This window comes from Salvelinus alpinus, chromosome 6 (assembly GCF_045679555.1).
Source record: "Salvelinus alpinus chromosome 6, SLU_Salpinus.1, whole genome shotgun sequence".
NCBI lineage: Eukaryota > Metazoa > Chordata > Actinopteri > Salmoniformes > Salmonidae > Salvelinus > Salvelinus alpinus.
The window spans coordinates 75981597-76117049 of NC_092091.1; the positions used below are offsets into that span (position 1 = coordinate 75981597).

At 41.7% G+C, this 135453-nt stretch overlaps 4 protein-coding genes across 9 annotated transcripts in view; all 4 read left to right on the forward strand.

Annotated features, from left to right (window-relative positions):
• The first annotated feature begins 44820 nt into the window (after nucleotides 1-44820).
• On the forward strand, nucleotides 44821-71918 carry LOC139579380 (CD209 antigen-like protein C). 3 transcript variants are annotated; one of them, XM_071407962.1, is made up of 6 exons: nucleotides 44821-45182; nucleotides 46397-46492; nucleotides 65969-66091; nucleotides 66212-66354; nucleotides 66487-66584; nucleotides 71220-71918. In XM_071407962.1, exons 1-6 carry the CDS (start codon nucleotides 45080-45082, stop codon nucleotides 71377-71379), a joined length of 723 nt encoding a protein of 240 aa, XP_071264063.1. In that variant the 5' UTR covers nucleotides 44821-45079; the 3' UTR covers nucleotides 71380-71918. The 3 variants fall into 3 exon arrangements, with proteins under 3 accessions (XP_071264063.1, XP_071264064.1, XP_071264062.1); XM_071407961.1 differs by having other exon boundaries at nucleotides 44822-45182; nucleotides 66484-66584; XM_071407963.1 differs by lacking the exon at nucleotides 46397-46492 and having other exon boundaries at nucleotides 66484-66584.
• Nucleotides 71919-81672: 9754 nt separating this feature from the next.
• LOC139579379 (C-type lectin domain family 4 member E-like) lies at nucleotides 81673-98263 on the forward strand. 3 transcript variants are annotated; one of them, XM_071407958.1, is made up of 6 exons: nucleotides 81678-81782; nucleotides 82580-82675; nucleotides 91415-91537; nucleotides 91647-91789; nucleotides 92060-92163; nucleotides 96978-98263. In XM_071407958.1, the coding sequence occupies exons 1-6, from the start codon at nucleotides 81680-81682 to the stop codon at nucleotides 97144-97146; spliced, it is 738 nt and encodes a 245-aa protein (XP_071264059.1). In that variant the 5' UTR covers nucleotides 81678-81679; the 3' UTR covers nucleotides 97147-98263. The 3 variants fall into 3 exon arrangements, with proteins under 3 accessions (XP_071264061.1, XP_071264059.1, XP_071264060.1); XM_071407959.1 differs by lacking the exons at nucleotides 81678-81782; nucleotides 82580-82675 and adding exons at nucleotides 85804-86165; nucleotides 88398-88493; XM_071407960.1 differs by lacking the exon at nucleotides 82580-82675 and having other exon boundaries at nucleotides 81673-81782.
• A 7750-nt stretch (nucleotides 98264-106013) lies between these two features.
• On the forward strand, nucleotides 106014-115790 carry LOC139579378 (CD209 antigen-like protein E). Of its 2 annotated transcripts, XM_071407955.1 has the most exons (6): nucleotides 106015-106336; nucleotides 107356-107451; nucleotides 107911-108045; nucleotides 108666-108862; nucleotides 110921-111033; nucleotides 114011-115790. In XM_071407955.1, exons 1-6 carry the CDS (start codon nucleotides 106234-106236, stop codon nucleotides 114147-114149), a joined length of 783 nt encoding a protein of 260 aa, XP_071264056.1. In that variant the 5' UTR covers nucleotides 106015-106233; the 3' UTR covers nucleotides 114150-115790. The 2 variants fall into 2 exon arrangements, with proteins under 2 accessions (XP_071264057.1, XP_071264056.1); XM_071407956.1 differs by lacking the exon at nucleotides 107911-108045 and having other exon boundaries at nucleotides 106014-106336.
• Nucleotides 115791-127699: 11909 nt separating this feature from the next.
• LOC139579326 (CD209 antigen-like protein C) overlaps nucleotides 127700-135453 on the forward strand; it is a 39692-nt gene continuing 31938 nt past the window's right edge. Inside the window, exons 1-2 of the mRNA XM_071407888.1 lie at nucleotides 127700-128038; nucleotides 130870-130965. Of these exons, the coding sequence (XP_071263989.1) occupies nucleotides 127936-128038; nucleotides 130870-130965 (199 nt within the window). The 5' untranslated portion in view covers nucleotides 127700-127935. The remainder of the gene's footprint in view (nucleotides 128039-130869; nucleotides 130966-135453) is intronic.

Genomic DNA, 135453 nt, shown 5'->3' on the forward strand with positions numbered 1-135453 from the left:
TCACCTATTCTGACCAAATAACTATTCATAAACATTACAAAAAAATACATGTTGTATAGGAAATGATAGATACACTAGTTCTTAATGCAATCGCAGTGTTAGAATTCTAAAAATAACTTCTTTACGACATAAGGCTTACGTTATGGCGAGATAGTGACCAAAACCTGAGCGCAAAACTAATAGTACACAGTTCGACAGATATATGAAATAGAATCATAAAATGAGTCCTACTTTTTATGAGCTTCCATCAGAATGTTGTACAAGAGGTCCTTTGTCGGGAACAATCGTTGTTTGGTTTTAGAATGTCCTTTGTCCCTCTTGAGTTAGCAAGCGCACTCGCCAAGTGGCACGAAACTCCCCATCGTCAATAAACACAGACAACGCAACACGCCTAACGTCCCGAAAAAATGTCAATTATCTAATAAAACTATATTGAAAAAACATACTTTACGATGATATTGTGACATGTATCAAATAAAATCAAAGCCGGAGATCGTATTCGCCTGTAAAGACAGCTTTTCAGAAGGCAATTACAGGTCCCTCCACGCGCCTTGCAGAAAACAAAAAATGGAGGACACGTCATTCCAAGAGGGTTCATTCCATCTCAGGCCAAGATAATCAACTCCTTTCTCCTCTCACTTCCTCTTGACATCTAGGGGAATGTGTATGATGTGCACGTATAGTCATACGTATCATGCCCATTTATAGGCAGGTGCTTAAACAGAGCATCGAATTCAGACTTTCCACTTCCTGGTCAGAAAGTCTGCTGTCAAATGAGTTCTGTTTTACCCACAGACAAAATTCAAACGGTTTTAGAAACTAGAGAGTGTTTTCTATCCAATAGTAATAATAATATGCATATTGTACGAGCAAGAATTGAGTACGAGGCCGTTTAAATTGGGAACGATTTTCCCCCAAATTGTAAATAGCGCCCCCTATCCTCAACAGGTTATTAATTAACTTGTTGTTAATCCACCTATTGTGTCAGATTTTGAAAATATATTTTACAGCGAAAGAAATCCAAGCTTTTGTGAGTGTAGTTTTCAATGCTACATCAGCTAACCCCAAATTAGCATAGTCACGAAAGTGTGAAAAACAATCAAATTCATCGCTTACCTTAGATAATCTTCAGACGTTTCCACTCACGAGACTCCCAGTTTCACAACAAATCTTCTTTTTTTTCCGATAAATATTATTTTTATCAGAAAAAAACGCCATTTGGGTTGTGCTTCATGAAGAAAAAAACGACAGCCTCATTCAGTCTAATAATATTACTAAAAATATTTATAATCATGCAATCACAAGTGAAATATACCAAAACACAGTTTCGCTTGTTGTTAATCCACCTATCGTGTCAGATTTTGAAAATATATTTTACAGCGAAAGATATCCAAGCTTTTGTGAGTGTAGCTTTCTATGCTACATTAGCTTAGCCTTATATTAGCTTGGTTAGCTTGGTCACGAAAGTAAGAAAAGCAATCAAATTAATCGCTTACCTTTGATAATCTTCGGGTGGTTCCACTCACGAGACTCCCAGTTACACAACAAATGTTATTTTTGTTCGATAAATATTACTTTTATATCCAAATACCTCTGTTCGTTTGGTGCGTTATGCTCTGAAATCCACCGGAAAGAGCGGTCACGAAAACGCATACGAAAATTCGAAATATCCGTAATGTCCACAGAAACATGTCAAATGTTTTTTATAATCAATCCTCAGGATGTTTTTCAAATATACGTATATTCGATAATATATAAACTGGGAGTGTTGTTTTTTCAATCGGACCGGGAGAAACAATGGCCGCCTTTCTCTGTTGTGCACAACTCACTCTGAGAGCCCCCACTTATCCACTTACGCAATGTGATCTTTCACGCTCATTTTTCAAAATAAAAGCCTGAAACTTCGTCTAATGACTGATGACATCTTAGGGAAGCCATAGAAAAAAGAAGCTGGTTGATATCCCTTTAAATGCACATTAGGCATGCATAAGAACAGAGAGGTTTCAAAAAAGAGGGACTTCCTGATTGGATTTTCCTCCGGTTTTCGCCTGCAATATCAGTTCTGTTTAACTCACAGACAATATTAAGACAGTTTTGGAAACTTTATAGTGTTTTCTATCCTAATCTGACAATTATATGCATATTCTAGTTTCGGGGGCTGAGAAATAGGCAGTTTCAAATGGGTACGTTTTTTTAGCCAAAAACGAAAAAATACCGCCCCCTAGTCTTAAGAAGTTTTAATGTCACTCCACACCATAGTGATTCATTAGTCCTTTAACATCTAGATGTTACTCCATATCATAGTGATTCATTAGTTCTTTAACAACTAGATGTTACTCCATATCATAGTGATTCATTAGTCCTTTAACATCTAGATGTTACTCCATACCATAGTGATTCATTAGTCCTTTAACAACTAGATGTTACTCCATACCATAGTGATTCATTAGTCCTTTAACAACTAGATGTCACTCCATACCATAGTGATTCATTAGTCCTTTAACAACTAGATGTTACTCCATACCATAGTGATTCATTAGTTCTTTAACAACTAGATGTCCTTAATGTTAAAATTACAACATACTGTATTACAGTAACTGGTCTGTAGCTGGTCTCTCTCCTCAGTCAGGTTGTAGTCACTGTCCAGTAATGTGTGTGTGTGTATGTGTATGTGTATGTGTGTGTGTGTGTGTGTGTGTGTGTGTGTGTGTGTGTGTGTGTGTGTGTGTGTGTGTGTGTGTGTGTGTGTGTGTGTGTGTGTGTGTGTGTGTGTGTGTGTGTGTGTGTGTGTTTGTGCGCGTGTGTGTATGTGTGCGCATGTGTAGCACATGTGGATGTGTGAAACCTACTCCTCAGCCAGAAGTGTCCTCTCTTGCAACAGTGAATAGGTAACTTTTCACGTGGCGTTGACTGGTAAGACTCTTCAGGAGGGCTCAGTATAGATTGGCTCAGACATTTCCAACAACATACTGTGTTTTCTGTCTAACAGGTCTTTGTTAATACTACCCAGGTTATTGTGATATCATTACCTCTGCCCTGTGTCTGTCCCTGTGCCTTACTGTAAGTGACATTGTTTTAACTGAAACTGTCAAATCAACTCATCACTTTCCACCACATGACTTCCCAACCACTTTAGTTTCCCACCGTGCATATGTTTTAAACATTTGATTCAGGTTATAATTGAAGTAATCATATATTTTAGTAGATAAAAAATGTGACCCAGTTACGTCTCTCGTTTGTTGAATGAAGAGTAGACCAAGACGCAGCGTGCAAAGTGTTCATGATTTTAATATTCAAAAACACTCAAACAAAATAACAAACGTGAAAACGAAAGTGCACAGTTCTGTCAGGCAGAAACACTAAACAGAAAACAAGATCCCACAAAACCCAAAAAGAAAATGACAACTTATGTATGATCCCCAAACAGAGACAATGATAGACAGCTGCCTCTGATTGGGAAACACACACGGCCAAAAACAAAGAAATAGAAAACATAGACTTTCCCACCCGAGTCACACCCTGACCTAACCAACCATAGAAAATAATAAGGTCAGGGCGTGATCTAGATTCACATCTAGATCATATAGCATTACTGACGCTTTGACACCCCAACCTTCAAACTGAGGTCACGTTATGGCTTGTACTCTGTGGCCAGCCACCTATTTCATCACATACATCACCAATGACCTGGTGACATATAGGGAGGGGCCTTTTGTCTTTCTATACTGTCTGTGTGTTACGTCAGTGTGAAGAGTTATTCAGAAGTGTGTGACTTCAGTGTGAAGAGTTATTCAGAAGTGTGTGACATCAGTGTAAGGAGATATTCAGAAGTGTGTGACATCAGTGTAAGGAGTTATTCAGGAGTGTGTGACATCAGTGTAAGGAGTTATTCAGAAGTGTGTGACATCAGTGTAAGGAGTTATTCAGGAGTGTGTGACATCAGTGTAAGGAGTTATTCAGAAGTGTGTGACATCAGTGTAAGGAGTTATCCTGTTATGGCTGCAATCCCGTGAACGGGATAAGTGTCATCAAGAACCGCTGAACAGCATAGCGCTACATTCAATAAATATAACTAAAAATATTTATATTCATGAAATCACAAGTGCAATATAGGAAAACACAGCTTAGCCTTTTGTTAATCCACCTGTCGTGTCAGATTCTGAAATTATGCTTTACAGCGAAAGCAATCCAAGCGTTTGTGTAAGTTTATCGATCGCTCGACAAAACTTTAAGTACTGTCACGGTGCTGACTTTTGCCCGTCGCCTGCAGCAAAAGCCTCTATCCCGTCCTCTGGCTAGGCAGAGTACTTTAGGATTTTAGTTACTTCGGTGTAACAAGGGCCTAGCCGTGCGGCCCTACCAACCCTTCTATTTATTCACACTGGCCCTTCGCGTGAGTTGGGTTTGTTCCTTCATTCACGTTGTCACTCCCTTATTTCCCCGGTCTGGGGTGAGGCCTTGGATAGATGAGTACTTTATTACTTTATGTTTATAGATTCCTCCTATATTCCCTTAACTCGTCTCTTCCTCTCTTGTATACCAATACCTAATAACTAAACTTCTGTTAGTTATTATGCTCGTCAGCTAGTAGTCACTTGGAAACTAGTATTGTTATATGTTTGACTTTTCCAAAGATATATTATTGTCCACACAATGAATTATTCTTTAGTGCTATCACTTTAACCTATAGCCAAGGTCACTTTCCGTTTAGCGAGAGTGTCAAAGGCGTTTTCTCTCCGGATAGCTATCCTGGCCTAGTTGTCAAAGTTTCCAGCTTTTATTCAGTCACTCTGTTTTTTGTCTTACACATGATATTACAGTTAAATGGTTATACAGTTCTAATACATCAATAATGCTCAATCAATCCTAAATGCGTTATGCTATGCCAGTAATGTTGCAAATCCTTAAATGCGTTAACACTTCTAACAATATTTACTAAATAGTAAAATAGTTCAATTACCTTAAATGCTCAGCCCCTTGGTCACTTTCCTGTAATTGGTATTCTCACAGCAATAATACTACATTCCGAATTCCAATATTTTAATACTATTCACTTCCAACCCTGTGTATAGACTCAATATATTGGAACTGGTATTTGGCTGTTTCCTTGTATTGCTAATCACTTCTGTACCTGATGTCTCACTGTGTGGTCGCCGCTTTGTCTGTGATCAAGGGGTGTCTAGACCCCTGTGTTTCAGTGACGCAGTCTTGGCTTCACAAAGTTCAACCAGGCAGATAGTGACCCAATAAAGTACTTAGGCAAAAATATCCGATTCTCAAATATTGTACTAGTCCAACAAAAGGAGTATAGTGCAATAGTAAATGTACCTATGATGATTCTCCATATGAAGTCTGTCTCATATGTCAGTGAGTAATCATAGTTCTCTCATGATCTCTGTTCTCTTTATATACCTTTTTTTTACAGGGGGGTTTCCAAGGTGCTGGGCCTCTGTCTAAACCTTAGACTATTTCGCTCAATTTTAGACCTCAGTTAGTGCTCCACAGCTATAACTCAAGCTTCCTGTTCCAAATCTAGGTCATGCAACACTGCTGCCCACATTGCTGCTTCTGTGTTGCTGCTGGCTGATTCTACTTGATGATACCAGCTGGTTGTTTCTTCCACTGGAGGTGGTGTGTCCAGAGTCAGCAGTGAGAAGTCTATGATGGGTATCTCTTCTGCTTCCCCCTGTTGTCCAGTTTCTGCCGGTGTAGTCCATGGTTCCATGAGGTCCCATGGATGCCCTGTGTTGTTGTCCTCACTTCTTGATGGAGTGGGCAGATCCTTTTTGGCTTTTGTCACACCCCCTCCATGATCTGAACACTCCTTTATAGCGTATCCCTAACATCTATTCGCTGTACTACGCCATAGCTAACATCCTTTCCATCTTCCATCCTCAAAAAATATCTACTCTTGAGGTACTGACCATCATTTGTTAATGACTTAGCGGTTAATCTGCCGTTCAAAATAATGTTTGCATATGACCCATCTTTGGGCCAGTCCTCTGTTTCATTTTCAGCATATGTGCAGTACCTATGCCTATTTCATGCTGCACTACAAAAGCAAGCCTTACAATAATATTTATCTAACCTATTCCCATATCTTGTGTCTCTAGTAATTTCTCCTGTGGTTATGCTAGAACAACGGGCGCACCGACGATTCCATCCTCCCCTGGTCCTGGTTCCATCCTGTGTAATATATATTGTTTAGCCCTGATAACCCTATCCTTCCTGTTTTCCGGTCCCATTCTATTTCTTTACCATTATACACAACCCTCAACTTTGCCTCTTCTCCGTCTTGGGTCATTTCCCAGGCCATTCCTCTTTTTACCATTATCCTCATTTTTGGCCAATCTCTGGCTTCCTCTAAACAACCTAAACATACACTCCAAATCTCTTCCTCTCCAATTTAGCCTTCCGTGCAAAGTTCCTTTCACACTGAATGCACACCCTCCACATAAGTCTAGTTCTCTGGTATCCTCCCAACACAACATATGCCCCTCGCAACAGTCATGTAAGTCAGGCCTATCCATTATCTGCCAATGTTTAACGAATGTCTCCACCTAGCCATACACCATCCTCCTAGGATTTTTGTTTCCTCATACATCTGTTCCTCCTCTGAATCTTCTAATTCCTATAATTCAGGGAAGATGGGTTAGACCATTTTGTTATTGTCGCCTGCCTTTCTTGGCCTTCTTCTTGCCCTTCCTACTCTTGGGGTTTACCATACCTATAAGTTCATCCCCGATGTATGTCAGCTCCCTTCTCAGATCTCCCGCTAGTAAGCTCTCCAATTTTGGACCAGTTAGGTCCCTTGCCCTTATGATCTGATCCATCTCCTTGTCTGGTTTTACCTTATCTTTCCTCTGATGCCTCTAGCACCCAGATAGGACGCCAGGCTGGCCCAAGTGCTGTCTGTCTTCTAACTCCTGCGTCCAGTAGCCCGCAAGGGCCATTGACTTTTGAGTTATGTCCAAACCATCCTTTCACTAACTGCCTCCCTTTCTCTTTCTCTCTTTCTTTCCTTTCTTTTCTTGATCTCTGATTACCCTGTCTATGCCTTGGAGTATACCTTCTTAGTCTCCTTATCTTCAAACCTGTTCCCCCTCCATGTTCTTCCTTACTTTCTTCTATAAGGAAAACCGGTTCCTTTGATTGCCCCTCTACCCCTTTCTGGGCCTGTATTGCTAGCTTTATTTTCTCTAATTACGGTTTCGTTCACTTTTATGGCCTTTCTACTCATTTTGCCTGCGGTGATATTAGATTTTTGTAGGGTTAACCCATACATCCAAATGAACGAATCCTCGTGCACTTTGCCTATCGGTGGGATTCTGTACCCAAACTGATGCACATGTTCCATTCTATCTTGTGCTCTGATTTTCCTCATAATGGTTCCCCCAACTAACTTTCTAGAGGTGCACGCGCCCCTCATGTTTGCCCAATCTACCAGTCGTTGGTTCGCTTCCTCGTTTCTTCCTGCGAATGCTGGAGCTACTCCCAACATTCCGGGTGAGGGATAATGCCCTCCTGACCATCTATGAAAGTGGGGGATCCCTGACTCTTTTAGAATGCCATGGGCTGAAATACAATGATATCTTGCCCAGGCTTCTGTCTTATTTGCTGGGGGTTTAACCCATTGGTCATAATATTGTTGTGCTGTTTTCCCTTTTTTCCTATGGAACATATTGTTTGGTTCTTGTCCCCAGTTCCATAGGGGAGCTTCAGCACACATTTCCTGCGCCATCTCTAAACTAGGTTGATAGTTTTCCTGCAAACTTCGAAGGTCTAGAGTGGTCCATGGGGTTGACCTCGGGTAGGCCATTCCCGGGTTTGAATTATTATGGGTCGTAAGACATACCCACCCTGTGGTAGCATATTTTATTGGTTTTTCTCCGGCTCTTGCGGAGTGGAGGATATCATATCCCCACACTCCATACTCCATTCTGTGGAACCTATCCATAGGGCCGCTAATGAATCCTGGGTAGTTATAAGTTCTATTTCTTGCATACGATAAAATAATGCCATTGCTCCCTCCTAACATTCTGTTGTCCCACGAAGAGGTATTACCTGGGTGCAAATACAGGACTACATCTGTCAGCCATTTAGTCTCAGGGTTTCCTGAGCTCCGTGCCTTATGGTTCACGTTTCTTCGTATTCTATGTTTCGCTTTGGTCCCGCTGCCTTTAACACATAACACGTTCAATGTCTCTATGATTTCCTGTGTTTGTTTTTGTGCCTCCGCTGATCTGTCAGTTGAGGTACTCGCACTAGGCCTGTTTCCTGTGCTACTGTGTCTTGAAGCACTTGTGGTTACTGTTGTGCTTGCAGTCGGTGTGGTTAACTTTTACTGCCTCAGAAACCCGGATCCGGGAGCACCCCCCACCCCCCACACACTGATTAGCATAGATAGCATAGCTTCAGAAGTAGATAGTAGCATCTAAATATCATTAAATCACAAGTCCAAGACACCAGATGAAAGATACAGATCTTGTGAATAAAGCCACCATTTCAGATTTTTAAAATGTTTTACAGGGAAGACAAAATATGTAAATCTATTAGCTAAACACGTTAGCAAAATACACCACTATTCTAACTCCATCAGTTTCTTACTCCTTCAGGTGCTATCACCAATTCGGCTCAACTAAGATATTGATAGCCAATAACCTATAAAAAAACCCATCAGATGACAGTCTGATAACATATTCATGGTATAGGATAGTTTTTGTTAGAAAAAAGTGCATATTTCAGGTAGAAATCACAGTTTACAATTGCACCGACCATCACAAATCCACTAGAATTACTAGATAGAGCAACGTGTATGACCAATTTACTCATCATAAAACATTTCATAAAAATAGACAAAGCATAGCAATGGAAAGACCCAGTTCTTGTGATTTCAGACCATATTTCAGATTTTCTAAGCGTTTTTCAGCGAAAACACAATAAATCGATAAGTTAGCATACTACATGTTCCAACGTTACCAGAGCATCGATTCCAGCCAAAGAGCGCTATAACGTAACCACCGCCAAAAGATATTAATTTTTTCACTAACCTTCTCAGAATTCTTCCGATGACACTCCTGTAACATCATTTTACAACATACATATACAGTTTGTTCGAAAAGGTGCATATTTAGCCATACAAAACCGTGGTTACACAATGAAAATACTAGGAAATCAAGCCTCAATATGTCTGACGTCATCTATCAGAGTGATCTAGTTTAATTAAAAGCTAATCATATACTTGACTAAAAAATACAGGGTTGACAGGAATCGAAAGACAAATTAGTTCTTAATGCAACCGCTGATTTACATTTTTAAAATTATCCTTACTTTTCAATACAGGGTTGGCCAAGTGAAGCTATACCAAACAAAATGGCGATGTATGCGTTTAAAATATTTCGACAGAAACACGGTTTATCATATTAAATATTGCTTACTTTGAGCTGATCTTCCATCATATTCTTGGGCAATGTATCCTTTCTATGTTATAAACGTCTTTTGGTCGATAGATGTCCTCTGTCCTTCGAAATGTCCATCACCAACGACCGACACCCTAAAGCGTGTCCAAACTTTCAGAGTGCACGACAAAGAAATTCCTCAAAATCGCACTAAACGGATATAAATTGATATAAAACGGTTAAAATTCACTACATTATGATGTTTTTAACAACTATAACGACTGAAAACATGACCGGAGAAATACTGCTGGTTAGAAAACGATTTGGAACGAGGCAGGTCCGATGGCCTTCACGCTTGAGGCGCACGTTGAGAAAGAGGGGTCTCTGTACATTTTTGTCATTTATAATGGCTGTGAACGTCCCATAGACTTCATTGAAAACGTGATGACGTACAGACACCCAGAGGAAGACGTAGGTAGTGTCGGTTTCTTCATAGCATTCACTGTGGCCTTATAAACAGACCCCAGATCAGAGGTAAAAATTTCTGAAATCTGAACCCTGTCATGAAAAGTGCTGTAGAAATTGTTCTGTACCACTCAGAGACAAAATTTCAACTCCTATAGAAACTATAGACTGTTTTCTATCCAATAATAACAATAATATGCATATTGTACGATCAAGAATTGAGTACGAGGCAGTTTAATTTGGAAATGTAAAAAAAAAAATAATGCTAACAGCTCCCCCTATTGACAAAAGGTTAAATTAGTCACACTGCTCATGTTATTTTCTGAGGCGGCTGTGCTCGGGGTGTCATGGTAATAGACAGAGTTTTTAATGTCAGAGGTCAGGTCTTGGGGTTTATTGCAGTCTTAGGGCTGCTGCACTCCACCTTCGTCCATGGCTGACCATGAGTAGCTTGATCATAAATACATTTGATCTCTGTTATGTTGCTACTATCTCCCAGTTGCCCTTTCCATTGGCCCCCTTTATAAGAGTTAATATATTGGCCATTTTCACAGGTTTGATTAACTAACACCGCTCCTTGGGTTGTATTTACTAGCCATCCTTGCAGGGTGTTGTTAGTTATTGATTTCCATAGTACCACTAGGTTGCTATTCTCGTTCCAGGTATCGTTCCAGTTGGTATTATTCCATTTTTGTTTTCATTTTACCGATGGATATCCTGGGCAATCTGTCCTATTTATTGGGGTGCACTGTACTGGTATTCCCCATCTTTTAGTAAAGGCTCTATAAGTGGGGATGCTACTCTGGCATCTCTCTTGTTCTATTTCTAGGCCTTTTAATACTTATTTTTCTTGTTGCTCATAAATAGCCCCTAGGGTTAATCCAGATACTATAGCGCTTGGCACTATGACCTAATATGGCCTGTGTCCCTTTGCCCTGACGTACCCTTTCCAGGGTCTTGCATGGCAGCGGTTGTCTTTCTTTTTAATAGGTTTATAAATTGTCTCAGTTTCCCGTGTGGCTCAGGAGGGGCAGTTTCAGAAATGAAACCCCTTCCCTCTCCAGGAACTGCCTTCCTGTCCACCAGCATATGGCAGGAATATACGCAGTCCAACTTAGTTTTTGGGTCTTGGGCAATATACAACTGCCACCCCAACTTGACCATGTACCTCTTCCTTTTGTCTCCTTGCACTGGCTCAGTGTCTTCCACTTCCATGAGCCTGGTAACACAGCACACTGTTTTCTCTCTTCTCATTAGCCTTCCCCAGTGTAGCTCCCTAACTGGTCTACTTGTGCCTTCCCACCAGCACCTTCTCATCCTCCCATGATGATTATTCCTCTCATGATTGTTATCTATATCATAACTATCGTCCTGATCCCAGTCACGCCTGTTTAGCAGCAGTTGACTGAGGTACTCCCTGGGATTCCATTTTGAGAATTTCCCATCCACCAACATCCAACAAGTTGGATCTCCTGGTTGGATTCCATATCCCGTGAGGGATACTGGTTCTATTTTTCTCTCTTCCAACCAGTGTTCACTACTCTGATAAGTGCTCTTTCCCCCTCCTTGTTGAAATGTCCCCTGCTCTACTGGCCATAGGGGATCTTCCATTCTTACTGGGGTGAGTAAACTCCCTTTTAGTAGTTCTGTTTTTCCTTTAATTTGCTGGTGCCTACATTCCATGCAATCTTTCGCTCTCAGCACCCCTCTGTGTGTCCATGCACACACACACTTATGAGGATCCCAGTGTCCTGTGACCACCTGTGCACCTAACATGCAGTCCGGGAATACCTCCCTACTGCATTTCCTACACCATAGGATTCGACCAACTCTTTGTCGTCCCCCTTCTTCACCACCGTCATTTCCCGTGGCTATTTGTCTAATGCTCATATTTGCAGGGTCCCTCATACTGGACCTCTCCTGTGGCTTCTCCACAGACATCACAAGGTGCTGTGTTCATATAACCTAACCCCGCAGGGTCCTGGCACATACTCTTATGCCACAACACTCGAGTGTTGGCAGCCACCATAACACCCACCTTAGCCAGGTCCTCATGTCTTACATGTGAGGCCACCCAAATGGTGTCTCCCGAGCGACGCACCTGCAGTCCCAACCTGCAGTTCAACAGGTGCATCCACTCCGGTACTAACTCTTGGGTGGACATACTTTCTTAAGCTGGGCTATATCGGCTGTTATATCACCGTCTACTTTGACCGTGTTTGCACTAGTCACTTCTACAATTTGTTGCCTTTTTCCGTATTTTTTCGGGATAACTCTATCCCCGGTGTCGGCTCCTGGTGGTTTCTTAATCCTAATCCAGTCTCCCACCTGTAACACACAAGGTAGAGGGGGAGACTGCGCATTAGCTATTCCCACCACTGAGCTGATGTTGGGTAATCCCATCAATTCTCTAGGACTGGGTCCTGTATCAGTGGGAGTCAGATTTAACTCCACACAGGCTTGTACTAGCTTGGGTCCCCAGTCCTTTTCTGCTTTCCACAACCCTAGTGTTGTTTTAAGCTTTCCAATTGTTCTCTCCGCGCAACCATTTGCTTGGGGAGTATAAGGAGGGGAGAATATGTGCTAGACTCCCTGCTCGGCACACCAATCCTCCACTCTCTTATTCTTATATTGGGTCCCATTGTCAGTCCTTAACAATGGGAATGGACCTAGAGCAAGAGTCAGAAGGTTAAGTATTTGCAATACTGGCAACGCATTGGATGATTTTGAGGTGAGCACTGTTGAGTACCCTGTAGCCATGCACACCGCATCTATAGCATACCTATGTCCAAATGAAGTAGCTACTTTCATTGGACCCATAGTATCTAATGCTATTTGCTTCCATGGTGTACTGCATTTAATGTGTTGACAAGCTACTCTGCCTAGGTTACTAACCTTTTGTTCTTGGCAAGTAGAACATTGAGCGCATATATCTAGAACTTCCTCTCTAGTATGTAATATGCCCTCATCTTTTAGCCTCTTCATGAATATCCGGGAACCCAAATGTCCCCAATCTTCATGAAGTGCTTTTAGCTTAACTTTGTCCTGTTTGTAAAGAACTATTCGGCCCATCTGGACTAGTTCATCTACTTCTCTGTTTCCTAGTTGGTTAAAGTCTGCTTCTGCACCTGAGTCAGCAGTGTGAGCCTTTTGATGACTTACCACTATGTCCATTTTATCCATTAACTCATGGATTTTTCTCCATTCCCCCTCGTATTGAATTGGCTTATTTTTGGCACCTCTGTACCCATTATTCTGCCAAATCTTCTTGTACGAGGTCATTGCTTGTGCACAGTAGTGGCTGTCTGTTACCACTTCTACCCTTTTCAGGTTGGCTCCTGTGCAGTGCAGAAGTGATTCTATTACGGCCATTACTTCTGCTTTCTGGGCCGTGCCTGTAATAATTCGGCTTTGGTTAGTTACTGTGTCTCCTGTAGTTTTATTCTTAACTATAAAGCCCCATCTGGTTGTTTATGCTTTGCTTCACTGGCTTATGTACTCCTCCAATGATGGTGTGAGCATACTCCGGGCCCAACTGTCCACAGTCATTTTTGTACTTTTGCATCTTAATGTGGTTAAGTGCGTCCATTATTTTATTTATACATTCCTCTGGTAGGTCTGTAGCTACCTTAATTCTGTGCTTTTGTTTGTCTATGTCCACCGGTTTAAAGTGGTTCATTTTCAGCATCCGTAATTGGTGTAGCTCTTTTGCATCTGTTAATGACAATAGGTTCTCTTTTCCTTTGGTGGGGGCCTCTTGGCTACACTAGCCTCTCTTTGTACTATCTGTTTCCATATAAAGTTCCATTCCCCCGTAGTGCCGTTTCCTTCTAGTTGCTCTAGTAGGTCTCTACCTGGGTCATTATCCTTCTCAGCTCTTTCAATGTAGTTATGTCTATGTTTAACTTCCTCTTCGCTGCTGCTTCAATGGCTGTGGCTTTTTCGCTTCCGCATATGCTTCCTGTTGCCGCAGCTAATACTGTCAGTACCAGATATGTTTTCGTTTCCAAATATTGACTGACTGACTGTCTCACTGACTCCCTGTTTGCACTAATGAATTTTAAAGAACTCAACATTTCTATGTAGTAACCTATAAGATAATTAATTAAACCGATACTCTCAATGATCCTGGGTCACAACAGATGCCATATATTCTTGTCATCTTTCTACTATTTAAAGACAAACCTTCAAATGATTAGCTAAGGCCAAAACACTGCTAAATATAGCATATGTTTTCTGTACTAATGAAATCTCTCTTTCGGGAGTCCACTGTATTTTGTCTAACAATAACCTGGGTTAATCTTAACTCAGTCTCATCAATAATTTTATATAAGTTGCATAGTATGAGACCCATTATCTACATTAATTTATTATCCCTACTATATCTTTCCAATATTTCCTCAGGTGGTGTGTCACACACCCCATTTTGAGGTGAAAATTTCCCTTACTCTCTCCCTCGATCGGCAGTACTTTTATCACGGCCCAGTCATTTACTTGGCCTACCATTAGGTCGCTGGGGGCAATATTTATTTTTACAAAGTTTTTATCCTCCCAGAAGTTCTGTCTGCCTTTCCACCCAACCATTTATTTTACTGCTCACTGCTCATTTCGTATTAGATCTTTCCATTCATAACCTGGTACACATACAGAAAATATTCAGTCTGGTAGATTACCCTGTGCCCTAAGTTCCCTTTCCTGCTCCAGACTACCGGCCTGGGCAGCTATTTGTGCCAGCGTTGCCTCTCCTAGGTCGAGTGCTGCTGCCATAATAAGCACCGTTCTCAATTATTTTATAATTAAATTCTGCCTGTCCCAACAATTCTCAGCGAAGGTGATCAGTCTTTGCGGGAAATTCCCGGGACCCAGGGCATACAACACTTATTAAATTATTTCTAGGTCGTATAAGATTTCCTATTTAGTTATAACCTCTATAGTACTTTCTTATTCCTCAGGGATTTTTTTCACAAAGAGTAGACTCTAACTCGCCATTGTTCTCCACCTTGAGATTTTATTTAAATTTCCTATTTATTATGTTTATTATGGCTGGGGGCAGTATTGAGTAGCTTGGATGAATAAGGTGCCCAGAGTAAACGGCCTGCTCCTCAGTCCCAGTTGCTAATATATGCATATTATTAGTACATTTGGATAGAAAACACTCTGAAGATTCTAAAACTGTTTGAATGATGTCTGTGAGTATAACAGAACTCATATTGCAGGCAAAAACCTGAGAAGAAATCCAAACAGGAAGTGGGAAATCTGAGGTTTGTAGTTTTTGAACTCAGCCCCTATCGAATTCACAGTGAGATATGGGTGAAGTTGCACTTCCTAGGGCTTCCACTAGATGTCACACATCTTTAGAAACTTGAATGAGGCTTCTACTGTGAGGTGGGGCCAGATGAGAGCTCTTTGAGTCAGTGGTCTGGCAGAGAGCCAGGTCCTGGTCCAGCGCATTTCACATGAGAGCAACCTGTGTTCCATGGCTTTTCTACAGACAATGGAATTCTCCGGTTGGAACGTTATTGAATATTTATGACAAAAACCTCCTAAAGATTGATTCTATACTTAGTTTGAAATGTTTCTACAAACTGTAATGTAACATTTTGAACTTTTTTGAACTTTTAGTCCGACGTTCGGATGGACCTGCACGAGCGTTTGGATTTGTGTACTTAACGCCCTAACAAAAGTAGCTTTTTGGACATAAATAATGGACATTATCGAACAAATCAAACATTTATTGTGGAACTAGGATTCCTGGGAGTGAATGCTGATGAATATCATCAAAGGTAAAGGAATATTTATAATGTTATTTCTGATTTCTGTTGACTCCAACATGGCGGATAATAAAAGAAAATTCTGAGCGCCGTTCTCAGATTATTGCATGGTTTGCTTTTTCCGTAAAGCTTTTTTGAAATATGACACAGCGGTTGCATTTAGGAGAGGTATATCTATAATTCCATGTGTAACACTTGTATTTTCATCAACATTTATGATGAGTATTTCTGTAAAATTCATGTGGCTATGCAAAATCACTGGATGTTTTTGGAACTACTGAACATAACGCGCCAATGTAAACTCAGATTTTTCTACATAAATATGAACTTTATCAAACAAAACATACATGTATTGCGTAACATGAAGTCCTATGAGTGTCATCTGATGACGATCATTTAAAAAAAATATATATTTCACCTTTATTTAACCAGGTAGGCTAGTTGAGAACAAGTTCTCATTTGCAACTGCGACCTGGCCAAGATAAAGCATAGCAGTGTGAACAGATAACAACACAGAGTTACACATGGAGTAAACAATAAACAAGTCACTAACATAGTAGTAAAAAAAAATTAAAAATAAAATAAAAGAGAATCTATATACACTGCTCAAAAAAATAAAGGGAACACTTAAACAACACAATGTAACTCCAAGTCAATCACACTTCTGTGAAATCAAACTGTCCACTTAGGAAGCAACACTGATTGACAATACATTTCATATGCCGTTGTGCAAATGGAATAGACAAAAGGTGGAAATTATAGGCAATTAGCAAGACACCCCCAATAAAGGAGTGATTCTGCAGGTGGTGACCACAGACCACTTCTCAGTTCCTATGCTTCCTGGCTGATGTTTTGGTCACTTTTGAATGCTGGCGGTGCTCTCACTCTAGTGGTAGCATGAGACGGAGTCTACAACCCACACAAGTGGCTCAGGTAGTGCAGCTCATCCAGGATGGCACATCAATGCGAGCTGTGGCAAGAAGGTTTGCTGTGTCTGTCAGCGTAGTGTCCAGAGCATGGAGGCGCTACCAGGAGACAGGCCAGTACATCAGGAGACGTGGAGAAGGCCGTAGGAGGGCAACAACCCAGCAGCAGGACCGCTACCTCCGCCTTTGAGCAGGAGGAGCACTGCCAGAGCCCTGCAAAATGACCTCCAGCAGGCCACAAATGTGCTTACTAGGGTAAGTTTGGCGGCGTGAGTGAAGGAGGCTTTGTTGCGATATAGAAAGCCGACTCTAGATTTGATTTTGGATTGGAGATGTTTGATATGAGTCTGGAAGGAGAGTTTGCAGTCTAGCCAGACACCTAGGTACTTATAGATGTCCACATATTCTAGGTCGGAACCATCCAGGGTGGTGATGCTGGTCGGGCGTGCGGGTGCAGGCAGCGAACGGTTGAAAAGCATGCATTTGGTTTTACTAGCGTTTAAGAGCAGTTGGAGGCCACGGAAGGAGTGTTGTATGGCATTGAAGCTCGTTTGGAGGTTAGATAGCACAGTGTCCGAGGAAGGGCCAGAAGTATACAGAATGGTGTCGTCTGCGTAGAGGTGGATCAGAGAATCGCCCGCAGCAAGAGCAACATCATTGATATATACAGAGAAAAGAGTCGGCCCGAGAATTGAACCCTGTGGTACCCCCATAGAGACTGCCAGAGGACCGGACAACATGCCCTCCGATTTGACACACTGAACTCTGTCTGCGAAGTAGTTGGTGAACCAGGCAAGGCAGTCATTAGAAAAACCGAGGCTACCGATAAGAATATGGTGATTGACAGAGTCGAAAGCCTTGGCCAGGTCGATGAAGACGGCTGCACAGTACTGTCTTTTATCAATGGCGGTTATGATATCGTTTAGTACCTTGAGCGTGGCTGAGGTGCCCCCGTGACCGGCTCGGAAACCGGATTGCACAGCGGAGACGGTACGGTGGGATTCGAGATGGTCAGTGATCTGTTTGTTGACTTGGCTTTCGAAGACCTTAGATAGGCAGGGCAGGATGGATATAGGTCTGTAACAGTTTGGGTCCAGGGTGTCTCCCCCTTTGAAGAGGGGGATGACCGCGGCAGCTTTCCAATCCTTGGGGATCTCAGATGATACGAAGGAGAGGTTGAACAGGCTGGTAATAGGGGGTGCGACAATGGCGGCGGACAGTTTCAGAAATAGAGGGTCCAGATTGAGGGTCCAGATCATCAAAAGTTAGTGAATACTTTTACCTCTATTTGTGCTTTTTGTGACTCCTATCTTTGGCTGGAAAAATGGTTTTTCTGTGGCTTGGTGGTGACCTAACATAATCATTTGTGGTGCTTTCGCTGTAAAGCCTATTTGAAATCGGAAACTGTGGTGGGATTAACAACAAGAGAGTGGTCAGTCTAACTCTGTGTTTTTCATACTCTAGGGTCTGAGAGAGTGATTAGTATAACTCTGTTGTTTCTACTGCAGCTATTGGGGGAGGGTACAGCCTACTGGTGGTGGAGTGGAGGACTGTGTGTTGTTAACTCACACGTCATCAGGCCAAGGAACATGGCATGACTATCGGTGTTCATTTAACAGTTACTGGATCTGTGAGAAATAGTTCTCAATCTCTCTCGCTCTATACTTGTCTTCTCTCTCGTAGTTTCGTGTTGATGGTGCTGCCGAAATTCATGATGCCTCCTTAAATTCCTTCAGAAAGTATTCACACCCCTGGACGTTTACCACATTTTGTTGTGTTACAGCCTGAATTTAAAATGGTTTAAATGTAGATTTTATTGTCACTGGCCTACACACAATAACACATAATGTCAAAGTGGAAATATATTTTTAATGATAAAAAAAAATGACTCATCTCTGTACACCACACATTGTCACGAATCCCGCTTCCTGAGTCTGTTTTTGCCTGTGTTCTGTCCTGGAGTGTTTTTCCGGTGTCCTGGAACGCACCCTGTCTGGTTGCCGGGCGACGTAGCTAGTTGGGAGATCTCTGATTACCCGCACCTGTATCCCATCAGCTATCTGCACACCTGGTCCTGATCATCACCCCTCCATTTCATAAGCTCTGACCGGACATCCATTCCCTGCCGGATCGTTAGCCATGAACAGTATGTTGTGCCAGCTTATCAGCCTCCAGTTTGATAGAGTTTGTTTTGTTGTTTTGTACGTCTTGTTTGCCTTGAACTTACCTCCGTTTGTTCTGTCTACAGTCCTTCACCCGGAACACTCACCCCATCCCTGCCTGGTCGTCGGTGGCTTCTGTTACCCCCTTGGATCTGCCTATTCACTCCCATCAACTCACCTCCGCTGTCCGCTCCACCACCTGGCTCTTTCTACCTCTACGTTTAAACTTGTAAATAAATACTCACCCTCTTCCTACTCTCCTTGTCCTGGTCTGCTTCTGGGTTCAAGTTTAGAAAACCGTGACACACATGCAATTATCTGTAAGGTCCCTCAGTCAAGCAGTGAACACAGATGCAATCACAAAGACCAGGGAGGTTTTCCAATGCCTCGCAAAAAGGGCACCTTCTGGTAGATGAAAAAAATGGGAAAAAAAGACAGAATATCCCTTTGAGCGTGGTTAAGTTATTACACTTTGGATGGTGTATCAAAACACACAGTCACTACAAAGATACAGGCGTCCTTCCTAACTCAGTTGTCTGAGAGGAAGGTAACTGCTCAGGGATTTTACCATGAGGCCAATGCTGACATTAAAGCAGTTACAGAGTGTAATGGCTGTGATAGGAGAACGCTGAGGATGGTTCAACAACCTTGTAATTACTCCACAGAGTGAAAAGAAGGCAGCCTGTACATAAAACAAATATTCCAAAACATGCATCCTGTTTTCAACAAGGGACTGAAGTAATACTGCAAAAACTGTGGCAAGGCCACATTCAAAATGTTATGTTCGGGGCAAATTCAACACAACACATTACCAGGTACCGCTCTCCATATTTTCAAGCATAGTGGTGGGTGGATCATGTTATGGGTATGCTTGTAATCCTTAAGGACTGGGGAGTTTTTCAGGATTAGAAAATAAATGGAATAGAGCTAAGCAAAGGAAAAATCCTAGAGGAAAACCTGGTTCAGTCTGCGTTCTACCAGACACTGGGAGATGAATTCACCTATCAGCAAGACAATAACCTAAAACACAAGGCCAAATCTACACTGGAGTTGATTACGAAGAAGACAGTGAATGTTCCTGAGTTTCCGAGTTACAGTTTTGACTTAAATCAACTTTAACATCCATGGCAAGACCTGAAAATGGTTGTCTAGCAATGATCAACAACCAATTTGACAGAGCTTGAAGAATTATGAAAAGAATAATGGACAATCCAGGTGTGGAAAGACTCACAGCTGTAATCTCTGCCAAAGGTCCTTCTACAAAGTATGAACTCAAGGGTGTGAATACTTATGGAAATTACACACCAACTGAGCCGTGTGGCTCAGTTGGTAGAGCATGGCGCTTGCAACGCCAGGGTTGTGGGTTCATTCCCCACGGGGGGACCAGGATGAATATGTATGAACTTTCCAATTTGTAAGTCGCTCTGGATAAGAGCGTCTGCTAAATGACTTAAATGTAAAAACATGACTTCACTTTGTCACTGTGGGGGTGAGAGAAAAATAAATGAAATCCATTTTCAATTCAGGCTGTAAGTATAAATTCTTTCTCTGTCCTCGCCTCCTTCTCAAAACACATTGGAGAATACAAGCGTTGAATACTCCTTTACATACTGGGTCATAATAGTTTGTAGGTCACACCGTTCGGACACTACAGACGTTTTTCTGGGAAGACTGATTTTCAGGATGTCTCATGGTCTGATAAACAATGCTTTAGCTCTGCCACCTTCCCCCACAGATGTGGAAGGCCGATATAGGCAGATGTGCTGGATTGAGACGCAGCCAATGCAAAAACTGATGGATTTTGATGTAGATTTTTTTATTATGTTACTTAGATTGATGCACTGGTTCATAAATAGACTCAGGCTTTCTGTCTATCGCCAAGCATAATTTGGAGGTACCTGGCTTCTTGGACTGAGTTAAACCCATTGATGAATGTCTGTTGTGACAGAAAACAACATTCTTAATACAAATCTCTCTCTCTCTCTCTCTCTCTCTCTCTCTCTCTCTCTCTCTCTCTCTCTCTCTCTCTCTCTCTCTCTCTCTCTCTCTCTCTCTCTCTCTCTCTCTCTCTCTCTCTCTCTCTCTCTCTCTCTCTCTCTCTCTCTCTCTCTCTCTCTCTCTCTCTCTCTCTCTCTCTCTCTCTCTCTCTCAATGGGCGATGTTGCCACCTAGTGGTTAAAGTGAGAGATGAACTCACCATAGAGGTATTACAGACATGCCCATGGGCTTTTCTCAACTCATCCTTCCTTGATTCCTCCTTGCATCCTCTTGGTCTCTTTGCTTCCTTCTAAAAACGCATTGTATAATATTGTCCAATGGGAAGGAATGTGGACTTTTTCCTCTATTAGGGAGGAGATATGAGGAAACAGGAGACTGGAGGACAGGAGACAGGAGAAGAGGAGATGGGAGGAGAGGAGATGGGAGAGAGACAGAGGAGGAAGTGTCAGAGAGAGACAGAGGAGGAAAAATAAAATTAAGAGAATATCGGAAGAGAGAAAAAATAAGACACATAATTGTTCTGTTTAGATTTATAGGTGAGTATGTAGACAAACTGTACTCTGGAAAATGATTCTTCATTCTTTTTTAGCAACATGTCATGTGATTTGTCATAGGCTTATGCTTGGTAAAAAAAGAAAAAGGTGGGACCAATTATTAACCTATGCTTATTTATCACTTCAATAAGAATAACAAAGTCACAGACTTAATAAATAAAGGAACAAAGTCCTTTAACAAGGTCTACCAGCTTCCTGATTGAATGTGATTAGATACTTAAAATCGTGTCACCTGCAGTTGGACACAGAAAGGGCAGAACAGAACTGAGAGGCCATATGCATGCTGCACACGCACACACACACACACACACACACACACACACACACACACACACACACGCACACGCACACGTAAAGTTCCCCTTTTAAACCTCTGATAAAGATGCAGACATAGATTTCCCCCTCCAGCTCTGAATAACTCTTCACACTTATGTCACAGACAGACTACATAGATAGAAAGAAAGGACCTTATATGGCCATCGATGACCGGTCACAGAGTACAAGCCATAACGTGACTTCCTTATGAATGATACCCCAAACATGCCTTATAAAGTGATAGGCTGAAAGGCTGCACTCGTCACAACTTGTTGTCATGCAAATATCATGTTATATCGCTGTGTTTAGATTATCCTGTCAGGTCTACCAACTTCCTGCTTGAAGGTTATTGGATACTTAAAACATTCTGTCAACTGCAGTGGACAACAGAAAGGTACCTGGTGGAGACGCATATCAGACCAACTACTCAACTACTAGTCAGGGAAGTTCGAAATATAGTAGATATTACCATTAGGAGTCATTTGGAAAGGTAACTATACAGTTAGTTAAGATGGATGACTACATCAATGAAGAGGTTATTGAAGAAAACAAAGTTGTGCAAAAAAAGAACAGAGCAAAGAAAAGGACGAAGACTGAGACCCATCGCTCAGGTAAAAACTAGGAAAGCTCTCTATCACACACATACCGTACACAGACAAAGACTTAAACACATGAACAAAAGCACAAGGAAAATGCTTACTGATAGCAACTTGTAGTTTGAACTGTGTTTTGAGACTATACATACAGTTTGTTTACAATATTGTTTAGAAACAATTAATTTAACAGGTTATATGTTGGTTCTGATGGGGAATGACTGTTGAACTAAGATCATGAGGCTTTTATAAGTTATCATCTTCAAGAATGGATTGGTAGACTTTATATCATAAAACAGTTGTGAGAAACAGTCCTATTGTGGCAGATAATGTCACACCCCCACCCTCTTTTATGTGTGTGTGTGTGTGTGTGTGTGTGTGTGTGTGTGTGTGTGTGTGTGTGTGTGTGTGTGTGTGTGTGTGTGTGTGTGTGTGTGTGTGTGTGTGTGTGTGTGTGTGTGTGTGTGTGTGTGTGTGTGTGTGTATCTGTATGCTTGTGTACGTGTGTGTGTGTGTGTGTGTGTGTGTGTGTGTGTGTGTGTGTGTGTGTGTGTGTGTGTGTGTGTGTGTGTGTGTGTGTGTGTGTGTGTGTGTGTGTGTGTGTGTGTGTGTGTGTGTGTGTGTTCTCACATCAGTGTGTATCTCCTCAGGACCTGAGGATTCAGGGAGAACACTGTATAGGATGGTTGCTGTGAGCTTTGGGATACTCTGTGTTCTACAAGTCACTCTCAACATCTCCCTGAGACTAGTCTGTGAGTGTATTGTTATCTAATCATCACACTATATCAGACTTTCACAACAAGGTCCCAACTTCCCTACGTTCGTCCTCTGTTAAACATGTTTAAGGAACTTGCAAACCACATCCAAGATATTGTATCTTCTTTCAGCAGACCTTCTGGACCAGTGTTTCTCCATCCTGGCCCAGGGGAACATTTATATTTTTGACACAGCAGCACATAGCTGATTCAAGTTATCAACTCATCATAACGCTTTGATGATTTGAATTAGGTGTGTCATGCTAAGGTCAAAACAAAAATGTGCCCCCCTTCTAGACCAGTGGTTTTTAAACCTCCTCTCTGGGACCCCCAGCTGTTCCTTGTGTATTTCAGGGCTAGCACCTGATTCCAATTGTAAACTACTCATAAAGCCTTTGAATAGGTGAAATTACCTATTTTAGGGCTACAACAACATGTTGAAATGTCTGGTGGTCCCCGAGGACTGTGTGTTTTTAATGCCTGTCGCTTACAGTAGCAGTAACAAATGACGTTTTCACCAGTAGCTATATGTATCAATCCTTTCCAGATAACAGAAGTATCGGAGACTGTAAAAATAAGCATATCTATCTTCATAAAATGAATATTACTGAAGAGAGAGACCAGCTGCAGACGAGATACAACGGGCTGACTAAAGAGAGAGACCAGCTACAGACGAGTTACAATGGGCTGACTAAAGAGAGAGACCAGTTAAAAAGGGAGAGCACCAACTTTCAGAAGAAGTTTGAAGGCAAGTGAATTGAACAGGTTTTCTTCAATAATGTCAACAGTATACAACCTTTAGGTAACACTTTTTGGATAGCCCCAAGTAATTGTATTTATTTATTGTGTTGTATTTTTCAACAGAGCAAACCTGTTGCTCTAATGGATGGATGAGGTTTGAAGGCAGCTGTTACTACATCTCTACTTTCTACATCTCCACTGTGAAGAAAACCTGGGATTACGCCAGACACGACTGTCTGAACAGAGGAGCAGACCTGGTGATCATTAACAGCGAAGATGAACAGGTAAAAGAGAGAGAGATAGAGACTTTTGACTTGTTGTCAAAATGTCCTGTACTGCAGTACTGCATACATGTTCCATACTCACCTTGCCCTCTACAGCACAATACAAAAACAACATCACACATCACAATAACCAAAACCTCACCACTTCTACAACCGTATATCCAACTGATCATCCCCAGCTGTACAGACAGCATCCCCAACACACCATATCTTCTGAAACATCTCCACACTTTGTATCATTTTATACAACTCAAATTCCACCCTAAGGCGCGCAGAGACCATCCCATTGAATAATAGTAAAGGGTCTGTTATTCCCCACCTTTGACCCTGTTCCTCCTTGTTAGCCAAATAGCCAACTTTGCCTGAGCAAACAGTTCAATTCAACAACACACATTTGGCCTTCTCCTTATTTAAATAACTGTACCCCATTATAAACATCCCAACAGTAAAACCCACCCACAACTTCTCACACAGACATTCCAACAGAGATATTAATGACATTAACCTGGTGCACACAGAAAACACATGAATCACAGTTTCACTCATAACACAGAAAGAACACCCCTGCCTGACTCCCGGTTCAACCCGTGCCAACCAGCTGTTAGTGGCCAGGGTTCCATATAGAATCCTCCATTGGACCTCTTTGGTACTGGGGGTTTGTAGAGCCCCTAAAACCCACCTTACTCTTCGCCCCACATACCCCCTGCCACTGATGTGCCTTCACTCCTGTTAGGCTCCTAATGTTCCTTACCTTAATGGAGAGGTTGTAGAGGGCTTTACCTCCCACACCCTCAAACTCCCCCAGGAATGGAGTGTTAAAATCTAACAAGTCCTCCAGACCCCCTTGCCAGTCCCCAGTCTCTGCCGTCACCTGCAGTGGCGGAAACATTGGTGGCCCCTCCTCCTCTGGCTGCTCAAACTCCCCCCTTATCGGCTCAGACAGTGCCTCCTGGACCTCCTCCAGGAATCTCTCCAGCAGCTTAAAATACATTATTCCTGTTTGTTGTGCCAGGACTTCCGGGGTTTTCCACCCCTCCTCTCCCAGCAGTCGCAGGTCAACCAGCCTTAGTAAACCTGCTGCCATCAGTTGCCTCTGCAGGGTGGATGACTGACCCGATCTCAAAGGGATGTCTGGGTTGTGTCTAAGATAGGCTCCTCCCACACCCACAGCCAAGGCTCCACAAGCCCTTCACATGTGGGCCTTAATAGCTGCCAGGCCCTAAGCACCCCAGAGTAAAAGTTTGAGAGACCTGCTGTACTCAGCCTCTCCAGCTCCATTTGGAACAGCTGCCGGTCCAACCATAATCCGCTGGCTCTCCTCAGCAACGTGCATAATGGTTCCCTCCAGCCAACAACAGGATGGTACAGCAGTCTCTGCGCACACCTTTAGTCAGAATGTAGCCACCCTGGCCACCCTGCTCTCCAGCTCCACCAGGCCCTGCCCGCCTTCATGGATGGACATGTACAACACTGTCGCCCTCAGCCAGTGATGGCCCAACCAGAAAAAAATCCACCAGCTTGCGTTGCAGGTCTGTGAGCAGACCGGCGGGAGGGTTGAGGACAGCCAGTTTAAGCCACAGGGAAGATGCCACCAGGTTGTTGATTATCAGCACCATCCCTCTATATGACACTTGGAACAGTAGCCACCTCCACCTGGCCAGTCTTAAAACCACTGCTTGTGACAGCCCTTCCCAGTTCTTCCTGACCCACCTCTCCGAGCCCAGGTACACCGCCAAAATGTTAAGCCCTTCACAACCCCACTGCAAACCCCCTATCCCTCCATGCCCCACATAACAGAGCTTTGCTCTTGCCCCTGTTTCACCTTAGCTGATGAAGCTCCTTTGCACACCTTAAGACCATTCTCTAGTGCCTGCATATCCTGCTCATCCCTGACCATCACAGAAATGTCATTAGCATACGCCAACACTGCTATGCCTGTGAACACACCCATGCCTGTCTAGCACACTCCCTGCAGTCTCCTGCATAGCAGGCCCAAAAAAGTCTCCATGGCTAGTGTATATAACTGCCCTGGTAGAGGGCATCCTTGTTTAATGCCCCAGCTCACCCAGACTGGCCTACTGAGCCCTCCTCCCAACTTGACCATACATTACGCTCCAGCTTACAACATCCTCACACAGGCCGGAAACGTTGACCCAAACCCAAACACAGACATCACATTAAACAGATACTCATTGCCCACTCTATCAAAAACCTTCTCTTGATCTAGATAGACAAGTTCAAAGTTCACATCAAAACCTCTCGATAAGTCCAACAAGAACACGTTGTCCGTGACTGAGCGTGCACGGTGCACATTATGTCTGGTCCTTGTGTACTATAGAGTCCAGATAGGACTTCAGTCTGTTAGAGAGGACCTTGGCAAATATCTTGTAGTCCGCACAGAGCAATGCCACAGGCCTTCAGTTCTTAAGTTCACACAAGAGAGTGGGCAGGAGAGTCAGAGCCACCTGACGCCAGCTCATCGGCAACTCTCCTAACCTGACGCATTCACGCAACACGCAAAAGAAGTCCAGTCCAAATATATTCCCCAGATTTTTTTAAATAAAACTCCACCCAGAGTCCATCGACCCCCGGTGCACAGCCGGGGGACATCTGGGTTACGGACTCTGTCAGTTCATGTGACAACAGAGGAACGTCCATTTCATCCCTCTGTGCCAGAGAGGATTTAGGGAGTTCTGTGAACAAAATCTGAGCACACAGTTCTGCCCTATACAACTCAATATAAAACTCCACAGTCCGCTCTCGCATCTCCCCCCTCAAGAGGTTAACCGCCTATCAGACAGCCGTAAAAATGCTTATCCTTGGCTTCACCGCTCTGTCTTTCCAATCCAAAGAAAAAGGAGCTGGGAGTGTCCATTTCCTTGAGCAAGGAGAACCTAGCTCTTACTAATGCTCCCTTTTCTTTAACCTGGAAAAAACTGCCCACGTCCCGACGTAATTCAGCTAAATTAGCCTGGAGGCCTACATTGCCTTGCCCCACTATCTCTACCTCCATCTCACGCTCGAATTTCCCCAATACTCTCCAAGCCTCTGAGAATGAGAGAGCTGTATGCTGTTGACTTTCCCCACATCACACCATTGACTCAGAGACTCATACTCCTCTCTTTGCTGCCCCTACCTTTCCAAAAAATTATGGAAACCTGAGTCTAAATGCTATCTTGTAAGAGCTTTACATTAAACTTCCAATAGGATGATGGCCCTAGTGAAATAGACAGCTGAGCCATGGTTATGTGGTGATCCGAAAACCCACCGGGAGAATGGTAGTGCCCAGCAGCCTATTGTTCTGATTCCTGGACATTTAAAAACTATCAAGTTGGGCTGCACTCACCCTAGCCCCAAAGACCTTCACCCATGTATACTGTCTTGTGTCAGGATGTCTAGTTCTCCAAACATCCACTAGGTCGAACTGATTAAGATGTCCCTTAACACCCCCACTGACCCTGAATGAGGCTCCTCCCCATTTCTGTCTTTGGTAAAATCCATTGTACGGTTCCAGTCCCCGCCGACCACCAGCGTCTCCTCAGGCGCTACCTGTGAGAGTTCCTGTCTAAGACACCCAAATAGAACCCCCCTCTCTCTCCCTGTGTTAGGTGCATACACATATATAAAGACAAAACCCATGTTGTTAATTTCTGCTTTTACTACAAGCAGCCTACCCGTACACACCTACTTTGAGGAGCACATTTTTACAGAAATACCAGGTACAAAAAGGACTGCTACCCCTGTACTAAAATTTGTCCCACAGCTTTGTTCATTCTGGAAACGGAATGTATAAATTCTGCTCCTACCTGTTCGCTGACCGCAAGCAGAACCTCCTCCACCTTAATTCCATTCTCAGGAACACAGCTGAATCGATGCCGTAATGACAGCGTCTCCTCCGCGCTAGTCTGTGAAGCCATCGCGCACACCACACCGTTCAAACCCCAGGAAAATAAAACTCTGTTCTAATCTACCCTAACTTTGAGACGAAAAAAAACTGTGGTACCGCTAAAACAAACAGTGAATTAACCTTCCACCATAGAAAATAAAAATGTATAGAAAAGAGAGAGAGAGAGAGAGAGAGAGAGAGAGAGAGAGAGAGAGAGAGAGAGAGAGAGAGAGAGAGAGAGAGAGAGAGAGAGAGAGAGAGAGAGAGAGAGAGAGAGAGAGAGAGAGAGAGAGAGAGAGAGAGAGAGAGAGAGAGAGAGAGAGAGAGAGAGAGAGAGAGAGAGAGAGAGAGAATAGCGGTGGAGATATTGTATTAACAATGGTGTTTTCTGTCACAATAACAGACATTCATCAATGGGCTTACATCAGTCAGTCATGTCTGGATTGGTCTGACTGACTCTGTTACTGAGGGGACCTGGAAATGGGTGGACGGCACCCCACTGACCACCCCAAGGTAAGAGACTACTGCTCTATAATAACACTGACCACCCCAAGGTAAGAGACTACTGCGCTATAATAACACTGACCACCCCAAGGTAGGAGACTACTGCTCTATAATAACACTGATCACCCCAAGGTAAGAGACTAGTGCTCTAATAACACTGACCACCCCAAGGTAAGAGACTTCTGCTCTATAATAACACTGACCACCCCAAGGTAAGAGACAACTGCTCTAATAACACTGACCACCCCAAGGTAAGAGACTACTGCTCTATAATAACACTGACCACCCCAAGATAATAGACAACTGCTCTAATAACACTGACCACCCCAAGGTAAGAGACAACTGCTCTAATAACACTGACCACCCCAAGATAATAGACAACTGCTCTAATAACACTGACCACCCCAAGGTAAGAGACTACTGCTCTAATAACACTGACCACCCCAAGGTAATAGACAACTGCTCTAATAACACTGACCACCCCAAGGTAAGAGACAACTGCTCCAATAACACTGACCACCCCAAGGTAATAGACAACTGCTCTAATTACACTGACCACCCCAAGGTAATAGACAACTGCTCTATAATAACACTGACCACAGTGGAAGAATTAGGACTGATTCTCTGTGTTGTTCATACTCTAGGTTCTGAGAGAGTGGTCAGTCTAACTCTGTGTTGTTCATACTCTAGGTTCTGAGAGAGTGGTCAGTCTAACTCTGTGTTGTTCATACTCTAGGTTCTGAGAGAGTGGTCAGTCTAACTCTGTGTTGTTCATACTCTAGGTTCTGAGAGAGTGGTCAGTCTAACTCTGTGTTGTTCATACTCTAGGTTCTGAGAGAGTGGTCAGTCTAACTCTATGTTGTTCATACTCTAGGTTCTGAGAGAGTGGTCAGTCTAACTCTGTGTTGTTCATACTCTAGGTTCTGAGAGAGTGATCAGTGTAACTCTGTTGTTTCTACTGCAGCTATTGGAGGAGTGGAGAGCCTAACGGTGGTGGCGGGGAGAACTGTGTGGTGGTACCTTACTTGTCATCAGGCCAAGGAGATTGGTGGGACTTGGGGTGTTCCAATCGAGAGTACTGGATCTGTGAAAAAGGCCTTTTGTAGGTACTGATGGTTAAGGAACTCTGACGACTGATTATATATTTTGAGAAAATGGCACTATGAACTAGACGTTGGAGAGAGAGAGGCATGTACACACACACACACACACACACACACACACACACACACACACACACACACACACACACACACACACACACACACACACACACACACACACACACACACACACACACACACACACACACACACACACACACACACACACACACACACACACACACACACACACAAAACAAAACAAATTAGGTATATACACTACCAGTCAAACGTTTGGACACCCCTAATCAGTCCAGGGTTTTTCTTTATTTTTACTATTTTCGACATTGTAGAATAAAAGTGAAGACATCAAAACTACGAAATAACACATGTGGAATCATTTAGCAACCAAATAAGTGTAAAACAAATCGAAATATATTTTATATTTCAGATTCTTCAGTAGCCACCTTTCTTATTGATGACAGCTTTGCACACTCTTGACATTCTCTCAACCAGCTTCATGAGGTAGTTACCTGGAATGCATTTGTTAAAAGTTCATTTGTGGAATTTCTTTCCTTCTTAATGCGTTTAGCCAATCAGTTTTGTTGTGACAAGGTAGGGGTGGTATAAAGAAGATAGTATATTACCAAATAGGGTTAAGTCCATATTATGGCAAGAACAGCTCAAATAAGCAAAGAGAAATGGCAGCCCATCATTACTTTAATACATGAAGGTCAGTCCGTTCATTAGAGTTAACTGCACCTCAGATTGGAGCCTAAATAAATGCTTCCTAAGTAAATGAGTTCAAGTAACAGATACATCCCAACATCACCTGTTCAGGGGATACTGTGTGAATCAGGTCTTCATGGTCGAATTGCTGCAAAGAAACCACAACTAAATGACAGCAATAATAAGAAGAGACTTGCTTGGGCCTAGAAATACGAGCAATTAACATTAGAACGTGGAAATCTGTCCTTTGGTCTGAAGAGTCCAACTTTGAGAGTTTTGGTTCCAACCGCCGTGTCTTTGTGAGACGCAGAGTAGGTGAACGGATGATCTCTACGTGTGTGGTTCCCATCGTGACGCATGGAGGAGGACGTGTGATGGTGTGTTTGTGCTTTGTTGGTGACACGGTCAGTGATTTATTTAGAATTCAAGGCACACTTAACCAGCATGGCTACCACAGCATTCTGCAGCGATACGCTATCCCATCTGGTTTGTGCTTAGTGGGACGATCATTTATTTTATTTTTTAATGTATTTTTATTAAGGGCTGGATCAGCTTAATATTCAGGACAGATTGTTGCGTCCATCAATGTAATTGTCTGCATCATTTCCAATCCCCCATATTTTTGGGGGGTAAATATATATATCCATATACATACATGCATGCATACATATACACATATATACATACACATACCTATATAGATATACATATTTTTTTAAGAATATACCTTTATTTTTCCCCATAAACCCTACCACCCTCCCCCCAATTGGAGTAAACTAATAAACACTTAGGCTTCTACCTTCAGTTTATAAATCTTATACACATTTTACAGACACAATACATTTTACAATAGTTATATTTTGTTTGTTTTTAGTCCTTCCTCTATTTCTGATGTCCATCCAGTTTGATTTCTATTTGTAACTGTGCTATTTCACAAGATGTCTGAACCTATATACATTTTACAGACCCCGTATGTTTTACATTGGTTATCTTGTTATTAGTCCCACGCTTCAGCTCCATTCAACCCGTTCTATCTATCTCTCAACATCATCCATTTTGGATTTCTATTTGCAATATATTTTTCATCTGTGCTGTGATGCTTCACACAAGTACTGAACCTTTCTATTCTCATAGCTTCTACAGATTGTAAATTAAAAATAAACATTTTAGCTAAAATAATTATTATATTATTGATTGGTTGACTATGGCTTTTCAAATCCCCCAGTATTGCTATCTGTAGCGTTAGTTCTAGGCAAATGTTGCAATTCTTCAGCCATTCCTGGACCTGTGACCAAAACAAGCTACGTATGGACAATACCAAAATAGAATTATCTAATGACTCTGCCTCCTCACAGCAGAATCTGCAGAGCCGGGAAGATTGTATCCCCCATATATATAACATTCTATTGGTTGCACGAATGTTGTATAGTAATTTAAATTGAAAAATTTGAAGTTTTGTGTCCGGCGTTGTTTAGTGTATCAATTCATAAACCATGTGCCATGGAATGGGTACATCGAAAATCTCTTCTGAACTATTTTGCAATTTATATGGCACAGCTGTCAGTTTTTTGGTCCTTAAATGAAATTGGTATATGTTTTTATTTATCACACTTTTCTTTAACCATTTATGTTCTTTAATACAGGGCCGACATACAAGTTCCTTACTTTTTTCCCCTTCTACTTGCCTCTTCCATTTTTGTGGTAATGCTGCAATTAATTGGTTGTAATTTTGGGTAGAGCAGACATTTCCATATGTCTGTGTTAGCTGCCATGTGTGACATAACTCCACGAGTCCTATTTATGATATCATTCAGTAAAATTATACCTTTTTTATCAATTAGTGTATTTGAGATTAAGCACAATATTTGTTGTATTATTTGTTCTGTCTTTTCAGGTGGATTAAACTGAAATTGCAACCAACTTTTTAAGGCTTGTTTAAAAAATAATGATAATTTGGAGATTATTTCCAGTTCAAACAACCGAAAGTGAGCAGGTGTAATCTGAATAAAGGGAAAAAGGCCATTCTTGAACATAGGATTAGACATTCCTACCGATTTACTAGAGAACCAGTTTGGATTTAAGTATAACTTTTGTATGACTGATGCCTTTAGTGAGAGGTCTTTAATATTTAATAATTTCTGCCCTCCGAACTCATATTCGTTATATACATAATCCTTTAAAATTTTGTATTGTTTGCAATTCCAAATAAAATGTCATATTTTTTGTTCATAGAATTGAATAAGCAGGTCACTAGGTGTAAGCAAAACCATAAACATATAGGTAAACTGTGATATGACTAAATAGTTAATCAGGATGATTTTTCCACAAATAGACAGGTATTTTCCTTTGCCCGGTAGCAAGATCTTATCTATTTTTGCTAACTTTCTATAAAAATGTATTGGAGTGAGATCATTTCTATCTTTTGGGATTTGTATACCGAGTATGTCTGCATCTCCGTGAGACCATTTAATTGGTAAACTACATGGTAATGTAAATTGTGAATTTTTTTTGTTATCCAATACGTTATCATAATTAGGTTTTTATCCAGAGAGGATAGCAAAAGTATCTAGATCCTCTATGAGGCCGTGGAGAGGGTCATGAGGCCATCAGCGTACAATGACACCTTCGTTTTTAAGCCACGGATTTCTGATCCCTTAATATTATTGTTTGATCTAATTTTAACAGCTAGCATTTCTATGGCAATAATAAATAGATACAGTGGGGCAAAAAAGTTTTTAGTCAGCCACCAATTGTGCAAGTTCTCCCACTTAAAAAGATGAACGAGGCCTGTAATTTTCATCATAGGTACACTTCATCTATGACAGACAAAATTAGAAAAAAAAATCCAGAAAATCACATTGTAGGATTTTTAATGAATTTATTTGCAAATTATGGTGGAAAATAAGTATTTGGTCACCTACAAACAAGCAAGATTTCTGGCTCTCACAGACCTGTAACTTCTTCTTTAAGAGGCTCCTCTGTCCTCCACTCGTTACCTGTATTAATGGCACCTGTTTGAACTTGTTATCAGTATAAAAGACACCTGTCCACAACCTCAAACAGTCACACTCCAAACTCCACTATGGCCAAGACCAAAGAGCTGTCAAAGGACACCAGAAACAAAATTGTAGACCTGCACCAGGCTGGGAAGACTGCATCTGCAATAGGTAAGCAGCTTGGTTTGAAGAAATCAACTGTGGGAGCAATTATTAGGAAATGGAAGACATACAAGACCACTGATAATCTCCCTCGATCTGGGGCTCCACGCAAGATCTCACACCGTGGGGTCAAAATGATCACAAGAACGGTGAGCAAAAATCCCAGAACCACACAGGGGGACCTAGTGAATGACCTGCAGAGAGCTGGAGGAGACTGAAACGAAAAGATATTCTTAACTTCTCTAGGGTAGGTGGCAGCATTCGGAATTTTGGATGAAATGCATGCCCAAATTAAACGGCCTGTTTCTTGGGCCCGGAAGATATGATATGCATATAACTGGTAGATTTGGATAGAAAACACTCTAAAGTTTCCAAAACTGTTAAGATAGTGTCTGTGAGTTTAACAGACCTGATTTGGCAGGCGAAAACCTGAGAGAAATCCATTCAGGAAGTAGTTTTATTTTTGGTTTGTAGTTTTCTATTCAATGCCATTACAGTATCCCTTGACTTAGGACTCAACTTGCAGTTTCTATGCCTTCCACTAGATGTCAACAGTCTTTAGAATGTGTTTCAGTCTTGTATTCCGAAAAATGAGGAAGTAAGAGCAGTCTGAATGAGTGGACCCTAAAGTTTCACGGAGCTTTTTCCTGCGCAAGACCGAGAGAGTGCGTTTCTTGTTTACATTTTATATTGACAACGTTATTGTCCGGTTTAAATAGTATCGATTATTTAGGCTAACAACAACCTGAGGTTTGAATATAAACATCGTTTGACATGTTTCTATGAACTGTACAGATACAATTAGGATTTTTTTGTCTTCCTGTTTTGACTGCATTTCAGCCTGTGGATTACTGAAGAAAACACGCAAACGAAACTGAGTTTTTTTGGGTATAAAGAGACTTTATTGAACAATAGGAATATTTATTGAGTAAATGAATGTCTGCTGAGTGCAACCATATGAATATCATCAAAGGTAAGGGATTCATTTTATCTCTATTTCTAAATTGTGTAACTGTTCTATCTGGCTGGCTACTGTTTGTAATGATTTGTCTTGTGGGCTATGTTCTCATAATCGTAATGTATGCTTTCGTCGTAAAGCATTTTTTAAATCTGACACCGTGGTTGGATTTACAAGAAGTTAATCTTTAAACCTATGTAAAATATGTTTTGTTTTGTTTTTTATAATGAGTATTTCTGTATTTGAATTTGGCGCCCAGCAGTTTCACTGGCTGTTGAAGTGGTGGGACGCTACCGTCTCACGTGCCCAAGACAGGTTAACTTCTTTGGGATATGTGGGACGCTAACGTCCCACTTGGCCAAAAGCCAGAAAAAATGCAGCGCGCCAAATTCAAATATATTACTATAAAAATCAATCTTTCATGAAATCACACATGAAAGACCCCAAGTTAAAGCTACACATGTTGTGAATCCAGCCAACATGTCTGATTTAAAAAATGATTTACGGCGAAAGCACACCAAACGATTATGTTAGGTCAGTACATAGCCACAGAAAAACACAGCCATTTACCCAGCCAAAGATAGGAGTCACAAAAAGCATAAAGAGATAATGTCACGCGGGACTAGGTTGCCGAAAGAACCAGACGCAGAGAGAGAGAGCCGCTTTGGAAAAAAATATTCCTTATATTTTTACTTAATCCAAAACTGAATAAGCCCGAACATCCAGGGCGCAGAGAGAACACTTGCCAAAACCCAAACATACACACACGTAACAAAAAACAATCCCGCACAAAACAAGGGCGGGTCAAACTCCTAATTATAGGGAAGCTCATTACGAAACAAAAAACAGGTGCCACTAATAAGACAAAACAAACAGACAAACGAAAAAGGGATCGGTGGCGGCTAGTAGGACGGTGACGACGACCGCCGAGCACCGCCCGAACAGGCAGGGGAGCCAACTTCGGCGGAAGTCGTGACAGTACCCCCCTCCTGACGCGCGGCTCCCGCAGCGCGCCGCCACCGGCCTCGAGGACGACCCGGAGGGCGAGGTGCCGGGCGATCCGGGTGGAGGCGGTGGAAGTCTCTCAGTAAAGTAGGATCTAAAATCTCCCCCACCGGAACCCAGCATCTCTCCTCCGGACTGTACCCCTCCCAGTCCACGAGGTACTGTAGGCCCCTCACCCGGCGTCTCGAGTCCAGAATGGCACGTACTGTGTACGCCGGGGACCCCTCGATCTCCAGAGGGGGTGGAGGGACCTCAGGCACCTCACCTTCTTGCAGGGGACCAGCCACCACCGGCCTGAGGAGAGACACATGAAACGAGGGGTTAATACGGTAATACCTAGGGAGTTGTAACCTATAACACACCTCGTTTATTCTCCTCAGGACTTTAAACGGCCCCACACACTGCGGCCCCAGCTTCCGACAGGGCAGGCGGAGAGGCAGGTTTCGGGTCGAGAGCCAGACCCTGTCCCCCGGTGTGAACACGGGGGCCTCACTGCGGTACTGGTCAGCGCTCCTCTTCTGCCGTTGTCCTGCTAACTTTAGCGATTCCTGGACGGCTTTCCAGGTGTCCTTGGAGCGCTGTACCCATTCCTCTACCGCAGGAGCCTCGGTCTGACTCTGGTGCCATGGGGCCAGGACCGGCTGGTAACCTAACACACACTCAAACGGGGACATGTTCGTTGAGGAGTGGCGGAGGGAGTTCTGAGCGAGCTCAGCCCAAGGAACATACCTCGCCCACTCACCAGGCCGGTCCCGGCAATATGACCGCAGAAACCTGCCCACATCCTGGTTTACGCGCTCCACCTGCCCATTACTCTCGGGGTGAAAACCCGAGGTCAAGCTGACCGAGACCCCCAGTCTTTCCATAAACGCCCTCCAGACTCTGGACGTGAATTGGGGGCCCCGATCAGAAACGATATCCTCAGGCACCCCATAGTGCCGGAAGACATGGGTAAACAAGGCCTCCGCAGTCTGCAGGGCCGTAGGGAGACCGGGCAACGGGATGAGACGGCAGGACTTGGAAAACCGATCCACAACGACCAAAATCGTAGTACTTCCCTGGGACGGGGGAAGATCGGTAAGAAAGTCCACCGATAAGTGTGTCCACGGCCGTTGTGGAACGGGGAGGGGCTGTAACTTCCCTCTAGGCAAGTGCCGAGGAGCCTTGCTCTGAGCACACACCGAGCAGGAGGAGACATAAAATCTCACGTCCTTAGCCAACGTGGGCCACCAGTATCTCCCTCTAAGACTCCGCACTGTCCTGTCGATGCCAGGATGACCCGAGGAGGGGAGAGTATGAGCCCAACGGATTAGTTTATCCCGGACCCCTCCCGGCACGTACTGAACCCCTGCTGGACAGTTAGGAGGGGTCTGCTCTAACCGTGAGGCTCTCTCTATCTCCGCGTCCACCTCCCATACCACCGGTGCCACGAGACATGAAGTTGGAATGATGGGAGTTGGCTCAACGGACCGCTCCTCGGTATCATAGAGACGGGACAGCGCGTCGGCCTTGTTGTTTTGGGAGCCTGGTCGGTACGAGATGGTGAACTGAAACCGGGTGAAAAACATGGCCCATCTAGCCTGACGCGGATTTAGTCTCCTCGCTTCCCGGATGTACTCGAGATTACGATGGTCAGTCCAGATGAGAAAAGGGTGTTTCGCCCCCTCAAGCCAATGTCTCCACACCTTCAAAGCCTTGACTACAGCTAACAACTCCCGGTCCCCCACATCATAGTTTCGCTCCGCCGGACCGAGCTTCCTCGAAAAGAAGGCACAAGGGCGGAGCTTGGGTGGTTCGCCCGAGCGCTGGGACAGCACGGCCCCGACCCCCGCCTCGGACGCGTCCACCTCCACTATGAACGCTAAAGAGGGGTCCGGATGCGCCAACACGGGCGCATTGGTAAACAGCTCCTTCAGACGACTGAAAGCTCTGTCCGCCTCTGCTGACCAACGCAAGCGCACCGGTCCTCCCTTCAGCAGTGAGGTAATGGGAGCAGCCACCTGACCAAAACCCCGGATAAACCTCCGGTAGTAATTGGGTCGCCTTCTTTTTACTGAAGGCGATAGCCAAATCGGCATATTCAGAGGGAATGCGCACGGTGGAAACCTGGTCTGGACTCTCCACCGTAGTCGCACCAACGGCAACTCCTAGACACCTGCCTGAACACTCCTCTGACCACCCCTTCAGAGCCCTCTGTTGCCAGGAAATCACCGGGTTGTGCTGAGCTAGCCAGGGAATTCCCAACACCACTGGAAACGCAGGTGAGTCGATAAGGAACAGACTAATCTGCTCCTTATGACTACCCTGCGTTACCATGTCCAGTGGTACCGTGGCCTCCCTGACCATTCCTGACCCTAATGGTCGGCTATCTAAGGAGTGCACGGGGAAAGGTAGCTCTAACGACACAAGGGGAATCCCTAGCCTTAATGCGAGCCCCCGATCAATGAAATTCCCAGCTGCGCCTGAATCGACTAGCGCCTTATGCTGTAGAGAGGGAGAAAACCCGGGGAAATAGGTTAACACAAACATATGACTAACAGGAAGCTCTGGGTAAGTCTGGTGCTGACTCACCTGGGGTGATCGAGTAGTGTTCCGCCTGCCCTCCCGACTCCCAGAAGAGTTCCTCCAGCACCGGTCGGCCGTGTGCCCTCGCCGACCACAACTGGTGCAGGAGGACACTCCTCCTCCGGTCCCCCTTGACGCTGCCCCCCCTAACTCCATAGGGATAGGAGCAGGAGGGCTGGGAGGTGGAAACGACAGGACCTGTTCCGAACGTCCGCGGGCAGCCAGCAGGTTGTCGAGACGGATGGCCATGTCAATAAGTTCGTCCAGCGTGAGTGTGGTGTCCCGACACGCTAGCTCCCTGCGGACGTCCTCCCTAAGGCTACATCGGAAATGGTCTATTAAGGCCCTGTCGTTCCACCCTGCTCCTGCAGCCAAGGTCCTGAACTCCAGGGCAAAGTCCTGTACGCTCCTCGTCTCCTGACGCAGGTGGAACAGCCGTTCACCCGCCGCACGACCCTCTGGTGGGTGGTCAAACACAGCTCGGAATCGGCGGGTGAACTCAGGGTAATGATCCCTCGCCGAGTCTGGGCCATTCCACACTGCGTTGGCCCATTCAAGAGCTCGTCCAGTCAAACAGGAGACGAGGGCGCTCACGCTCTCCTCTCCGGAGGGAGTAGGACGAACGGTCGCCAGGTAAAGCTCCAGCTGGAGAAGAAACCCCTGACACCCGGCCGCCGTTCCATCATACTCCCGTGGGAGCGCCAGCCGAAGAGCCCCGGAGCCGGATGCTGAAACAGGAACAGGAGGTGTTGGAGGAGGGGGTGCTGGAGATGAGGTGGGAAGGCCACTCCTCTCCCATCGATCCATCCTCTCCATCATTTGGTCCATAGCCGACCCAATTCTGTGGAGAACACTGGTGTGATGGAGGACCCTTTCCTCCATCGATGGGAGAGGAGACGCGGCTGCTCCTGCTGGTTCCATTTTAACTGGTGCGGGATTCTGTCACGCGGGACTAGGTTGGCGAAAGAACCAGACGCAGAGAGAGAGAGCCGCTTTGGAAAAAAATATTCCTTATATTTTTACTTAATCCAAAACTGAATAAGCCCGAACATCCAGGGCGCAGAGAGAACACTTGCCAAAACCCAAACATACACACACGTAACAAAAAACAATCCCGCACAAAACAAGGGCGGGTCAAACTCCTAATTATAGGGAAGCTCATTACGAAACAAAAAACAGGTGCCACTAATAAGACAAAAAAAACAGACAAACGAAAAAGGGATCGGTGGCGGCTAGTAGGACGGTGACGACGACCGCCGAGCACCGCCCGAACAGGCAGGGGAGCCAACTTCGGCGGAAGTCGTGACAGATAAAATGAATCACTAACCTTTGATGATCTTCATCAGATGACTCTCATAGGACATCATGTTACACAATACATGTATGTTTTGTTCGATAATGTGCATATTTATGTCCAACAATCTTAGTTTACATTGGTGCCATGTTCAGAAATGCCTCCAAAATATCCGGAGAAATTGCAGAGAGCCAGTTCCACAATAAATCGTTGTTTTGTTCGATAATGTCCATTACTTATGTCTAAGTAGCTACTTTTGCTAGCATGTTTAGTACACATGTCCAAACGCTCGCGCAGATCCAGGCGAACGTCGGACGAAAACTTCAAAAAGTTATATTACAGGTCGAATAAACTTGTCAAACTAAGTCGAGTATCAATCTTCAGGATGTTGTTATCATAAATATTAAATAACGTTCCAACCGGAGAATTCCTTTGTGTCTACAGAAGTAATGGAACGCAAGGCGAAATAATTTGGAATGCGCATGACCAAGAACTGGCACTCTGCCAGACCACTGACTGAAACACCTCCCATCCGGCCCCAAATCACAATAGAGGCTTCATTCAACGTTCTACAGACTGTTGACATCTAGTGGAAGGCGTAGGAAGTGCAAACAGATCCATATCTTACTGGGATTTGAATAGGCAATGAGTTGAAAATCGACAGCCTCAGAATTCTCACTTCCTGTTTGGATGTTTTCTCAGGTTTTTGCCTGCCATGTGAATTCTGTTATACTCACAGACATCATTCAAACAGTTTTAGAAACTTCAGAGTGTTTTATATCCAATAGTAATAATAATATACATATATTTGATTCTGGGACAGAGTAGGAGGCAGTTCACACTGGGCACGCTATTCATCCAAAAGTGAAAATGCTGCCCCCTATCACAAAGAAGTTTTAAAGTACTTTACTTCCTCTTTCAAAATATCATTTGGTGAATAATGCGTGACTCCATCATTTGTAACAAGTTTTAATACATTTTTGGTAGCATTTCTATATTGAAGATTGAAAAAGAATTTGGTGCATTTTTACCCATATTCCATCCAGTTCACTTAATTTTTATAATATGTTACACTGGATCTTTCTTGAATAAGTTCCTCCATTTCTTTTAGTTTTTCCTCTAACTTATTCTGTGCCTCTTTGGTACAGTTTTTATTGCTATCTAACTGTACTGTTAGTCCGTCAATTTCCTCTGTTAATGTGGACTCTTTTGATCAAAATTGCTTTTGTTTTATAGATGAGTACTGAATTGCATGGCCTCTAAAGGCACACTTAAAAGTGTCCCATACAATAAGGGGATCTGCTGTACCTATGTTATGTCTAAAAAAGTCAGTTATAAATTCTTCTGTCCTAGTTTTTATCATCAATTTATCATCTAGTAATATATATGCTAATTATGTGATGATCCGACCGCATTCTGTCCCCTATCAACACTTTCATAACTTTTGGTGCCAGAGAGAATGGTACAAGAAAGTAGTCAAGATGACTAGCTTGATTAAGCATCCGCCATGTATATCTCACTAGGTCAGGGTATTTAAGTCTCCATATATCCACTAATTCCAATTTATCCATGACATTCATGATTTCCTTAAGTGCCTGAGGGTGATAGTTTGTAGTGTGATTTCCTTTCCGGTCCATAGAAGTATTTAAAACCGGATTAAAATCTCCCACCATAATAATAGACTCTAGTGTTGCTTGTAGAGTTGATCAATTCTTATATTATATTTTTTTGCTCGGCCATTACAATTGTAACTGGCTATATTTATTTCACCATAATGAGACTCAACTTTCAAGTCTATTTATAAAAATATATGTTTGTAAACGTACCATTAAAAAGTAACATGATGATTTAGTGTCTATAAAGCTGTACCATGATATTTGCATTGCTACTAAGTAAACCTCCAATTGGTCCCCACTATTCCACCCGCTAAAAGCCCTCCTCATCCTGACTTGGGTTGTCATCCCAATGCCCGGCAGACCACCCCCCCCCCCCCCCCCCCCCCGCAAAATGCATTTCCATCGCCCTCACCTCGATTATTAAATATAGCCATCAAAATATATATACGTATATATATATTTTAAGAATCCTGTTTCTTATTTTCCATAATTAGCTTTTAATATTTGTAGTAATGTAGGCAATTTATGAAAATGATTTTACCTCTCACCAGTCTTGCAATTACCAAAATTACATTATTACAAGCAATTATTATATTAGCGAACAATTGTTGTGAATCATCCTCTATTGTCCCTAACATCTTTTACTCCTTCACAACAGTTGTGGGATACGCACATACACCCACACAATCATACACACTCAACCCTTTCCCCCACACAACCATAGGCTCACATTCTCAACAGTTGCACCATCCCAGAGCCCCTCAAGAAAGGTATTGATTTACAAATGCATATACAGTTGCAGCTGTATGAGAAGACCTGCAAGACCAAAAATGGGCAGAAATTGGGATTTCATTAACCATTGTCACATCCTAGATGATGGAGGTCAAATGTACACATTTTCCCTGAAACACCCACAATACGGTCCCCCGTATTGACCATATTCCCAAGCATCTCCGTGCAGTCAGACTTTTGATTTTGTGCCACCAGGGCCACAATAATATACCCCCTCTTTGAATGTCCGAGTGTGACCACCTCCCCATGGGTTACTGCAGCTAGTGTTGCCAGCACTGCCACTGCCTGGGTGGGGGCACCCCACCGGAATCACCACCGACTAGGTACAAGGTCGTCAAGGTTCTCATTAGCAGCTTTGAGAATTTCCTTGTACAGTATGCTCTCCCTTTAGGGGGCTTCGGCTTTGCAGGACCAACCCTGCCAAGCAGGCTCAGAACCTTGAAGAGGCAGTGCTGCTCTAGGTCTCTGACCGCATTTTGGCTGCATACAGACCGCTTACAGCAGGCCCATAAAACAGTTAGGGACTTCTCCTTAGTATCTGGGTCATTCAGGTGGGTGTCTAGGGTATAGGGTAAAAGTATAGGGTAAAATAAAATAATTCACACACACCACACCATCCACACTCTGCCTTCTGTTTACTGAGTTTTTATCTTCACCATGTTGAATTAGTGCTTTTGTGTTCCAATTAGTAATATTTGAAGATATATAGAAAAGCTATATTTTTTATTGTATTGTTACAATCCATAACCGGGCTAGAATTGTGTTTTATTATTTTCATCGTCTATAAGAACTTTGTCATTTTTAAAATAACCATGGAGTAGTCTTTGTATCTCTGAACAACTGGTTATCAATATATAGTTTATCAACGACGAGAGCTACTCGTTTCCCTTTTAATCTATTTTCCTTGAGAATTGATACAGAACTTTACGCCGTTCTGCAATTTCCTTCGGGAACTGGTCATTCATGCCAGTTATGGTCCCAGCAAGTCTTTTACCCAGGCTTTTAACCATTATTTTATCTATAAAGGAAGTCAATTTGGCAACGTTTGGGCGTTTATACCTTTGCCCTCTCTGTCCGAAGCGGTGTACACGTTCGAGTTAGATTCCATAGCTTCGCGTGGAATCTGAAGCGCTGTAAGTAGGAACTCTCTAACTGCAGATTCAGGAACTTCTCCTTCTTTCTCTTGTATACCTGTAAGTACCAGATTCTCTCTCATGGACCTGGTCTGTATGTCCAGTCAGGCTTCTCTCAGAACGGTGTTCTCCTTTTTAAGTTCATTCACTTCGGTTTCAATCTTATTGACTGTCCCTTTTAACTTGTGTGTTTCCTTCTCCAATGTCGCAGCTTTTTCATCACTCATCTCTAGGCTTGCCTTCAACTCTTTTATATCCTTACTAACTAATTCAAGAATACCCAGTTTGTCATTTATTGATTTTAACAGATCGGTTTCGACCTTTACCATTCCCGGTGGTGAAAATATTAAATCGTCTGTGTCTGTAGAAGAGTCACGTTTTGAAATCGGTTCCCCTGTCTTACTCTCCGTCATGTTTGGGTGTTGCTTGTTTTCGTAATATTTGTCGATAAATGTCTCTAGTCTTAAGATTTGTTTACTGTTATTATCCAGATTGAAGGTTATCACCCATCTAATTGTGTAGTGCTAATATTTAGTCTAACTAGCCGATATTGAATCTTACGTTTTTATCTTGAGGTGCTCTACATAACTACGTTCAGTCCGCCCATTACCTGTCTCAGTCCCGCCTTCCTATCATTTGTTTAGGACAATGATCCAACACACCTCCAGGCTGTGTAAGGGCTATTTGATCAAGAAGGAGAGTGATGAGTGCTGCATCAGATGACCTGGGCTCCACAGTCACCCGACCTCAACCCAATTGAGATGGTTTGGGATGAGTTGGACCGCAGAGTGAATGAAAAGCAGCCAACAAGTGCTCAGCCTATGTGGGAACTCCTTCAAGACTGTTGGAAAAGCATTCCAGGTGAAGCTGGTTAAGAGAATGCCAAGAGTGTGCAAAGCTGTCATCAATGCAAGGGTTGGCTACTTTGAATAATATAAAATATATTTTGATTTGTTTAACACTTTTTTGGTAACTACATGATTCCATATGTGTTATTTCATAGTTTTGATATCTTCACTATTATTCTAAAATGTAGAAAATAGTAAAAATAAAGAAAAACCCCTGAATGAGTAGGTGTGTTCAAACTTTTGACTGGTACTGTATATCACGTAATAGTTGTTGCCAATGTTAAAATTTATAGTTCATTATATAGCATTGCATGTAGGCTCTACACAAATATCTCTCTCTCTCTACCTCTACCTCTCTCATGTTGATGGTTGGATACAGTTCTGAAAGGTTAAGTGATGATTCCACCTAGTGGTTAAAGTGAGAGATGAACTCACCATGAACTCAACATAGAGGTGAAATAGTGGTATTACACACTTGTCTACGGGTTTTTTCTCAATTCATCTTTCCTCGGTTCCTCCTCGCTTCCTCTCTCCTCCCCTCCTTCTCAAAACACATTGGATAATACAATCCTCGGAGAGGGACCTTGGACCTTCTCCTCTAATAGGGTTGAGCAGAATGAGAGGTGATAAGAGAAGAGGAATCAAGGAAAGACTATTGAGATAGAGCCTTGTCAGAGAGAGCCTTTGAGGAAGAAGAACATTTTAATTAATGATGGACAGAGAAAAATAATGTTATGATAAGATTTAGTTGAATGTGTAGACATACTGTGCTCTAAAATGCTTGTACTCTGCTAAATATACTCATAATTTTCTAGATTTTTTTTCATGATCGATTATTATCATCAATCACTTTTATAATAAGAAGAACAAAGGCACAGATTAATAAATAAAGGAACAGTGTCCTCTGAGTTCTACCAGCTTCATGATTGAATGTGATTGGATCTTTATAAAAGTGTGACCTGCAGTTGGGCAGAACAGAACTTAGGACACACACACACATTCACAAACGCACACACGCCTGTGAAGTTCCCCTTTAAAACCTCGGAAAAAGAAGCAGACATAGATATATCCTACACTTCTGAATATTTCCTCACGCTGATGTCACACACACACAGCATAGACAGGAAAAAAGGCCCCTATATGGCCATCGATGGCCAGTCACGGAGTGCAAGCTAAAGTGACTTCCTTATGAACAATGTTACGAACAGGCCTTGCGAAATAGGACTTCCTGCTTGAATCTGATTGGATTCTATCAACTGCAGTCGACCACAGACAGAGAGGTACCAGTGGAGACGCACATCAGAGTAACTACTCAACTACTAGTAATCATACAGTAGATATTACCATTAGGGGTCAGTTAGAAAGGTAATCATACAGTAGATATTACCATTAGGATTCAGTTAGAAAGGTAATCACAGTAAGTTAATACCGTAAGTAAAAGTAAGTTAGAATCATAGTCAGAGTCTGAATTAGTTCATTCATTGATTGATTTGGGTAATCATTGATATTCGGTACGGTTGGTTAAGATGGCCGACTACGTCAACAAACAGGTGATTGAATTAAACAAAGTTAATGAAGAAAACCGGAACAGAGCAACGAGGAGCGTGAAGACTGAGACCCATCTCTCAGGTAAGGACAACTAATTAGCTATTTTTCTCTCTCTCTCACACACACGGACGCACGCCCGCCTGCAGGCACAGACGAACCAAACACATGCACGTACACACACAAATACCACATAAAAGAAAAACATACATAGCATGTATATTTTTGAGTGTTCTGTCTTCAGGGTGGTTCAGTTGGTAAGGAGAGTGGAGTTTACAACATGCTGGGGTCACACACTAAAATGCATCATTTTTTCCCCTTCAATTACTGGAACTATTTTAATACGATCAATTGAAAACAACCTTTTAAAACAGCAACAAAGTGAACAGCCTGCCACTGTTTTTGGTTAACAGCTGAGGGGCTGGGGAAATGTAACCACTCTCAAATTCATAGACAGAGCTCTGTATGCTCAGTGTAAGCTTGTTTTACTCTGGAATTGTAAATTATGGAATTGTACAAACTCTGTATATTTGGGAGATCCTACCAAATTCATATAGAAATGTGAGTTATAGATCTTTCATTCCCATTGAAAGCAAGTCTAAGAAGCGGTAGATCTGTTCTATGTGTTGCTTTTCTGTGCTTCCCTTTCTGAAGTTGCATTTTTGCATCTTTTACTTTAGGTTTTGTACAGCAACTTCAAACAGCAGAATATACAATGTTTATTTTACACAATGAGTGCTTGTTTTGTCACATAAACACATTAGAATTTTAGCAACCAGGAAATGGCGGAGCGATTTCTGCATAGGTCATCTGGTTGAAACAATCATTTTGAGCTGATGGATGGTCAGTCCGTGCATACAAAGCTCTGTCTATGCATTTTAGAGTGGTTATGTTTCTCCACTCAGTGTGTATTTGGGTCCTGATGGGGTTACATAGTTAAACTAAGCTCATGAGACATTTATAAGTTACATTCATGAAGAATGAATGGGTAAATATTATACATTTCAAAGTCCCAAAAATTGAGGCAGCAATCAAATATAGCCCTTTTAAATCATGCTTCAGCTATATTGTGTAATTTTGGCAATTTCTTCATAGGGTAGCTTCCTGTTTATCTGATGTGAGGTGACCACAAGTTTGAGCAAAGTGTTGCTGCCTACCCTCAATCAGGGGGAAACAAATGACGCATTGGAAATGTTTGGTTCTCAGAATTCTAATCATAATCGTTAGTGATGTAGGATGATGGTGTGTGTGTGTGTGTGTGTGTGTGTGTGTGTGTGTGTGTGTGTGTTCCTCTGCAGATGGAAGACTAAGACTCTACAGGATGGCTGCTGTGTGTTTAGGAGTGCTGTGTGTTCTACAAGTCACTCTCAACATCTCCCTGAGACTGGCTTTCTGTGAGTGAATCTGTGTCCCAAATGACACACTGGTAGCTCTGTTCTTTTAGACACATAGGCACTATGTAGGGAATAGAGTGCCGTTTAGGTCCTTTCTCCATTTGGGGCTCTTTTCCATTTTATAACGGACTACATGAACAGGGTCGATGGGGCAGATATGTATTTTATCATCACACTGTAGTTCTGTACTTAAAATCAACGATCACAATTCCTGTAGTTTGTCAATGTTTTTGACGCACAAAAATAAACACAGCTGTTGTAATGATGCAGTACAACGAAATGTGCACTCTATTTACAATAGTCTGTTCCTAGACTCCGCATGAGTTTCAAGTTTGAGAAAGTTTACAATTTATCCTTCCATTTCTACCGCTCCGCGTGTCAGTTATGATTTTCATTAACACTTTTTAGTGGAACATTTTCATTTAGTAACGTATTTGTTTTTCAAAATAATTGTCACATGGTTAATAATACAAACCGGAATTACATCATTTAGGAGACTTTCTTATCCAGAGCGATTTACAGTAGTAATTAGGAGTAAGTCCCTTAGTCAAGGGCACATCGACAGATTGTTCACCTAGTCTACCGCCCCAATGCTCTAAACCGCTATGCAACCTGCTGCTTCAAACCGGAATTAAAAATAATAAAGATCTTAAAATAGAATTTCCACTAATGGGAGAGCACCAGCCTCTGCCATATGGACACATTTATACACTGTGATTAATTGGCGTCTAAAGAAATGAGTGCACGAAGAGATATCCTAAGGCAATGTAGCAGTAGGCCAAGAACTTCCATTGTCAACTAGAACAAATAAATACAGAAAATATCCTGATGAAAATATAGATTCTTTCAATCGCATTCTCATGTGTGCCTCTCTTTCTACCTTGATCTATCATTAGTGAAGTGGAGAGTATGTAGACATACTGTACTCTGTATTTCACACAGAGTGAGTCTATGCAACTGTAACGGAAAATTCAATCAATTTTAGAATAAGGCTGTAACATAACAAAATGTGAAAAAAGTCAAGGGGTATGAATACTTTCCGATTGCACTGTATAAGCCTGGGATATCAACCACTCAAAGTTAGTGGGAGTGACCATAGAATTCTACGGGAGTGACCTTCTTGAGTAAAATATTTGCCATCAGGCTATGTCCTTCAGCAAAAACATTCCCCCTGGTAGTCGGTAGTTAATACAGCCACAAAGACTGTACTTCCAGCGCCGACAGAGATGGCCACCTCGCTTAGCGTTCCTAGGAAACTATGCAGTATTTAGTTTTTTTATGTATTATTTCTTACATTGTTACCCCAGGAAATCTTAAGTTTTGTTACACACAGCTGGGAGGAACTATTGGATATAAGAGCAACGCCAACTTACCAACATTACAACCAGGAATACGACTTTCCCGAAGCAGATCCTCTGTTTGGTCCACCACCCAGGACAATGGATCGGATCCCAGCCGACGACCCAAAACAACGGCGCCGCAGAAAGGGCATACGGAGCGGTCTTCTGGTCAGGCTCCGTAAACAGGCACATCGCGTACCGCTCCCGAGTATACTACTCGCCAATGTCCAGTCTCTTGACAATAAGGTAGATGAAATCCGAGCAAGGGTTGCCTTCCAGAGAGACATCAGAGATTGTAACGTTCTTTGTTTCACAGAAACATAGCTCACTCGGGATAAGTTATCAGAGTCGGTACAGCCACCTGGTTTCTTCATGCATCACGCCGACAGAAACAAACATCTCTCTGGTAAGAAGAAGGGCGGGGGTGTATGCCTTATGATTAACGAGACATGGTGTGATCATAACAACATACAGGAACTCAAGTCCATTTGTTCACCTGACCTAGAATTCCTTACAATCAAATGCCGACGGCATTATCTACCAAGAGAATTCTCTATGATTATAATCACAGTTGTGTATATCCCCCCAAGCAGATACCTCGACGGCCCAGAAAGAACTTCATTGGACTCTATGTAAACTGGAAACAACATATACTGAGGCTGCATTTATTGTATGTCACGTTCTGACCTTAGTTTATTTTTTATGTCTTTGTGTTAGTTGGGGTGGACAGTCTATGTTCTTTTTTCTAGGTTGTTTGTTTTCTATGTGTTTGGCCTGGTGTGTTTCCCAATCAGAGGCAGCTGTTTATCGTTGTCTCTGATTGGGAGCCATATTTAGGTAGCCTGTTTTCCATTGTGTGTTGTGGGTGGTTGTGTCCGTTTCAGTGTTTTCACCATTCGGGACTGTTTCGGTTTTCATTTTGATTCTCTTGTTCTTTTTGTATTTTGTATTCATTCTATTAAAAGATATTATGGATACGTACCACACTGCACATTGGTCCGATATTTCCTACTCCTCCTCAGACGAAGAGGACGAAAGCCTTTACATACCTTAAGGGACATCTAGTACGGGAGCCGTATGATCGGTGAAGATTTTCATATTGCGAATGTACGGTCCCTTACTAGACGTCCGACTGCGTCCGGGAAAATCGCGGACGGCGTCGGGCCGAGGGCGGGGGGGAGCTCTTTCGGGAAGACATCTGAGAAATCGTTTCGGACGTTCGGTCGCCGTTTTATAAAAATAACAAATTTTTGACTTGCACTCCGCATTCTCGAAAATTCCCACAAGGCGGAAAATAAAACATATTGCAGGCGCACGAACACGGGGCAAACGAGCGCGGCCTTTTCTCCTAAACTGAAAATATTTCGAAGACGAAACTCGGCGAGCGTATGTTTGGAGTAAAGGGCGGTTGGCCCCGAACGGGATGGCGTCGAGAGCTCGGCGCTTTTTGAGTTATGGCCATTTTGCTGGGATTAAAGGTCAAAAACGAAAAGTAGGGTGCAATTTGACCGCTTCACGTCAAAGTACATAAGCATACGGTGTCAGGAAAAAAAAAAAATGCCGTTTATCTATCGTAATTTAAGAGAAATAGTACATTGTCCATTTGGTGATGTTCACGAAGAGGATTTTTTTTTTCAAAAAAATCACAGATCCAGTTGCAGTGTGTTCAGACGTACATTTTTAAAGTGGGTCTCAAAGCTCTGCGAGAGTTCTGTGATTTTATGTGATTTTATGAAGTAACACACACTCATTTAACCCTCTGTTAATTAGTCAGTTCTTAACATAAAGACTTAAAGCTCAATATTATATAAGAGCCTACCCCAAGGAGGGTATGTGTTCACGTTCAGCTTCCTATGTCAACTGGAAGTACCTTAAAATGGTGCATAGGGTCAGGTTTGAAGGGTAATAAAGGTCAGATCTTTTCAAAACTTCACTTGTGTGATTAGACAACCCTCATGAACTGTAATCAGTCATTTTTCCCAACAGATGTCAAAGAAAAGCTCTCTCACACAAACACACACACACAAAAAGGAAGGATGGAGTGAAAGGTACGGTGCTTAAAGACACACAAAGCCTGCAATGGCATTCCTATTATCTCCAGGCCGTGCCGAGTTCAACGAGATGCCCCACTTGACCGTAGCTCGCTCGGTCTGAGCGCAGCGACCGTTACAAGAAAATGGACCCAAATGACCTTTTGACCTCATGTCAATTTTATTTGCTTTTGAGAGACAGAGAGAGAACCGTTAAGGTTAGAAGCACAATTTCACTTCAGGAATGTTCTTAAGGTCCTCCCGATCTGTGCAAGCCTAACCTTGACCTTGTGGCATTAACCCTTACCAGTTAAAAGCTGGTGTTTACATCAAACAATTTGCCATGACATGTCGCCCCATAGGAATACATTGACTGCACCTCTCAATTCAACCTGAAGCCTATGTGGGTTATGAATGTCTTATGAACCTGTCTTTGATGTCAGTCCATCAGGCCACCATGAGGTCTACCTGTGTCGATTCTAAGCTTCCTGGAGCAACCGGAAGTGGTTAAATCACCCTAAAAGTGTTTGCCATAGCCAACCTGCAGTTTGAGAGAAATAGTGCATTCAGCCCTATGTAAATCAGACAATTTTTAACATACAGACTTAAAACTCAGGCTTCCTGTGACAACCGGAAGTGCCATAACTGGTGTCAAATGGGCTGTTTCGAAGGGTTAAAAATGTCAAATCTTTCCAAAACTTCATATATGTGAATAGACAACCCTCATGAACTGTAAATCAGTCCTTCATCCCATCAGATTAAAAAAAAAAAAAAAAAAAAAAACACTGACACAGAAATGATGGAGGGACACACTGAGGGGCTAAGAGGCAGACAGTGCCTGTAGTAGTTACTTTTGTTCCAACTTTTAAAGAACCGTCAGACCTAGAGTTCTGAAAATTTACAAACCTGTTCTAGACCTCAGGTCGATTGTGCACAGTGAATTATATGGCTCTAGAAGGTTCTCGGATCGATAAAAAGCCTCGTGTATTTGCCATGTTTTCAATTCATTTTGACCTCAACGAAACGGACGACCTTTAGAAACGTCCCAGAGTCTCAAGACTGGGTGCATTGAAACCGGCTCGGCCCATAGAGACAGACCCCTACAAGCCTGTTTGATTGCTCATTCAAGGACCCCGTAGCAAGGCAATGAAAAAAGTGGAATTTCAGCACCAATTAGGGTTTTGCTCGGGCACCGAATGACCTATCGAGCCGAAACTTGGGATTCGAGGTCGCTTCACATAGGGCTAAACATAATGTGAGCACTGGACCCGCAGCTAGAACATAACTACGTATTATTTGTTTTATTATGGTTTAAATAGAAGGCGCTGTGAATTTTGGGCCTGCTCTGAAATATGTTATAGTTGGCATCTAAAGGAGTTGGAATAAGTGAGTTTGGAGTCAGATGGTATCAGTTTGGTGTCTGAAAATATCTATTTGACTGATGGACACTGACTTGCTCGTTGACTTTTGTACATTTGCAATATGTTTCAACGGGGAGGTACCATGAGGATAAAGCGACACGATGAAATTTCACAAAACGAGCGATGGAGAGGAACCACTATCACTGCCCGGCCATCCTGAGGTCATCAGACCGTTGACTTTTGCATTTGTAAAGTATTTAAAGAATGCCCGTTACATTTGCAATATGATTCAACAGTGAAAAACATCACATCATATTGCAAATGCCCGTTACATTTGCAATATGATGTGATGTTGAATCATATTGCAAATATAACGTGCATTCTTTAAATACTTTAGAAATACAAAAGTCAACGTCCTGATGACCTCAGGATGGCCGGGCAGTGATAGTGGTTCCTCTCCATCGCTCGTTTCGTGAAATTTCATCATGTCGCTTTATCCTCATGGTACCTCCCCGTTGAAACATATTGCAAATGGACAAAAGTCAACGAGCAAGTCAGTGTCCATCAGTCAAATAGATATTTTCAGACACCAAACTGATACCATCTGACTCCAAACTCACTTTTTCCAACTCCTTTAGAAGCCAACTGTCAAATATTTCAGAGCAGGCCCAAAATTCACAGCGCCTTCCATGAATGCACCAAAATAGCATTCTGAAATCACCACTAAAATGACATCACCATAATCTCCAGGCCGTGCCGAGTTCAACGAGATGCCCCGCTTGACCGTAGCTCGCTCGGTCTGAGCGCAGCGACCGTTACAAGAAGACAGAGCAAAATGACCTTTTGACCTCCATGTCAATTTTATTTGCTTTTGGGAGACAGCGAGAGAACCGTTAGGGTTAGAAACACAATTTGACCTCAGGAATGTTCTTAAGGTCCTCCCGATCTGTGCAAGCATAACATTGACCCTGTGGCATTAACCCTTAACAGTTAAAAGAAGGTGTTTAGATCAAACAGTTTACAATGACATTTCGTCCCATAGGAATACATTGACTGCACCTCCAAATTCAACCTGAAGCCTATGTGGGTTATGAATGTCTTATGAACCTGTCTTTGATAACAATCCATCAGGCCACTATGAGGTCTACCTGTGTTGATTTTAAGCTACCTGGACCAACCGGAAGTGGTTAAAATCACCCTAAAAGGTGTCCTGATATACATGACTTGCAATTTTGAAAATCACTGCATTCAACCCTATGTAGATCAGTCAATTCTTAACGTATAGACTTAAAATTCAGGATTCTGTAACAGCATACCCCAATCAAGATATGTGTTTACCTATAGCTTCCTGTGCCAACCGGAAGTGCCTTAAAATGGTGTCATGGGTGCTGTTTCGAAGGGTTAAAAAAGTCAGATCTTTCCAAAACTTTAAGTGTGTGATTAGGCAACCTTCATGAAGTGTAAATCAGTCATTTCTCTAAACAGATGTCAAAGAAAAGCTCTCACACACACACACAGCAGGGATGGAGTGAAAAAGTACGGTGCTTAAAGACACACAAAGCCGACAATGGCATGACCATTATCTCTAGGCCGTGCCGAGTTCAACGAGATGCCCCGCTTGACCGTAGCTCACTCGGTCTGGCCACAGCGACAGTGACAAGAAGACAGAGCAAAATGACCTTTTGACCTCAATGTCAATTTTATTTGCTTTTGGGAGACAGAGAGAGACCCGTTAAGGTTAGAAACACAATTTCACCTCAGGAATGTTCTTAAGGTCCTCCCGATCTGTGCAAGCCTAACCTTGACCTTGTGGCATTAACCCTTAACAGTGAAAACAGGTTTTTACATCTCACAGTTTACATTGACATCTCTCTCCATAGGAATACATTGACTGCACCTCCAAATTCAACTTGAAGCCTATGTGGGTTATGAAGGTCTTATGAACCTGTCTTTGATGTCAGTCCATCAGGCCATCATAAGGTCTACCTGTGTCGATTCTAAGCTTCCTGGAGCAACCGGAAGTGGTTAAAATCACCCTAAAAGTGTTTGCAATACCCAACCTGCAGTTTGAGAGAAATAGTGCATTCAGCCCTATGTAAATCACTGAGTTCTTAACGTATAGACTTAAAACTCAGGATCCTCTAAAAGCCTACTCCAATGAGGATATGTGTTAACGTTCAGCTTCCTGTGCAAACCGGAAGTGCCATAATTGGTGTCAAAAGAGCTGTTTCGAAGGGTTAAAAAAGTCAAATCTTTCCAAAACTTCATATTTGTGATTAGGCAACCTTCCTGAACTGTAAATCAGTCATTTGTCCCATCAGATTTCAAAGAAAAATTTACACACCCAAACAGAAATGATGGAGGGACACATTGAGGGGCTAAGAGGCAGACAGTGCCTGTGTTAGTTACTTTTGTTCCAACTTTTAAAGAACCGTCAGACCTAGAGTTCTGAAAATTTACAAACCTGTTCTAGACCTCCGGTCGATTGTGCACGGTGAATTAGGTGGCTCTAGAAGGTTCTCGGATCGATAAAAAGCCTTGTGTATTTGCCATGTTTTCAAGTCATTTTGACCTCAACGAAACTGGCGACCTTTAGAAACGTCCCAGAGTCTCAAGACTAGGTGCATTGAAACCGGCTCGGCCCATAGAGACAGACCCCAACAAGCCTGTTCGATTTTGTATTTCTAAAGTATTTAAAGAATTTAAAGAATGCACGTTACATTTGCAATATGATTCAGCACATCATATTGCAAAAGTAACAGTGTGTGTTATGTTTGCAATATGATTCAACACATCATATTGCAAACGTAACAGTGTGTGTTACTTTTGCAATATGATGTGTTGAATCATATTGCAAATGTAACGTGCATTCTTTAAATAAACCCTATGTGGGTTATGAATGTCTTATGAACCAGTCTTCAATGACAATCCATCAAGCCACTATGAGGTCTACCTGTGTCGATTCTAAGCTTCCTGGAGCAACCGCAAGTGATAAAATCACCCTAAAAGTGTTTTGCCATACCCGTACCTTAACTTTTACTGCCTCAGAAACCCGGGATCACCCCCCCACCACCCCCCACTGACTAGCATAGCTAGCATAGCGTCACAAGTAAATTGTAGCATCTAAATATCATTAAATCACAAGTCCAAGACACCAGATGAAAGATAAACTTCTTGTGAATCTAGCCACCATTTCTGATTTTTAAAATGTTTTACAGGGAAGACACAATATGTAAATCTATTAGCTAACCACGTTAGCAAAAGACACCATTTTCTTTAATCCACTATTTTTCCACTCCATCACTAGCTATCACCAATTCGACCAAATAAAGAAATAAAGATCCACTAACCAAGAAAAAACCTCATCAGGTGACAGTCTGATAACATATTTATTGTATAGCATAGGTTTTGTTAGAAAAATGTGCATATTTCAGGTATAAATCATAGTTTGCCATTGCAGCCACCATCACAAATCTCCCCAAAGCGACTAGAATTACTACAGAGAGCAACGTGTATTACCAATTTACTCATCATAAAACATTTCATAAAAATAGACAAAGCATAGCAATGGAAAGACACAGTTCTTGTGAATTCAGACAATATTTCAGATTTTCTAAGCGTTTTACAGCGAAAACACAATAAATCGTTATATTAGCATACCACATGTGCAAACGTTACCCGAGCATTGATACAAGCCAAAGAGAGGGATAACGTAATCATCGCCAAAATGTATTAATTTTTTCACTAACCTTCTCAGAATTCTTCCGATGACACTCCTGTAACATCATTTTACAACATACATATACAGTTTGTTCGAAAATGTGCATATTTAGCCACAAAAAAACGTGGTTATAACATGACAATACCAGCAAAACTAGCCTGAAAATGTCGGGGGCCATTTTGGACAGTGATCTGGCGTAATGAATAACTAATCGTAAACTTCACTAAAAAATATAGGGTGGACAGCAATCGAAAGACAAATTAGTTCTTAATGCAATCGCTGAATAACATTTCTAAAATTATCCTTACTGTGCAATACAGGGTTCGCCAAGCGAAGCTATACCAAACAAAATGGCGGAATATGCGTATAAAATTTTTCGACAGAACAACGATTTATCATCATAAATAGTTCTTACTGTGAGCTGTTCTTCCATCAGTATCTTGGGCAATGTATCCTTTCTTGGGTCTAATCTTCTTTTGGTCGAAAGCTGTCCTCTTGTCCGTCGAAATGACCACTAACGTTCGACCGGGACCCCGAAACGTGCCCGGTGCTTCAATATGCATCACAAAGCAATGCCTCAAAATCGCACTAAACGGATATAAATTGCTATAAAACGGTTTAAATTAACTACCTTACGATGTTTTTAACACCTATAACGAGTAAAAACATGACCGGCGATATATAAGTGGCTAAACCAACGCTTGGAAAGAGAGCAAATCCGACATCCATCGCTCGCAAGACGCAGCAGGAAAAGACAGCTCCTTCCGGTCTTTTCTGTTTTATACTGGCCCTGATTGCGCAATCGACTCCATTCAAATTGTCACCTCTTACTGACATCTAGAGGTTGGCATGGGCAGTGTTTGTATCCTCATAGGATTTACAGGGACTTTAAAACTGACCTGGGACCAGAGGCCAAAATTACTGAAATCTCACTCCCTCTCAGGAAAAGTGCTGTAGAATGAGTTCTGTTTCACTCAGAGACATAATTCAAACGGCTATAGAAACTAGAGAGTGTTTTCTATCCAATAATAACAATAATATGCATATTGTACGAGCAAGAATTGAGTACTAGGCAGTTTAATTTGGCAATGTCAAAAAAAAAAAGGTGCTAACAGCTCCCCCTATTGACAAAAGGTTGTCATAGATGCTGTTTTGAAGGGTTAAAAGGTCAGAACTTTTCAAAACTTCATATATGTGATTAGACAACCCTCATGAACTGTAATCAGTCATTTCTCCCAACAGATGTCAAAGAAAAGCTCTCTCACACAAACAGACACACACAAAAAGCAAGGATGGAGTGAAAAAGTACGGTGCTTAAAGACACACAAAGCCTGCAATGGCATTCCTATTATCTCCAGGCAGTGCCGAGTTCAACGAGATGCCCCGCTTAACCGTAGCTCGCTCGGTCTGAGCGCAGCGACCGTTACAAGAAGACGGACACAAATGACCTTTTGACCTCAATGTCAATTTGATTTGCTTTTGGGAGACAGAGAGAGAACCGTTCAGGTTAGAAGCACAATTTCACCTCAGGAACACTCCTAAGGTCCTCCCGATCTGTGCAAGCCTAACCTTGACTGTGTGGCATTAACCCTTAACAGTTAAAAGAAGGTGTTTACATCAAACAGTTTACAATGACATGTAGCCCCATAGGAATACATTGACTGCACCTCTAAATTCAACCTGAAGCCTATGTGGGTTATGAATGTCTTATGAACCTGTCTTTGATAACAATCCATCAGGCCACTATGAGGTCTACCTGTGTTGATTCTAAGCTTCCTGGAGCAACCGGAAGTGGTTAACTTCTACTGCCTCAGAAACCCGGATCCGGGAGCACCCCCCACCCCCCCCACACTGATTAGCATAGCTAGCATAGCTTCACAAGTAAATAGTAGCATCTAAATATCATTAAATCACAAGTCCAAGACACCAGATGAAAGATACAGATCTTGTGAATAAACCCATCATTTCTGTTTTTTAAAATGTTTTACAGGGAAGACACAATATGTAAATCTATTAGCTAACCACGTTAGCAAAATACACCATCTTTCTTTGTCCACCATTTTCTCTCTCCACCACTAGCTATCACCAATTCGGCTAAACTAAGATATTGATAGCCACAAACCAAGAAAAAAACTCATCAGATGACAGTCTGATAACATATTTATGGTATAGGATAGGTGTTGTTAGAAAAAAGTGCATATTTCAGGTAGAAATCACAGTTTACAATTGCACCGACCATCACAAATCGACTAGAATTACTAGATAGAGCAACGTGTATGACCAATTTACTCATCATAAAACATTTCATAAAAATAGACAAAGCATAGCAATGGAAAGACACAGTTCTTGTGATTTCAGACCATATTTCAGATTTTCTAAGCGTTTTTCAGCGAAAACACAATAAATCGATAAGTTAGCATACCACATGTGCAAACGTTAGTAGAGCATGAATTCAAGGCAAAGGGAGCTATAACGTTATCATCGCCAAAATATATTAATTTTTTCACTAACCTTCTCAGAATTCTTCCGATGACACTCCTGTAACATCATTTTACAACATACATATACAGTTTGTTCGAAAATGTGCATATTTAGCCATACAAAACCGTGGTTATACAATGGAAATAGTCACAACTCAAGCATCAAAATGAGGGACGTCAGCTTTCAGAGTGATCTAGTTTAATCGAAAGCTAATCATATACTTGACTAAAAAATACAGAGTTGACAGGAATCGAAAGACAAATTAGTTCTTAATGCAACCGCTGACTTACATTTTTAAAATTATCCTTACTTTTCAATACAGGGTTCGCCAAGTGAAGCTATACCAAACAAAATGGCGAAATATGCATTTAAAATATTTCGACAGAACAACGATTTATCATATTAAATATTGCTTACTTTGAGCTGTTCTTCCATCAGATTCTTGGGCAATGTATCCTTTCTATGTTATAAATTTCTTTTGGTCGATAGATGTCCTCTGTCCTTCGAAATGTCCACTACCAACGACCGAGACCCCCGAAACGTTCCCAAAGCTAAAAAGTGCACGACAAAGAAATTCCTCAGAATCGCACTAAACGGATATAAATTGCTATAAAACGGTTCAAATTAACTACATTATGATGTTTTTAACAACTATAACGAGTAAAAACATGACCAGAGAAATATTACTGGTTAAACAACGATTTGGAATGAGGCAAGTCCGATGTCCATCCTGCTTGTGACGCGCGAACAAAAGAGAGTGTACTCCCACGTTTTGTGGTTTTATATGGGCTGGGATTGTGCAATCGATTCCATTCAAAACGTGATGACGTACAGACACCCAGAGGAAGACGTAGGCAGTGTCGGTTTCTTCATAGCATTCACTGTCGCCTTAAAAACAGACTCCAGATCAGGGGTAAAAATTTCTGAAATCTGACCCCTGTCATGAAAAGTGCTGTAGATATTGTTCTGTACCACTCAGAGACAAAATTCCAACGGCTATAGAAACTAGAAAGTGTTTTCTATCCAATAATAACAATAATATGCATATTGTACGATCAAGAATTTAGCACGAGGCAGTTTAATTTGGAGACCCAAATATGCTAATGCGGAACAGCACCCCCTATAGTTCCAAGAAGTTAAATCACCCTAAAAGTGTTTTGCCATACCCAACCAGCAGTTTGTGATATATAGTGCATTCAACCCTGTGTAAATCAGTCAGTTCTTAACGTATAGACTTAAAACTCAGGATTCTGTAAAAGCATACCCCAATCAGGATATGTATTTACTTATAGCTTCCTGTGCCAACCGGAAGTGTCTTAAAATGGGGTCATAGGTGCTGTTTCAAAGGGTTAAAAAAGTCAGATATTTCCAAAACTTTAAGTATGTGATTAGGCAACCTTCATGAACTGTAAATCAGTAATTTCTCTAAACAGATGTCAAAGAAAACACACACACAAGTCCAAACTTTTCGTGCACCTGGTATTTTTTTTAGGTTACCAGGTGCCAATGTTCAAGATGGTTGAAATTGCGTTTAGGGGGCATCCAGACCTCCATACCCGCTCTGGGAGCACTATTCTACGGACAAAAATTAATGGGTGTTGGCCTGAGTGATTTATGGAGGTTTTCCAAAAAAGTCAGAAAATATTCTGGGTTTTTTTCAGAAAAATATTTTTTGTTTTTTATTCTCGAGTCAATGGCCTGAGTGATTTATGGAGTTTTTCCCAAAAACTCGAAAAATATTCTAAGTCCAAACTTTTAGGTTACCAGGTGCCAATGTTCAAGATGGTTGAAATTGCGTTTAGGGGGCATCCAGACCTCCATACCCGCTCTGGGAGCACTATTCTACGGACAAAAATCAATGGGTGTTGGCCTGAGTGATTTATGGAGGTTTTCCAAAAAAGTCAAAAAATATTCTGTTTTTTCTTCTGGAAAATATTTTATGTTTTTTCTTCTCGAGTCAATGGGGTACGGCCTGAGTGATTTATGGAGGTTTCCAAACAAAGTCAAAAAATATTCTATGTTTCATGTTTTGGGTTACCAGGCGTCATTTTTCAAAACGGTTTTAAATGCTTTTAGGTGTCATCCAGACGTCCATGGGAGCACTATACTACGGCCCCAAATCAATGGGTGCTGGCCTGAGTGATTTATGGAGGTTTGGGGGGTGATAAGTACAAGTAAACATTTATAAAAAATGATGATAGTAAAATGTGACTAAAGTATTTTCATACAGTTCTTATACATGTGTAATTGACGTAAAAATCGAAAGAATTTCAAAAAACGGTCCAGAAAGCACTTTTTTAAATGGAATATATGTTTTTTCCACATTTTTGACTTTTAACTTTTGACTTTTGACTTCCTATGAAATCACATTCCAAATGCACAAAACATATTCCTTAAGTCCAAATAAAAATGTCAAAAAAATTCTGTTAATAAAATTTGACAAAAGTATTTTCATACAGTTCTTATACATGTGTAATTGACATAAAAATCGAAAGAATTTCAAAAAACGGTCCAGAAAGCACTTTTTTAAAGGGGGTGATACGTTTTTTCCAAATTTTTGACATTTTTGACCTTTGACTTTTGACTTCCATTGAAATCACATTCCAAATGCACAAAACATATTCCTTAAGTCCAAATAAAAATGTCAAAAAAATTATGTTAATAAAATTTGACAAAAGTATTTTCATACAGTTCTTACACATGTGTAATTGACATAAAAATCGAAAGAATTTCGAAAAACGGTCCAGAAAGCACTTTTTTAAGGGGGTGATAAGTTTTTTCCAAAATTTTCAAAATTTCAAAATTTGACTCTTGGGTCTTGACTTGCGTTACAGTAAGCCTATGAAAAATTAAGATGGAACTCACTCGCCCACTATAGGAATTTTGGGGTGTTACACAGCTCATTTACAATATGGCATTTGCCATCAACTTTGGATGAAACACCGCCGGATGCAATGTGAAATCCCACACAATTCCATCGTGTGTATGGTCCGCTCTCTGCCAATAAGTTGCCATGTTATTTTGTACAATTGAGGGGGGAGTTCCCTTACATTGTAGCTGGGGATTTAAACAAGTCTAATATGAAAACAAGGCTCCCTAAATTTTATCAGCATTACGAATGCGTGACACGGACTGGCAAAACCGTGGATCTTTGTTACTGTAACTTCCGTGACGCATACAAAGCCCTCCCCCGCCCTCCTTTCGGAAAATCTGACCATGACTCCATTTCGTTGCTCCCAGCCTATAGACAGAAACCAAAACAGGAAACGCCCATGCTCAGGTCTGTTCAACGCAGGTCCGACCAGTCGAAATCCACGCTTCAAGATTGCTTCGACAACGTGGACTGGGATATGTTCCGCATAGCGTCGGACAATAACATTGATGAATACGCTGATTCAGTGAGCGAGTTTATTAGCAAGTGCATCGGTGATGTTGTACCCACAGCAACTGTTAAAACATTCCCCAACCAGAAACCGTGGATTGATGGCAGCATTCACGCAAAACTGAAAGTGCGAACCACTGCTTTTAATCAGGGCAAGGTGAAGGGAAACAGGACCGAATACAAATAGTGTAGCTATTACCTCCGCAAGGCAATCAAACAAGCTAAGCGTGAGTATAGAGACAAAGTAGAGTTGCAGTTCAACGGCTCAGACACGAGAGGTATGTGGCAGGGTCTACAGTCAATCACGGACTACAAAAAGAAAACCAGCCCCATCGCGGACCATAATGTCTTGCTCCCAGACAAACTAAACAACTTCTTTGCTCGCTTTGAGGACAGTACAGTGCCACCGACACGGCCCGCTACCAAAACCTGCGGGCTCTCCTTCACTGCAGCCAACATGAATTAAACGTAAAACATTTAAACGCAAGGCTGCAGGCCCAGATAGCATCCTTAGCCGCATCCTCAGAGCATGCGCAGACCAGCTGGCTGGTGTGTTTACGGAAATATTCAATCAATCCTTATCCCAGTCTGCTGTTCCCACATGCTTCAAGAGGGCCACCATTGTTCCTGTTCCCAAGAAAGATAAGGTAACTGAGCTAAATGACTATCGCCCCGTAGCACTCACTTTCGTCATCATGAAGTGCTTTGAGAGACTAGTCAAGGATCATATCACCTCCACCCTACCTGACACCCTAGACCCACTCCAATTTGCTAACCGACCCAATAGGTCCACAGACGACGCAATCGCAACCACACTGCACACTGCCCTAACCCATCTGGACAAGAGGAATACCTATGTGAGAATGCTGTTCATCGACTACAGCTCAGCATTTAACACCATAGTACCCTCCAAACTCGTCATTAAGCTCGAGACCCTGGGTCTCGACCCCGCCCTGTGCAACTGGGTCCTGGACTTCCTGACGGGCCACCCCCAGGTGGTGAGGGTAGGAAACAACATCTCCACACCGCTGATCCTCAACACTGGGGCCCCACAACGGTGCATTCTCAGCCCTCTCCTGTACTCCCTGTTCACCCACGACTGCGTGGCCATGCACGCCTCCAACTCTATCATCAAGTTTGCAGACGACATTACAGTGGTAGGCTTGATTACCAACAACGACGAGACAGCCGACAGGGAGGAGGTGAGGGCCCTCGGAGTGTGGTGTCAGGAAAATAACCTCACACTCAATGTCAACAAAACAAAGGAGATGATCGTGGACTTCAGGAAACAGCAGAGGGAGCAGCCCCCTATCCACATCAACGGGACAGTAGTGGAGAAGGTGGAAGTTTTAAGTTCCACGGTGTACACATCACGGACAAACTGAATTGGTCCACCCACACAGACAGCGTGGTGAAGAAGGCACAGCAGCGCCTCTTCAACCTCAGGAGGCTGAAGAAATTTGGCTTGTCACCAAAAACACTCACAAACTTTTACAGATGCACAATCGAGAGCATCCTGGTCGGGCTGTATCACCGCCTGGTACGGCAACTGCTCCGCACATAACCGTAAGGCTCTCCAGAGGGTAGTGAGGTCTGCACAACGCATCAGCGGAGGCAAACTACCTGCCCTCCAGGTTACCTACACCACCCGATGTCACAGGAAGGCCAAAAAGATCATCAATGACAACAACCACCCGAGCCACTGCCTGTACACCCTGCTGTCATCCAGAAGGCGAGGTCAGTACAGGTGCATCAAAGCTGGGACAGAGAGACTGAAAAACAGCTATATCAAGGCCATCAGACTGTTTAAGAGCCATCACTAACACTGAGTGGCTGCTGCCAACATACTGACTCAAATCTCTAGCCTCTTTAAAAAAAAAAAATTGGATGTAATAAATGTATCACTAGCCACTTTTAACAATGCCACTTTATATAATGTTTACATACCCTACATTACTCATCTCATATGTATATACTGTACTCTATACCATCTACTGCATCTTGCCTATGCCGTTTGTCCATTGCTCATCCATATATTTTGATGTACTTATTCATTCATTTACACTTGTGTTTATAAGGTAGTTGTGAAATTGTTAGATTACTTGTTAGATATTACTGCATGGTCGGAACTAGAAGCACAAGAATTTCGCAACACTCGCATTAACATATGCTAACCATGTGTAGCATATGATTTGATTATGGCTAAGCACATTTCCGCAATTTCTCTTCTTAAAATGTGCTAAGTTTTTGATGCGTTGGTCTACCAAACCTTCCGAGCATTTGGGCGGAAGTGTCTGGGAACAAGATTAGGTGTAATGTGACTAAAATTACTTAACTTTAGAGCTTGCTTCATCCTTCAGCACAGCATGTCACCCTTTATACGTTTATATCATATTCAACATTGTGGGCGATGTCACATTTGACATGGGTGATTATGTTTTTATTTATTTTTATTTCACCTTTATTTAAAGCTAGTTGAGAACAAGTTCTCATTTACAACTGCGACCTGACCAAGATAAAGCAAAGCAGTGTGACAGAAACAACAACACAGAGTTACATGGAATAAACAAGCGTACAGTCAATAACACAATAGAAAAATAAAGAAAGTCTATACACAGAGGAGGTATGGCAATAAATAGGCCATAGTAGCAAAGTAATTACAATTTAGCAGATTAACACCAGAGTGATAGATGAGCAGATGATGATGGGCAGATGAGCAGATGATGGTGTAAAAGTAGTGATACTGGTGTGCAAAAGAGCAGCAAAGTAAATAAAAACAATATGAGGATGAGGTAGGTAGATTGGGTGGGCTATTTACAGATGGACTATGTACAGCTGCAGCGATCGGTTAGCTGCTCAGATAGCTGATGTTTAAAGTTAGTGAGGGAAATGCAAGTCTCCAGCTTCAGCGAATTTTGCAATTCGTTCCAGTCACTGGCAGCAGAGAACTGGAAGGAAAGGCGGCCAAAGGAAGTGTTGGCTTTGGGGATGACCAGTGAGAAATACCTGCTAGAGCACGTGTTACGGGTGGGTGTTGTTATCATGACCAGTGTGCTGAGATACGGCGGAGCTTTACCTAGCATAGACTTGTAGATGACCTGAAGCCAGTGGGTCTGGCGTCGGATATGTAGCGAGGGCCAGCCGACTAGAGCATAGGTCGCAGTGGTGGGTGGTATAAGGCGCTTTGGTAACACAACGGATGGCACTGTGATAGACTGCATCCAATTTGCTGAGTAGAGTATTGGAAGCTATTTTGTAGAGGATTGGTAGGATAGTCAATTTTACTAGGGTAAGTTTGGCGGCGTGAGTGAAGGAGACTTTGTTGCGAAATAGAAAGCTGATTCTAGATTTGATTTTGGATTGGAGATGTTTGATATGAGTCTGGAAGGAGAGTTTACAGTCTAGCCAGACACCTAGGTATTTGTAGTTGTCCACGCATTCTAGGTCAGAGCCGTCCATAGTTGTGATGCTAGTCGGGCGGGCGGGTGCGTCCAGCGAACAGTTGAAAAGCATGCATTTGGTTTTGCTAGCAATTAAGAGCAGTTGGAGGTCACGGAAGGAGTGTTGTATGGCATTGAAGCTTGTTTGGAGGTTAGTTTACACAGTGTCCAAAGAAGGGCCAGATGTATACAGAATGGTGTCGTCTGCGTAGAGGTGGATCAGGGAATCACCCGCAGCAAGAGCGACATCGTTGATATACACAGAGAAAAGAGTAGGCCCGAGAATTGAATCCTGTGGTACCCCCATAGAGACTGCCAGAGGTCTGGACAACAGGCCCTCCGATTTTACACACTGAACTCTATCTGCGAAGTAGTTGGTGAACCAGACGAGGCAGTCATTTGAGAAACCAAGGCTATTGAGTCTGCCAATAAGAATACGGTGATTAACAGAGTCAAAAGTCTTGGCCAGGTCGATGAAGACGGCTGCACAGTACTGTTTTTTATGGTGGTTATGATATCGTTTAGTACCTGAGGCGTGGCTGAGGTGCACCCGTGACCAACTCGGAAACCGGATAGCACAGCGAAGAAGGTACGGTGGGATTCGAAATGGTCAGTGATCTGTTTATTAACTTGGATTTCAAAGACTTTAGAAAGGCAGGGCAGTATGAAAATAGGTCTGTAACAGTTTGGGTCTAGAGTGTCACCCCCTTTGAAGAGGGGGATGACCGTGGCAGCTTTCCAATCTTTAGGGAAATCAGACGAAATGAAAGAGAGGTTGAACAGACTGGTAATAGCGGTTGCAACAATGGCGGTGGATCATTTTAGAAAGAGACGGTCCAGATTGTCTAGCCCAGCTGATTTGTACGGGTCCAGGTTTTGCAGCTCTTTCAGAACATCTGCGATCTGGTTTTGGGTGAAGGAGAAGCTGGGGAAGCTCGGGCAAGTAGCTGCGAGTGGTGCGGAGCTGTTGGCCGGGGTTGGGGTAGCCAGGAGGAAAGCATGGCCAGCCTTAGAGAAATGCTTATTGAAATGTTCGATTATCATGGATTTTTCGGTGGTGACCGTGTCGCCTAGCCTCTGGGAGGAGGTACTCTTGTTCTCCATGGACTTTACAGTTATGACACGTTTATGAACCCTTTATAAAGCATGACATACACTTATATATGCTTAATAACACATTCATGTAGCGCTTATGAATGCATTATGAAGGCTTTATGAAACCTTTGATAAGACCATTGACGATGAAATCACAATCAGTGAAAACATTATTGATCTAGTTAACTAGCAGATTTACATCAATCATCAACATCGATGATCAGCTGATAGTCTATCCTCTTTTCCCGATGTCAATCATGTCTTTTGATAGGCACTGTAACCAGTGGTGTAGTGATATTTGTCATCATGTCTGAATCAGAGTTTGTACCGACAGATGACACCTTTTGAATCTCTTTATAGAATATACATAAAATGCATCCTCAGATTACAACGTCTGACTATATCCACATTGTCTCAAGAAAATGTTCTATGTCCTACACCAAGTCAGGAACAGCTCATTTCAAAATAGACTGTAAACATCCATGTCAATCTTGAATGTTAATTCATCACATTTTACTGCATTACAATCATCTCAGTCATTATCATGGGAATATGCATTTAGATATTATTGAATTACTGTTTTGTGAGTGGATTAACCAGGAGCTATATGTATCAATCCTTTCCAGATAACAGAGGCAATGAGACTGAAGAGAGAGACCAGCTACAGACCAGTTGCAACACCCTGACTGAAGAGAGAGACCAGCTACAGAAGGAGAGAGATTATCTCATGACAAAGTTCTCTAATCTGAGTGAGTTTACCTGATAAATGATCATAACATCACATATCTACTATGCAGTAAACTTGTGTTTGTATTCTTCAATAATAGGTGCAGAATAACAAGATGGAAATTCATGTTTTTGTCATGTAGAACAAACCTGTCCTGAAGGCTGGCAGCAGTTTAACTCCAGTTGGTACTTCCTGTCTACTGAGACTAAAACCTGGGAGGAGAGCAGAGAGGACTGTCTGGAGAGAGGAGCAGACCTGGTGATCATAAACAGTGATATGGAACAGGTGAGGGTCTGTGTGTGAGAGAGTGGGAGAGAGAGAGAATCAAACTCTCTTTGTCTGTAATGTATCTTCCAGTATTTAACACATGTAGTCTATAGTAGTTGACAATATCAGTATCTTTCTCACCAACAGCAGTTTCTCATTGGCCTCAATAAGGGAGCCTGGATTGGTCTGACTGACTCTGTTTCTGAGGGGACCTGGAGATGGGTGGACGGCACCCCACTGACCATAAGGTGTGATACAGACTTTTTAACAAATGACATATTGCTTCAAATCATGATCATGAAAAGTTTGTTTTCACTCATAGATGTCATTCCACGAACACTAATATATATATCTTAGAAACTAAGTACTATTAAATATGAAAATGCAATACAACTAAAGTTAACTTTGTTGGTCAAACCTAGATGAGGTTGTGCTCATTTTTAAAGCTGAAAAAACATGTCTATAATTTAGGATGATGTTTTCTACCAGCGTCTGATTATTTACTTTGACCCCTTTTTTATTTGTTTTATTTTATTTACACTGGCTCTCATGCTCTCTACCCACACACTCACAAGACTCTACCCACACACTCACTAGACTCTACCCACACACTCACTAAACTCTACCCACACACTCACTCGACTCTACCCACACACTCACTAGACTCTACCCACACACTCACTAGACTCTACCCACACACTCACTAGACTCTACCCACACACTCACTAGACTCTACCCACACACTCACTAGACTCTACCCACACACTCACTAGACTCTACCCACACACTCACTAGACTCTACCCACACACTCACTAGACTCTACCCACACACTCACTAGACTCTACCCACACACTCACTAGACTCTACCCACACACTCACTAGACTCTACCCACACACTCACTAGACTCTACCCACACACTCACTAGACTCTACCCACACACTCACTAGACTCTACCCACACACTCACTAGACTCTACCCACACACTCACTAGACTCTACCCACACACTCACTAGACTCTACCCACACACTCACTAGACTCTACCCACACACTCACTAGACTCTACCCACACACTCACTAGACTCTACCCACACACTCACTAGACTCTACCCACACACTCACTAGACTCTACCCACACACTCACTAGACTCTACCCACACACTCACTACACTCTACCCACACACTCACTACACTCTACCCACACACTCACTAGACTCTACCCACACACTCACTAGACTCTACCCACACACTCACTACACTCTACCCACACACTCACTAGACTCTACCCACACACTCACTACACTCTACCCACACACTCACTAGACTCTACCCACACGCTCACTACACTCTACCGACACGCTCACAAGACTCTACCCACACACTCACTAGACTCTACCCACACACTCACTAGCCTCTACCCACACACTCACTAGACTCTACCCACACACTCACTACACTCTACCCACACACTCACTACACTCTACCCACACACTCACTACACTCTACCCACACACTCACTACACTCTACCCACACACTCACTAGACTCTACCCACACACTCACTAGACTCTACCCACACACTCACTACACTCTACCCACACACTCACTACACTCTACCCACACACTCACTAGACTCTACCCACACACTCACTACACTCTACCCACACACTCACTAGACTCTACCGACACGCTCACTACACTCTACCCGCACGCTCACTAGACTCTACCCGCACGCTCACTAGACTCTACCCGCACGCTCACTAGACTCTACCCGCACGCTCACTCGACTCTACCCGCACGCTCACTCGACTCTACCCGCACGCTCACTCGACTCTACCCGCACGCTCACTCGACTCTACCCGCACGCTCACTGGACTCTACCCGCACGCTCACTAGACTCTACCCGCACGCTCACTCGACTCTACCGGCACGCTCACTCGACTCTACCGGCACGCTCACTCGACTCTACCCGCACGCTCACTCGACTCTACCCGAACGCTCACTCGACTCTACCCGCACGCTCACTCGACTCTACCCGCACGCTCACTCGACTCTACCCGCACGCTCACTCGACTCTACCCGCACGCTCACTCGACTCTACCCGCACACTCACTAGACTCTACCCACACACTCACTACACTCTACCCACACACTCACTACACTCTACCCACACACTCACTAGACTCTACCCACACACTCACTAGACTCTACCCACACACTCACTACACTCTACCGACACACTCACTACACTCTACCCGCACGCTCACTAGACTCTACCCGCACGCTCACTAGACTCTACCCGCACGCTCACTAGACTCTACCCGCACGCTCACTAGACTCTACCCGCACGCTCACTCGACTCTACCCGCACGCTCACTCGACTCTACCCGCACGCTCACTCGACTCTACCCGCACGCTCACTGGACACTACCCGCACGCTCACTAGTCTCTACCCGCACGCTCACTCGACTCTACCCGCACGCTCACTCGACTCTACCCGCACGCTCACTCGACTCTACCCGCACGCTCACTCGACTCTACCCGCACGCTCACTAGACTCTACCCGCACGCTCACTCGACTCTACCCGCACGCTCACTCGACTCTACCCGCACGCTCACTAGACTCTACCCGCACGCTCACTAGACTCTACCCGCACGCTCACTAGACTCTACCCACACACTCACTAGACTCTACCCACACACTCAGTAGACTCTACCAACACACTCACTAGACTCTACCAACACACTCACTAGACTCTACCCACACACTCACTAGACTCTACCCACACACTCACTAGACTCTACCCACACACTCACTAGACTCTACCCACACACTCACTAGACTCTACCCACACACTCACTAGACTCTACCCACACACTCACTAGACTCTACCCACACACTCACTACACTCTACCCACACGCTCACTACACTCTACCCACACGCTCACTACACTCTACCCACACGCTCACTAGACTCTACCCACACGCTCACTAGACTCTACCCACACGCTCACTAGACTCTACCCACACGCTCACTAGACTCTACCCACACGCTCACTAGACTCTACCCACACACTCACATATACTACACTGATACTCCAACACACACACACAAAACACTTACACGCATATTGATGCCAACACACACAAGTGTGTGTGTGTGGTCTTGTACAGCTAACCTTGTGGGGACACACAATTCAGTCCCATTCTAAATCCTGTTTTCCCTAACCCCTGCTCTTACCCTAAACCAAACCCTAACCCCAGCTCCTAACTCTTCATTTAATTCTAACCCTAACTCTAATTCTAACCTTAACCCTAAACCCCTTACTAATAGCATTTGACCTCGTGGGGACTAACAAAATGTCCCCAGTTGGTAAACACTCTTCACATGTACTGCTGCTATTCTGTTAATTATCTATCCCGATTGCCTACTCACTTTTACCCCTACCTACATCAGAAAGTATTCACACCCCTTGACTTTTTCCACATTTTGTTGTGTTACAGCCTGAATTTATAATGTATTAAATGCCGTCATTGAATATCCCTTTGAGCATGGTGAAGATAACAATTACACTTTGGATGGTGTACCATTACACCGAGTCACTACAAAGATACAAGCATCTTTCCTAACTCAGTTACTGGAGAGGAAGGAAACCGCTCAGGGATTTTAACACGAGGCCAATGGTGACTTTAAAACATTTACAGAGTTGAATGGCTGTGAAAGGAGAAAACTGAGGAATTCTATTTGCAACAAGGCACTAGAGCAAAAAAATGCTCAAATGGTTTGAACGCAACAGACAGAAGTTGGGACATCAGGGTTAACGACTTCAGATGAGTCCCATGACAGTTGTGAGGGTCGTAGAGTAAAATAGAGAAAACCATCGTGTTCGTGAGAGTCTCGCCTTTCCAGAGATTGGTTTGTACAGATGTTTTTTATTGAGACAGCTGCATTTCAGGATGTCTCATGGTCTGGCAAACACCACTGCAGCTCGGCCACCTTCCCATGCTAAAAAAGCGGATATCTCAGCTTAAATTGACTGATTGTGTTGGAGATGTTTTTATTACATTACTTAGATTGACGCACAGGTGTGTCAATGGACTCTTAAGGATGTAAGGATGGAATGGAGCTAAGCACAGGCAAAATCCTAGAGGAAAACCTGTTTTCCACCAGACATTGGCAAATGGAATCACCTTTCAGCAAGACAATAACCTAAAACACAATGCCAAACCGACACTGGAGTTCCTAACCAGGAAGGCAGTGAATGTTCCGAGTTTTGAAAGTTTTGATTTAAATCTGCTTGAAAATGTATGGCAAGACCTAAAAATGGTTGTCTAGCAAAGATCAGCAATGAAATTTGACAGAGCTTGAATAATTTTTTCTAAGAATAATGGACAAATGTTGCACAATCCAGGTGTGGAAAGCTCTTTATAAAATGACCCAAAAGACAAAGGGCAATGGTTGAATACTTACGCAGATGTTCGAAGAAATGTTAGTATTTTATGTAATTTATTGTAAAAAAAATACTATTTAAGTCAATATTAATCCCACTTTGTAACATAACTACATTTGAAAAAGTCAAGCTGTGTGAATATTTTCCATATTAACTCAATTACCTCAACTACATACCTCGTACCCCTGCACATTGACTCGGCATTGGTACTCGTATATAGACTCCTTACTTTTTATTTTTGTGTTACAATTTTTTCATATTTTTTTTACACATTTTCTATTAATTTCTTAATTACTTAATTACTTTAACTCTGCATTGTTGGGAAAGGACCCGTAACTAAGCATTTCATGGTAAAGTCTGCACCTGTTGTATTCGGCGCATGTGACAAATCAAAATGTTCATTAATTATTTTCTGTCTTGTTTACCCTGTAGTTACTGGCACTCACAGCAGCCTGATAATGGTCGTGATGACCCAAAAAACGGGGAGGAGGACTGTGTTGAGCTGAACACAGAAACATGGCCTCCTGCAAAGGCATGGAATGACCAGTCATGTTTAGACAATCGTCACTGGATCTGTGAGAAAGTGGTTTAACAACACCATGACAACAGAGGGGGCTGGTGGGAGTACGAGCACACATACAGCACCCTACAGTGCACACAACTTCATTCTCTCTCTAAGACACACCAACACACTGTAGGTACTGTACTGGGGGCAAAACAACCTGATAATGGTGGTGGACCAAGATGTAACTAGGACTGTGCTGATGTTAATATTGGGTATTCTGAGCCTGTATATAAATATTCTGACATTTCATTTACCTCTGAAGATTGGATTTGTGAAGAGTTATACAGTACATTTACATTTAGGTCATTTAGCAGACGCTCTTATCCAGAGCGACTTACAAATTGGAAAGTTCATACATATTCATCCTGGTCCCCCCGTGGGGAATGAACCCACAACCCTGGCGTTGCAAGCGACATGCTCTACCAACTGAGCCACATGGGACAGTATCTCATTATATAGTAGTGCTACAGTGCTAACGCATCTCTCTCTAGTTAAATAGTGTGTTGACATACTGTTATCTGTAAAATGATTGTATTCATTGTTTTAAATAGACACATGTTATGTGATTTGCCATTGGCTTGTGCTTTTTTCATCATCAATTATTAGTATAAATCTCTTTAGTAAAAGATGAGGCTCAGAAAAGAAAGGCTCAGTAAGAAAGGAACCTAGCAATTTACCAGCTTCCTGATTGAATGTGATTGGATTGTTAAAACAATGTGACTTGCATTTGGACACAGACAGAAGGCAGAACAGTACTGAGAAGATACACGCTGCACGCAGGCAGACACACACACAGACACAGACAGACACACACACGGACACACACACACACACACACACACACAGACACACACAGAGACACACACAGACACACACACACACACACACACAGACACACACACACACACACACACACACAGACACACGTGTGAAATTCCCCTTTTCTGATAAAGATGCAGACAGATGTCCCACACACACCTCTAAATAACTCTTCACACTGATGTCACACACAGACAGCTTAGATACAATTAAAGAGCCCCTATATGTCCATCGCTGGCATAGAGAAAGTAAGATACGTAATGTGAACTCCATTTGAAGGCTGGAGAAGCCACAAACAGAACAGTCAAAGTGATAGGATGAAAGACTGCGCTCCTCAGACACTTGTTGTCAAGCACCTATCATGTTATTTCACTGTGTTTAGAATATCCTGTCATGTTCAACTTCCTGAGTGAAGGTGATTGGATACTTGTATATATATTGTATATATCAATGTTAGTGGACAACAGACAAAGATCAGAGAGGAACCTGGTGGAGATGCACATCTGAGCAACTACTAAACTACTAGTCAGTGAAGTTAGAATCATACAGTAGATATTATCATTATAGTCAGTTAGAAAGGTAATCATACAGTAGATATTACCATTAGGAGTCAGTTAGAAAGGTAATCATACAGTAGATATTACCATTAGGAGTCAGTTAGAAAGGTAATCATACAGTAGATATTATCATTATAGTCAGTTAGAAAGGTAATCATACAGTAGATATTACCATTAGGAGTCAGTTAGAAAGGTAATCGTACAGTAGATATTATCATTAGGAGTCAGTTAGAAAGGTAATCATACAGTAGATATTACCATTAGGAGTCAGTTAGAAAGGTAATCATACAGTAGATATTACCATTAGGAGTCAGTTAGAAAGGTAATCATACAGTAGATATTACCATTAGGAGTCAGTTAGAAAGGTAATGATACAGTAGATATTACCATTAGGAGTCAGTTAGAAAGGTAATCATACAGTAGATATTACCATTAGGAGTCAGTTAGAAAGGTAATCATACAGTAGATATTACCATTAGGAGTCAGTTAGAAAGGTAATCATACAGTAGATATTACCATTAGGAGTCAGTTAGAAAGGTAATCATACAGTAGATATTACCATTAGGAGTCAGTTAGAAAGGTAATCATACAGTAGATATTACCATTAGGAGTCAGTTAGAAAGGTAATCATACAGTAGATATTACCACTAGGAGTCAGTTAGAAAGGTAATCATACAGTAGATATTACCATTAGGAGTCAGTTAGAAAGGTAATCATAAAGTAGATATTACCGTTAGTAGTCAGTTAGAAAGGTAATCATACAGTAGATATTATCATTATAGTCAGTTAGAAAGGTAATCATACAGTAGATATTACCATTAGGAGTCAGTTAGAAAGGTAATCGTACAGTAGATATTATCATTAGGAGTCAGTTAGAAAGGTAATCATACAGTAGATATTACCATTAGGAGTCAGTTAGAAAGGTAATCATACAGTAGATATTACCATTAGGAGACAGTTAGAAAGGTAATCATACAGTAGATATTAACATTAGGAGTCAGTTAGAAAGGTAATCATACAGTAGATATTACCATTAGGAGTCAGTTAGAAAGGTAATCATACAGTAGATATTACCATTAGGAGTCAGTTAGAAAGGTAATCATACAGTAGATATTACCATTAGGAGTCAGTTAGAAAGGTAATCATACAGTAGATATTACCATTAGGAGTCAGTTAGAAAGGTAATCATACAGTAGATATTACCATTAGGAGTCAGTTAGAAAGGTAATCATACAGTAGATATTACCATTAGGAGTCAGTTAGAAAGGTAATCATACAGTAGATATTACCATTAGGAGTCAGTTAGAAAGGTAATCATACAGTAGATATTACCATTAGGAGTCAGTTAGAAAGGTAATCATACTGTAGATATTACCATTAGGCGTCAGTTAGAAAGGTAATCATACTGTAGATATTACCATTAGGCGTCAGTTAGAAAGGTAATCATACAGTAGATATTACCATTAGGAGTCAGTTAGAAAGGTAGTCATACAGTAGATATTACCATTAGGAGTCAGTTAGAAAGGTAATCATACAGTAGATATTACCATTAGGAGTCAGTTAGAAAGGTAATCATACAGTAGATATTACCATTAGGAGTCAGTTAGAAAGGTAATCATACAGTAGATATTACCATTAGGAGTCAGTTAGAAAGGTAATCATACAGTAGATATTACCATTAGGAGTCAGTTAGAAAGGTAATCATACAGTAGATATTACCATTAGGAGTCAGTTAGAAAGGTAATCATACAGTAGATATTACCATTAGGAGTCAGTTAGAAAGGTAATCATACAGTAGATATTACCATTAGGAGTCAGTTAGAAAGGTAATCATACAGTAGATATCAATCAATCAATCAATTTTATTTTATATAGCCCTTCGTACATCAGCTAATATCTCGAAGTGCTGTACAGACACCCAGCCTAAAACCCCAAACAGCTAGTAATGCAGGTGTAGAAGCACGGTGGCTAGGAAAAACTCCCTAGAAAGGCCAAAACCTAGGAAGAAACCTAGAGAGGAACCAGGCTATGAGGGGTGGCCAGTCCTCTTCTGGCTGTGCCGGGTGGAGATTATAACAGAACTATGCCAAGATGTTCAAAAATGTTCATAAGTGACAAGCATGGTCAAATAATAATCATGAATAATTTTCAGTTGGCTTTTCATAGCCGATCATCAAGAGTTGAAAAACAACAGGTCTGGGACAGGTAGCGGTTCCATAACCGCAGGCAGAACAGCTGAAACTGGAATAGCAGCAAGGCCAGGCGGACTGGGGACAGCAAGGAGTCACCACGGGCGGCAGTCCCGACGCATGGTCCTAGGGCCCAGGTCCTCCGAGAGAAAGAAAGAGAGAAGGAGAAAATTAGAGAGAGCCAAGATTTTCAAAATTTCCATAAATGACAAGCATGGTCAAATAATAATCAGGAATAAATCTCAGTTGGCTTTTCATAGCCGATCATTAAGAGTTGAAAACAGCAGGTCTGGGACAGGTAGGGGTTCCATAACCGCAGGCAGAACAGTTGAAACTGGAATAGCAGCAAGGCCAGGCGGACTGGGGACAGCAAGGAGTCACCACGGCCGGTAGTCCCGACGTATGGTCCTAGGGCTCAGGTCCTCCGAGAGAAAGAAAGAGAGAAGGAGAAAATTAGAGAGAGCCAAGATTTTCAAAATGTTCATAAATGACAAGCATGGTCAAATAATAATCAGGAATAAATCTCAGTTGGCTTTTCATAGCCGATCATTAAGAGTTGAAAACAGCAGGTCTGGGACAGGTAGGGGTTCCGTAACCACAGGCAGAACAGTTGAAACTGGAATAGCAGCAAGGCCAGGCGGACTGGGGACAGCAAGGTGTCATCATGCCCGGTAGTCCTGACGTATGGTCCTAGGGCTCAGGTTCTCAGAGAGAAAGAGAGAACGAGAGAATTAGAGAGAGCATACTTAAAATTCACACAGGACACTGGATAAGACAGGAGAAGTACTCCAGGTAACCAACTGACCCTAGCCCCCCGACACAAACTACTGCAGCATAAATACTGGAGGCTGAGACAGGAGCGGTCAGGAGACACTGTGGCCCCATCCGAAGAAACCCCCGGACAGGGCCAAATAGGAAGGATATAACCCCACCCACTTTGCCAAAGCACAGCCCCCGCACCACTAGAGGGTAATCCTCAACCACCAACTTACAATCCTGAGACAAGGCCGAGTATAGCCCACAAAGGTCTCCACCACAGCACAAACCAAGGGGGGGCGCCAACCCAGACAGGAAGATCACGTCAGTAACTCAACCCACTCAAGTGACGCACCCCTCCTAGGGACGGCATGAAAGAGCACCAGCAAGCCAGTGACTCAGCCCCTGTAACAGGGTTAGAAGCAGAGAATCCCAGTGGAGAGAGGGGAACCGGCCTGGCAGAGACAGCAAGGGCGGTTCGTTGCTCCAGAGCCTTTCCGTTCACCTTCACACTCCTGGGCCAGGCTACACTCAATCATATGACCTACTGAAGAGATAAGTCTTCAGTAAAGACTTAAAGGTTGAGACCGAGTCTGCGTCTCTCACATGGGTAGGCAGACTGTTCCATAAAAATGGAGATCTATAGGAGAAAGCCCTGCCTCCCGCTGTTTGCTTAGAAATTCTAGGGACAATTAGGAGGCCTGCGTCTTGTGACCGTAGCGTACGTATTGGTATGTACGGCAGGACCAACTCGGAAAGATAGGTAGGAGCAAGCCCATGTAACGCTTTATAGGTTAACAGTAAAACCTTGAAATCAGCCCTTGCCTTAACAGGAAGCCAGTGTAGGGAAGCTAGCACTGGAGTAATATGATCAAATTTCTTGGTTCTAGTCAGGATTCTAGCAGCCGTATTTAGCACTAACTGAAGTTTATTTAGTGCTTTATCCGGGTAGCCGGAAAGTAGAGCATTGCAGTAGTCTAACCTAGAAGTAACAAATGCATGGATTAATTTTTCTGCATCATTTTTGGACAGAAAATTTCTGATTTTAGCAATGTTACGTAGATGGAAAAAAGCTGTCCTTGAAACAGTCTTGATATGTTCGTCAAAAGAGAGATCAGGGTCAAGAGTAACGCCGAGGTCCTTCACAGTTTTATTTGAGACGACTTTACAACCATCAAGATGAATTGTCAGATTTAACAGAAGATCTCTTTGTTTCTTGGGACCTAGAACAAGCATCTCTGTTTTGTCCGAGTTTAAAAGTAGAAAGTTTTCAGCCATCCACTTCCTTATGTCTGAAACACAGGCTTCTAGCGAGGGCAATTTTGGGGCTTCACCATGTTTCATTGAAATGTACAGCTGTGTGTCATCCGCATAGCAGTGAAAGTTAACATTATGTTTTCGAATAACATCCCCAAGAGGTAAAATATATAGTGAAAACAATAGTGGTCCTAAAACGGAACCTTGAGGAACACCGAAATGTACAGTTGATTTGTCAGAGGACAGACCATTCACAGAGACAAACTGATATCTTTCCGACAGGTAAGATCTAAACCAGGCCAGAACTTGTCCGTGTAGACCAATTTGGGTTTCCAGTCTCTCCAAAAGAATGTGGTGATCGATGGTGTCAAAGGCAGCACTAAGGTCTAGTAGCACGAGGACAGATGCAGAGCCTCGGTCTGACGCCATTAAAAGGTCATTTACCACCTTCACAAGTGCAGTCTCAGTGCTATGATGGGGTCTAAAACCAGACTGAAGCATTTCGTATACATTATTTGTCTTCAGAAAGGCAGTGAGTTGCTGCGCAACAGCTTTTTCTAAAATCTTTGAGAGGAATGGAAGATTCGATATAGGCCGATAGTTTTTTATATTTTCCGGGTCAAGGTTTGGCTTTTTCAAGAGAGGCTTTATCACTGCCACTTTTAGTGAGTTTGGTACACATCCGGTGGATAGAGAGCTGTTTATTATGTTCAACATAGGAGGGCCAAGCACAGGAAGCAGCTCCTTCAGCAGTTTAGTAGGAATAGGATCCAGTATGCAGCTTGAAGGTTTAGAGGCCATGAATATTTTCATCATTGTGTCAAGAGATATAGTACTAAAACACTTAAGTGTCTCTCCCGATCCCAGGCCCTCGCAGAGCTGTGCAGATCCAGGACAGCTAAGCCCTGGAGGAATACGCAGATTCAAAGAGGAGTCCGTAATTTGCTTTCTAATGGTCATGATCTTTTCCTCAAAGAAGTTCATGAATTTATTACTGCTGAAGTGAAAGCCATCCTCTCTTGGGGAATGCTGCTTTTTAGTTAGTTTCGCAACAGTATCAAAAAGAAATTTTGGATTGTTCTTATTTTCCTCGATTAAGTTGGAAAAGTAGGATGAGCGAGCAGCAGTGAGGGCTCTTCGGTACTGCACGGTACTGTCTTTCCAAGCTAGTCGGAAGACTTCCAGTTTGGTGTGGCGCCATTTCCGTTCCAATTTCCTGGAAGCTTGCTTCAAAGCTCGGGTATTTTCTGTATACCAGGGAGCTAATTTCTTATGACAAATGTTTTTCGTTTTTAGGGGTGCAACTGCATCTAGGGTATTGCGCAAGGTTAAATTGAGTTCCTCAGTTAGGTGGTTAACTGATTTTTGTCCTCTGACGTCCTTGGGTAGGCAGAAGGAGTCTGGAAGGGCATCAAGGAATTTTTGTGTTGTCTGAGAATTTATAGCACGACTTTTGATGCTCCTTGGTTGGGGTCTGAGCAGATTATTTGTTGCGATTGCAAACGTAATAAAATGGTGGTCCGATAGTCCAGGATTATGTGGAAAAACATTAAGATCTACAACATTTATTCCATGGGACAAAACTAGGTCCAGAGTATGACTGTGGCAGTGAGTAGGTCCAGAGACATGTTGGACAAAACCCACTGAGTCGATAATGGCTCCGAAAGACTTTTGGAGTGGGTCTGTGGACTTCTCCATGTGAATATTAAAATCACCAAAAATTAGAATATGATCTGCTATGACTACAAGGTCTGATAGGAATTCAGGAAACTCAGAGAGGAACGCTGTATATGGCCCAGGAGGCCTGTAAACAGTAGCTATAAAAAGTGATTGAGTAGGCTGCATAGATTTCATGACTAGAAGCTCAAAAGACGAAAACGCCATTTTTTTTTTGTAAATTGAAATTTGCTATCGTACATGTTAGCAACACCTCCGCCTTTGCGGGATGCACGGGGGATATGGTCACTAGTGTAACCAGGAGGTGAGGCCTCATTTAACACAGTAAATTCATCAGGCTTAAGCCATGTTTCAGTCAGGCCAATCACATCAAGATTATGATCAGTGATTAGTTCATTGACTATGACTGCCTTTGAAGTGAGGGATCTAACATTAAGTAACCCTATTTTGAGATGTGAGGTATCACGATCTCTTTCAATGATGGCAGGAATGGAGGAGGTCTTTATCCTAATAAGATTGCTAAGGCGAACACCGCCATGTTTAGTTTTGCCCAACCTAGGTCGAGGCACAGACACAGTCTCAATGGGTATGGCTGAGCTGACTACACTGACTGTGCTATTGGCAGACTCCACTAAGCTGGCAGGTTGGCTAACAGCCTGCTGCCTGGCCTGCACCCTATTTCATTGTGGGGCTAGAGGAGTTAGAGCCCTGTCTATGTTGGTAGATAAGATGAGAGCACCCCTCCAGCTAGGATGGAGTCCGTCACTCCTCAGCAGGTCAGGCTTGGTCCTGTTTGTGGGTGAGTCCCAGAAAGAGGGCCAATTATCTACAAATTCTATCTTTTGGGAGGGGCAGAAAACAGTTTTCAACCAGCGATTGAGTGCTGAGACTCTGCTGTAGAGCTCGTCACTCCCCCTAACTGGGAGGGGGCCAGAGACAATTACTCGATGCCGACACATCTTTCTAGCTGATTTACACGCTGAAGCTATGTTGCACTTGGTGACCTCTGACTGTTTCATCCTAACATCGTTGGTGCCGACGTGGATAACAATATCTCTATACTCTCTACACTCGCCAGATTTAGCTTTAGCCAGCACCATCTTTAGATTAGCCTTAACGTCGGTAGCCCTGCCCCCTGGTAAACAGTGTATGATCGCTAGGTGATTCGCTTTAAGTCTAATACTGCGGGTAATGGAATCGCCAATGACTAGGGTTTTCAATTTGTCAGAGCTAATGGTGGGAGCCTTCGGCGTCTCAGACCCCGTAACGGGAGGAGTAGAGACAAGAGAAGACTCAGACTCAGACTCCGACTCGCTACATAATGGGGAGAACCGGTTGAAAGTTTCTGTCGGCTGAATAAGCGACACCGGTTGAGCATTCCTACAGCGTTTCCCTCCAGAAGCCATGAGAAAGTTGTCCGGCTGCGGGGACTGTGCGGGGGGATTTATACTACTATCTGTACTTACTGGTGGCACAGACGCTGTTTCTTCCTTTCCTACACTGAAATTACCCTTGCCTAACGATTGCGTCTGAAGCTGGGCTTGTAGCACAGCTATTCTCGCCGTAAGGCGATCGTTCTCCTGTATATTATGAGTACAGCGACTGCAATTAGAAGACATCATGTTTATGTTACTACTTAGCTTCGGCTGTTGAAGGTGTTGACGAACCATGTCCAGATAAAGCGTCCGGAGTGAAAAAGTTGAATGAGGGAAAAAAGTTGCGATGGAAAAAAACTAAAAATATAAACGGTAATTAAAAACAAAAACAAAACAAAAAAACGTAAAGTTGTCAGCTAGCAAAGTAAAGTTGGCAGCAAAACGCACAGCAACAAAACGCACAGCAACACGTCTGCAGATTCAACAGGAAGTGACGCAATCCAAGATATTACCATTAGGAGTCAGTTAGAAAGGTAATCATACAGTAGATATTACCATTAGGAGTCAGTTAGAAAGGTAATCATACAGTAGATATTACCATTAGGAGTCAGTTAGAAAGGTAATCATACAGTAGATATTACCATTAGGAGTCAGTTAGAAAGGTAATCATACAGTAGATATTACCATTAGGAGTCAGTTAGAAAGGTAATCATACAGTAGATATTACCATTAGGAATCAGTTAGAAAGGTAATCATACAGTAGATATTACCATTAGGAGTCAGTTAGAAAGGTAATCATACAGTAGATATTACCATTAGGAGTCAGTTAGAAAGGTAATCATACAGTAGATATTACCATTAGGAGTCAGTTAGAAAGGTAATCATACAGTTGATATTACCATTAGGAGTCAGTTAAAGGTAATCATACAGTAGATATTACCATTAGGAGTCAGTTAGAAAGGTAATCATACAGTAGATATTACCATTAGGAGTCAGTTAGAAAGGTAATCATACAGTAGATATTACCATTAGGAGTCAGTTAGAAAGGTAATCATACAGTAGATATTACCATTAGGAGTCAGTTAGAAAGGTAATCATACAGTAGATATTACCATTAGGAGTCAGTTAGAAAGGTAATCATACAGTAGATATTACCATTAGGAGTCAGTTAGAAAGGTAATCATACAGTAGATATTACCATTAGGAATCAGTTAGAAAGGTAATCATACAGTAGATATTACCATTAGGAGTCAGTTAGAAAGGTAATCATACAGTAGATATTACCATTAGGAGTCAGTTAGAAAGGTAATCATACAGTAGATATTACCATTAGGAGTCAGTTAGAAAGGTAATCATACAGTAGATATTACCATTAGGAATCAGTTAGAAAGGTAATCATACAGTAGATATTACCATTAGGAGTCAGTTAGAAAGGTAATCATACAGTAGATATTACCATTAGGAGTCAGTTAGAAAGGTAATCATACAGTAGATATTACCATTAGGAGTCAGTTAGAAAGGTAATCATACAGTAGATATTACCATTAGGAATCAGTTAGAAAGGTAATCATACACTAAGTTAATACTACAAGTAAAAGTAAATAAAATCATAGATATTACAATAAGAGGTCAGAATGAATTAGTTGATTAATATATTTTTTGGGGTAATCATTGATATTCGGTACGGGTAGTTAAGATGGCCGACTACATCAACAAACAGGTGATTGAATTAAAGAAAGTTACAGAAGAAAACCGGAACAGAGCAACGAGGAGTGTGAAGACTGAGACCCATCTCTCAGGTAAGAACTAAGAAATATCTATCTGTCTCTCTCTCACACACTCAGAGGCAGGCAGGCAGGCAGGCGGGTACGCATGCGCGCACGCACACACACACACACACACACACACACACACACACACACACACACTCAGATGCAGGCAGGTACGAACGCACAAACCGAACGCACGCACGCACTCACGCACACACACACGCACACACACACACCACACACACACACATACACACACACACACACACACACACTAATACCACATAATAGGAAAAAAAGATTGAACTATTTTGAACTATTTAAATGTGATTAATTGAAAATAACCTTTTTAAACAACACAGTAAACACCCTGCTGGGGCTGGAAAAATGAAACCACTCTTAAATGTATGCATAGACAGAACTATGCATGCAAGGACTGATCCTCCACGAGATCTAAATGATAGTTTCAACAATCTGAGGCTACACAGTGTTTGTTTACAGTTCCATGGTAGAACAAGTTTATATTTTGGGTCATGATGGGGTTAGAAAGTTAAACTAATCTCATGAGGCACAAAAATAAAATGTGATATAGCAATCGCAGATAGACCCTTTATATCATGCTTCGGCTAAATTGTGTAATTTTGGAAATTTCTTCATACAGTAGCTTCCTGTTTATCTGATGTGAGATGACCACAAGCTTGAGCAGACTGTTACTGCCAACCCTCAATGGGGGAAAACCAATGGAAATGTTTGGCTTTCAGAATTCTAATCATAATCATTAGTGATGTAGGATGATGGTGTGTGTGTCTGTGTGTGTTTCTCTGCAGATGGAAGACTAAGGCTCTACAGGATGGCTGCTGTGTGTTTAGGAGTGCTGTGTGTTCTACAAGTCACTCTCAACATCTCCCTGAGACTGGCTTTCTGTGAGTGAGGCTGTGTCCCAAATGACACTCCATTAGTGCACTGGTCAAACGTAGTGCACTAATATAGGGGATAGGGTGCCATTTGGGAATCTAGGGTGTCATTTGGGAGCCTATTCCATGTATAGTGCATTACTTTAACCCTGGCCGTTAGGAGCGATATGTATTTTATTATCGCACTATAGTTCTGTTCTCACAAAGCAAGGATCACAATTCAGACTTACAGACATTACACAGCTTGTGGGACCAGCAGTTTTTCAAAACTGTTGACACAAAAAAATTATGAAAATACCACAACCTCCGTGTCCCAAATATCATCCTATCCTCTTTAAAGTACACTACTTTTGACCGGGGCACTTAAGGTTTTGGTCAAAAGCAGCTCACCATATAAGGAATATAGTGTCATTTGGAACACATCACAGGAACTTCTCTTTTCTTTCTTTCAGCCCGCTCTAATGAAGAGAGAAAACATTTAGAGGCCTGTTACAACACCACTGGTCTGGAACAAGACAGAGACCAGACAGATACCAGTAGAGGTATCATTGACCTGTGTACAGAGATATACCAGTAGTGGTATCATTGACCTGTGTACAGACAGAGACCAGTAGTGGTATCATTGACCTGTGTACAGACAGAGACCAGTAGAGGTATCATTGACCTGTGTACAGACATATACCAGTAGTGGTATCATTGACCTGTGTACAGACAGAGACCAGTAGAGGTATCATTGACCTGTGTACAGACAGATGCCAGTAGAGGTATCATTGACCTGTGTACAGACAGAGACCAGCAGAGGTATCATTGAACTGTGTACAGACAGAGACCAGTAGAGGTATCATTGACCTGTGTACAGACAGAGACCAGAAGTGGTATCATTGACCTGTGTACAGACAGAGACCAGAAGTGGTATCATTGACCTGTGTACAGACAGAGACCAGTAGAGGTATCATTGACCTGTGTACAGACAGATACCATACTCTAGGGTCTGAGAGAGTGATCAGTCTAACTCTGTGTTGTTCATACTCTAGGTTCTGAGAGAGAGGTCAGTCTAACTCTGTGTTGTTCATAATCTAGGATCTGAGAGAGGTCAGTCTAACTCTGTGTTGTTTATACTCTAGGTTCTGAGAGAGAGATCAGTCTAACTCTGTGTTGTTCATACTCTAGGTTCTGAGAGAGAGATCAGTCTAACTCTGTGTTGTTCATACTCTAGGTTCTGAGAGAGAGGTCAGTCTAACTCTGTGTTGTTCATAATCTAGGATCTGAGAGAGGTCAGTCTAACTCTGTGTTGTTCATAATCTAGGTTCTGAGAGAGTGGTCAGTCTAACTCTGTGTTGTTCATATTATATGTTCTGAGAGAGAGGTCAGTCTAACTCTGTGTTGTTCATACTCTAGGTTCTGAGAGAGTGGTCAGTCTAACTCTGTGTTGTTCATACTCTAGGTTCTGGAGAGAGAGGTCAGTCTAACTCTGTGTTGTTCATAATCTAGGATCTGAGAGAGGTCAGTCTAACTCTGTGTTGTTCATAATCTAGGTTCTGAGAGAGTGGTCAGTCTAACTCTGTGTTGTTCATATTCTATGTTCTGAGAGAGTGGTCAGTCTAACTCTGTGTTGTTCATACTCTAGGTTCTGAGAGAGAGGTCAGTCTAACTCTGTGTTGTTCATACTCTAGGTTCTGAGAGAGTGGTCAGTCTAACTCTGTGTTGTTCATACTCTAGGTTCTGAGAGAGTGGTCAGTCTAACTCTGTGTGGTGGTGGAGTGGAGAACTGTGTGGTGGTGGAGTGGAGAACTGTGTGGTGGTGGAGCGGAGAACTGTGTGGTGGTGGAGCGGAGAACTGTGTGGTGGTGGAGTGGAGAACTGTGTGGTGGTGGAGTTGAGAACTGTGTGGTGGTGGAGTTGAGAACTGTGTGGTGGTGGAGTTGAGAACTGTGTGGTGGTGGAGTGGAGAACTGTGTGGTGGTGGAGTTGAGAACTGTGTGGTGGTGGAGTGGAGAACTGTGTGGTGGTGGAGTGGAGAACTGTGTGGTGGTGGAGTTGAGAACTGTGTGGTGGTGGAGTGGAGAACTGTGTGGTGGTGGAGTGGAGAACTGTGTGGTGGTGGAGTGGAGAACTGTGTGGTGGTGGAGTGGAGAACTGTGTGGTGGTGGAGTGGAGAACTGTGTGGTGGTGGAGTTGAGAACTGTGTGGTGGTGGAGTGGAGAACTGTGTGGTGGTGGAGTGGAGAACTGTGTGGTGGTGGAGTGGAGAACTGTGTGGTGGTGGAGTGGAGAACTGTGTGGTGGTGGAGTGGAGAACTGTGTGGTGGTGGAGTTGAGAACTGTGTGGTGGTGGAGTGGAGAACTGTGTGGTGGTGGAGTGGAGAACTGTGTGGTGGTGGAGTGGAGAACTGTGTGGTGGTACGTTACTGGTCATCAGGCTACAGAGAATGGTGGGACTATTAGTGTTTCATATCCACAGTACTGGATCTGTGACAAAGTCCTCTTGTGGGTACTGCTGTTTAAGGAACTGTTTACTGTATCTTAAGACCGATTATATATTTTGGTAGAATGGCTCTATGAACGAGACGTTGGAGAGAAAGGTACGTGCACACACACACACACACACACACACACACACACACACACACACACACACACACACACACACACACACACACACACACACACACACACACACACACACACACACACACACACACACACACACACACACACTGAATTATTCATGCACACAAAACAAATTAGGTATATATCACTCAATACCTATTGTCAATCTTAAAATGTACAGTTCATTATGTAGCATTTCTTGTAGGCTGTACACAAATCTCTCTCTCTCTACCTCTAGCTCTTTTTAGTAGCAACATGTCATGTGACTTCCCGTGCTTCTGCTAAGTTTATTTATATATTTTTACATTTCCTTATCAATTATAATCATAAATAACTTTTAGAATAAGAAGAACAAAGGCACAGATGAATAAATAAAGGAACCATCTCTGAGTTCTACCAGCTTCCTGATTGAATGTGAGTCACGGAGTGCGAGCCATAATGTCACTTCCTTATGAACAATGTCACGTATAGTTATTGCGAAATATGACGTCTTGCTTGAAAGTGATTGGATACTTAAAACATTCTTTCAACTGCAGTGCACCACTGACAGACATTAGAGACACCAATGGAGACCCATATCAGAGCAACTACTCAACTACTAGTCACTGAATTTAGAATCATACAGTAGATATTACCATTAGGAGTCAGTTAGAAAGGTAATCATTAGTAAGTTAATACTATAAGTAAAAGTTAAAATCATATATACTACAATAAAAGGTCAGACAGACTGAATTAGTTGATTAATTCATTGATTGGGGTAATCATTGATATTCTGTACGGTTAGTTAAGATGGCCGACTACGTCAACAAACAGGTGATTGAATTAAACAAAGTTAATGAAGAAAACCGGAAGAAGCAAGAGGAACGTGAAGACTGAGACTCATCTCTCAGGTACAAAGAATGATCTTTCTCTCCCTCTCACACACACACAGATGCAGACAGGTATGAACGCACAAACCGAACGCACTCACGTATGCTGACACGTGCACACACACTAATATCACATCATAGAAAAACACTTGTACATGTTTTATTGTTCTGTCTTCTGGGTGGTTCAGTTGGTACAGAGCCTGGGGTTTACAACCTGCTGGGGCCACAAACACTAAAATGCATCAATTCAATTTATTGTTTAAATTCAGTTATTGGAACTATTGGAACTACTATTTAATAATCTGTGCACCTGGTGACCTGCCTGTTATTGGTAAACAGTTGAGGGTCTGGTAACCTGAAACAGGCTCTGTGCACCTGGTGACCTGCCTGTTATTGGTAAACAGTTGAGGGTCTGGTAACCTGAAACAGGCTCTGTGCACCTGGTGACCTGTCTGTTATTGGTAAACAGCTGAGGGTCTGGTAACCTGAAACAGGCTCTGTGCACCTGGTGACCTGTCTGTTATTGGTAAACAGCTGAGGGTCTGGTAACCTGAAACAGGCTCTGTGCACCTGGTGACCTGCCTGTTATTGGTAAACAGCTGAGGGTCTGGTAACCTGAAACAGGCTCTGTGCACCTGGTGACCTGCCTGTTATTGGTAAACAGCTGAGGGTCTGGTATCCTGAAACAGGCTCTGTGCACCTGGTGACCTGCCTGTTATTGGTCAACAGCTGAGGGTCTGGTAACCTGAAACAGGCTCTGTGCACTTGGTGACCTGTCTGTTATTGGTAAACAGCTGAGGGTCTGGTAACCTGAAACAGGCTCTGTGCACCTGGTGACCTGCCTGTTATTGGTCAACAGCTGAGAGTCTGGTAACCTGAAACAGGCTCTGTGCACCTGGTGACCTGCCTGTTATTAGTAAACAGCTGAGGGGCTGGTAACCTGAAACAGGCTCTGTGCACCTGGTGACCTGCCTGTTATTGGTCAACAGCTGAGGGTCTGGTAACCTGAAACAGGCTCTGTGCACCTGGTGACCTGCCTGTTATTGGTCAACAGCTGAGGGTCTGGTAACCTGAAACAGGCTCTGTGCACCTGGTGACCTGCCTGTTATTGGTCAACAGCTGAGGGTCTGGTAACCTGAAACAGGCTCTGTGCACCTGGTGACCTGCCTGTTTTTTCTTCTCAGAGAAATGTAACCACGCTCAAATTCATAGAAAGAGCTATGTATGACTGGTACTGTATGTAATTCATAGACAGAACTACAGTATGTATGACTGGTACAGTATGTAATTCATAGACAGAGCTACAGTATGTATGACTGGTACTGTATGTATTTCATAGACAGAACTATGTATGACTGGTACTGGATGTAATTCATAGACAGAACTATGTATGACTGGTACTGTATGTAATTCATAGACAGGGTTACAGTATGTATGACTGGTACTGTATGTAATTCATAGACAGAACTATGTATGACTGGTACTGTATGTAATTCATAGACAGGGTTACAGTATGTATGACTGGTACTGTATGTAATTCATAGACAGAACTATGTATGACTGGTACTGTATGTAATTCATAGACAGAACTATGTATGACTGGTATTGTATGTAATTCATAGACAGAACTATGTATGACTGGTACAGTATGTAATTCATAGACAGAACTATGTATGACTGGTACTGTATGTAATTCATAGACAGAACTATGTATGACTGGTACTGTATGTAATTCATAAACAGAGCTACAGTATGTATGACTGGTACTGTATGTAATTCATAGACAGAACTAAGTATGCAAGGACTGTCCGTCCATGAGATCAAAATGATAGTTTTACCCATCTGAGACTACACAGTGTTTGTTAACAGTTCCATGGTAGAACAAGCTGATATTTGGGGTCCTGATGGGTTTAGAAAGTAAAACTAAGCTCATTTATAAGTTACATTCATGAAGAATGAAGAATACTTTTCAAAGTCCCAAAAATGTAAGCAGCAATCGCAGATATCCTCTTTAAGTCATGCTTTAGCTATATTGTGTAATTATGGTAATTTCTTCATAAAGTAGCTTCCTGTTTATGAGAATTGAGATGACAGCACTCTTGAGCAAACGGTCGCTACCAACCCTAAATTGGGGGGTAGGGGGGTTTGGTTATCGGAATTCTAATGATAATCAGTAGTGATGTAGGATGATGTTTGTTCTGTTTTTAGTCATAATGTAGGATGGTGTATGTGTGTGTGTGTGTTTCTCTGCAGATGGAAGACTAAGACTCTACAGGATGGCTGCTGTGGGTTTAGGAGTGCTGTGTGTTCTACAAGTCATTCTCAACATCTCCCTGAGACTGGCTTTCTGTGAGTGAGGCCCAAATGAAACCCTATTAGCACAGTACTTTTGACAGTGCACTATGTAGGGAACAGGGAGCCATTTGGGACTGCGTACCGGAACCGATTTCAGTCAAAGTCAAGCACTGACAAAAATGTGTCAACAAAAACAAAAAAACTGCATCAGCTCTGCTTCAAATCAAATCAAATCAAATGTATTTATATAGCCCTTCTTACATCAGCTGATATCTCAAAGTGCTGTACAGAAACCCAGCCTAAAACCACAAACAGCAAGCAATGCAGGTGTAGAAGCACGGTGGCTAGGAAAAACTCCCTAGAAAGGCCTAGGAAGAACCTAGGAAGAAACCTAGAGAGGAACCAGGCTCTGAGGGGTGGCCAGTCCTCTTCTGGCTGTGCCTGGTGGAGATTATAACAGAACATGGCCAAGATGTTCAAATGTTCATAAATGACCAGTATGGTCAAAAAATAATAATCACAGTAGTTGTCAAGGGTGCAACAGGTCAGCACCTCAGGAGTAAATGTCAGTTGGCTTTTCATAGCCAATCATTGAGTACACTTGAGTACACAAACCATGTCTACAGTGTATTCGGGAAGTATTCAGACGTCTTCACTTTTTCCACATTTTGTTACGTTACAGCCTTATTCTAAAATTGATGAGGGGAAAAAAATATTGAATCAATCTACACACCGCATAATGACAAAGTGAAAACAGGTTAATATATATTTTTCCAAATGTATAAAAAAACAAAACATAAATACCTTATATACATAAGTATTCAGACCCTTTGCTTTGAGACTCGAAATTGAGCTCAGGTGCATCCTGTTTCCATTGATCATCCTTGAGATGTTTCTACAACTTGATTGGAGTCCACCTGTGGTAAAATCAATTGATTGGACATGATTTGGAAAGGCATACACCTGTCTATATAAAGGTCCCATAGTTGACAGTGCATGTCAGAGCAAAAACCAAGCCACGAGGTCAAAGGAATTGTCCATAGAGCTCGGAGACAGGATTGTGTCGAGGCACATATCTGGGGAAGGGTACAAAGAAATGTCTGCAGCATTGAAGGTCCCCAAGAACACAGTGGCCTCCATCATTCCTAAATGGAAGGAGTTTGGAAACACCAAGACTCTTCCTAGAGCTTGCCACCTGGCCAAAATTAGCAATAGGGGGAGAAGGGCCTTGGTCAGGGAGGTGACCAAGAACCTGATGGTCACTCTGACAAAGCTCCAGAGTTCCTCTGTGGAGATGGGAGAACCTTCCAGAAGGACAACCATCTATGTAGCACTCCACCAATCAGGCCTTTATGGTGGAGTGGCCAGACGGAAGCCACTCCTCACTAAAAGGCACATGACAGACAACGCAGGAATGGCTTCGGGACAAGTCTTTGAATATCCTTCGGTGGCCCAGCCAAAGCCCGGACTTGAACCCAATCGAACACCTCTGGAGAGACTTAATATCTGTGCAGCGATGCTCCCCATCCAACCTAACAGAGGTCGAGAGGATCTACAGAGAAAAATGGGAGAAACTCCCCAAATAAAGGTGTGCCAAGCTTGTAGAATCATACCCAATAAGCCTCAAGTCTGTAATCGCTGCCAAAGGTGCTTCAACAAAGTGCTGAGTAAAGGGTCTAAATACTTATGTAAATGTGATATTTCTGTTTAATTATTTATAATAAAGTTGCAAACATTTCTACAAAACTGTTTTTCGCTTTGTCATTATGTGTTATTTTGTGTAGATTGATGAGGGGAGAAAACAATTTCATACATTGTAGATAAGGCTGTAAGAAAGTCAAAGGGTCTGAATACTTTCCGAATGCACTGTATAAGCCTGGGATATCAACCATTCAAAGTTGGCCTTAGTTGGAGTGACAATAGAATTCTATGTAAGTGACCTTACTGAGTAAAATATTTGCCATTAGGCCATGTCCTTTGCTAGCAAATACATTCCCCCTGGTCGTCACTAGTTAACACGGCCACAAAGTCATAATTATGGCTAAGCCCTAATTTCTCTTCTTAAAATGTACTTTTAATCTAACCTAACTAATGAAGGCCAAGTTTGATGCGTAGATCTACCAGACCTTCCAAGCATTTGGGCGGAAGTGTCTGGGAACGAGATTAGGTGTCTAAACTTAACTTTAGAGCGTGTGTCATCCTTCAGCACAGCATGTCACCCTTTATATGTTTATATCATATTCAACATAGTGGGTGATGTCACATTTGACATGGGAGATATTGTCACACAGTTAGGCCATGTTTATGAACCCTTTATAAAGCATGACATATACTTATAGATGCTATATAACACATTTATGTAGTGCTTATGAAAGCATTACGAAGGATGTATAAAAGCCTTCATAAGCTGAAGGTGATTTAAAGCGGGACCATGAAGGTCAGGCTATGTTATGAAGTTATTATTTGTGAGTATTAAAGACTAAATCCCAATCAGTGAAAGAATGATTGATCTAGCTAACTAGCAGATTTACATCATTCATCAACATCAATGATCAGGTGATTGTCTCTCCTCTTTTCCCTGATGTCAATCATGTCTTTTGTAACCAGTGGTGTAGTGATACTTGTTTATGACATCATCATGTCTGAATCAGAGTTTGTACCGACAGATGACACCTTTTGAATCTCTTTATAGAATACACATAAAATGCATCCTCAGATAACAACGTCTGACTATATCCACATTGTCTCAAGAAAATGTTCTATGTCCTACACCAAGTCAGGAACAGCTCATTTCAAAATAGACTGTAAACATCCATGTCAATCTTGAATGATAATTCATCACATTTTACTGGTGAAATGTCCACACTGCAAGCCAATCATCTGAGTCATTATCATGGGAATATGCATTTAGATATTATTGAATTACTGTTTTGTGAGTGAATTAACCAGGAGCTATATGTATCAATCCTTTCCAGATAACAGAGGCAATGAGACTGAAGAGAGAGACCAGCTACAGACCAGTTGCAACACCCTGACTGAAGAGAGAGACCAGCTACAGAAGGAAAGAGATTATCTCATGACAAAGTTCTCTAATCTGAGTGAGTTCACCTAATAAATGATCATAACATCACATAGTCAACTTGTGTTTGTATTCTACAATAACAGGTGCAGAATAATAAGATGATAATTCATGTTTCTGTCTTGTAGAACAAACCTGTCCTGAAGGCTGGCAGCAGTTTGAATCCAGTTGGTACTTCCTGTCTACTGTGAAAAAACCCTGGAAGGAGAGCAGACAGGACTGTCTGGAGAGAGGAGCAGACCTGGTGATCGTAAACAGTGATATGGAACAGGTGAGTGAGTGAGTGAGTGAGTGAGTGAGTGAGTGAGTGAGTGAGTGAGTGAGTGAGTGAGTGAGTGAGTGAGTGAGTGAGTAGGTGAGTGAGTGAGTGAGTGAGTGAGTGAGTGAGTGAGTGAGTGAGTGAGTGAGTGAGTGAGTGAGTGAGTGAGAGAAATGGCGGGGGAGTTATGATCAAACATCTCTTGGTAAGTAATGCATCTTACAGTATTTAACACATATAGTCTATAGTAGTTGACAATATCAGTATCTTTCTCACCAACAGGAGTTTCTCTTTGGCTTCAATAAGAGAGCCTGGATTGGTCTGACTGACTCTGTTACTGAGGGGACCTGGAAATGGGTGGACGGCACCCCACTGACCACCCCAAGGTAAGACACTACTGCTCCATAATAACATAATAACACTGACCACCCCAAGGTAAGAGACTACTGTTGTAATAACACTGACCATCCCAAGGTAAGAGACTACTGCTCTATAATAACACTGACCAACCCAAGGTAAGACACTACTGCTCTAATAACACTGACCACCCCAAGGTAATACACTACTGCTCTATAATAACACTGACCAACCCAAGGTAATACACTACTGTTCTAATAACACTGACCACCCCAAGGTAAGAGACTACTGCTCTATAATAACACTGACCACCCCAAGGTAAGAGACTACTGCTCTAATAACACTGACCACCCCAAGGTAAGAGACTACTGCTCTATAATAACACTGACCACCCCAAGGTAAGAGACTACTGCTCTATAATAACACTGACCACCCCAAGGTAAGAGACTACTGCTCTATAATAACACTGACCACCCCAAGGTAAGACACTACTGCTGTAATAACACTGTCCACCCCAAGGTAAGAGACTACTGCTGTAATAACACTGATCACCCCAAGGTAAGAGACTACTGCTGTAATAAGACTGATTACCCCAAGGTAAGACAATACTGCTCTATAATAACACTGACCACCCCAAGGTAAGAGACTACTGCTCTATAATAACACTGACCACCCCAAGGTAAGAGACTACTGCTCTATAATAACACTGACCACCCCAAGGTAAGAGATTACTGCTCTATAATAACACTACCCACCCCAAGGTAAGACACTACTGCTCTATATTAACACTGACCACCCCAACATAAGAGACTACTAATCTAATAACACTGACCACCCCAAGGTAAGATACTACTGCTGTAATAACACTGTCCACCCCAAGGTAAGAGACTACTGTTCTATAATAACACTGACCACCCCAAGGTAAGAGACTTGTAACGGCTGTCTAATTTCTCCTCCTCGGATGAAGAGGAGGAGTAAGAGTCGGACCAAAACGCAGCGTTGTACGATGACATAATGAATTTATTAATAAAGCAAAGACGAACACACAAAGAACACTTGAATAATACAAAACAACAAAACGACGTAGACAGACCTGAACTTGAGAACTTACATAAAGACACGAAGAACGCACGAACAGGTACAGACTACACGAACGAACAAACGAAATAGTCCCGTGTGGTGCAATAGACACAGACACAGGAACAATCACCCACAAACAAACAGTGAGAACAGCCTACCTTAATATGGTTCTCAATCAGAGGAAACGTCAAACACCTGCCTCTAATTGAGAACCATATCAGGCAACACATTTAACCCAACATAGAAACACATAACATAGAATGCCCACCCCAACTCACGCCCTGACCAACTAAACACATACACAAACAAAGGAAAACAGGTCAGGAACGTGACAAGACTACTGCTCTATAAGAACACTGACCACCCCAAGGTAAGAGACTACTGCTCTATAAGAACACTAACCACCCCAAGGTAAGAGACTACTGCTCTATAATAACACTGACCCCCCCAAGGTAAGAGACTACTGCTCTATAATAACACTGACCACCCCAAGGTAAGACACTACTGCTCTAATAACACTGACCACCCCAAGGTAAGACACTACTGCTCTAATAACACTGACCACCCCAAGGTAAGAGACTACTGCTCTATAATAACACTGACCACTCCAAGGTAAGAGACTACTGCTCTGTAATAACACTGACCACCCCAAGGTAAGAGACTACTGCTCTAATAACACTGACCACCCCAAGGTAAGTCACTACTGCTCTAATAACACTGACCACCCCAAGGTAATATACTACTGCTCTGTAATAACACTGACCACCCCAAGGTAAGACACTACTGCTCTAATAACACTGACCACCCCAAGGTAAGAGACTACTGCTCTAATAACACTGACCACCCCAAGGTAAGAGACTACTGCTCTGTAATAACACTGACCACCCCAAGGTAAGAGACTACTGCTCTGTAATAACACTGACCACCCCAAGGTAAGAGACTACTGCTCTATAATAACACTGACCATCCCAAGGTAAGAGACTACTGCTATAATAACACTGACCACCCCAAGGTAAGAGACTACTGCTCTATAATAACACTGACCACCCCAAGGTAAGAGACTACTGCTCTATAATAACACTGACCACCCCAAGGTAAGAGACTACTGCTCTATAATAACACTGACCACCCCAAGGTAAGAGACTACTGCTCTATAATAACACTGACCACCCCAAGGTAAGAGACTACTGCTCTATAATAACACTGACCACCCCAAGGTAAGAGACTACTGCTCTATAATAACACTGACCACCCCAAGGTAAGAGACTACTGCTCTATAATTACACTGACCATCCCAAGGTAAGAGACTACTGCTATAATAACACTGACCACCCCAAGGTAAGAGACTACTGCTCTATAATAACACTGACCACCCCAAGGTAAGAGACTGCTGCTCTAATAACACTGACCACCCCAAGGTAAGAGACTACTGCTCTATAATAACACTGACCACCCCAAGGTAAGAGACTACTGCTCTATAATAACACTGACCACCCCAAGGTAAGAGACTACTGCTCTAATAACACTGACCACCCCAAGGTAAGAGACTACTGCTCTATAATAACACTGACCACCCCAAGGTAAGAGACTACTGCTCTATAATAACACTGACCACCCCAAGGTAAGAGACTACTGCTCTAATAACACTGACCACCCCAAGGTAAGAGACTACTGCTCTATAATAACACTGACCACCCCAAGGTAAGAGACTACTGCTATGTAATAACAATAACCACATTGTAAGGAGTAGGACGGATTCTCTGGGTTGTTCATAATCCAATGACCATAAGGTGAGACTTGACCATCCAGGTGTGATAGAGACTTTTAACAAATTACATGTTGCTTCAAATCATGTTCATAAAAAGCATTGTTTCCACTCATTGGTGTCTTTCCACAAACACTAAAGACATATCTTAAAATGTAATTAAATTAAAACATGTCTGTATTTACAATGACCCCATTTTTTTGTTTTTTTAACACTGACTCTATGCACACTCACTAGACTTTACCCAGACACTCACTAGACTCTAGCCACACACTCACTAGACTTTACCCACACACTCACTAGACTCTAGCCACACACTCACTAGACTTTACCCACATACTCACTAGACTCTACCCACACACTCACTAGACTCTAGCCACACACTCACTAGACTTTACCCACACACTCACTAGACTCTACCCACACACTCACTAGACTCTAGCCACACACTCACTAGACTTTACCCACACACTCACTAGACTCTAGCCACACACTCACTAGACTTTACCCACACACTCACGAAACTCTAGCCACACACTCACTAGACTCTACCCACACGCTCACTAGACTCTACCCACACGCTCACTAGACTCTACCAACACACTCACTAGACTCTACCCACACGCTCACTAGACTCTAGCCACACACTCACTAGACTCTACCCACACGCTCACTAGACTCTACCCACACGCTCACTAGACTCTACCAACACACTCACTAGACTCTACCCACACGCTCACTAGACTCTACCAACACACTCACTAGACTCTAGCCACACACTCACTAGACTTTACCCACACACTCACTAGACTCTAGCCACACACTCACTAGACTTTACCCACACACTCACGAAACTCTAGCCACACACTCACTAGACTCTACCCACACGCTCACTAGACTCTACCCACACGCTCACTAGACTCTACCAACACACTCACTAGACTCTACCCATACGCTCACTAGACTCTACCCATACGCTCACTAGACTCTACCCACACACTCACTAGACTATACCCACACACTCATTAGACTCTACCCACACACTCATTAGACTCTACCCACACACTCATTAGACTCTACCCACATACTCACTAGACTCTACCCACACACTCATTAGACTCTACCCACACACTCACTAGACTATACCCACACACTCATTAGACTCTAGCCACACACTCACTAGATTCTACCCACACAATCACTAGACTCTACCCACACACTCACTAGACTCTACCCACACACTCACTAGATTCTACCCACACACTCACTAGACTCTACCCACACACTCACTAGACTCTACCCACACACTCACTAGACTCTACCCACACACTCACTAGACTCTACCCACACACTCACTAGACTCTACCCACACAATCACTAGACTCTACCCACACACTCACTAGATTCTACCCACACACTCACTAGACTCTACCCACACACTCACTAGACTCTACCCACACACTCACTAGACTCTACCCACACACTCACACATACTTACACTGATACTCAAATACACACATACATGTACACACAAAACACACACACACGTATATTGACCCCACAAATCAGTCCCATTTAAAATCGTATTATCCCTAACCCGTGCTCTTACTCTAAACCTAATCATAACCCTAAACCTAACTCTAACCATAACCCTAAAACTAACCCTAGCTCCTAACACTAACCCTATACTAATTCTAACCTTAACCCCCTAGATATAGTATTTAACACGTCCACCCACACTTTCACATTCTTCACACTCGCTCTGCTACTCTGTTTATTATCTGTCCTAATTGCCTAGTCACTTTTTATTTTGTGTTATTATTTTCATTTTTATTTAGCAAATGTTTTACTCATTTACTTCTTACTGTTTAACTCTGCATTGTTGGGAAGGACCCGTAACTAAACATTTCATGGTAAAGTCTACACCTGTTCTATTTCGCTCATGTGACAAAATACAATGTTTATGATTTTATTTTCTCTGTCTTGTTTACCCTGTAGTTACTGGCACACACAGCAGCCTGATAATGGTGGTGACAACCCAGCAAATCGGAAGGAGGACTGTGTTGAGCTGAACACAGTAACATGGCGTCCTGTAAAGGCATGGAATGACCTGTCATGTTTAAACAATCGTTACTGGATTTGTGAGAAAGTGGAAACAACACCATGACAACAGAGGAGGCTGGTGGGAGGACTGAAAGGAATTTTATAATATCTGTACATTACAATTCTACCGGTGATTGCAAATGTACAATGATTAATGTTTTGCTTGAGATTAAGAATCAGTGATAGACCTTGCAAGTGCATGAAAAGGTCAACTGTACAAATCAAATCAAATTTTATTTGTCACATACACATGGTTAGCAGATGTTAATGCGAGTGTAGCGAAATGCTTGTGCTTCTAGTTCCGACAATGCAGTAATAACCAACAAGTAATCTAACCTAACAATTCCACAACTACTACCTTATACACACAAGTGTAAAGGGATAAAGAATATGTACATAAAGATATATGAATGAGTGATGGTACAGAACGGCATAGGCAAGATGCAGTAGATGGTATAGAGTACAGTATATACATATGAGATGAGTAATGTAGGGTATATAAACATAAAGTGGCATAGTTTAAAGTGGCTAGTGATACATGTATTACATAAAGATGGCAAGATGCAGTAGACGATATAGAGTACAGTATATACATATGAGATGAGTGATATAGGGTATGTAAACATTATATTAAGTGCCATTGTTTAAAGTGGCTAATGATACATTTTTACATAATTTCCATCAATTCCCATTATTAAAGTGGCTGGAGTTGAGTCAGTATGTTGGCAGCGGCCACTAAATGTTAGTGGTGGCTGTTTAACAGTCTGATGGCCTTGAGATAGAAGCTGTTAAAGTCATATGGCTGTGTGTTGAAACTATACTTTGGGTAACAGATGGATAAAGGGAACTAAGAGTTCCTGTTGATACTATGTTCCAGTCTTACTTCTGCTTGCACATGATAGCAATAACAGGAAGAGTGATTGGGAAACTAACTGCAAATAACACAATAAGCTGAACTCTGCCTAGCAGAGACATCTTTGTATTAGCAACTATTAATTATGAGCTTATATGGTATTACTGTTAAGGGACATCACCCCGGGTGGGGTGATCCTCAGTAGGGGATAAAAAGGGAAAACACCATATTTTGTGCTGAGTGTGTTACATGCAAATTACTGTAAGTGTATACCCCGGCTTGCAATCCGGCTTGCAATCCTTATTAAACAAACTAACCTCTGATCAAAGAAGTTTCCTGTGGTCACTTGTTTGTACATGGAGCAGAATTTCCTTTACAACTCTTGGCAACGAGGATGGGATGGATAATGGCAGTCTTCAACTGATTCCAGAGTGAAGACAGGTCAACCATGCACAGGGAATTCTCACTCCACATAGAGGTTGGAGCAGATGAAACCCTCCTGTAATCACTGGAGCAGGGGAGACTGTCTACTCTATCCTAAACACATTTAGATAAGACCTGGATTCTTTGATCATGGGTTAACAAGCTTAGTTTTAAGAAAATGAGCGCTAAGTTTTAAGAAAATAGCGAGCTCAGTGAATGAGAGATAGGGCTAGAGTCCTCTTGAAAGAAGGGTCCTTTCTCAAAAAGGGGTGTGAGTCCTCTGAGAGAAGGCTGAATGAGAGATAGGGGCAGAGTCCTCTTGAAAGAAGGGTCCTTTTTCAAAAAGGGGTGTGAGTCCTCTGAGAGAAGACTGAATGAGAGATAGGGGCAGAGTCCTCTTGAAAGAAGGGTCCTTTTTCAAAAAGGGGTGTGAGTCCTCTGAGAGAAGACTGAATGAGAGATAGGGGCAGAGTCCTCTTGAAAGAAGGGTCCTTTCTCAAAAAGGGGTGTGAGTCCTCTGAGAGAAGACTGAATGAGAGATAGGGGTAGAGTCCTCTTGAAAGAAGGGCCTTTTGGTATTTTCTCTATTATTGGGATTGGAAGGGTCCTTTCTCAAAAACGACTCAAAGGGGTTTGAGTCCTCTGCAAGAGGGCTGCTGAGGGATGCTGAGCAAGAAGGGTCTATTCTCTATTATATGGGTTGGCTGATTGGGAGATGTGGGCAGAGTCCTCTTGAGAGATGGGAGTATGAATGGGAGATAGGGGTAGAGTCTTCTTAAAGAAGGAAATGTATTAATGTATAAGTGATGGTGTCAGCGAGGATGTAATGTTAAATTAGAAACTGTAACGTTGAGCGTTAGCCGATTAGAAAAGTTGTTGGGAGACAGTGGTTTGGATGATCGTGACAGCATCGTGGTGTAAACGGGGCTGTTACAGTACTCATCAGACATATACTGGAAAAGTGAGAGAAGTGCATCTGGGAGAAGATATACTTTGGAGTTCTTTCCCATTTGGGGGAAAAGAGCTCGGGATTATTATTATAAAGATAAGGCTTAAGATCAGGTTTTTTTTCCATTTGTAAGCATATGTAAAAAGATTGCTTGTTTGTACTGTAACTTGTTATACTGTAAAGAAGTATCCGTTATACTGATCAATATTGTTTTTCTGTATTTTACCGAGGAAAATGGAGAAAAAAAAAGGAAAACCGGTGGTTCCTGAGGCCACCGGACCGAACCGATCCATGACGAGACTATTGGGAGAGTGGGCAATGAGTGAGATTCCACTGTGTCACAAGGAAGGTGGTTTTCCACTAGGAGGGAGACTTGAGGACTATGAAAGACTAAAGAAAAGGGGAAAGCCAGGAGTGAACTGGGGCCTATTTAGAAAATGGGAAGTGCACAGAGCTGTGTGTATGAACTGTGCGGGATGAGAGTACAAAGAGCCAGATGAGGTCTGGGAACACATGAAACATGAAAGACAATTCTCAGATATAGAAGAAAAGGAGAAGACAAAGAAAGACACTAAACTACAGATCAGCTGGTTTTCTACCAAGGGAAATCCCCAAATCCACAACCATATGCTCCACATCCACAACCATATGCTCCACATCCACAACCATATGCTCCACATCCACAACCATATGCTCCACATCCACAACCACATCCACAACCACAACCATATGCAACCGGAGGGCTGCCGAGAGGAAAAGGAGCAGGTCACCCGCAGAGTGGTGGAGGACGATCCCGGGGAAGAGGCCGTGGCAGAGGAAATTCAAAAACTTCCGTCTGCTATACCTGCAATCAGCCTGGACACACTTCCCCGTTGTGTCTACAGACTGGCTGCTTTGTATGCAGCCAACCTGGTCATTTTAAGAGAGAATGCCCAAACGCTCAAGGCAACCCAGAACCAGAAGATCGTGGACCCTGGCTGAATGCCCCTCCACACACAGCGGCGCTCAACCCAGGGTTCTGACGAGATGGAGAAGAAGAGTAAGTTGAGACAAAGTCAGAAGATAGTGCTAGTCTTGTGCCACAGTTAGTGAAACTGCTCTTCTCTCCTCATCAGTCGTCAATGGTGCAAGTACAGATAGAATCTAAGTGGATTGAATTTCTATGCGATACGGGGGCAACCAGATCGGTTATTAATGCGAAATCATACCCAGACCCACCTCTGTCTGAAGCTACTGTCCTTTCGGTTAGGGCGTCGGGAGTGCCAATGACTGACCACTTAACTAAATGATAAAATAATTTAAATGTTGACAGATAATGATTAAATAATTCCACTCTGAATCCTTATAATTGTATGAAATGGATTAGAATCATAAAATTATTATTAATGATGTGTGTAGTTTTTGTCAGTAAAATTATAATTAATGATGTGTGTAGTTTTAGTCAGAATTAGGGTAAAACAATATATCTGTACAATATATCTTTATAGTATCTTAAACACAGACTGTCTGAGCAAAATTCGGTGCCGACCTGGCTAGGCCTCTGAGAGATTTGGGAGGGGCGGGGAGTACTTCTCACGGTCTCCCTAATCTTGGGGGAGGACCCTATTCTTGGGGGAGGACAGGGAGTACCTCTCATGGTCTCCCTAATCTTTGTCGGCTGGGTAGTGATACAGTATGTGCGTAGGATACCTGCTGTTTGTGTGTGAAGGTATGGGCGTAAGGAGCCAGTATAAAATGAATGGTTTTGTATTGTGGACTTCAGAGCGTTCTCGTGAATAAACATTTGACTATTGTAGGCTGGGCCTCTGTCTGTTTTCATTTCAACCAGTATCTTACAAATTCTGTGTTGCAGACTGAGTAGTTTAATTGAAGTTCAGTTTATGAACATTGAGAACATAATTCTCATAACACTAAACCACTTATGGTGAAGTTGGGAGACGTGACTTTAGCGCACACTTTCCTGGCATCTCCAAATTGTCCTAAAATTTGTTGGCCAGAGACCTCCTATGCAAATTTGGGATTGAGGTTCACTGTGATACTAGTGGAGTAAACATTTCTACTCCTCCGAGTTGTGAACAATTGGTACATGTCCATTTTGATTCTTTAGACTGGTTATACTCTGACAACTTAGTTGATGGGGAGATGACCAAAGATATTGCGAATTTGGCTAAACATTGGTGGGTAACTGGGGGCATGTGAAAGAACCCGATGATTTGCATTGTACCGCATATTATTCAAAACACTGTCGAGATGAGGGGTTTGAAATAGACTGGGGTATTGATAAGGTGTCTAAATCAAAAATGCCATGTGTTAGATAATCCGTAAAGTATTTGGGTAACGATGTCACTTCTGAAGGGAGAAAATTGGGTACTGAGAGAGTGGAGGCTATATTGGCAGTGCCTAAACCTCTTACCAAACAACACATGATGTAACTACTGGGGATGACTGGCTACTGCAAAGCCCCGGCTGCCTGACTATGCTGAAATAGTCATGCCCCTTCAAGCTTGTATTTATGGTCACCAAATGACCACAGGATCCTGATATTTGGAATGCGAATGCAGAATCAGCTATGGTTGCTCTATGGAGTAACATGGAGTAACATCTAGTTGTTAAAGGACTAATGAATCACTATGGTATGGAGTAACATCTAGATGTTAAAGGACTAATGAATCACTATGGTATGGAGTAACATCTAGTTGTTAAAGGACTAATGAATCACTATGGTATGGAGTAACATCTAGATGTTAAAGGACTAATGAATCACTATGGTATGGAGTAACATCTAGATGTTAAAGGACTAATGAATCACTATGGTGTGGAGCAGCATCTAGTTGTTAAAGGACTAATGAATCACTATGGTATGGAGTGACCTCTAGTTGTTAAAGGACTAATGAATCACTATGGTATGGAGTGACATCTAGTTGTTAAAGGACTAATGAATCACTATGGTATGGAGTAACATCTAGTTGTTAAAGGACTAATGCATCACTATGGTATGGAGTAACATCTAGTTGTTAAAGGACTAATGAATCACTATGGTATGTAGTAACATCTAGTTGTTAATGAATCACTATGGTATGGAGTAACATCTAGATGTTAAAGGACTAATGAATCACTATGGTATGGAGTAACATCTAGTTGTTAAAGGACTAATGAATCACTATGGTATGGAGTAACATCTAGTTGTTAAAGGACTAATGAATCACTATGGTATGGAGTAACATCTAGTTGTTAAAGGACTAATGAATCACTATGGAATGGAGTAACATCAAGTTGTTAAAGGACTAATGAATAACTATGGTATGGAGTAACATCTAGTTGTTAAAGGACTAATGAATCACTATGGTATGGAGTAACATCTAGTTGTTAAAGGACTAATGAATCACTATGGTGTGGAGTAACATCTAGATGTTAAAGGACTAATGAATCACTATGGTATGGAGTAACATCTAGATGTTAAAGGACTAATGAATCACTATGGTGTGGAGCAGCATCTAGTTGTTAAAGGACTAATGAATCACTATGGTATGGAGTGACCTCTAGTTGTTAAAGGACTAATGAATCACTATGGTATGGAGTGACATCTAGTTGTTAAAGGACTAATGCATCACTATGGTATGGAGTAACATCTAGTTGTTAAAGGACTAATGAATCACTATGGTATGTAGTAACATCTAGTTGTTAATGAATCACTATGGTATGGAATAACATCTAGATGTTAAAGGACTAATGAATCACTATGGTATGGAGTAACATCTAGTTGTTAAAGGACTAATGAATCACTATGTTATGGAGTAACATCTAGTTGTTAAAGGACTAATGAATCACTATGGTATGGAGTAACATCTAGTTGTTAAATGACTAATGAATCACTATGGAATGGAGTAACATCAAGTTGTTAAAGGACTAATGAATCACTATGGTGTGGAGCAGCATCTAGTTGTTAAAGGACTAATGAATCACTATGGTATGGAGCAGCATCTAGTTGTTAAAGAATCACTATGGTATGTAGTAACATCTAGTTGTTAAAGGACTAATGAATCACTATGGTATGGAGTAACATCTAGTTGTTATAGGACTAATGAATCACTATGGTATGGAGTAACATCTAGTTGTTAATGAATCACTATGGTATGTAGTAACATCTAGTTGTTAAAGGACTAATGAATCACTATGGTATGGAGTAACATCTAGTTGTTAAAGGACTAATGAATCACTATGGTATGGAGTGACATCTAGTTGTTAAAGGACTAATGAATCACTATGGTATGGAGTAACATCTAGTTGTTAATGAATCACTATGGTATGTAGTAACATCTAGATGTTAAAGAACTAATGAATCACTATGGTATGGAGTAACATCTAGTTGTTAAAGGACTAATGAATCACTATGGTATGGAGTAACATCTAGTTGTTAATGAATCACTATGGTATGTAGTAACATCTAGATGTTAAAGGACTAATGAATCACTATGGTATGGAGTAACATCTAGTTGTTAAAGGACTAATGAATCACTATGGAATGGAGTAACATCAAGTTGTTAAAGGACTAATGAATCACTATGGTGTGGAGCAGCATCTAGTTGATAAAGGACTAATGAATCACTATGGTATGGAGCAGCATCTAGTTGTTAAAGGACTAATGAATCACTATGGTATGGAGCAGCATCTAGTTGTTAATGAATCACTATGGTATGTAGTAACATCTAGTTGTTAAAGGACTAATGAATCACTATGGTATGGAGTAACATCTAGTTGTTATAGGACTAATGAATCACTATGGTATGGAGCAGCATCTAGTTGTTAATGAATCACTATGGTATGTAGTAACATCTAGTTGTTAAAGGACTAATGAATCACTATGGTATGGAGTAACATCTAGTTGTTAAAGGACTAATGAATCACTATGGTATGGAGTAACATCTAGTTGTTAAAGGACTAATGAATCACTATGGTATGGAGTAACATCTAGTTGTTAATGAATCACTATGGTATGTAGTAACATCTAGATGTTAAAGAACTAATGAATCACTATGGTATGGAGTAACATCTAGTTGTTAAAGGACTAATGAATCACTATGGTATGTAGTAACATCTAGTTGTTAAAGGACTAATGAATCACTATGGTATGTAGTAACATCTAGTTGTTAAAGGACTAATGAATCACTATGGTGTGGAGCAGCATCTAGTTGTTAAAGGACTAATGAATCACTATGGTATGTAGTAACATCTCGTTGTTAAAGGACTAATGAATCACTATGGTATGTAGTAACATCTAGTTGTTAAAGGACTAATGAATCACTATGGTATGTAGTAACATCTCGTTGTTAAAGGACTAATGAATCACTATGGTATGTAGTAACATCTAGTTGTTAAAGGACTAATGAATCACTATGGTATGGAGTAACATCTAGATGTTAAAGAACTAATGAATCACTATGGTATGGAGTAACATCTAGTTGTTAAAGGACTAATGAATCACTATGGTATGGAGTAACATCTAGTTGTTAATGAATCACTATGGTATGTAGTAACATCTAGATGTTAAAGGACTAATGAATCACTATGGTGTGGAGCAGCATCTAGTTGTTAAAGGACTAATGAATCACTATGGTATGTAGTAACATCTAGTTGTTAAAGGACTAATGAATCACTATGGTATGTAGTAACATCTAGTTGTTAAAGGACTAATGAATCACTATGGTATGGAGTAATATCTAGTTGTTAAAGGACTAATGAATCACTATGGTATGGAGTAACATCTAGATGTTAAAGGACTAATGAATCACTATGGTATGGAGTAACATCTAGTTGTTAAAGGACTAATGAATCACTATGATATGGAGTAACATCTAGTTGTTAAAGGACTAATGAATCACTATGGTATGGAGTGACATCTAGTTGTTAAAGGACTAATGAATCACTATGGTATGGAGTAACATCTAGTTGTTAAAGGACTAATGAATCACTATGGTATGTAGTGACATCTAGTTGTTAAAGGACTAATGAATCACTATGGTATGGAGTAACATCTAGTTGTTAATGAATCACTATGGTATGGAGTAACATCTAGTTGTTAAAGGACTAATGAATCACTATGGTATGGCGCGACATCTCGTTGTTAAAGGACTAATGAATCACTATTGTATGGTGAAGCTGTGTGTAATAGATTGATAATTGACATGATGACAAATATGATATATTGTTGAGATTTTTGTATTGTAAAAAGTTTTGTTTGTTTAATTCTTCAAATTGAAAATGTATTTAGATGTCTTGTTTTTGACCCAAATCAATAAACATAGTGAACAGCATCATCTTAGTTCATTTATTCATTTACTAGACCTACTGTTGACCAATAATAACTTGTGTTTGTTATGACAGATCACTTATATTATTAGGACAAAAAAACATGAATAAGAGTTAAAAATAAAGCAGGGAACAGAATGAACAAGGGATGAAGAGGAAGTTACACACAACTGTCTGGTCCACAAGGCTGAATCCCAAATGGCATCCTATTCTCTATGTAGTGGACTTAAAGAGAATATGGTGCCATTTGTCTCACATCCCAATAGTCTCCTTCTTATTGGTGGATGGAGCCTTGACACATTCTAACACCTACAGCCTTCTTATTGGTGGATAGAGCCTTGACACATTCTAACACCTACAGCCTTCTTATTGGTGGATAGAGCCTTGAAACATCCTGTCACCAGCTTTGGGCCACAGACAGAGAACAGAGAAGTACAGGATTTAGACACATCAGAACAACTTCTGCTCAGTCAGTTAGAAATGTAATCACACAGTAAGTCAATACTGTAAGTAAAAGTAAGTTTGAATCATAGATACTACAATAAGAGGTCAAACAGACTGAATTAGTTGATTCATTGATTGATTGGTGTAATCATTGATATTCGGTACAGTTAGTTAAGATGGCCAGCTACGTCAACAAACAGGTGATTGAATTAAATGAAGTTACTGAAGAAAACCGGAACAGAGCAACGAGGAGTATAAAGACTGAAACCCATCTCTCAGGTAAGGACTAAGTATTCTAAGTATCTTAGTCTCTCACACAGTAGCTGAGGCAGGCAGGTCTGCACATACAAACTGAACGCATTCACACACTATTACCACACACTAGAAAAACACTTGTACATTTTTATTGTTCTGTCTTCTGTGGTTCAGTTGGTACGGAGCTTCAGGTTCAAAACCTGATGGGGTCACAAACACTAAAATGTATCAATTCAATGTCTTTTTTCACTTCAGTTTTTAGAACTATTTGGAACTATTTGAATAAGATTAATATATGATAACATTCTTTAGCAACAACACAGTGGACACCCCGCCTGAGGGGCTGGAGAAATGTAACCACTCTCAAATTCATATACAGAGCTACAGTATGTTTTCAAGGAGTGACCATTCATGATCAAAATGATAGTTTGAACCATGAGGCTACACAGTGTTTGTTTACAATTCCATAGTTTATAATTCCATGGTAAAACAAGTTTATATTTGGGTTCTGATGGGGCTAGACAGTTAAACTAAGCTCATGAGGTATTTCTCAGTTACATTTTTCAAGAGTCAAATAGGTAAATATCATTCATTTATATTGATGTTAAAAAAATTGATTTAGCAATCACAGATCTACTCTTTAAATGATGCTACAGCTATATTGTGTAATTTCTTCATACAGCAGCTTCCTGGTAATCAGATTTGAGATAAACCACACTCTTGAGCAAACGGTATTTGCCAACTCTCCATCGGGGGAAAACCAATGACACATTCGAAATGTTTGGTTCTCAGAATTAGTTAGGGACGTGGGATGATATGTGTTCTGTTTTAATCTTAATCATTAATGATGATTGTGTGTGTGTGTGTGTGTGTGTGTGTGTGTGTGTGTGTGTGTGTGTGTGTGTGTGTGTGTGTGTGTGTGTGTGTGTGTGTGTGTGTGTGTGTGTGTGTGTGTGTGTGTGTGTGTGTGTGTGTGTGTGTGTGTGTGTGTGTGTGTGTGTGTGTGTGTGTGTGTGTGTGTGTGTGTGTGTGTTTCTCTGCAGATGGAAGACTAAGACTCTACAGGATGGCTGCTGTGTGTTTAGGAGTGCTGTGTGTTCTACAAGTCACTCTCAACATCTCCCTGAGACTGGCTTTCTGTGAGTGTATTGTTATCTAATCATTACACTATATCAGAGTCCCAAATGACACACTATTAGCCCTCTGGTCTAAAGTAATGCACTCTATAGGAAACAGAGTGCCATTTGGACCTGTTCCATTTGGGACCCTATTTCATGTTTCATTCATTTTGACCAGGGCCCAAAGGACAGATATGTATTTTATTATCACTCTATAGTTCTGTTCTCACAAAGCAAGGAACACAATTCAGACTTACAGACATTACACAGCTTGTGGGACCAGTAGTTCGACAATATGTTTGAGAAACACACAAAGAACGACAACACCACAACTGTTATCTCCCAAATATCACCCTATCCTCTTTAAAGGGCACTACTTTTGACCAGGGTACATAGGGCTTTGGTCCATGGTAGTGCACTATAGAAGGAATAGGGTGGCATTTGGGACGCATAACATGCAGGAACTTTTTTGTTTTTCAGCCGGCTCTAACGAAGGGAGAGACCAGTTACAGGAGCGTTACACTAACCTGACTAAAGAAAGGGACAGGTTTAGTGACAGGGTCAGTGCTCTGACCAATGAGAAGGTGGTGCTGCAGAAGAGGCTCTCTGGGTGTGGTAAGTTGTCAAGTCAGTCAGTTGGGCTGCGTCCCCATTCTCTACCCTTCCTTCTCCTGAAGTGTGCACTTGTAGTGTGCACTCAGACACTGGCAGCGTTCCGATTTTCTAACTTTCTCCAGAAGTGTGCACATTTCAGTCATGCATTTAAAGGCATTGGATTGGTGTAAGCACGGCTAGAAGGAGTTTTCACCATATTCCTTTAAATCCATGAGGGAGAGTGTATGAGTATACACTTCGGGAGAAGGGTATAGCATCGGAATTGAACCCCTGTGGGCAGCCTCGTTATGGATTTACTAGCAGTTAATTACAATGTTAGAATATGTTGTTACATAAAGTATAACGTATTTCTCTGACAGAGCTAAACAGTTGTTGGAAAATCTGGAAAACCTGACGTGAAGGAAACCTGTCACAATAATTTATCCTTTCTCCGGAAGTGTGCACTTGTTCACTTTCCTTCCTGGATTTAAAAAGAAATGACAGGTATATGGGAATTCCCTCTAGCGCCTACACCAACCAAATGCTTTTAGATTTCAGGAGAAAGAAGAGTTTACTGGAACGCAACCCAGACCTGAATATTTAAAAAACAATATGGTGGACGCTGTGTGTGTTGTCTGTAGGTACTGGAAGAGAGGGTGAAGGGAGATACATGGCAGTTCCAACGAGGTGGTCTATGTTGAGGTGTCCTAAAGGATGGAGGATGTTGGGATCCAGCTGTTACTTCCTTTCTATTGACATGAAAACCTGGCAGGAGAGCAGACTGGACTGTTTTGAGAGAGGAGCAGACCTGGTGATCATAAACAGTGAAGAGGAAAAGGTGAGAGAGAGAGAGAGAGAGAGAGAGAGAGAGAGAGAGAGAGAGAGAGAGGGGGGGGAGAGTGAGGGGAGGAGAGAGAGGAGAAAGGGGAGAAAGATGAGAGAGAGAGGAGAGAGAAGAAAGAATGAGATGAGAGAAGAGAGGTAGAGAGCGAGAAGAGAGAGACAAGAGAGGAGGGACAAGAGAGGAGAGAGAGAGAGAGAGAGAGAGAGAGAGAGAGAGAGAGAGAGAGAGAGAGAGAGAGAGAGAGAGAGAGAGAGAGACAGAGAGAGAGGGCGAGAGAGTGGGAGAGAGGAGCAGACCTGGTGATCATAAACAGTGAAGAGGAAAAGGTGAGAGAGAGAGAGAGAGAGAGAGAGAGAGAGAGAGAGAGAGAGAGAGAGAGAGAGAGAGAGAGAGAGAGAGAGAGAGAGAGAGAGAGAGAGAGAGAGAGAGAGAGAGAGAGAGAGAGAGAGAGAGAGAGAGAGAGAGAGAGAGAGAGAGAGAGAGAGAGAGAGAGGAAGAAAGCAAGTCATGATGTTGAGAATGTTTTTATTCAACCTCACTGGAGAGAATTGTACATGAGCAAATGTATGAATATGTTAACAAACAGGATCTAATGTATGATTTTCAGTCGGGTTTTAGAAAAACATACTCCACTGATTCATGTCTACTTTTCTTGACTGACTTCATCAGGAAAGAGATTGATGAGGTAAATCTGTGTGGAATGTTACTGCTTGACCTACAGAAGGCCTTTGATACAGTTAACCACTGTCTCCTAATCTCCAAACTGGAGGCACTGGGGTTAAGCAGTATCCCTCTAGGCTGGGTAAAGTCCTATGTATCAGGAAGGGAGCAAGTAGTAGAGGTTAATGGTTCACTGTCTCAGGCAAAACCAATGAGTTGTGGCGTTCCACAGGGGAGCGTGCTTGGGCCTCTGCTGTTTTTATTTAATATTAATGATATGAAAGATGCTTGTTCTTGCTGTCAATTTCTTTATGCGGATGACTCTACACTTCTGGTGTCTCACAAAAGTAAAACTATGTTGGAGAGCATACTTAGCACAGAGCTTACTAACATTAGCAAATGGCTTGGAGATAACAAGCTATCTCTGCACTTAGGGAAAACTGAAGCAATTATTTTTGGATCCAGACCTAAATTGTGTAGGTTGTGTAGGTTGTGCTGACTACTAAAACCTCTGTTAGCTACTTGGGATGTATCCTTGATGGAAGCTTGGGAGGTGTGAGCATAGCCAATAAGGTGCTAGGGAAGGTTAATGCCAGGACTAAGTTTTTGGCTAGAAAGTCCAAGCTGCTTGATAAGGACTCCATGAAAGTGCTAGCTACTGCCCTCATTCAATGCCATTTTGACTATGCTAGTACTTCCTGGTTTGCAGGCTTATCTAAATTTATGAAGGGGAAGCTCGAGATAGCCCAGAATAAGTTGATCAGGGTAGTATTGAAGGTGAGTCCACGTACTCACATAGGCAGGAGCTGCTTTCAGGAACTAAACTGGCTGCCTGTTGAGGCTAGGGTGTCCCAGATTAGACTAAGTTTGGTTTACAGGAGTATTTATGGTCCTGCGCCCAGATATTTAAGTGATTACTTTCCTCTTGTTAGGGATGCACACAATCACAGCACCAGATCAGGTGTTGCTGATGTGTGTTTATACAGGTTCAGGAGTAATGCTGGGAAAGGTACTTTCTTGTATACTGGAGCCTCAGAATGGAATGAGTTGCCTCTGCCTATAAAAACAACGTACTCTCTGGACAGCTTTAAAAATAAAGTAAAAATATGTTTGATGTCCTCTGTGCCCATATGAATAACCCCTATGATGTAACTGGAATGATGAGATAGATGTTCTTCTTTTATGTTTTTGTTTTATTATTTCACTGCCGTACTGTGTTTGATCTTGTCTAGCCATCTTGTCTCAAGAGGACCACAATAGAAATAAGTCCCAGACTTTATTGTGTGTTATCCTCGATGATTTTATTAATGTATGGCTTTTAAGTTTATTGTGTGCTTGTTTTTTAAAATGGTCGAATTAATAAACTAAACTAAACTAAACTAACCCTAACAGAAGTTGTTGTACCAGCTGGATGGTGATGCAGATCTCCTGGTCTGGATTGGTCTGACTGACTCCGTTAATGAGGGGGCCTGGAAATGGGTGGACGGCACCCCACTGACCACATCGTAAGAGAAATTACTACTTTTATAATTCGGCTCTAACATATGGATAGCATTTAGGATGATGTTTCTACCACAGTATCTGACAGTGTCTGACATGTTCACCCGTGTGTCTAGTGTGTGTCCTGTCCTCAGTGGAATGCATAAACAACATTTGGGGAGTTTGCCACTCCAAGATTTAAATGCTAAAATCGTCACTGGACAGCATGGCCAATTTATTTACCATTTTCTGGCCCATGGTGTTGCGAGTGAATGTTTATCTTTTTAAGCTTGGAAAAGAAAACATTTCAGACAGATGTTTTAAATCCTTAAACCACACACCCTCTCCACCGAATAGCAGGCAGGGCAAGCAAAATAGTGATTGCTTTGCAATGTTTGCAGTTAGCCAATGATTCCTTCCAAACCACTCATTGTTCAATTTGCGATTTCCAACTTGTTGTGTAATGTTTATGTCCAATGGCCAATGAGCACTGATACATTTTATTTATAATTTCTGTTCATAAGACAAGGATTTAAAAGGATTTGCCGGTAGATTGTGGACATGATTCATGAGGATGACTGCTTGTCTAGATTGCTAGCTAAGATTTTGAAAGTAACATGATCAGTCCAATCAAAGCTACAGTGTATTCGTAAAGTATTCAGACCACTTGACTTTTTCCACATTTTGTTACGTTGCAGCCTTATTCTAAAATGGATCAAATGAAATAAAATCTTCTTCTATATGCACACAATACCCCATCATGACAAAGTGAGAACAAATGTATTACAAATAAACCTTATTTACATAAGTATTCAGACCCTTTGCTATGAAACTCGAAATGTAGCTCAGGTGCATCCTGTTTCCATTGATCATCCTTGAGATATTTCTACAACTTAATGGGAGACCACCTGTGGTAAATTCAAATTATTGGATGTGATTTGGAAAGGCACACATCTGTCTATATAAGGTCCTACAGTTGACAGTGCACGTCTTAGCGAAAACCAAGCCATGAGGTGGAAGGAATTGTCCATAGAGCTCTGAGACAGGATTGTGTCGAGGCACAGATCTAGGGAAGGGTAGCAAACTATTTCTGCAGCATTGAAGGTCCCCAAGAACACTCTGGCCTCCATCATTCTTAAATGGAAGAAGTTTGGAACCACCAAGACACTTCCTAGAGCCTGCCGCCTGGCCAAACTGAGAAATAAGGGGAGAAGGGCCTTGGTCGGGAAAGTGACCAATAAGCCGATGGTCACTCTCACAGAGCTCTGGAGTTCCTATGTGGAGATGGTAGAACCTTCCAGAAGGACAACTATCTCTGCAGCACTCCACCAATCAGGCCTTTATGGTAGAGTGGCCAGACGGAAGCCACTCCTCAGTAAAAGAAACATGACAGCCCACTTGGAGTTTGCCAAAAGGCACCTAAAGGACTCTCGGACCATGAGAAACAAGATTCTCTGATGAAACCAAGATTGAATGCAAAGCGTCATGTCTGGAGGAAACCTGGCACCATCCCTATGGTGAAGCATGGTGGTGGCAGCATCATGCCGTGGGGATGTTTTTCAGCGGCACGGACTGAGAGACTAGTCAGGATCGAGGGAAAGATGAACAGTGCAAAGTACAGACAGATCCTTGATGAAAACCTGCTCCAGAGCGCTTAGGACCTCAGAATGGGGCTAAAGTTCACCTTCCAAAAGGACAACGAACCTAAGGACACAGCCAAGATAACGTAGGAGTGGCTTTGGAACAAGTCTCTGAATGTCCTTGAGTGGCCCAGCCAGAGCCCGGATTTTAACCCGATCTAACATCTCTGGAGAGACCTGAAAATGGCTGTGCAGTGACACTCCCCATCCAACCTGACAGAGCTTGAGAAGATCTGCAGAGAACAATGGGATAAACTTCCCAAATACAGATGTGCCAAGCTTGTTGCTTCATAAAGGGTCTGAATACTTAAGTAAATGTAATATTTCCGTTTTTTTTTTTTTATACATTTGGAAATATTTCTAAAAAGCTGTTTCTTTCTTTATCATTATGCGGTAAATTCTATAGATTGATGAGGGGAAAAAACGATTTAATCAGTTTCAGAATAATGCTTTAACGTAACTAAAGGTAGAAAAAGTCAAGAGGTCTGAATACTTTCAGAATGCAATGTATAACGTGATTTGATGTAATTTCATCTGTGGCAAATGGCCTTGAGTCTTCTTGATGGGATCTTCTAATGTAAATGTATGGCAGCACCCAAGGGGGCTTGAACTGACTAGTTGTCCCTGTAGATTCTGCTGTGACGTAGTGTCCCCATTAGTAACAGAACACTGAGCCAAGCACGGTGCAACTAAAGAACTCTACCAACCCCAACGCTCTGTATATTCCGCTGGCTGAAACACCCCCACACAAAGCACTGAGCTAGGCTGAAACACCTGCATTTTGGAGCTGTCTTACTCAAGAAAACAAAAAAGATACCATGTTTGCATGCATCGTTATTAACTCAATGTTTATTTTTATTACGTTGTTTGCAAACTGACATGTGACATTAATTAATGCTAAAATAACATGCAAAACAGCCTTATTTTTTCTGCCCCACCTGCCCTGAATAACGGTTCGCCGCTGCCTGTCCTTGACTCCTTCTCAAAACACATTGGAGGAGACCTTTGAGGGGAGGGACCTTGGATATTCTCTCCCAATGCGTTTTGAGAATGAGGTGAGGAGAGAGGACACAAGGAGTTGAGGGAAGGTGAATTCAGAAAGAACCAAGGAGTGTGTTCCAATATTCTATATTTTCTCCAGAAGTGTGCACTTGTTCACTTCCATTTATGGATTCGAAAGGAAATCGCCAGTATATGGGAATTCCCTCTAGCTCACATGCCTACACCAACCCAATGCCTTTATATTTGTGGGAAGTAGTGGATGAACGCACACTTCAGGAGAAAGGAGAGATTATTGGAACGCAACCCAGATCTGAATATTAGAAAACCAATATGGTGGACTCTGTGTGTGTGTTGTCTGTAGGTACTGGAAGAGTGGTCAGCCGGAACGTGGTGATACCAACAACAAGGATTGTGTCGAGGTCTACCATCGGGACAGCGTTTTGGCCAACTGGAACGATGCACCATGCAACCGCATGCTGCACTGGATCTGTGAGAAATGACAGAAATAGCTACACTACCGTTCAAAAGTTTAGGGTAACATAGAAATGTCCCTGTTTTTGAAAGAAAATGAAATGTTTTGTCTATGAAAATGAAATAAAATTACCAGTAATACAGTGTAGACATTGTTAATGTTGTAAATGACTACTGTAGCTGGAAACGGCAGATTTTTTATGGAATATCTACAGTCGTGGCCAAAAGTTTTGAGAATGACACAAATATTAATTTTCACAGTTAGCTCCTTCAGTGTCTTTAGATATTTTTGTCAGATGTTACTATGGAATACTGAAGTATAATCACAAGCATTTCATAAGTGTCAAAGGCATTTATTGACAATTACATGAAGTTGATGCAAAAACTCAATATTGGCAGTGTTGACCCTTCTTTTTCAAGACCTCTGCAATCCGCCCTGGCATGCTGTCAATTAACTTCTGGGCCACATCCTAACTGATGGTAGCCCATTCTTGCATAATCAATGCTTGGAGTTTGTCAGAATTTGTTGTTTGTCCACCCGCCTCTTGAGGATTGACGACAAGTTCTCAATGGGATTAAGGTCTGGGGAGTTTCCTGGCCATGGACCCAAAATATCAATGTTTTGTTCCCCGAGCCACTTTGTTATCACTTTTGCCTTAAGGCAAGGTGCTCCATCATGCTTGAAAATGCATTGTTCGTCACCAAACTGTTCCTGGATGGTTGGGAGAAGTTGCAGAGGATGTGTTGGTACCATTCTTTATTCATGGCTGTGTTCTTATGCAAAATTATGAGTGCGCCCACTCCCTTGGCTGAGAAGCAACCCCACACATGAATGGTCTCAGGATGCTTTACTGTTGGCATGACACAGGCTTGATGGTAGGGCTCACCTTGTCTTCTCCGGACAAGCTTTTTTCCGGATGACCCAAACTATTCGAAAGGGGATTCGTCAGAGAAATGACTTTACCCCAGTCCTCAGCAGTCCAATCCCTGTACCTTTTGCAGAATATCAGTCTGTCCCTGATGTTTTTCCTGGAGAGAAGTGGCTTCTTTGCTGCCCTTCTTGACACAAGGCCATCCTACAAAAGTCTTTGCCTCACTGTGCGTGCAGATGCACTCACACCTGCCTGCTGCCATTCCTGAGCAAGCTCTGTACTGGTGGTGCCCCGATCCCACAGCTGAATCAACTTTAGGAGACGGTCCTGGCGCTTGCTGGACTTTCTTGGGCGACCTGAAGCCTTCTTCACAACAATTGAACCGCTCTCCTTGAAGTTCTTGATGATCCGATAAATAGTTAACGCTGTGTACTGCTCCCTTCACAGAACAGTGCTAACTGGCTCTAACCAGAATAGAAAGAGGAGTGGGAGGCCCCGATGCACAGCTGTGCGAAAGGACAAGTACATTAGAGTGTCTGGTTTGAGAAACAGATGCCTCACAAGTCCTCAACCTGCAGCTTCAATAAATAGTACCTGTAAAACACCAGTCTCAACGTCACCAGCGAAGAGGCGACTCCGGGATGCTAGCCTTCTGTCATCAAGGCAAAGGGTGTCTACTTTGAACAATCTCAAATATAAAATATATTTCGATTTTTTCTTTGCATGTGTTATTTCATGTCTTCATTATTATTCACAATGTAGAAAATAGTAAAAAATAAAGAAAATCCCTTGAATGAGTAGGTGTGTCAAATGTTTTGACTGGTACTGTATATGTAGACTGCAGAATCAAATACAAGGTTATCTTCCATCAGAAACATCAACTTCCTGTTTACAGGTCACATGACATGACAGCTAAGCCAGATACAAGCAAGATGGCAGCTCTACTTCTAGCTCCTAAGCAACTTTGCAGTACTACATGCACTTCGCTACACCCGCAAAAAAATCTGCTAAACATGTGTATGTGACAAATAAAATGATATTTGATTTGAGAAACTGAGCTTGTAGAAAACAGCCAGTAGGGGGAGACAAACACTTATAAAGGTAGGTATTCATGCACATGTAACAGGCGAGACTAAAGCCTTGTTCACATTAGCAGTTTGAAATGACTAAAATCCTATTGTTTTGCATATCTGATTTGAATCTGTTATTTTTCCTGCAGTCTGAACAGCCACAATCCAAATGGAATTGAATATTTGGCTATGTGACGTGTCTGAACGTCAAATCTGATTTGTTTGCCCTCAAGTCGTTTTTAGACTGTTATTTGGCAGTTCGTGTGACAAAACGCGGAAGTACAGTGTAGAGAATCATTGTACCATCTAAACCGCAGTGAAATATATTTTCCATAACCAAAAATATCGAATTTTCAGCTGTTTGAAGCTGGTGTATAAAACCGAAAGTAAATGACGCAGCTAGATTATCCAAAACATAATCCTGACCCTTACCTGAACCAAACCCTTAACCCTAACCTTCATCTATTGTTAACATATTCCGAAATGAAACACGAGAAACCTTGCATTGTATGAGGAAATAACGGTACACTGCATTCGGATAGTATTCAGTCCCCTTGACTTTTTCCACATTTTGTTACGTTACAGCCTTACTCTAAAATGGATAAAATAATCTACACACAATACCCCATAATGACAAAGTGAAAATAGGTTTTAAGAAGTACCTTATTTACATAAGTATTCAGATCCTTTGCTATGAGACTAGAAATTGAGCTCAAGTGCATCCATTGATCTTCCTTGAGATTGAAGCCTCTCCTCACTAAAAGGCACATGACAGCCTGCTTGTAATTTGTCAAAAGGCAACTAAAGACTCTGTCGTGACTTTGCCCTGTTGGGTGAGGGTCATGAAACCCCCTTTCCCTCTCTTTCCCCCACCGATTTATGACCCCCCCCCCCCTCCCCCCATAAATACCTTTCCCCCTTCTCTCTCCACTCTACAAAAATTGACTTCTGAAAATACACAGAGAGAGACTTTATAATACAGTAACATCAAAAGGTTGGGAATGGAACAATATTTTGGTAATCCAACCAGTTGAAAGTATCCGTTGGTACTTAAAGAATATGATGTCAGATCAGTTGTCGTCTGAGACATTATTACTGATTATAGAACGACATTAAATATATCTGGGAAAGTCTACACATTCTAGTTATCAGATTCACATGGAATTGTTGAGTAATTTAAATGTTTAAATATGAAACTATTTGTGAATGTGAATGTGAGTGTGAACGTAATTTTTGCCTTCTAAATGAGAGAATTGTTTTCATAAGTAAACTGATGCTCACTCAGCGGCCACGCCCAAGTGAACAGACATTGGTTGAGAACTATGAAACACGCCCTTCTCTTCTCCAGTATAAAGCCCCCGTGACCTAATTCACATCAGATTAAGCAAACCCCAGCGTGAGCTGTGGTTGCGAATGGTTGAATCTCCACTCTACGTAACGATATTTACATGAGACCAGATCACGTGGAGGTGACGATCACCACGCTGGAAGGATGTGAGCTGATTATGGAAACTTGGTATGAACTTTGAACTCTTATTCACCAAAGAAGAAGTGATACATCCTAGAAGCCGAGTTATCAGCTGCAGCTGTAAACGTATGTGGCCTAGGAATGGACAGACAATCTCCTGAGAACGACAGGATACTTCAACGTATCCGCACTACAACACTACGACCAGAAAGATTCTTCAAAGGACAATGGCAATCTCTGCTGGGCAAACCAGTCTTCTATCTTCGACCCATCTATCGAAGCGCAGCTCAGTGTAAATATATATATCTTGCATTTTCCTTTTCCAAATGGGCGATTATTCGAATGCATAAGAGTCTGTATTTACGGTAGCATAGCTTCTCAAGAACCGATAGAGACCCAATTATTTTGTTCCTCAGTCTTCTCGCTCTTTCATTCAAACCCACCCCCTTCCTTTGTGTAACAAGCCGTCATATCAGGTTAGCCCACTAGGGGCTTTTCATGACATTATTAGTAATCAATGTATGATCCATTCTGCGTGTATATATGTATTTCTGTGATTTGATTATTTAGTAAATAAATAATTAAGCAAAATTGTACATTGCTGATTCATAATTTGAGCTAGGGTTCGTGCAGATAACCAAGAATTTAACAATGTTCAGATGAGACTGATAGAAGGTAAAGAATAATTAATGACTCATTGATTGCTATTGATATAAAAGATCTTCAGATTTTTGAGTGTATTCGGAAGACAGCAGCTCTATAAACACTCTTCCGTGGTAACCCAGGTTATTAACGAGTTAATTGTTGCATGGTTTAATTCAATCACGTAATCAATTAAATGTTAGGTAATCAATTTGATAAAATAGCATGTCATATAATTTAAATATAGTCACAGACATGACAACTCTCAGACAATGAGAAACAAGATTCTGTCGTCTGATGAAACCAAGCGTCACGTCTGGAGGAAACCTGGCACCATCCCTACGGTGAAGCATGGTGGTGTGCCAAGCTTGTAGCGTCATACCCAAGAAGACTGTAACCGCTGCCAGAGGTACTTCAACAAAGTACTGAGTAAAGTGTCTGAGTGCTTATGTAAATGTGATATTTCCAGTGTTATGTACATTTGCAAGGGGTCTATTTTGATTTATATATATATATACATATATACATAAACTCAGCAAAAAAAGAAACGTCCTCTCACTGTCAGCTTCATTTATTTTCAGCAAACTTAACGTGTAAATATTTGTATGAACATAACAAGTTTCAACAACTGAGACATACAGTGAACAAGTTCCACAGAAATGTGACTAACAGAAATGGAACTAACAGAAATTGTCCCTGAACAAAAGGGGAGTAAAAATATAGAAGTAACAGTCAGTATCTGGTGTGGCCACCAGCTGCTTTAAGCACTGCAGTGCATCTCTTCCTCATGGACTGCACCAGATTTGCCAGTTCTTGCAGTGAGGTGTTACCCCACTCTTCCACCAAGGCACCTGCAAGTTCCCGGTCATTTCTGGGGGTAATGGTCCTAGCCCTCACCCTCCGATCCAACAGGTCCCAGACGTCCTCAATGGGATTGAGATCCGGGCTCTTCGCTGGCCATGGCAGAACACTAACAATAACGAGACTTGGGGGTGGACGCTGTTAAGGAGCCTTTTGTTCCTAGACTTGGCGTACTACTAGCCCAGTGGTAGCAGAGAGAACAGTCTCTGACTTGGGTGAATGGAGTCTTTGACAATTTTTGGGGCATTCCTCTGACACTGCCTAGTATGTAGTTTGTGGATACAGGAAGCTTGGCCCCAGTGATATACTGGGCCATACGCACTACCCTCTGTAGAGCCTTACGGTTGGATGCCGAGCAATTGCCATACCATGCAGTGATGCAACTGGTCAGGATGCTCTCGATGGTGCATTAACTTCTTTAAAAAGAATGCTATTGATTGTTTTAAATCACTTTTTTTTAATGTTTTAAATGTTTTAATTTTATTTATTGCAACAATAAAAACAATATTACACATCAATACAGAGACATTCCTGTGAATACAATGAAAAAAATGAAATAATCAGGACATCATTAATATGTGACAATGCAATGAGACATTTTCAGACATGACTTCAGACATGACAATTTTTCCAACTTTTTAAGTTTTACAAGTTTGAGGGATTTATTCAAGTGTAACAGTTCAATGAAAAAAACGACAAAATAAGGAATTTTTCCACCCCATTTACGTTTGTAAATATATTTTTTGGCTAAGAGGATAATATTGTTAACAAAATAGTTATGATCGGAATTACAAGGATAATGCCATTTAACATCATCAAAGGTAAACATAGATAATTCTGGAGATTTTATACACAACCATTCATGAACTTCAATCCATAGTTCACTAGAATGGCGGCATGAAAAAAATAAATGCTCTATAGATTCTGAATCAGAGGAAGAAAAAACACAAGGCATTTTGTCAAAATGTAATCTTTTGTCCGCGTTATCTCATAGAGGCCCATCCTCAGTGGATCACACACACAATACTCTATTCTGTCGAATGTAACAACTATTATAATGTAATACAAGCATTATAACATAATCTTACAAGCAATATAAAATAATCTTGCAATTTTCTACGGGACTACCAAATCACATACAAAATGAATACCCTTGTCAGTTTTAAATCACAAGTGTGTTTGGGTAGCCCACGATTTGGGGAAGAAAAACAGCTTTCTATCCCGAACTCTGAGGGCTCGGAATAGACTAGTCGATACAATGTTGCAAGTCCCATAGTGACAGCTTTGGGCCGGACCAAGTGATGATTTGATACAGTGTTTCTCTTCACTAGCAATAGCTCAAGTCAAGACAGATAGAAAGGGAGGCAGACAGGCGGAATAGAGAGATGAATGTGATTGAAAGAACCATAATTTTCATCAGGATATATTAATGTTTTTATTTTGTCGGCTTTAGGCCAATGTATGTATTTTACTTAGTTGATGATGGAAGTTATAGGCCTGCTGCTGCCTCTATGATTTCTATGTTCTCATTTCTTTAGGCCGATGGATAACAGTGTATCAATGTGTTCATATGGTAGAGGCTGTGCTCTCACCATAGTTGAATTTTACCTTCTAGATTTTTTATAACTTTTGTATGATTTCTTTGATTAACCACGTGACAATGATTTTGAGAAACAAAAACATTATTATTCAGTATTATTGTTCCACGAAATGCACATGTAAAAATAGTCATAACTGGCACGCAGATCGGTGGAAATGGCAGGATAAATTGTAAGCTTCCCCAAACTTGAAACTCACTAACTGGCTATGGTCTTTACTATTAGTGCACATTGGAGTGCACGTTGGAGTTCCCATTAAAAACGTGCCCCCTACAGAAAACTGATTCATTCTGGGGATTTTTGTATTATGCTAATAGGATTGACACAGGGGGTGCGACATTAGACTCTTAATGATTGTTTAGTATAGAGCAGAGTTCCTTAAACAGCAGTGGAGAGAAAGTACCTATGAGAAGCCAATTTCTCAGAGATCCAATTGTTTGAAGAGGAACAGTGACTGTCCCACCATTGGCCTGATAAACTGAGGTAACAACACACAGTTTTCAAATCTACAACAATTAGGCTCTCCACTCCCCCAATACCTGCAGTGGCCACTCTCTTAGAACCGAGAGTATGAACAACGCGGAGAAACGTCCTATTCCTTAAACTGTGGTCAGTGTTATTATAGAGCAATAGTCTCTTACCTTGGGGTGGTCAGTGTTATTATAGAGCAATAGTCTCTTACCTTGGGGTGGTCAGTGTTATTATAGAGCAATAGTCTCTTACCTTGGGGTGGTCAGTGTTATTATAGAGCAGTAGTCTCTTACCTTGAGGTGGTCAGTGTTATTATAGAGCAATAGTCTCTTACCTTGGGGTGGTCAGTGTTATTATAGAGCAGTAGTCTCTTACCTTGGGGTGGTCAGTGTTATTATAAAGCAGTAGTCTCTTACCTTGGGGTGGTCAGTGTTATTATAGAGCAATAGTCTCTTACCTTGGGGTGGTCAGTGTTATTATAAAGCAGTAGTCTCTTACCTTGGGGTGGTCAGTGTTATTATAGAGCAATAGTCTCTTACCTTGGGGTGGTCAATGTTGTTATAGAGCAGTAATCTCTTACCTTGGGGTGGTCAGTGTTATTATAGAGCAGTAGTCCCTTACCTTGGGGTGGTCCGTGTTATTATAAAGCAGTAGTCTCTTACCTTGGGGTGGTCAGTGTTATTATAGAGCAATAGTCTCTTACCTTGGGGTGGTCAATGTTGTTATAGAGCAGTAATCTCTTACCTTGGGGTGGTCAGTGTTATTATAGAGCAGTAGTCTCTTATCTTGGGGTTGTCAGTGGGGTGCCGTCCACCCATTTGCAGGTCCTCTTAGTAACAAAGTCAGTCAGATCAATCCAGACATGACTGAATAATTCAATCCCATTGATAAATGCCTGTTGTTGTGACAGAAAACAACATTGTTATTAGGCTATACTTCTAATATCTCTCTCTAACCACTAGGTGGAAACATCGCTTAAAAATCAGTGCTGAGAGAGCGATGGAGAGAGAGAGAGACAAAAGAGAGATACCTACATGCAATGCTACATAATGAATTATAAATCTTAACATAAAAAAGTAACCACGGAACAGACTGAACAAGGGGGAAGACCAGGGTGTTACAAAACACTGTCTGGTCTAAATCTGCATCCCAAATGGTACCCTTTTCCCTATGTAGTGACTGTATAGAGAATAGGGTTCCATTAAGGACACATCTCAAGAGTCTCCTTCTTATTGGTTGACAGAGCCCTGACACATCCAGCTGTTGGACACAGACAGAGAACAGAGAAGTACAGGATTTAGACACATCCGAATAACTACTGCTCAGTCAGTTAGAAAGGTAAACATACAGTAGATATTACCATTAAGAGTCAGTTAGAAAGGTAATCATACAGTAGATATTACCATTAGGAGTCAGTTAGAAAGGTAATCATACAGTAGATATTACCATTAGGAGTCAGTTAGAAAGGTAATCATACAGTAGATATTACCATTAGGGGTCAGTTAGAAAGGTAATCACACAGTAGATATTACCATTAGGAGTCAGTTAGAAAGGTAATCACACAGTAGATATTACCATTAGGAGTCAGTTAGAAAGGTAATCATACAGTAGATATTACCATTAGGAGTCAGTTAGAAAGGTAATCATACAGTAGATATTACCATTAGGAGTCAGTTAGAAAGGTAATCATACAGTAGATATTACCATTAGGAGTCAGTTAGAAAGGTAATCATACAGTAGATATTACCATTAGGGGTCAGTTAGAAAGGTAATCACACAGTAGATATTACCATTAGGAGTCAGTTAGAAAGGTAATCACACAGTAGATATTACCATTAGGAGTCAGTTAGAAAGGTAATCATACAGTAGATATTACCATTAGGAGTCAGTTAGAAAGGTAATCATACAGTAGATATTACCATTAGGAGTCAGTTAGAAAGGTAATCATACAGTAGATATTACCATTAGTAGTCAGTTAGAAAGGTAATCATAGAGTAGATATTACCATTAGGAGTCAGTTAGAAAGGTAATCATACAGTAGATATTACCATTAGGAGTCAGTTAGAAAGGTAATCATACAGTAGATATTACCATTAGGAGTCAGTTAGAAAGGTAATCATACAGTAGATATTACCATTAGGAGTCAGTTAGAAAGGTAATCATATAGTAGATATTACCATTAGGAGTCAGTTAGAAAGGTAATCATACAGTAGATATTACCATTAGGAGTCAGTTAGAAAGGTAATCATACAGTAGATATTACCATTAGGAGTCAGTTAGAAAGGTAATCATACAGTAGATATTACCATTAGGAGTCAGTTAGAAAGGTAATCATACAGTAGATATTACCAATAGGAGTCAGTTAGAAAGGTAATCATACAGTAGATATTACCATTAGGAGTCTCTTAAAAGGTAATCATACAGTAGATATTACCATTATAGTCAGTTTGAAAGGTAATCATACAGTAGATATTACCATTAGGAGTCAGTTAGAAAGGTAATCATACAGTAGATATTACCATTAGGAGTCAGTTAGAAAGGTAATCATACAGTAGATATTACCATTAGGAGTCAGTTAGAAAGGTATTCATACAGTAGATATTACCATTAGGAGTCAGTTAGAAAGGTAATCATACAGTAGATATTACCATTAGGAGTCAGTTAGAAAGGTAATCATACAGTAGATATTACCATTAGGAGTCAGATAGAAAGGTAATCATACAGCAGATATTACCATTAGGAGTCAGTTAGAAAGGTAATATACAGTAGATATTACCATTAGGAGTCAGTTAGAAAGGTAATCATACAGTAGATATTATCATTAGTAGTCAGTTAGAAAGGTAATCATACAGTAGATATTACCATTAGGAGTCAGATAGAAATGTAATCATACAGTAGATACTACCATTATAGTCAGTTAGAAAGGTAATCATACAGTAGATATTACCATTATAGTCAGATAGAAAGGTAATCATACAGTAGATATTACCATTATAGTCAGTTAGAAAGGTAATCATACAGTAGATATTACCATTAGGAGTCAGATAGAAAGGTAATCATACAGTAGATATTACCATTAGGAGTCAGTTAGAAAGGTAATCATACAGTAGATATTACCATTAGGAGTCAGTTAGAAAGGTAATCATACAGTAGATATTACCATTAGGAGTCAGTTAGAAAGGTAATCATACAGTAGATATTACCATTAGGAGTCAGTTAGAAAGGTAATCATACAGTAGATATTACCATTATAGTCAGTTAGAAAGGTAATCATACAGTAGATATTACCATTATAGTCAGATAGAAAGGTAATCATACAGTAGATATTACCATTATAGTCAGTTAGAAAGGTAATCATACAGTAGATATTACCATTAGGAGTCTGTTAGAAAGGTAATCATACAGTAGATATTACCATTAGGAGTCAGATAGAAATGTAATCATAAGGTAGATATTACCATTATAGTCAGTTAGAAAGGTAATCATACAGTAGATACTACCATTTTAGTCAGTTAGAAATGTAATCATACAGTAGATATTGCCATTATAGTCAGTTAGAAAGGTAATCATACAGTAGATATTACCATTATAGTCAGATAGAAAGGTCATCATACAGTAGATATTACCATTAGGAGTCAGATAGAAAGGTAATCATACAGTAGATATTACCATTAGGAGTCAGTTAGAAATGTAATCATACAGTAGATATTACCATTAGGAGTCAGTTAGAAAGGTAATCATACAGTAGATATTACCATTAGGAGTCAGTTAGAAAGGTAATCATACAGTAGATATTACCATTAGGAGTCAGTTAGAAATGTAATCATACAGTAGATATTACCATTAGGAGTCAGTTAGAAAGTTAATCATACAGTAGATTTTACTTGTTAGTTAAGATGGCCGACTACATCAACAAACAGGTGATTGAATTAAAGAAAGTTACTGAAGAAAACCGGAACAAAGCAACGAGGAGTGTGAAGACTGAGACCCATCTCTCAGGTACAAAGAAGTATTTTTCTCTCTCACACACACAGATGCAGGCATGAACCGAACGCACACACTAATACCACATAATAGGAAAAACACGTGTACATCCTCTGTGTGGTTCAGTTGGTACGTAGCATAGGTGCACCCTGACCATGGAGAGCCCTTGGTTCTCCATGATGTTTAGGTCAGAGCGTGACTAGGGGGGTGTTCTAGTCATTTTCTTTCTATGTTTGGGATTGAGTATGGTTCCCAATTAGAGGCAGCTAACTGGGGATCATACTTAAGGTGTCCCTGTTCCCACCTGCTTTTGTGGGATATTGTTTTTGAGTTAGTGCATGTTGCACCTCAGTACTGCACGTTCGTTGTTTGTTACTTGGTTTGTTTTAAGTTTCACTAATCACGCTGCGCCTTGGTCCGTCTCTCCACACGACCGTGACAATAGGGTTCAAAACCTGCTGGGTCACGTTCACTAAAATGTATCATTTCAATGTATTTTTTTAGTTTAGTTATTGGAATTACGTGGAACTATTTAAATATGATTAATTGAATATAGCCTTTTAAAAACAACAACACAGTGGACACCACACCACTGTTATTGGTAAACAGCTGAGGGTCTGGTAACCTGAAACAGGCTATGTGCACCTGGTGACCTGCCTGTTATTGGTAAACAGCTGAGGGTCTGGTAACCTGAAACAGGCTCTGTGCACCTGGTGACCTGCCTGTTATTGGTAAACAGCTGAGGGTCTGGTAACCTGAAACAGGCTCTGTGCACCTGGTGACCTGCCTGTTATTGGTAAACAGCTGAGGGTCTGGTAACCTGAAACAGGCTCTGTGCACCTGGTGACCTGCCTGTTATTGGTAAACAGCTGAGGGTCTGGTAACCTGAAACAGGCTCTGTGCACCTGGTGACCTGCCTGTTATTGGTAAACAGCTGAGGGTCTGGTAACCTGAAACAGGCTCTGTGCACCTGGTGACCTGCCTGTTATTGGTAAACAGCTGAGGGTCTGGTAACCTGAAACAGGCTCTGTGCACCTGGTGACCTGCCTGTTATTGGTAAACAGCTGAGGGTCTGGTAACCTGAAACAGGCTCTGTGCACCTGGTGACCTGCCTGTTATTGGTAAACAGCTGAGGGGCTGTAAAAATGTAACCACTCTCAAATTCATAGCTACAGTATGTATGCAAGGACTGACCATCCACGATCAAAATGATAGTTTAAACTATCTGAGGCTACACGGTGTTTGTTTACAATTCCAGGGTAGAACAAGCTTATATTTTGGGTTCTGATGGGGTTAGACTGTTAAACTAAAGTCATGAGGAAATTATAAATTACATTCTTCAATAATCCATGGGGGAAATATTATTAATTTAAAAGTTAAATAAAATGTGACAAAACAATCCCTGATTGACCCTTTAAATCATGCTATTGCTATATTGTGTAATTTCTTCATACAGTAGCTTCCTGTTTATCAGATTTGAGGTGACCACAAGCTTGAGCAAACTGTTGCTGCCAACCCTCAATGGGGGAAAACCAATGACGCAATGGAAATGTTTGGCTCTCAGAATACTAATCATAATCATTAGTGATGTAGGATGATGGTTTGCGTATGTATGTATGTATATATGTATGTATGTATGTATGTATGTATGTATGTATGTATGTATGTATGTATGTATGTATGTATGTATGTATGTATGTATGTATGTATGTATGTATGTATGTATGTATGTATGTATGTATGTATGTATGTATGTATGTATGTATGTATGTATGTATGTATGTATGTATGCATGTATGTATGTATGCATGTATGTATGTATGCATGTATGTATGCATGTATGTGTGTGTGTTCCTCTGCACTATATATTTGCTAGGGTGTCATTTGGGACCCTATTCCATGTATAGTGCATTACTTTTAACCAGGGCCCATAGGATAGATGTGTATTTATTATCGCACTATAGTTCTGTTCTCACAATCCAAAGAGAATGGTGGGACAATCAGTGTTCATATCCAGTGTACTGGATCTGTGAAAAAGGCTATCTGTAGGTACTGCTGTTTAAGGAACTTTTTACTGTTTGTTAATGATGGTCTGAAATCTGATTATATATTTGGGTAGAATGGCTCTATGAACTAGACATTGGAGAGAAAGGCACGTGCACACACACACACATTGAATCATGCACGCACACAAAACAAATTAGGAATATATCACTCAATAGCTGTTGTCAATGTTAAGACGTACAGTTCTTTATGTAGCATTTCTTATAGGCTGTACACAAATCTCTCTCCCTCTAGCTCTTTTTATTACCAACATGTCATGTGACTTCCCATGCTTCTGCTAAGTTTATTTATTATTTCATTTTTTTCATTATCAATTATTATAAATAACTTTTATAAAAAGAAGAACAAAGGCACAGATGAATAAATAAAGGAACATTGTCCTCTGAGTTCTTCCAGCTTCCTGATTGAATGTGAGTCACGGAGTGCGAGCCATAATGTCACTTCCTTATGAACAATGTCACAAATAGGCCTTGCGAAATATGACGTCTTGCTTGAAAGTGATTGGATACTTAAAACGTTCTTTCAATTGCAGTCGATGACAGACAGACAAGAGAGACACCAATGGAGACCCATATCAGAGCAACTACTCAACTACTAGTCACTGAAGTTAGAATCATACAGTAGATATTACCATTAGGAGTCAGTTAGAAAGGTAATCATTAGTAAGTTAATACTATAAGTAAAAGTTAAAATCATATATACTACAATAAAAGGTCAGACAGACTGAATTAGTATATTAATTGATTGATTGGTGTAATCATTGATATTCGGTACGGTTAGTTAAGATGGCCGACTACGTCAACAAACAGGTGATTGAATTAAACAAAGTTAATGGAGACAACCGGAACAGAGCAACGAGGAGCGTGAAGACTGAGACTCATCTCTCAGGTACAAAGAATTGTCTTTCTCTCCCTCTCACACACACACAGATGCAGACAGGTATGAGAGCACAAACCGAACGCACACACGTATGCTGACACGCACACACACTAATATCACATCATAGAAAAACACTTGTACATGTTTATTGTTCTGTCTTCTGTGTGGTTCAGTTGGTACAGAACCTGGGGTTTACAACCTGCTGGGGTCACAAACACTAAAATGCATCAATTAAATTGTTTTACTTCAGTTTTTGGAACTACGTAGAACTATTTAATAATCAATTGAAAATAACCTTTTTAAACAACAACACAGTGGACACCCTCAGATGTTTACCAATAACAGAAAGGTCACCAGGTGCACAGAGCCTGTTTCAAGCTGTTTCAGGTTGTTATTGGTAAACAGCTGAGGGTCTGCTAACCTGAAACAGGCTCTGTGCACCTGGTGACCTGCCTGTTATTGGTAAACAGCTGAGGGTCTGGTAACCTGAAACAGGCTCTGTGCACCTGGTGACCTGCCTGTTATTGGTAAACAGCTGAGGGTCTGGTAACCTGAAACAGGCTCTGTGCACCTGGTGACCTGCCTGTTATTGGCAAACAGCTGAGGGTCTGGTAACTATGTAATTCATAGACAGAGCTACAGTATGTATGACTGGTACTGTATGTAATTCATAGACAGAGTTATGTATGACTGGTACTGTATGTAATTCATAGACAGAACTATGTATGACTGGTACTGTATGTAATTCATAGACAGAACTACAGTATGTATGACTGGTACTGTATGTAATTCATAGACAGAGTTATGTATGACTGGTACTGTATGTAATTCATAGACAGATCTATGTATGACTGGTACTGTATGTAATTCATAGACAGAACTATGTATGACTGGTACTGTATGTAATTCATAGACAGAACTATGTATGACTGGTACTGTATGTAATTCATAGACAGAACTATGTATGACTGGTACTGTATGTAATTCATAGACAGATCTATGTATGACTGGTACTGTATGTAATTCAAAGACAGAACTATGTATGACTGGTACTGTATGTAATTCAAAGACAGAACTATGTATGACTGGTACTGTATGTAATTCATAGACAGATCTATGTATGACTGGTACTGTATGTAATTCATAGACAGATCTATGTATGACTGGTACTGTATGTAATTCATAGACAGAACTATGTATGACTGGTACTGTATGTAATTCATAGACAGAACTATGTATGACTGGTACTGTATGTAATTCATAGACAGATCTATGTATGACTGGTACTGTATGTAATTCATAGACAGAACTATGTATGACTGGTACTGTATGTAATTCATAGACAGAACTATGTATGACTGGTACTGTATGTAATTCATAGACAGATCTATGTATGACTGGTACTGTATGTAATTCATAGACAGAACTATGTATGACTGGTACTGTGTGTAATTCATAGACAGAACTATGTATGACTGGTACTGTATGTAATTCATAGACAGAACTATGTATGACTGGTACTGTATGTAATTCATAGACAGAACTATGTATGACTGGTACTGTATGTAATTCATAGACAGAACTATGTATGACTGGTACTGTATGTAATTCATAGACAGATCTATGTATGACTGGTACTGTATGTAATTCATAGACAGAACTATGTATGACTGGTACTGTATGTAATTCATAGACAGAACTATGTATGACTGGTACTGTATGTAATTCATAGACAGAACTACAGTATGTATGACTGGTACTGTATGTAATTCATAGACAGAACTATGTATGACTGGTACTGTATGTAATTCATAGACAGAACTATGTATGACTGGTACTGTATGTAATTCATAGACAGATCTATGTATGACTGGTACTGTATGTAATTCATAGACAGAGTTATGTATGACTGGTACTGTATGTAATTCATAGACAGATCTATGTATGACTGGTACTGTATGTAATTCATAAACAGAGCTACAGTATGTATGACTGGTACTGTATGTAATTCATAGACAGAGTTATGTATGACTGGTACTGTATGTAATTCATAGACAGAACTATGTATGACTGGTACTGTATGTAATTCATAGACAGAACTATGTATGACTGGTACTGTATGTAATTCATAGACAGAACTATGTATGACTGGTACTGTATGTAATTCATAGACAGATCTATGTATGACTGGTACTGTATGTAATTCATAGACAGAGCTACAGTATGTATGACTGGTACTGTATGTAATTCAAAGACAGATCTATGTATGACTGGTACTGTATGTAATTCATAGACAGATCTATGTATGACTGGTACTGTATGTAATTCATAGACAGAGCTATGTATGACTGGTACTGTATGTAATTCATAGACATAACTATGTATGACTGGTACTGTATGTAATTCATAGACAGAACTATGTATGCAAGGACTGACCATCCATGAGATCAAAATTATAGTTTTACCCAGTGTTTGTTGACAGTTCCATGGTAGAACAAGCTGATATTTGTGGTCCTGATGGAGTTAAGCTCATGAGGCATTTACAGTAGAAGTTACATTCTTCAAGAATCAATGCGGAAATACAATTCATTTCAAATAATATGTGAATAATGTGATATAGCAATCACAGATTGCACCTTTAAATTGTGCTACAGGAATCGCAGATTGAGACGTTATATGATGCTTCTGCTATATTGTGTACTTTTGGAAAATTGTTGCTTCCAACCACAATGGAAATGTTTGGTTCTCAGAAATCTAATATTAGTCGTTAGTGATGTTGGATGATGTTTGTTCTATTTTAATCATAATGTAGGATGGTGTGCGTTCCTGTTTCTCTGCAGATGGAAGACTAAGACTCTACAGGATGGCTGCTGTGTGTTTAGGAGGGCTGTGCGTTCTACAAGTCACTCTCAACATCTCCCTGAGACTGGCTTTCTGTGAGTGAGGCCCAAATGACACCCTATTATCACTGTACTTTTGACAGTGCACTATGTAGGGAATAGAGTGCCATTTGGTACTCTATTCCATTTTCTAACGGACTACATTTGAACAGGGCAGAGATGTATTTTATTATCACACTATAGTTATGTACTCACAAAGCAAGTGTTGAGGTAGGTTCTTTGTTCCTAGTTCTGTACTTACAAATGTTCATAGACTCCGCATGAGTTTCAAGTTTGAGAAAGTTTACAATTTATCCTTCCATTTCTACCGATCCGCGTGTCAGTTATGATTTTCATTAACACGTTTAAGTGGAACATTTTCATTTAAATAGTAACGTATTTGTTTTTCTAAATAATTGTCACATGGTTAATAATACAAAACACAATTACATCATTTAAAAGACGCTCTTATCCAGAACGACTTACAGGGGCAACTAGGAGTAAGTCCCTTAGTCAATGGCACATCGACAGATTGTTCACCTAGTATACCGCCCCACCGCTCTAAACCGCTATGCAACCTGCTGCTTCAAACCAGAATTAAAATAATAAAGATCTTAAAATAGAAATTCCACTAATAGGAGAGCACGAGCCTCTGCCATATGGACACATGTATACACCGTGATTCATTGGCGTCTAAAGAAATGAGTGGACGAAGAGATATCCTAAGGCAATGTAGCAGTATTCCAAGAACTTCCATTGTCAACTAGAACAAATAAAATCAGAAAATATCCTGATGAAAATGTAGATTATTTCAATTGCATCCGTCTCTCTACTTCTCATGTGTGCCTCTCTTTCTACCTTGATCTATCATTAGTGAAGTGCAACATTGTATCAAATCAATCAACTGTATCCAGCCCAATTACTGTATATAGGAAGGTCCGTCCCGAAGCTAATGCTAGCGAACTTGCAACATTTCATCAACTAGTCTATTCCGGTCCTCAGAGTGTTTTGCTCCAGTGAGCTCAGGACAGACACAGCTATTCCGGTCCTCAGAGTGTTTTGCTCCAGTGAGCTCAGGACAGACACAGCTATTCCGGTCCTCAGAGTGTTTTGCTCCAGTGAGCTCAGGACAGACACAGCTTTTCCGGTCCTCAGAGTTTTTTGCTCCAGTGAGCTCAGGACAGACACAGCTTTTCCGGTCCTCAGAGTGTTTTGCTCCAGTGAGCTCAGGAAAAACACAGCTGTTTTTGCTGGAAGGGAGATGTGCTCAGGTATTTTGTGAAATTTCCACTGAATATACGGGATCCTCAGAGGATGACATTTAGCTTTTTCACAGGAGGACTGGTGATTATCGAGGGGGAGAGTGTTGTAAAGATTTTTCAAATACTGTGAGAAAAGTATGCTGAATAGCTGTGTGAGGTGAAGAAAAAATGACTTAGAAGCTCAGCTAATTAGTGGTGCTGAGTTTACACGATCAGAAATCAGACATCCCCAAATGGTTACTTTACTACATTTGCCAGTTAGACTACTTCTATGCATGCTCTGGCTCCCTGGCTCTGTCAACATTAAGAGGACAGAGAAACCAGATACATGTTCATTGCTCAAGTGGAGCGCTGGACAAACTCAGCCATCAGGCTCTCCTCCAACAGCGTCATGTTGGCAGTGAACTCATCAGGGAGAAACAGAAACATACTGACATCATCCTGCATCTGAAAATCTGCAGAGATAGAGAGGGAAGGAGAAAGAGGCAAGGAAAAATACAATGGAGAAGAGGAGAGATCCGATTGGAAAATATAAGTATTTGAAACGTTTCATACAAATGAACTGTGTCATTACTGTGCAGCCCAGATCTAAGTTGATTCCCAATTTCACTGGGTAATAGTCCTGGGTGATCATGGCAATGCGGGTGAGCGCCACCCCATCTAGCTGGAAGTCCTCTTTCCCTTTACTTGGACTGAACCGAGTTATCCATCTATCAACACACACACACACACACACACACACACACACACACACACACACATAAATACGAGGCGACAGATGAAAGGTGAAAACAACTTCAGAAGATGAGATAAGGGCTTGAACCCTAGCCCTCTAGTACCTTCGTAGTTGGCAACACCAAGAGTAACCAAGCCAGAACTTCTTCCCAGGGGCTTTCTCAGTACGCGATCCACCTGCCTGTTTTCAATATTTCCGCAAGGTGGCGCCAACTCTCCATTTTTTGTAAATGCTCAATACAACGCTCTGATACTTTCAAAGTGGTCCTGATGTTCTTCCGGTAACCAGCGCTTGACATGGGCAGGATCTCACTGGAGCAGAGTACCGGCACCTCAAATGTTCTACTGCTTGAGCTCCTGTTCCTCTTAAAACTGCTTACGGCTGAAATCCCGTTAACGGGATCGATTTGACAACAGCCAGTGAAAGTGCAGGGCGCCAAATTCAAACAACAGAAATCTCATACTTAAAAATCCTCAAACATACAAGTATTTTACACCATTTTAAAGATAAAGTCCATCATTTATGTCCAAATACCTCCTTTTTGTCCGTGCCTTTAGTTCACAAATCCAAATTCACGATGCGCAGGCCAGAAGAAAAGTCAAAAAAGTCCATTACAGTTTGTACAAAATTGTCAAAGCATGTATAGAATCAATCTTTAGGATGTTTTTCACATAAATCTTCAATAACGTTTCAACAGGAGAATTCCTTTGTCTTTAGAAATGCAATGGAACGCAGCTAGCTCTCACGGCAGCGTGCATGACTGAGCTCATGGCCTTCTGGCAGACCTCTTACTCAATCAGCTCTTATTCTCTCCTCCTTCACAGTATAAGCCTGAAACAAGGTTCTAAAGACTGTTACCATCTAGTGGAAGCCTTAGGAAGTGCGGACCAAATTTGCACTGTATCTTGGATAGGCAAAGAGTTGAAAAACTACAAACCTCAGATTTCCCACTTCCTGGTTGGATTTTTTTCTCAGGTTTTTGCCTGCCATATGAGTTCTGTTATACTCACAGACATCATTCAAACAGTTTTAGAAACTTCAGAGTGTTTTCTATCCAGATCTACTAATAATATGCATATCTTCGCTTCTGGGCCTGAGTAGCAGGCAGTTTACTCTGGGCACCTTATTCATCCAAGCTACTCAATACTGCCCCCAAGCCATAAGAAGTTTTAAGGAATATCAGCTCAAACGTATTGTGGAGCTCCTACACCTAAATATAAAACAGTATCGGAACCCAAAATGAGTAATGGGACCTATTTCAGTCAAAGTCAAGCACTGCCAGTAATGAAAACCATCAATTCTCAAATGTGTTGATTTTTCCAAAAATGTGACAAACTAAAAAACTGCATCAGCTCTACTTGACTACACAAGCCAAGTCTACAGTGCATTCGAAAACTATTCAGACGTCAGACCCTTTTCTCACATTTTGTTAGACTTACAGTTAAGTCTACAATTGATTGAGTCATTTTTTCCCCTCATCAATCCACACACAATACAACATAATGACAAAGTGAAAACAGGTTTAAATTTTTTTTTTGCAAATGTATAAAAAAATCTTAAACAGAAATACCTTATTTACATAGATATTCTGACCCTTTCCTAAGAGACTTGAAATTGAGCTAAGATGCATCCTGTTTCCATTAATTATCCTTGAGATATTCTACAACTTGATTGGAGTCCTGTGGTAAATTCAAATGATTGGACATGATTTGGAAAGGCACACCCCTGTCAAAATAAGGTCCCAGAGTTGACAGTCCATGTCAGAGCAAAAACCAAGCCAACTCCGAGACAGGATTGTGTCGAGGCACAGATCTGGGGAAGGGTACCAAGACAATTCTGCAGCACTGAAGGTCCACAAGAACACAGTGGCCTTCATCATTCTAAAATGGAGACTCTTCCTAGAGCTGGCCAATCGGCCAATCTGAGCAATCGGGGGAGGAGGGCCTTGTTCAGAGAGGTGACCAAGAACCCCATGGTCACTCTGACAGAGCTCCAGAGTTCCTCTGTGGAAATGGGAGAACCTTCCAGAAGGACAAAAATCTCTGCAGCACTCCACCAATCAGGCTTTTACGGTAGAGTGGCCAGACGGAAGCCACTGCTCAGTAAAAGGCACATGGCAGTCCGCTTGGAGTTTGCTAAAAGACTCTCAGACCATGAGTAACAAGATTCGCTGGTCTGATGAAACCAAAATGGAATGCTTTGGCCTGAGTGCCAAGCGCCATGTCTGGAGGAAACCTGGCACCATCCCCACAGTGATGCATGATGGTGGCAGCATCATGCTGTGGGGATGTTTTTCAGCAGCAGGGACTGGGAGACTAGTCAGGATCGAAGGAAAGATGAACGGAGCAAAGTACAGAGAGATCCTTGATGAGAACCTGCTCCAGAGGGCTCAGGACCTCAGGCTGGGGCGGAGGTTCACCTTCCAAAATGACAATGACCCTAAGCACAAAGCCAAGACAACTTGGGAGTGGCTTCAGGACAAGTCTCTGAATGTCCTTCAGTGGCCCAGCCAGAGCCCGGACTTAAACCCGATCGAACACCTCTGGA

Bases quoted from the DNA above. Each gene is read 5' to 3' on its own strand.
- LOC139579380 (XM_071407961.1), top strand. From the start codon at position 45,080: ATGGCCGACTACGTCAACAAACAGGTGATTGAATTAAACAAAGTTAAT. The intron at 45,183-46,396 runs GTAAGGACAACT...GTTCCTCTGCAG, and splicing joins GACTGAGACCCATCTCTCAG to ATGGAAGACTAAGACTCTAC. The intron at 66,355-66,483 runs GTGAGGGTCTGT...TCTCACCAACAG, and splicing joins TAAACAGTGATATGGAACAG to CAGTTTCTCATTGGCCTCAA.
- LOC139579379 (XM_071407958.1), top strand. From the start codon at position 81,680: ATGGCCGACTACATCAACAAACAGGTGATTGAATTAAAGAAAGTTACA. The intron at 91,538-91,646 runs GTGAGTTCACCT...TCTGTCTTGTAG, and splicing joins GACAAAGTTCTCTAATCTGA to AACAAACCTGTCCTGAAGGC. The intron at 91,790-92,059 runs GTGAGTGAGTGA...TCTCACCAACAG, and splicing joins TAAACAGTGATATGGAACAG to GAGTTTCTCTTTGGCTTCAA.
- LOC139579378 (XM_071407955.1), top strand. From the start codon at position 106,234: ATGGCCAGCTACGTCAACAAACAGGTGATTGAATTAAATGAAGTTACT. The intron at 107,452-107,910 runs GTGAGTGTATTG...TTTGTTTTTCAG, and splicing joins CTCCCTGAGACTGGCTTTCT to CCGGCTCTAACGAAGGGAGA. The intron at 108,046-108,665 runs GTAAGTTGTCAA...TGTTGTCTGTAG, and splicing joins GAAGAGGCTCTCTGGGTGTG to GTACTGGAAGAGAGGGTGAA.